We start from the raw sequence: 137,314 nt of genomic DNA on the forward strand, positions 1-137,314 counted from the left end.
AAGATAATACAATATTATATTTTAGAAGGCATCTGGCCCTCACAGTGTCTGCCAAGAAAAAACTCTGGCCCTTGGGCAAATGTAGTTGAAGACCCTGATAAAAAGATTTGAAATTTGATGAAAGTGGCCTTAAAAAAGGTCTTAAAAAGTTTTCAAATGTGGCTTCCTTGAACCTGCAGAAACCTGGTCTATAGTGAAGTGCCATCTGTAAAAGTCTTGAATGTTTTGTTGAAAAAAAATCTCATTACAGTTTGATTAACATTCTCAAATGCCTCTATGAAGAGGAAGACCATTTACTGTCTAATACAGTGAAGTCTCATTGATGCATTGGGAGTGTATGTTTGTATCAATAACTTGAGCTCTGCATAATACAACGTCCCATTGTGGTATTGTGTCTTTTTCCCTGTCTCTCTGTCTTTCCCTGTGTTTCTTGCAGGATTATAGGTGGTGTAAGCACGATTGACTCCCCCCATTTTGGATTGTGATTTGCCTGAAACAAGGCATAAGATGGCTGTATTTTGTTTACATGTGGGGCAAAGGATGGCAAAAAGGAGAGGACCACACTGTCATGTCCACACCTACAGCCAGCAGAGAATTTTGTGCCACTGTGTAGTTTTTGTTTGGGTTTCACCTAAATTGTTTTTTGTTTAATGTATAATAAAATCTGTAAAACACATCATTCAAAACCTCTCCCCTTTTTCACGTATCTCTAAATCCCACGTCTCCCTGGGATGTAACAATAAAGTATGAAAGAAGGCAGAACCATATATTATAGCAAAGCTATAAAATCTAAAAGTTAAAGTGGCAGTTGATCTTACCAGACAGTAATCCAAAGCACAAAGTCAACTGGAAAATGGCTTAAAAAGAAAGTTTTACCAAAATGTGTGGATAAATTAGAAGAAGGCAGGCAAGGATCTGGTACAATTGAAATATAAAGTATTAATTAACAGTTGATGCAAACCATTGTGCCAATGTTATTTTAGTTATTTCACAGTCATATTATTTTAATATACTTTTTGATAATGTTTCTTACTTTGGAATTAAAAAAAACTAAAAAAAAAAAAAACAACAGTGCTTTAAATATTGCTTTTAATTAGACAAATACATATTTTAGTTTTTACTCCTTTTGCTACTTCAAAGTGATGGGATGCAAACATTTACATGAAGGAAAAAATCATCCAACCCTACCATTATCTGCTGAAAGCAGATGCCACAGTGACAACTATTTGTAAAAAGCTTAGCCCTCTCTTGACAATTTATATGATTAAAAGTCACTGCTCTTGTTTTACAATATCTAATCATTGAAAGATGGTGAGAATGTACCTATCTCATGTCTCAGCATCCCCTCCAACCAGTGCTGCCGAGCTCCAGACAGGTTAATGGTGAGCGTTGGACGACAGCTCTCTACCATCATCACTGCCTGGGACAGCAGCTCCTCTGAGAGACAAACCACAACCTGAGGATGAGAAGCCAGCTACAATTAAGCTGAAGGAACAAAAATGGAAGCCTAAAACATTAGAACACTGCTAACTTAAAGACACTCAACTGGCTAACTGTAGACACTCAAATTGGCAGATGTGGCATTTTAGGGTGTGTGTTTTTTTTTGTAGCATTCTGTTATCCTGTAAAATTGCATTGTTTTATTTTAACTAAATATTTATGTGTTTTAGCAGCTAATGTTTCTGCTTCTTCCAGCCACCTACAATGCTAACAACTAATAAATACATAGATAGACAGTGTTTTATGATTTTGCCTGTATAAATGTCCAGTGGACGTTTCTTAATAGTGCAAGAACAAAAAGGGTGGAACTCCCAGAAAAGGGTGCAACACCAAGATATTCTATGATGAAATATGATGCCAGAAATCTAGTCAGTGTTACAGATCAGCTGGCTTCCATGTGAACATTCACTAACTGGCAATGCTAACAGACTAAACATTTCATCTACAGATTTGTCATTCCCATACCTTGCCAAAGTGTCTGTGCTATTTAATTATTTTTCATGCAAAAATATTTGCATAACATTTGCCTGTCCATATTGCTTCTTGTTGAGAACATAATGAATATTTTAAAAAATCATAAATCCTTGACCTAAAGAAAGAGTAACTAACCACTCCCAGTTTTGCACACATCTGTTGCTAGACTTTTATTTGATTTGTGCAAGTTAAACGAAAAAAAAATATTTTAAAAGGGTTACATCTTCTCACCTCACCCACACAACCTTCCTTCTGCAGGTATTTGCGTACTGCTGTCCACACACGGCTCTTGGGCAGCACTTTACCACCTGTGACCTCTTCAAAATTCTCATATGAGCCAAATTTCGTCAAGACACATTCCAGGATCCCCACTGCCTGAAACAGGAAGAGGTTTAAGTGCAGAGTGAACAGAAGCCCAAAGACACAGTGACTGAGAAGTGCAGTGTACCTGAGCAAGGAAGAGGCCAGACCCTTCTCTGTATTTTTCCAGCACACTACTCGGTTCTGGAGAGGAGTATTTAAACTGGGGTTCATAGTGGTAGTCTGACTGGAAGAAAGCCTGACGTTCCTCCTCTAGGTTTATGGGTCGCAATGCCACCAGCAGGCATGGGACACGAGGTACTGAGGAAGAAGGAGAGGCCATTGTCTTGCCCCCACCCAGTCGAGCAATGTGGGGTAGTGAGGTGGCAGGCCGCATGCACCTCCTTGTGACTGGGCGCACAGAGTTGACAGTGCAGGTGCTTTCACTTCGTCTCATCCACCCTGCAGGTCCCGGGCTGGCGCCAGTCAGACTACGGACCGGGGGAGATGGAACGCCACTGCGCCACGGTGGCTGCAGGATTCTCCTTGCAGAGGGCATTCTAAGATTTGCCAAGTTGACCTCTGCACTCAGCAGCTTGCGGTTTTCCATTCTTTGTCCTGTTCCGAGACTGTTCTTAGCTTTGGCCTGGCAGCCCCCAGCTTCAACAGCCACAGCATTGTGATCTGTCACCATAGCAGGGCCAGGTCTGGTGTACACCTCTGACTGCTGCTGTGCATTTTTGGCGAGCCTGTTTCTCTCAGTGATGCTGCTGCTGCAGGCTCTGGTTCTGGGATGTCTGGTACTCCTGTCAGTCTGGACGTCTGGCTCTAACGCATCTGTTTTGTTCTCCTCCCCTTCGACCAGCTCCATGCAGTTCTCACCCAAGTCAAGCACCATTGCCACATCAACGATGTAAACCTGGCAATAGAACATATAAGACTTTGTCAAAAGCTTATCATTAGATGGAGGCTATTTGCTGCTGATATAATAAAACAGTTTATTTGCATCACTATAGAAATATACTTAACTAGCAGTTACAACCTAGCCAAACTTGAATATTCATATAGTATGCTTTAACGTGAGTGGTTTGCATTACACTGTTACTTACGTTTACACTTGTTATATAAAGTTAGTTAAATGGATTATATGTTTTTAATTATTTTTGATTACTATTAATTTGCCATAAAAATATCTACCAGATAATCACTCTAAATTGATTATCTGTTAATCTAAAGATAATCTAAATAAGTATGTTCAAACGAAAATGAATGGTCTATACCTTGTTATAAAAAAAGGTGGCAATGGAGTAATCGAAGCTAGATTCATTTATTTTCTGACCATTATTTATTTGCTGTGTGTCTGATGAAGGCGCTGCAGAAGCGGACTACGAACATTACTATGAACATTAACATTACAAAACCCAACGTCGTGCACTGTGTCTTCAGTTTTTTCTTTAAATTACAATAAAATTCACGAGAATGCTTGCAAATAGACACAAGGTGTTAAGACAATAAAACCAACAGAACTTAATCTTATAACAAATGTCGCTTTCTGCTCACGTGACCATATTGTGGCATTTCCTGCGTAAATAAATCAAGATTAACTCACCATGCATCGTTCTGACAAAACGATCAATACGATCGGAATGCTCTAATAGCGCCTTTATAGTATTGGCTATCATCTACTTCCGGTTGGGAGCGGTGCGTGTAACGGTACAGTCGATGACGCGGAATGAACCCAGTGCGGCGTTGGAAAGTAACGCGCTGGCACGCTGCGGCGCGGACCAGTGACAGTCTGGCGGTACGCTGTTGCGTCATCACGCATTCCACGCACGCCGCTCTCCCGTGAAGGGTCTGTTCAGCCGGTCCGTCTGTTTTTCACTGCGAGGATAACTTACACATTTTCTTCTGTATGAATGTCTTCTGAATGAGTGTTGCATTACGTAGACGTCTATGTATCTTAGAAAAAGATATTACAGATAAATGCTGTATATGTAAAGGAATACCTCATGTAAATATATATAATTCAATCAGTGAAATTATTATATAATATCTACAATCATTGATTTTACTTTTTAAATCTGTTGATTATCTCATTGCAATGCCATCTGGCAGCCGGTGGGATGTATTAGACAAGTTAATATTTTATTTAACAACAAAAACATTTATTTCTTATATAGCCCAAAATAACATACACCCCCCCACAGTTGACCCTTCTGCACACAAGGAAAAACTCTCTTCTAGGAGAGAAAAAAGAAAGGAAGAAACCATGGGAAGGAGTGATACAGAGAGGGACACCCTTCCAGGGTAGAGTGAGCCTGCAAATGCTGTCAGTGCATTTACAGCGTATATCAGATGCCCTTATCCAAAGTAACTTACAATCAGTAGTTACATGGACAGTTCCCCTGGAGCAACTTAGGGTTAAATGTTTTGCTCACGGACACAATGGTAGTAAGTGGGATTTTAACCTGGTTCATAGACATGTGTGTTACCCACTAGGCTACTACCACCTATTTTATGTTTCATTAGCAGAAAATTGTAAATGATTAGGTGACTGTGTCCTCCTGTGAGTTATCTACAGTGGTCAGAACCTATTACAAGCAGGCCAAGAAAGGAAAACCAGTCAAAAGGGTTGTGGACAGCCAGGATAGCAGACACCCTGTTTTATGCTATAATTCACTGGGAAACCTTGAATTGAGAACATATAAACATTATCTGCTGGTGAGAACAGTGGTGTGAAAAACTATTTGCCCCCTTCCTGATTTCTTATTCTTTTGCATGTTTGTCACACAAAATGTTTCTGATCATCAATATATATATATATATCTCTCTCTCTCTCTCTCCAAACCTACATGGCCCTGTGTGAAAAAGTAATTGCCCCCTGAACCTAATAACTGGTTGGGACACCCTTAGCAGCAACAACTGCAATCAAGCGTTTGCGATAACTTGCAACGAGTCTTTTACAGCGCTCTGTAGGAATTTTTGTTGTAATTCTGCTTTATTTGAGGGTTTTCTAGCATGAACCGCCTTTTTAAGGTCATGCCACAACATCTCACTAGGATTCAGGTCAGGACTTTGACTAGGCCACTCCAATGTCTTCATTTTGTTTTTCTTCAGCCATTCAGAGGTGGATTTGCTGGTGTGTTTTGAGTCATTGCCCTGCTGCAGCACCCAAGATTGCTTCAGCTTCAGTTGATGAACAGATGGCCAGACATTCTCCTCCAGGATTTTTTGGTAGACAGTAGAATTCATGGTTCCATCTATCACAGCAAGCCTTCTAGGTCCTGAAGCAGCAAAACAACCCCAGGGAGCAGTGTGTGGGCATTATCTTGCTCAAGGTGACCTCAGCAGAACCATGGCAATTCGGGACTTGAAACCTGTAACCCCTTTCAGTTACGAGACTGCTCCTTTACCCACTAGGCCACCACTACCCATTAGCATTGTCATACTTTGCCCTAGAATGTTCACAAATACACTGTACTGAAAATATGTTGTGACAATTTAAACCCCACCAGGGTAGGTTCAGCCATCTAACAGAACCAGTCCACAGTGTGACTGAAGCACCATGGCCCTCTTTATTTAAATGAAAAGTTCCCTAGCTGAACAAAACACCTCAAAGAGAAATTGCCATTTAACTTGTTGGGAGGTGCAACTTTCAATAACTCTCCTGTCAAGATACATTCATAGCAAAAACAACCATAATGAGATGAACCAGTGTTAAATCATTTTTATTTACATTTTAGGTTATAAGAGTATTTCATTTTTCCATTCTGTAAATATCATCAAAGGAGGTCAAAAAACAATAAATAATATTTTGTATCGATTCTGCTGTAAAAAAAACTGACAAAATAAAAGTAAACTGTACAGCATAATATGGCAATTTGAGAACACAAATTATTTAAATGAGTGAGGTGGGAGAGTTTGAGGGAAAGAAGTGACCGTGGTCCAAAGGTGCAGTCCGAGGATTTCTAAAATGCCAAAAGTATTTTCGCCACTGTAGGCCACATACAAAAAGCCGTCGTCATCCTTCTCTTTCTCATAGAGCTGTCCCATTGTGATGCTGTATAGGAAAACAAGTGTGTCAGAGAGAGGTGGTGAATAGTACATGTTCATGTACTGATTCAAGCCGACTGACTTCTACCTGGATTGAGGCACAGTCTTGTCCACAAACAGGAAAATGGCCTTTTCTGAGGGCAGCTGGATACGCTTCCTAATGATCCACATGAACTGTGCCACGGTGATGTCAGCAGGAACCAGGTACTTCCTCTTATCAATGTCTACAATCTGTGAATCTGACACTTTCTCCACAATCACCTAGAACCATGGATAACACAAACACAAAGCATTTGTCTCAAACAAAAACACTCCAATCTGCAAAAGATTATATGGTGTTTAAGACTCACCGGCACCCTGTCAGGGTACTTGTTGCGAATTTTGGCTGATTCAACACACCGATGTTCTGTGGATGAATGAAAGTACCAGAGGAAGAGATCAAGAGATGGGTGATAAAGTTCATGCTCTGGACGATCTCCACAGAGAGAGCTAGCTTCCACCTGCTCTCTGATCACCACCCACTAGGGTGGTTTCATGAGAAAACGTGCCGTGGCCACCTTACATAATGTCATCAAGACTCGTTTAGAAAAATGGACGACAAACGAGAAGCAAACCTCAGTAAATGGGATCACCAATGCATTATGGGAGATATATCAGCTCCTATATTTGAACATTGTGGCCAGTGGTATCATTGCAGGATAATATACAAGATCGCATAATCTAAAGCAGCTACCAACTACCATCCTCGGCTATGTCAGCATGTCTACATATTTACGTATGTGATTTATTATATATTTTATTTAAAGACACAGATGTAGTTGCACTGTACTTGGCCTAGGGTTTCTTGACGTAAAGCTTTACTAACAGTCTCAATTCAAAGCTCACCGAGAGAATGGTCCTCTTTAAACATCCATTTCATTTTGGCTGCTTTGCCGCGTTCTTAACTTTTCACTAAAATGAGTGTGAACCGTAAACCCAACACAAAAAAAATCCAGTGTGGAATTAGCAATACACGCTCTGCTTAACACCGACGAACCCAAAAAGTGACGTCACAATGGGGCGAACCATGGAGGGAGACACTAAGGGGGCGTCCAAGTCTTCTCTAGTCATGTCAAATAGGATTTCAGTGTCATTCTAACCATCTACACAGTACATATTGAAACAAGTCTTCCAATAAACCACTACAAAAAAAAATCAACATAAGGCTACTTAAATGCTGACCTCAGACTACATGTGCAAATTCAACAGTGCAAGATAGGGCACCACTCTAATGCAGCTGACAAAAGAGTATAGCAATACTGTTTTTTTGTGCAAAAATAGCCATAGCTAGAGAAAAAGTATATTATCTATTATGTGCAAAAGAGCAAACACAGATATATTAAGATATAATAATAATATTGTCTTGAGAAATAAAAACAACATTATGCTGAACAACAGTATTATGAAGCGTTAAAAACACAAGTCACCCAGGCTGTTTGGATCCCTATCCAGTCTACAAGAACGCTAACATAAAATAAATTAATATACTCATATGGAGGCATAAACAGATATGTTTTACCTCTGGATACCACACATACTACACAATACTACGTTTACATATGCTCAAGTATACACACATTTTAATAAAATATTTTCACAGCAGACACTGTATATAATTCACTACTGTTTTGGATGTTTTGTTTTAAACAGAAAAGAAAAAGACTTTCGCCAGAATTTTGTTATACATAACTATATTGACAATAAACAATCTCTCTATAAAACAGAGGAAGAGAGGTGGTCTTCCTCACTGTTGAGCTGTTTGGTCTCTTGAACCATGAACAGAAATCATTCAGTGCATCATGAAGGGACGCTTCACCATCACAGGCAGGTGGAGAAGTAGTTGTTTATGGACTGAAGGGCCTTCAACATGTGCCATGGATTTTCTTGGCTATTTTCCAGCTATTACTTGATGATGTGTGTAAAGGTTTAAGAGTATCTGTACTTTAATAATAACAGTACATTAAGATTTGCCATAGTAGGTCACACAAATTAATTTTCCTAGCACATACATAAAAAGGAATTTTTTGGAGGAGACTTCTATTGACGATTCAAAATAGACTTTATTTAAATGTATATTTGAATTCATATTTGTTCCATTTAAGATTTTATCATAGAGTACTGATTGTTGTTTTTGTGTAATTTGAACAGGTAGGATATTTCACATAATTGTATATGAATGCAGAATGTATTTATAATAGTCTGAAGTTGATTTATCATTCTATAGGCATCAAGACACTTCCTATGCACAAAATTTATTTTTCAGATACTTTGGTCTGGTTATTTGGAGGCACAGGTTTGCCTAGATGGTGTGCAGTGGTGATGCCATATGGCAGAGCGTTTAATTTCTCCTTAGCCTCAGGATGAAGACGGAAACCTCCTGGGAAGGTGAGATTAAAGAGATTTGTGGATGCAAAGGTCAAAGGCTTCTCAGTCCATATGTCCATCAACCTCTCTCTCCATGAATCCAGCATGGCTGTTCTCACTTCTGGCGGAGAGTGTGCAACTGCCCAGAAGATCTGAGGGGCAAGGACCTGGAATCCACAGAAGTTAAGGACTCCGTTCTGCAAGCATATAAAACAGAGAAACACAAATAATGTCTTTCTTTCAAACCAATCATATGAACAAGTCAAAATTAGTTTGTATTTTTCTTCCATATTAGGGCAGCGGCTATCCTAGCAGATGCTGTTTCAGCTTTTGATTTGGGACAAAATGACATTGTAAGTATAAGTATGTACAAAAAAAAAAAACAGTCCCCTTTCTCCCTTGCACCCAGTGCTTTTTGGGATTGGCTATAATTTCCCTGCAATCCCAATGTGGGAAAATGACCTCAGGCAAAAATCTAAAAATTACTGGTAATTTATTATTGCTCATTTAAATGCAGCCCAAAGTCTGAGCACAAAACTTAACAGACTAAACAGACTAAGACCATACCAAAATCCAAACAATGTGCTGTGCAACATCTTACCTGCAGAGGCCACAGTGTCACATTAATGTCACCATTGATGCCATCAGGAAGGTACATAGACTCCATGCCTTCAGTGGTAAAAGACAGTATAGCTTTCTTTGCCTGTGAAAAAAATTCATGTTTCACTGACAATCACCGCAGGGCAAATGAAAGTCTTTGTGATTTCAGTTCCTTTATGGTTTGAATTTCACCAAAATTGTGAGAAATTGTGTCTAATAGCACACAGAATTGAGTTTCCTTTGCTCATTTCCCTGCCATGTGCCCCTGTGTGTCTTGCTGTTGCAGGAATTGTGTGTTTTAAATGAGGTGTTGCTGAGCACATTGTGTTCTTGATCAACAAAACATTATAAAACAAGTAGCAGTTTTAGAAAAATGCAGCTGTATGCCACTTGTCAAATGAAATGTTAGCATTTAAGAATTCATATTTTAGATTACCCTTCATCTAAGGCTTGGGATCTGTTTGGAATCATACTGGAAATATCCCACATGCCAAAATTGTATTCCGACATCAGCTTAAAGAATGTTTCTGTAAAAATTACCTTGAAGATGCCATTGTCATACATATTTTGAAGTGAAAAGGCAAAACCTTGAGCAAAAACTCTGTCAATCCAACCTTTCAGGATGGCTGGGACATTAAACCAGTACAGGGGGAACTGCAAAGAGAAACACAAAATCAGAAGAACATAATTTTTACAAAAATGTATCTTTAGGAATGTGAGTGTATGTCTGAAAATTTCCTGTATACTTAAAACTACTATGAATGTATTTCATCATAACGTTATTTGATGAAATCTAAAGAATGGCTGTGAAGTCCTTTTGACAGTATTGTTGATGTATTTGGGGCTTTCATTTTAATAACAGAATGAAAATGGAAGGAACCTGGAAAATAATTAAATCCGCCTCTTTCACTTTTTGCTGCTCAGCTGTGATGTCTTCAGAAAGTCTGCCTTCTTTCCATGCAGCCATGGTTTCATCTCCATAATCAAAGTGTTCAGGATTTTTCAGATCTCCTGGCAAAAGTGAATCATTTGTAAAGACCTGCATTTGCATTCATCCCCAAAACTGTAAAACAGGTTGACAGAATTTGAGACATTATGAACTGGGTGGTCTGATTGAATGACAGAAACCTTTGATGTCCTCTGCTGTTGCAGTGGGCTTGAAGTTCATGGCATACAGGTCAGATATATAAACCTTACAACCTCTGTCCTTCAGAGCCTGAACAGCTGTGCTACATGCTGCAGCGTTGAAGGATCTTGGGCATTGGTGAGCATAAACAATAAGCACTGTCTTTCCTGTATCAGTTTAGAAAGAGAAGACAGAAAACAACAGATTGGGAAAAAGCAGATTGTTTGCATGCCAACTTAAATTACGTATAAATGTATCTCTGAACTAATTTGGCTCATCATATAAGAGAAACACAAACATAATAGTTTGGATACTGCATAATAGACAATTGTTTTACAAGCATGGTGTATTACATAACATTTAAGTCAAGTCAAGTTTATTTATAGAGCACTAGAACAGCACCAAAGTGCTGTACAAAACATAAAAGGGCATACAACTGCATTTAATCTAGCAAATAACACAATATCAAAGTGCTGTACAAAACATAAAAGGGCATACAAAGGGAGAAACACAAACATAATAGTTTGGATACTGCATAATAGACAATTGTTTTACAAGCATGGTGTATTACATAACATATAAGTCAAGTCAAGTTTATTTATAGAGCACTAGAACAGCACCAAAGTGCTGTACAAAACATAAAAGGGCATACAACTGCATTTAATCTAGCAAATAACACAATATCAAAGTGCTGTACAAAACATAAAAGGGCATACAACTGCATTTAATCTAGCAAATAACACAATATCAATTACTGCAAGTTATTATATGCAAAGAGAAACCAAAACATACATTTAGCTGGTAAACATGAAATTGCTAACAACTCACCCATTGTTTACTCTTGGCCAGAAGTAAGCTGCAGTTCAGTTGCAGAGGAGGTGAACTTCTGTGTCTGGCTCCAGCCAGACTGCTGTGCTCTTATACAGGACTTTTAGCCATGACTTGCATGAGAAACATGTCCGATTGAGTCTGTTGAGGAATTTGCACAAAACTGGTCTGACCAGTCAATGTCAGGTATGACGGTTTTCAGCTATAGTGAATTGTGAATTGTGTCCACATCCAATAATGTCCACATCCAAATCAATATTTTTTAAAGATGAAATGTTCTCTAGTGCCTTACAAAAATTGTAACAACTGCAATAAAAGTACTGCAAGCATACAGTTACTGTACAACTATGTGTGCCTGCACTGCAGAACACAATTTCTGTCTAACACTGTAGTAAAAAAAAAAAATATATTGCATTAGCATGGAATTCGTACCATGGAATACATGGGAGAACAAAATCATCTGTATTTTGTATATGACTCCCAGAGTCTAACTATTGCATTAGAAGGGTTGTCAAGTGGGCAATGGTATAATTGTGTAGTGTTGTTGGTCTGTGTTGAGGACATTGCTCTGGAACAAAGTTCAATTGTAGCAGATACACAAATACAATCTAAGAAGACAAAGTCACAACCTGTTCAGTTAATATTTGAGCAGCTCAGTGGTAATATGACCAGCTCTTTTATTACATGATTTTTTTAATACAGGTGTGTTTTACACTATTAATATCCAGTGTAGAGTGTAGTGCCAACAACTGAATTTTTGTAAACGTGTAAAAATCATTTACATTTGAAAGACTTTCAAGTCACATGAGCCAATATTTTGTTCGCACAACAGAACATAGTAAAATAAGCAATGATTTTCACAATATGAGCTCATTTCAAATTTGATGGTTGTGTCAAATTGTTGGGACAGGTAGGTCTGGAGAGTTATGAGTCTGAGGCCAGTTGCTCAAATGGTAATCCAGTTAGATTTCATATAACAGATTGGGTTTCATATTGAAAACGATTTGTTCAAAGGGAAAAAAGGGATTCTAAAGTCAGATCAGATAGCATAATCCAATCTCACTGGATCAAACTTTTATGTTGTTCAAACATTTGTGAGTGAATTTGGATACATTTGATCCAAAAAATAATCCAGAGAGGATTAAATGTAAATTTCAGTCATAATATTAAGTAAAATTGATCACAAAGGCATGATTGCTGATGATGTGTAATCCTAGATTTCAGGAAGGAGAGTCATGGTGGTCACCATCATGTTCGGAGGAGAGACGGTAGAGGTAGTCCAGAGCTTCAAAATCCTTGGTGTCAACATCTGACATGGATTGTCAATACAACTGCGATGGCCAAGAAGACCCTTCTCGGCACATGTACAATAACTATGTGAAATATCACTCCTATTTACTTTTTCACTCAATCATCATCTTAGCTGACTTAAACCCTCTGCTTACTTAAAATTCTAAACATTCTAGACTTTATATTTCATTTAGTTTTTACTTTCTTTGTTTTTTTTTTAAAACCTTAGTTAATCTATCTATCTATAGTTTTATTGAATTTGTACAATTGCTGATATTAAAATGAAATATTATTCTGTTTCAATGTAATAGTCTGGTTGCATAAAAATTTTAATGTTTGTTTGTGTGTAGTGTTTTCTGTTTCTTCAAAACATAATTGATATATGTCTTATACAGGACTCTTAGCCGTGACTTGCATGAGAAACATGTCCGATTGAGTCTGTTGAGGAATTTGCACAACAGAGATCACCAAACTGGTCTGACCAGTCAATGGTCTAACATTGTTAATGGTAAGTTTTCAAATATCAGGTATGACGGTTTTCAGCTATACAGGACAAGTGAATTGTGTCCACATCCAATAATGTCCACATCCAAATCAATATTTTTTAAAGATGAAATGTTCTCTAGTGCCTAACAGCTCAAAAAGACCTGATTAATGTGTTAAGTGACAGGAGATGGCTCAAAAATATGCCACTGTCACCCAGCCTTTTGCAACTTTTTTTTCAAATTGTAACAACTGCAATAAAAGTACTGTACACAAGCAAGACTGCAAGCATACAGTTACTGTACTACTATGTGTGCCTGCAATGCAGAACACAATTTCTGTCCAACACTGTAGTAAAAGAAAAAAAAATATTGCATTAGCATGGAATTCGTACCATGGAATACATGGGAGAACAAAATCATCTGTATTTTGTATATGACTCCCAGAGTCTAACTATTGCATTAGAAGGGTTGTCAAGTGGGCAATGGTATAATTGTGTAGTGTTGTTGGTCTGTGTTGAGGACATTGCTCAGGAACAAAGTTCAATTGTAGCAGATACACAAATACAATCTAAGAAGACAAAGTCACAACCTGTTCAGTTAATATTTGAGCAGCTCAGTGGTAATATGACCAGCTTTTATCACATGAATTTTTTAACACAGGTGTGTTTTACACTATTAATCTCCAGTGTAGAGTGTAGTGCCAACAACTGAATTTTTGTAAATGTGTAAAAATCATTTACATTTAAAAGACTTTCAAGTCACATGAGCCAATATTTTGTTCGCACAACAGAACATAGTAAAATAAGCAATGATTTTCACAATATGAGCTCATTTCAAATTTGATGGTTGTGTCAAATTGTTGGGACAGGTAGGTCTGGCAATCAAGAGTTATGAGTCTCTGGGGCCAGTTGCTCAAATGGTAATCCAGTTAGATTTCATATAACAGATTGGGTTTCATATTGAAAACGATTTGTTCAAAGGGAAAAAAGGGATTCTAAAGTCAGATCAGATAGCAGAATCCAATCTCACTGGATCAAACTTTTATGTTGTTCAAACATTTGTGAGTGAATTTGGATACATTTGATCCAAAAAATAATCCAGAGAGGATTAAATGTGAATTTCAGTCATAATATTAAGTAAAATTGATCACAAAGGCATGATTGCTGATGATGTGTAATCCTAGATTTCAGGAAGGAGAGTCATGGTGGTCACCATCATGTTCGGAGGAGAGAAGTAGAGGTAGTCCAGAGCTTCAAAATCCTTGGTGTCAACATCTGACATGGATTGTCAATACATTTTTTCATGTGAAAAAAGAAATGTAAAATAAAAGAGATGCACTAGTATACTTCACATTGAAATCTAAATACAAAATTTGTCAGTTATATTCCTATACAGCAAATGGCAACTACAAGTGTTCCAAGGCAATGAATGTGACATAAAACAAGTCAAACAGAAACTTGAGAACAAACGATTTATTGTTGCTAAACCCATTTTATTATCCATCCTGTTTGGAGAAGGGTGATAAGAACTGCCTGTGGCATGTTCTAGAGGCACAGAGCACCTTGTGGAAACACAAGTTGAAAACTACTACACGGTATTGTTTTCTCACTGTTTAATGCACTCACTAATAAAAACTTTCAGGAATTTTTCACACCACACCTTCAAACGCATACAGTTTTATCTACTATAAGGAATGACAAAGCAACTTTATTTAATGAGCATATGCAAGTCAAACATTTAATGGTCACTGTTTCATAATTTAACTAAATACTGAGATTGAATATTTCATTCTAACCTGCATCCTCTGTGAAACTGAGGATGTGAAACTGCATGTGAAGAGGTTTAGCTTCCCCCTTGGACATTTGGAGTCCTGATTAAACAACTGACGCTGATTCCACCTGCATGATTGTGGTTTGATTTAACCAGGCAGCGTCAGGGATGGGGAGAGCAATTCTCCAACACACAGCCTGAAGGTTCCCTGCATCTGTTGTCCCTATTGATCTGGAGGCATGCAGTGTTTGAGTGTTGTCTGTTTTATGTGCCATACAGGAATGCGCTGAGTCACGAGGACTATCCTGGGCGACTTGTGGATCAACCCGTCCAACAATGTCACAAGAGAGCAGCAGGGAGCTGCAGAGGCAGTACCGATTGGGTACTGCCTTCAGCGCGTGGCATGGTGGTTTCCTTGCGCTTTATGTTTTCCTTTTCCCTACCCTCTGTATCCATCATTCCCTTCCCCCTAGGTTGTGACAAAGAGGTTAACAAATTAGGTTAAATAAATTGCTGCCCTGATTGTGCTCCAATGTTAAAGGGAGGAAACCCTATGGAACACCCAATAAACAAATATACTCCAAACTTTTGCCACATTAATTACTGACTTAAACAATTCTTGTCTGATAACCACCATTGTGCAACTTACTAAATATTTGTATTTGTCACTGCTGAATTGAAATAGGGTGGAACCAATCCCCAAAGTTTTTTCAAAGGTGCAGGGTAGGTGCCAGACCATCACAAGCAGGTAAAATAAAGTAAAAAAAGTAGTCTTTTGAACATCATTTGTTTAAAATAAGTAGTCTGAGTATAGTCTCAGTCTAAGCAGATGAGTTACAGTATTGGGTTGAGTTCAGGCCACTTGAGACAGTACAATGAATCACTGGGGTAGTGGTGGTCTAGAAGGTAAGGAAGCAGACTCATTACTGAAAAGTTCAAAATCTGATCCGCCAAGACTCCACTCATTTTTCCTGCCATATTAGATGGTTTTCCTATTACTTTTGCAATCATCCCACTGATGTATTTATATTCTTTTATGTGATTAAACTTACAGGGAGCAGTTTGTTTTATGTGCCATATAGGAACATGCAAAGTCATGCACACAGTGCACTGGGAGCAGTGTGTGGGGACAGTACCATGTGACAGTACCAGGGGCACCTTGATTTCAAAATTTATTATGCAACATTAACGTAACAAGTCCTTAGCTTCTACGCCACCACTGCCCTCATTTGTCAGTGCCAGACAGTGTAAATTTTATGTTCACTTCCCAGTCTAGACGTCTCAAACCATTGTTTTCCTCAAATAACTCTTAAACCAATTTTGCCATTTTCGCCACCCTGTCCGAACAGTTTCCATGAAGGAGTGTACTTTTTTAAAAATGTGAGAAAACAAAAAAAAGCAAACCTCTTCCACATCCAAATAATTTATTAATTCTTAGTCCCATTAAGAAAGCAGAGCCTATGACTGTGTGTGTGTGTATACAGGGAGTGCAGAATTATTTGGCAAATGAGTATTTTGTCCACATCATCCTCTTCATGCATGTTGTCTTACTCCAAGCTGTATAGGCTCGAAAGCCTACTACCAATTAAGCATATTAGGTGATGTGCATCTCTGTAATTAGAAGGGGTGTGGTCTAATGACATCAACACCCTATATCAGGTGTGCATAACTATTAGGCAACTTCCTTTCCTTTAGCAAAATGGGTAAAAAGAAGGACTTGACGGGCTCAGAAAAGTCAAAAATAGTGAGATATCTTGCAGAGGGATGCAGTACTCTTAAAATTGCAAAGCTTCTGAAGCGTGATCATCGAACAATCAAGCGTTTCATTCAAATAGTCAACAGGGTCCCAAGAAGTGTGTGGGGAAAAACCATGCCCATGAACTGAGAAAAGTCAAGCGTGCAGCTGCCAAGATGCCACTTGCCACCAGTTTGGCCATATTTCAGAGCTGCAACATCACTGGAGTGCCCAAAAGCACAAGGTGTGCAATACTCAGAGACATGGCCAAGGTAAGAAAGGCTGAAAGATGACCACCACTGAACAAGACACACAAGCTGAAACGTCAAGACTGGGCCAAGAAATATCTCAAGACTGATTTTTCTAAGGTTTTATGGACTGATGAAATGAGAGTGAGTCTTGATGGGCCAGATGGATGGGCCCGTGGCTGGATTGGTAAAGGGCGGAGAGCTCCAGTCCGACTCAGATGCCAGCGAGGTGGAGTACTGGTTTGGGCTGGTATCATCAAAGATGAGCTTGTGGGGCCTTTTCGGGATGAGGATGGAGTCAAGCTCAACTCCCAGTCCTACTGCCAGTTTCTGGAATACACCTTCAAGCAGTGGTACAGGAAGTCTGCGTTCTTCAAGAAAAACATTATTTTCATGCAGGACAATGCTCCATCACACGCGTCCAAGTACTCCACAGCGTGGCTGGCAAGAAAGGGTATAAAAGAAGAAAAACTAATTACATGGCCTCCTTGTTCACCTGATCTGAACCCCATTGAGAACCTGTGGTCCATCATCAAATGTGAGATTTACAAGGAGGGAAAACAGTACACCTCTTTGAACAGTGTCTGGGAGGCTGTGGTTGCTGCTGCACGCAATGTTAATTGTGAACAAAACACTGACAGAATCCATGGATGGCAGGCTTTTGAGTGTCCTTGCAAAGAAAGGTGGCTATATTGGTCACTGATTTGTTTTGTTTTTGAATGTCAGAAATGTATATTTGTGAATGGAGATGTTATATTGGTTTCACTGGTAAAAAATAAATTGAAATGGGTATATATTTGTGTAACACTCCCACTAAACTTGTTTTTACCATGATGACATTTTAAAGAACCCACCACCAGATTCACCTATATATGATGCAAGGGAGGAGTTTAAGTGGAAGTTACCAAGTACATTTAATTTCTGTCTAGGGTTATGATCTCGCAGTGTGTCGAAGAGCTCAGGCTAGCCTGTTGGAATGGCTATAGCTGTATGCGATTCACCTCCCTTGCACTAATTTATAATTCCCATAAAACCACAACACATGACAACACACGTACAATAGAACTATATATTACAACTGAACATTTATTTCCCTCCCCAACAATTATACAGGGGAAAACCCACACCACATCAACATTAAAACAATAACACAAATAAAATAAAATACCCGGGTTTTAAATGTTCACCGTCTAGGTACCTTTTAATATCGTTGGCGCGCTTGGTGGAGCTCAAACTGGTGTGTTGAGTTTACTCACTACGTCTTCCAGTATTGTACCAACGATCTGCCGCACTTCTGCCGTCTGCAGAATAAAACTTTCATCGGTGCAGCTCCTAACGTAGAATGAACGCTCCTCGCGTGGTCCAACGCCTCCACAGCACCGGGCCGTCCCGCGTCGCGCTGGTCTCCCGGTCTCCGCCGCGTGCAGAGTTCCCACCGAAGTCTGTGCACTTCTACCCTTTATAGCAATTGCTATTTTTCTGGAAGTCAGCGAACCTCCGTCATGCACTATGCACCCTTATGCATGAAAAATATTTAACTCCCAAACTAGTACAACATAAATGCATGTGAATGCATTTGCTATTTTAACCAAAAGCGTGTAACTTCACTAATTAAATTAAAACTAAGAAAAACGCTGTCTCCTGTCGCTTCTCTCCCAACTCTTCCTGTCACATGCTCTCCATCCCCCTCTATGATAGGACAGCACAAAATAAACTGCATACCATTACACAGTTTAAACAAGATATAAACATATTATATGAGCATATAATGAAACAAAAACACACTTGCTGTACAGATATTAACAAAAATAATACAAATAATATCAGTGCACCTGAGAGGGTGCTACACTCTCCCCCCACCAAAACCCGACATGTCCCCATGACGGTAGCAGACGAGATCACGTAAATTTACCTTATCCCTCTATTTAAAATGGTACCTACCCAATCCACTTAAAGAGAGTACTGATATATCTGTTAGGTAAGCTCATAGTAGATTGAACTGAGCTAAGATTAACACTTACAGGAGTGACAGAATGAGTTATTAGTTTTACTGAGGTAGGCTGCCCTGGGAAGTCATAGGTGAGTCTTTCAGGGGCCCTCCTAACTCTTCGTGGTCGTGCACTTTCTTCTTCTGGCTCTATCATCTCCTCTGATCCAGGAGTCAAGTTCTCTTGAATTACCGCTGTACACTCACTTCTGATGTCCATTATCACTCCATTTTCTGGTTCTCGAGGACCACTGTCTGATTCTTCGGGTCCCTGATTTGATAACCAGGAGCTCTGACTTTCGTCGTGTTGTGGGTCAAGAGTGAATGTCTCTGCAGGCTGATCTATTCCCAGGTCAAGGCTAAAGGGTTCTGTGCGTTCACCACTATTCCCGTATGTCACAGGTTGTGAATATTGGTACGTGTAAACTTGCATATCATCCTCTTCTGAATCAGATCCTTCATCAACATTGTTAACAGACTCCTCCTCCAGAACTTCAGGTACTGTGGCTTTCTTAGCCTTAAGCCTTTTACTCTGCCTCTTTTTGGGTGCAGACACCTTGGTTTCCTCAGCAGACAGCCGAACATCCTGTCCAATTGGCAAGATCAAGTTACGATGGAGAACCTTCTTTGGACCATCTCTATGTTCTGGCTTCAACTTGAACACAGGCAAACCTGGCATTTGACTTTCAATCACATAAGGAGTCGAACTCCAGCGATCTGCAAGTTTATGTTTTCCTTGAAGTCCAACATTTCGAATCAAAACTCGGTCTCCTGGAGCAAGTGGACAATAGCGGACTCTTTGATCATACTGCTGTTTATTTGCATCATTCCTTTTCCCAGCCACACTTTCCGCTAGCTGGTAGGCAGCTTGAAGGTCTTTCTTCATGTTTGAAACATACTTCAAGTAAGACTTAGGAGATGAGTTGCCCCCCCCAAGACCAAAGCACACATCGACTGGCAGCCTAGCTTCACGCCCAAACATTAAAAAGTATGGACTATATCCAGTAGAATGATTTACTGTACAGTTATAGGCATGGACTAAGAAACTGATATGTTGGCTCCACTTGGCCTTATCTTCAGTGCTCAGTGTTCCCAGCATGTTAAGCAACGTCCTATTGAATCGCTCAGGCTGAGGATCCCCCTGAGGGTGATACGGGGTGGTTCTGGACTTCTTAACTCCAAGCATTTTCAGGAGGTCATGGATGAGGTGACATTCAAAGTCCCGTCCCTGATCAGAGTGCACTTGTCTAGGCAAGCCGTAGTGAATGAAGAACTTTTCCCACAGCACCTTCGCAACTGTGGATGACTTCTGGTCTTTAGTGGGAAATGCTTGTGCATAGCGTGTGTAATGATCTGTAACAACCAGTACATTGCAAACATTTTTGGAATCTGGCTCCAATGACAAGAAGTCTATGCAGATAAGATCCATCGGTCCCTCACTGGTAAGGTGTTTCAGTTCAGCTGCTCTTGTTGGGAGGGTTTTCCGTTGAATACACCTGCCACAATTTTTGCAGTACCTTTCAACCTCTTCTTTCATACGAGGCCAATAAAACCGCTCTCGTATAAGTCCATAGGTCTTGTCGAACCCTAAATGACCAGAATTATCATGCAATGAACGAAGCACATCCCCTCTAAATTCCTGTGGGAGCAGCAGTTGCTGGTGTGCTTGCTTTTCAGGTGCTTTTGAGACTCGGTAAAGAATAGAATCTTCTAATCTCAGCCTCTTCCCCTCTTTCAGCAATAGTGAGATATCTTTGTGCTTTGTACGATCAGCACAACTCACATCACCTTCTGTAATTGCTTTTATTACTTCACCAATGCATGGGTCTGCCTGTTGTGATTTTGCAATCTCACCTGGATTTAGCTTAGGTAGATGATGAGTACATACTGAGGACACATTGCAATAGGCCCTTGGTATGACCTGCTTAGATGCCCCAATTATGTCAATGATTCTAGCTGACTGAAAGTGTTTACGGCCCCTGACTTGAGATACCTGACACAAGGCTTTGACACTACCACAGGGAATTGTCTCCCATTCATCACTAGGTGCATTTGTCACATGAGGACGACGTGACAGGGCATCAGCATCTATGTTTTGCCGGCCAGGCCGATACTTCAAACTGAAGTCGTATGTTGACAGGGCAGCCAGCCATCGATGTCCAACAGCATCTAATTTAGCAGTGGTTAGGACATATGTTAAGGGATTATTATCCGTATGTACTTCAAACCTTCCGCCATACAGGTAGTCATGCAGTTTGTCAGTTACAGCCCACTTCAGTGCCAAAAATTCAAGCTTGTGTGTGGGGTAGTTCCTCTCAGATGGTGAAAGACTTCTGCTGACAAAAGCAACTGGACGTAATCCCTTCCCCTGGTCCTGATATAGCACCGCACCCAACCCTTCTCTACTGGCATCAACATGTAGAGTGTAAGGTAAATGTGGGTTTGCAAAGGCCAATACTGGTGCTTCAGTGAGACATTTCTTCAACAACTCAAATGCCTCTTCACACTTCGCATTCCACCGATGACCAAATGGCTCAGAGGGATGGAACTTCACCTTCGAATCATTCTCATCCTTGTCTTTTTGATCATTTCCCTGTATGCATTTCTTAACAGTCTTCCGAGCAGTATCACAGCCCTTCAACAGCTGGTTAAGAGGAAAACAGATCTTGGAGTAATCTCTCACAAAGCGCCGGTAATAGCCGCTAAATCCTAAGAAAGAGCGAAGAGCAGAAATATTGTTTGGACGGGGCCATGACTTTACTGCCTCTACTTTAGAAGAGTCCGTGCCAACCCCTTCCCTGGAAACAATGTGTCCCAAGTAATTTACCGAGGTGCAACAGAACTTACATTTGTCCAAAGACAGTTTCAGGCCTTCCTCTTTGAGCCTGTCCAAGACTTTAAAGAGACGTTCATTATGCTCCTCAAGTGTCCTTCCGAACACAATGAGATCATCCAAATACACCAGAACCTCCAAAAGGTTCATGTCGCCAACCATCCTCTCCATTGCACGTTGGAAAGTGGCAGGTGCACCAGATATACCTTGGGGCATTCTTTCGAACTGGTAAAACCCAGCCGGGCAAATAAATGCAGTCTTTTCTTTATCCGATGAGGCTAAAGGTATCTGGTAATAACCACTTCTCAGATCCAGCACACTGAACCACTGACTACCATTCAGACAGGTAAGTGCATCTTCAATGCGTGGCACAGTATACTGGTCTGGTACAGTTCTCCTGTTTAAAGTCCGATAGTCCACGCACATTCGAATGGCGCCATTTCTTTTCCGCACCACCACTATGGGCGAAGCATAGGGACTTCTCGACTCAGAGATAATACCAGCTTTCAGTAGACCATTCAAATGTTTTCTCACATCTGCCACATCACCTGGGGGAAGACGTCTGGAGCGTTCTCTGAATGGTTTATTATCGGTCACTCGGATTAAGTGTTCTGTGTTCTTCGCACATCCAACATCAAACTCATCCCTAGAGAAAACTTCCTTTCTTTCCAGCATCCGGTTGCACAGCTGTTCTCTCCATTGTTCAGACATTGGAGAATCCTTGAAATTAAATGAATCAGAGGTCAACTCACTACTGTGGCTATCCTCTGTGATCACTGGAGCTTCTCCTACAACATCCACAGGGCAAAGTTGTGCTATGGGCATTCCACGTTTCAGAGTCACTGCATGAGTCGACATGTTCCTCACCAGAAATGTGATGCGTCGTTTACTCATCTCGTTAGCCTTCTTTAGAGTGGGTAACACTGTGAGCTCTCCCTCCTCTGAATCAACTAGAACTGTGGGAGTGGAATGACAACCATGAAGCTTAGGGATGCCAGTAACAGTAGCAGTGCCGCCTGGAGGTAAGAACATAGGATTGCCTCTAGCAAGCCATACAGTCCCATTTCCCAAGTCTGCAGTCTCGTTGGGAGACTGTTGAAATTTCTGATATGCCTGTTTAATCTCAGGATGCACGGTCATAGAACACAAGAAATTCTCTCCTCCTTTCAGTTTGCATGAGTTGAATAACCTTCGCACAACTGAAGTGTTTGTCCCTATGATGACTGAAGCTTCACCTTGAATTATAGGGTCAGGGCACACAAGCACAAGTGTCTCAACAGTCTCTGATACTCCTACTACATCACTATTAAACTCAAGCTTCAGACACAGATAGCCTTCATAGGGATAGTCTTTAACACTAAGGCCCCATATCTCCAAACAATCAATAGGAGTCAATGGCATGTGCTTCAGATACTTGTCGTAAAATGATCGGTAGAGTAAGGTGACTTGAGATCCACTGTCAAGTAAAGCTTTTGCATATATGTCTTCAATTCTCACTGAGACAATAGAAGTAGGTCCAATTAGACCTACCGGAATTGCAGCTTCCTGTGTTTTCAGTGTTTCACACTTGGCGGAACGTGTTATCCCTGGAGCGCCAGCCCGTCCCTCTACTGAGCCCCTGTGAAGTTTCCCGATGGCTGTCTCAATTTTAGAAGGCGTTTGTTGACCTTTCTGAGATTCTCTGGGTTCTGACATTCCCGCTGGAAGTGACCATCTTCACCACATTTATAGCAGAAGACATCGTCTCGCCGAAATTTTTCTTGTTTTTCAAATTTTACTTTAGCACTGGGCCTCCTCTCTACATTCTTGCCTGTGTTCCATGGTGGAGCCTGAGCATCTAACGAGGGTGAAGAAACAGAAAGAGATAGAAGGCGAGTCACTTCTGTCTTTAGCCCTTGCATCTCTCTGGTGAGCTTTTCCAAGGAAAGATCTTTTTCTGCTGCTGCTGAACTGGAATCAAGCTTCAATGCTGGGCCTGAAACAGAATTACATTCCATAGAAGCAACCATGGTTGATGCAGCAATGCACTTAGCACCAGGTCTTTCCATTATCAGATCCTCTTCTTCTCTTACATCACGGAGGAGTTCAGTGAAAGTAGGTGCAGGTTTGAGTTTATATGTCATTCTCACACGGAGAGCGACAAGGTCATGAACCAATGATCCTCTGACAACTTGCTCAATACGAGTTTTATCCATGTCGGCCACATGAAGTCCACCTTTCCTTAACACAGAATGAAGCAGTTTGTCAATTCTAAGGAGGTAGAGAGAGAGCTTCTCACCTTCAAGCTGATAGGTGTTCCTGAACTTTAACATGAGATCAGTGGCATTCTCCGTCGTTCCATAAGCTGTTTCCAGAGCTGTCAGATAATCATTAGCAGTGGCATTGGGGTTACTGATTCTCAGGCATCTAACAATATCTGCTGCAGGCCCTTTAAGACTCTCAGCTATCCTTTGCTTCTTCATTGAATCCACACACTTCCACTCATCCAGCATGTGAGCGGTTTGATCAGCCCATGCTTCATATTCCTCTTCTCCATGAGGAGTGGGCTTTACCCCTGAGAATATGCGAAGTTTGCGGTACGACTGATTTTCAGATGGTGTAGTGTGACACTTTTCAACCAAAGATGATATTGCATTAACTAGCTGAGTGTTCAGATCTGGAGCAGCCGATGAAGGTGATGCAGAGTTTACCAGACCCTTCACATCCATGAGTGTCTTGCCCTCACTAGCAAGGAATGTCAGTAGTTTTGTCTGAAAATCTGCCTGAACGGGAGGATGTGTATCTTCCATAGCCATGCTGACCACCCAGGGAGCCACCTCACCTTTTACAACTATTTGCTCTGGAATCTTAGCAGTGCTTACATCAGTTGAAACCTCAAGCAGGATTAATTGTTTCCTACCACAAGCTGCTGGACAGCGTCCTCTCACTTTTGATCGACCAAACCTCTCAACATCATCAAGGACATGATAAAGAATATCATCCGTAATTCCTACAGAAACATTACTAATCACAATGGCATTTTTAGGACTAATCCCTTTTTCTTCACACCAACTCACAATTTGTTGTGCTTCCATATTGCAAGATTCTCACCAAATTTCAGTACCTTAAGGCCACGTATATCTAATGAAAACTACTTTACATGCAATAACAAAACCCATAACGTGTACATGAGAAAAAACACATAGCATACAGAAGAAAATTAATCCCGGACAAGAGCCCCCACGTGTAACACTCCCACTAAACTTGTTTTTACCATGATGACATTTTAAAGAACCCACCACCAGATTCACCTATATATGATGCAAGGGAGGAGTTTAAGTGGAAGTTACCAAGTACATTTAATTTCTGTCTAGGGTTATGATCTCGCAGTGTGTCGAAGAGCTCAGGCTAGCCTGTTGGAATGGCTATAGCTGTATGCGATTCACCTCCCTTGCACTAATTTATAATTCCCATAAAACCACAACACATGACAACACACGTACAATAGAACTATATATTACAACTGAACATTTATTTCCCTCCCCAACAATTATACAGGGGAAAACCCACACCACATCAACATTAAAACAATAACACAAATAAAATAAAATACCCGGGTTTTAAATGTTCACCGTCTAGGTACCTTTTAATATCGTTGGCGCGCTTGGTGGAGCTCAAACTGGTGTGTTGAGTTTACTCACTACGTCTTCCAGTATTGTACCAACGATCTGCCGCACTTCTGCCGTCTGCAGAATAAAACTTTCATCGGTGCAGCTCCTAACGTAGAATGAACGCTCCTCGCGTGGTCCAACGCCTCCACAGCACCGGGCCGTCCCGCGTCGCGCTGGTCTCCCGGTCTCCGCCGCGTGCAGAGTTCCCACCGAAGTCTGTGCACTTCTACCCTTTATAGCAATTGCTATTTTTCTGGAAGTCAGCGAACCTCCGTCATGCACTATGCACCCTTATGCATGAAAAATATTTAACTCCCAAACTAGTACAACATAAATGCATGTGAATGCATTTGCTATTTTAACCAAAAGCGTGTAACTTCACTAATTAAATTAAAACTAAGAAAAACGCTGTCTCCTGTCGCTTCTCTCCCAACTCTTCCTGTCACATGCTCTCCATCCCCCTCTATGATAGGACAGCACAAAATAAACTGCATACCATTACACAGTTTAAACAAGATATAAACATATTATATGAGCATATAATGAAACAAAAACACACTTGCTGTACAGATATTAACAAAAATAATACAAATAATATCAGTGCACCTGAGAGGGTGCTACATTTGTTTTTTGTTTCCTAATAATTATGCACAGTAATAGTCACCTGCACACACAGATACCCCCCTAAAATAGCTAAAAATAAAAACAAACTAAAAACTCCTTCCAAAAACATTCAGCTTTGATATGAGTTGTTTTTTTTTTTTTTGGGTTCACTGAGAACATGGTTCAGTAATAAAATTATTCCTCAAATACAACTTGCCTAATAATTCTGCACTCCATGTATATTAAATAGTACCAAGTAACAGTTTCATGTTTGCTTAACATGATCAGCCAATGATCCACTTCAGGAAGATCTTAAGGTATAATGTTATCTGTGAGTACTGGTACTTCTTTACTTCCTTCAGCTACAACAGTTGAAATGGTCGAATGCTCGACCTGGAAGTTTATTTTCCCAACCAGGAAGTGAATGTCAAAATCCAGTGATGTTCTTCCGAGGTTGTCTGTGCCCCTCTGCTGGCCAGGAGGTGGAATAATCACAGTACATACATCGTGCTGTCTTCAAACATTGCCGTTGTCGCCAGAGATATTCTGGCTGTGTCCGAAATATAGGAAGGCCATCTCACATATTGTGAACATGTGCTTGATTTACAACAAGACTGATATACGTAAATCTAGTGTGTAAATATTTTTTAAAATTTCCTTATTTTTTACCTTATTTATGAGCATAGGCTCAAACAACACTCTCATGATTAAGGCTACACCACCATCATTACAAATATTGAGAAGGTTTTGTATACAATCTAAAGATGTAATTCAAATTGTAATCATGAATCTTTCAATCAGTAACTGTAAGTTTCCTCCAGTAACTGTATTGGATAAATGTTGCTGTAATTAAAACATAATGCCATTATACATGTAACTCCTTACTCACTTTATGTAATCGGTGTTGACTCGTAAAGTCAACACGTAACAGTGTAACTTAATTTAATTACAAAAAAATGTAAATTGTAATCAATTAGCTGAACAGATTATGAAAATTGCACTGAAATAACTGCAGTCTGCATTACATACTGGGATCACGTGAGAAGCCATATTGCTCTTTAAATGGAACACTGTCAGAGGTTTGCTGCAACAATTTAGGGAAATACATACACTGAAGAATAAAAATATAGCACATCTACAATAATAACAAGTTTTTTTTTTATAAAAAAAAAGTACAATAAAGTACGATTGTACTGTATAAAGTACAATCCTCAAGTATGGATATGACTTCTGTAGTTCTACTGTAGAATGTTACTAATTGCGAGTTTTCACATGCAATACTGATTCTGGACACAAGATGCCAGTGCACTACAGAGTCAGTAAACTTCAAAGAGAGATAAAGTACTGAATGAAAAGAAGGAACAGGCGAATGAAATGAACCAATGAACGAAAGGAACAGGAAAACGTTTTAGTAAAATGGTTAATTAAATCACTTACAGGTGTATTTTCTTCATACATGATGCACCACTACTTGCACTTGAGTATAGACATGCGTGATAACCAGGGATAAGTGGTTGAAATGATTTCATTTGGAAAAAAACAACAACAATCCATTTAGCCCAAAATCACAAGTAGTATGTCTCAATGGTCTTTACAGCCACTATAGATGACACCCCTCATACTTAGACCCTCTCTGGGCACAAGGAACTACTCCCTAGAAAACTCACATGGAGAAAAACATTTAAGAAACCTTGGGAAGGAATTCAGAGAGGGACCAGGGTAGCAAGTTTTCAGGGTAGCAAGAGCATTAAGTAAAAGTGAAGTGAGTGTTATTGTGAAACACTGCAGCTGGGCACATGTGCATCACTGCAGTGTTACTGTTAATACTAGATTAATAGGAGTCAGGAATATAAGAAGTCCATTATTTTTAATTGTCCTTACAGATGAGTATAAGAAGTCCATTAATTCTAATAGTCCTTGTAGAGGATGCTGAGATTCATGAGTTCATTTTTGGGTTGATGGGACCTGGGCGTCACACATTGTCCACACCTTATCTGGTGATCTCATCATTGCCCTCGGGGGCGTCATTCAGTGCCTCGGAGAGAACATACAGAAGCAGTGGGAGACAGTGGCATGGTAGAGGACTATGCAGTTATGGTGGAATATTAGTGCAATAGTGATTTTAATTTTTATACAGCCACGTTGACAAACATTTTATCATAATATTTTATCATAACTGTAGAATTTCAGTGTGCAAATAACATTAACCTTTTTAATGCAGCATTCTAAACATTTCTTAAGTGACTATATCCTAAATACTGAATAACATTCCATTACATCCCAACCCTGACTACTCACTGTGTGCCCAATGTGTGCTTGCTGCAACAGTAAAGTTAAATTGAGACATTCCCTTGACAGTTGACTTTTGGAAAAAGGCACAGGGATGTATGCTCACAGGGGTCATCATAGACTTTTCCCATAGAATTCTGTTCAGGATTAGCTAAGCAGTATCCCTACTTCCTCTCATAAGCTTTTATAATAAATGCCCATTGTACTTTGTAGACGTCAATCATTACACTACAGATAGTATAGGGAATGTATAATAGCTATAATACTAGTTTCAAGTACTAATTTCATCAGAAGGGTCAGGCATCTGGAGTCATCTTTAGCTTTTACTCTCACCTGAAGTAACATGATTGGATTATAGCTAAAGATGGCAACGGCAGATGGCTGCTTAAGGATGATCCTAGTTCAGATGGGTAAGTCCATGACCCATAAAGAAGCTTATGTTTAAAAATGGAAATACAGAGAATTTTGTTGGTAGATAAATATAACTTTTCATTTTCTTAGCTAAATCATTATTAGAAGTAATATTTCAGACAGTTGGAAACAGATCTATTGTTGTACAGCAGTTACTCATGAGAGTCGTCGAGGCTCTTAACTCTGCATGCCTAGAAGATGGTGTGCTAGTTTCTGGAGTTGAAAGTGAATGAAAAATTCATCAAAACTTTTTACCACACACTATTTCTCTATCTCTGATCCATATTCACCTTCTCAATGTTTTGGTCTGCAGGGAAAAAAGATAACAATTCTATTTAAAAAATTGTGGGGTGACATCACTATATTTCCATAATAAAAAAGCCTATTTCATGTTACATTATATACAGAACAGGGTTTGCATTTGAGTGAGTATATGTGTGTTTCTGTGCATGCCGTTTTTGACTGGCACCTTTCTTGCAGGAGGTCTTACCTGATGTTTGCAGGATTGAGGGAAAAGTTCTTGCTTATCTGCACCCCTGTTTCAGATAGGTGGTTTCCTTGCCTTCATTTACTCTCCTGGTCATTTGGATTACAGGGGATATAGATAATCCTATTGCATGTAATTGAAGGTCATGTGGTATTTGATGTGACCAACACAACTCATACAAGTTATGTCCACCACTATGCAGCATCTCAACAACTGGGTTGTTGAGCAGAACTGGGTAGAGCAGTTTTGGGAGAGGAAATGTTGTCCCATGTTTGTATGATACTGGATACTGGATTCTGGAAGATAACATTTTCATGAAATAGTAAAATGTCTCCAATGTTTGTTCTTTACAGCATTTATCAGCATTTATTGTTCTACTCAATGTTTTTGTAATCACACTGCAGTCAGTGTTATACAGTCAATGTCATTAGCAGTTTTATATGTGTGTGTGTGTGTGTGTGTGTGTGTGTCTATATATATATATATATATATATATAGACACACACACACACACACACACACACACCCCAACAACAATTCATATTCTTATATTCAAATCTTACAGATGTGCATTTCATATTCAATAAGTGATTTTAAATAATTTAATAATTTAATAAGAGCAAACAGGAGTAAATGAAATGTAAAGGCATTCACCAGTGGCACTAAATCTGCTTGATAAGGGTCTCAGAAGATTAATGGTTGCAACAAATCAAACATTACTTCACTTATTATCAGGTTAATTGTAGAACAGAAAATGTCAATGTCCTGACCATGACTACAAATTGATAAGAATAAATATATGCTTTCAATTATTATAGTAGCCCTGAGTGCTGGGTGGTTCTTGCATCAGAAATCTTTTGTGTAACTATCCAAAACAACCAAATTCATATCAGGGTCACAGGTGTCAGAGCCCATCCTGGGTGGGGTGGCACACATTCCACTCACACAAACTGTTCCTCCTTGCCTATGTCAATCAATGCTGTACTGATACTAATGTGCATATGAACAGCTCTTTTAATCCCCTTTTGCTATTTGCATTGGTATCATAGTTAAAAATATTTTGTACCAAAGTGTACTTTTTTAGTTTAAACCAATTTAATCTAAAATGCATGACAGTGATGTGTGCATTTTCAGCTTTAAATGTGAAATGTGTCTACATTCCAATATTTGGTATGTTCGACTCAATATTTTTGGAATCGGTTGTATCTGACATATTTCCCTGCATGAAAGATGAATTCTAGTTGTAAAAAATATGCGCCACGAAGAGTGAAGTCCACTGTACCAATGGCAGCGGAGCTTGGCTGCGAAACAAGCCAATCAGCGCAGGTCCCTGAAATGCCCCGCCGTCGTCAGTGTCACCGCAGATTTGCAGATGACAGTCCCACAAAAAAAAATTGACATTGGGTGTAAAGACAAGTATTAGCGAGAAAAATGGTGTCCACGAGGTTTCCTTTTTGATTTGACGTGGTTAAAAAGTGTAATCTCTTCTCATATGCCGCATTAGGAAGGCTTTGGCATCCTTTCTAATCCGTCGAACTTGCTTTTTATTTCTGTGTTTATGTTTGCGGTGCGTGGACCACAGTGGGTGTAGTGCCGGATGCGGGCGGGCGTAACACCTGTTACCGCTGCATCCGTCCAGCTGCCCGAAGTGCCAGAACGCGTCTCTGTCTTTCTCTCTCTCCCTGTCTGCCGCGCTGCTGCTTATGCGGACTAATCTCCGTCCAGAGCCGAGATAAAGCCGTTGACGTCCTGCCCGAGCACTAAGCCAGGCGGCTCTCTGCCACGCACAACATGGATGGGGAGGAATCCGCGATGACTAGAGGACTCTGAACCGACATTAACGCGCTTGTAGGTTCCAAAGCCTCCATCACGCAGCACCATTTTAACTCACGACTCTCTTTTGCTCCAATTTCTAATAATATTAAGTAATAATAATACAAGCGGTACTGTTGGTCTGGCGAAATGGGGAAAGACGAATGCAAAACCATGCTGGATGCTTTGAACAAAGTGACGGCGTGCTACAGGCACCTGGTCACGGCTCTGGGCAGCACCTCGGACTCCCAGAACCTTCGCGAGGAACTGCAGAAGACCCGCAGGAAGGCACAGGAGCTGGCCGTGGCCAATAGGACTAAACTGACCACTTTACTGAAAGACAAGAGCATCAGCAAGGACGACCGCGCAGAATATGAGCGCCTGTGGGTGCTGTTCTCCAGCAGCATGGAGCTCTTGGAGGTAGACATGAAAAGGTCCCTGGAGATCGGCCTGGATTTCCCCCTCAAAGTGCCAACAAGGCACCTGATTCAGACCGGAATGACCGGCAGCACAACTACCGTGGCCGCGCGAGCGATGAGCGTCCAAAACATGAAGTATGAAGGCGACGCCAACATCGACACGGCGGACCTGAAGGACCTTGAGACCGACATCCTGCAGGTCGGCCAGATGGTGGAGGAGATGGAGATGAAGGTCCAGGTAGCGCCATGGGCGGTGGAGGCCAAGCAGGAGGCCGGAGCGGAGCTGAAATCCACAGTCAGCGTGGGAAACTCCTCCGTCGGGGTGATCTCCATCTGCGAAGAGGAGCCCAAGGAGGGAGATGACGGCGACGGGGGCATCATGAAGGCGTTCGCTGGGATTGTGTTCACTGTGGTTTTACTCATCGCTGGCATTTTAGGATACCTAGTGATAAACCTTTAAAGAACTTGAACTTTAAAGAAAAAGGAAAACGCAAATATAGGTTTGACGGAGCCAAACTAGTCATAGCCAAGTTATAAATTCATCAAACTGCATACTGTTCACATGGAAACAAACGCATTCTAAAGTGACATACAGTTTTATTACACGTATAGCGACGACCCTGCCTTTCCCTGCAATGTTATTGTAGCGGATGATTTCATTCAACTCGGACCACATCAAAATCCCGCGATTTCGGCGTGAAACGAGCAACCCTGGCCACGCTGGTCTAGATATGTTGGCCCGGCGGATTAAGATTTAAAATGATTTTAAAACCACAACGACAGTGATGGATGTTAAGAAGCAGTGTTAGTGGTCTGGACAGCATCAATATCGGCCGTAATCCGAGTGGATTAGACAAATGCTGTGTGCATTAAATGTTCGCTTGGGCCCACGGATAAACAAGTACTGTAACATTTCGTGAGGATTCGATGATAGAAGAGGATCAGACGGTTCCTTTTCCAGAAGGATAAAGTATTTTCAACCTTATGTTTCAATAATGCACATCAATAAGTCACATTTCAACTGTTACACTTTATTACTTGTCACTGCAAATGGCTATGACGCTCAGATTCTTTACTCCACTGTAATGAGCAAACAATCTGTATTTATTTCAGATGTTTGATTTGTAAATATAATTGTATAATTGAAGTAAAATGTATTTATTATATACAAATAAATGCTTATTCAAGCATGTATTTTTTAAGATGTGTTACATGTATATTTACAGAAGTCTTGGAAATCTATAGTCCTCTTATTCCCAAAGCCAAGTATAGACCCCTTAGGCTCCTAATGTGATTACATTTGAGAACTAAAGTGCTTTGCCTTGCAAGGATTCAGTGTTCAGACTTTTCTATTTTGACTGGTGATGAAGTGATCTATTGCCCCATTCTATTTAGTATGGTGACTTTAGTTATATATATAGGCAACAAAAATGTGTTTCTAAGCAGAATGGGGCAATTCATTTAATAATTTTTACTCATCAGTGTAAAATAATTTATTATATTTCTACATTGCAGAGTATAAATCTAACATGATACTAAAAATAAATACAAATTAATTAATGTGGTTTATGGAATCCTGATTGGACAATGGTAACTAATTAATGTTAATGTAATATTTGACTGAATACTTACAAAAAAACCCATTTTGTTCCAAGTCTCATTTTATGTCATCCTGCAACAGAGTTGGCCTAAAACCAAAAATATAAAATGAAATTAATCCAGTTGTTGATCCAGAACATGTTTGAAAATGACACAAAATAAACGTATTTGAGTATATTCTTCCTGGATATTTCTTGTTCTTATAACCCCCTCTGCAGGCAAATCCAACAGTACAAATACCAACCAAAAATATTTATTTTATATTGTGTGTGGTGGTTTAATACTGCACTGTGGTTCTTTTTTCATAAAGAAAATACACAGAAATGTGAATAAATAATGAAGAACAATTACAGTGGGGCAAAAAATATTTAGCAGCCATCAATTGTGCAAAATGTCCCTATTAAAAATTGAGTAAGGTCTGTAATTTTCATCATAGGCACACTTCAACTGTGAGAGACAGGATGTAAAAAATATCAAGGAAATCTCATTGCATGGTTTTTAAAGAATTTATTTATGTAATGGTGCAGAAATTAAGTATTTGGTCCATAGTAAAAGTTCACCTCAAAACATTTTTTAATGTAACCTTGGTTGACAATGACAGACAGCAAAACTACTTTTTTTCCCGACTGTATTTAATGAAGTGATGTAATGTTTCATTTGCGTTTGAACTTAACATTAGTTTCATTTAAAATGAAAAACACAAGTCTGTCTTAACTACAGAATTGATAAAATGAATACAATGTGCAAACAAACAAGGTTTTAAGTCGAATCCCAATGTGTGTGTATGTGTATGCACACCTTGATGTCAGCTGGAGCTGTGAACAGTAAACAGAAAAAAACATTTATGGATAGCAAGTGAATGTAAAAATGAATCAATTTGACTGAAAACTAATTAAGAAAATGTCAAGTAAAAGCAATATGACAGACAGAATATGAGGCCACTGTCAGAAGATCTGAATGACCTAGATGGTGTACACTCTAATATACATATACATTGAAAAAACATAAATGTAAATATACAGTCCCTGACAAAAGTCTTGTTGCTTATTTATTTTGTAGAAAAACTTGCTATTAACCTTTTAATTAATCAATTGGTGGGAGAAATTTACTGCAAATCCAAAAATATGTCAGCAAATTAAGTAGTGGTGCTGTGAGATCCAAATTTAATTTCTTGTATGACTTGCATGAGCTTGAAGGACTGCATCCATGCGGTCTGACAAGGATTTATACAATTTATTGATAAAGTCATCAGGAATAGCAAAGAAAGCAGTCTTGCATGCCTCCCAGAGTTCATCAATATTCTTTGGTTTCGTCTTCCATGCTTCCTCTTTCATCCTACCCCACACATGCTCAATGATGTTCATGTCTGGGTGGTAGTAGCCTAGTGGGTAACACACTCGCCTATGAACCAGAAGACCCAGGTTCAAATCCCACTCACAACCATTGTGTCCCTGAGCAAGTCACTTAACCCTAAGTGACAGGGGCGACTGTCCCTGTAACTACTGTTTGTAAGTTGCTCTGGATAAAGGCGTCTGATAAATGCTGTAAATGTAAATCTCTGGTGACTGGAGCATCTTGATCTTCTTCGCCTTGAGGAACTTTGATGTGGAGATGGAAGTATGTGATGGAACACCATCCTGTTGCAGAATGTGGCCTCTTTTATGGTTGGGAATATAAAAGGGTCTACCTGACCTGGGCTTGTCAAAAACGTCTCCACGTCTTTTTTTTAATCCTCTGTACTTGACACTGAGACACACTGAAGGTGTCTGCCACATCAGCAGTGGATCTGGTCTTCAGCCTCTTGATAATCAACACTTTAGTCTCAGGGTGAATCTTAGGCATGCAGAGGTCTAGTTACAGTTGATGTGAAGGTCTAGTGAACTGGGGTTCTTTTTATACACACCTGAGACCTAACTTTAGTCACAGGTGAAGCTCGTATGACAAGGCAACAACACTTAAGCCTTTGCCAAAACTGACTTCCATGGGCTTTAGCAAGCTTTGAATACTTTTTGACAGTTTCATTTTGCACTGAAACATTATTACAAAAGCTGTTGGGAATAAAACTAACCATTTCTTGATTAGAAATATATTTCAGTGGCATTTGAGGTCAATTTGTACACAATCGACAAGACTTTTGTCAGGGACTGTATATTCAGGTGCTTGTCTATTGAGTGATATGAAAACCAATTAACCTTTATGTACCTTTCTCTTTTTTCTCTTTCCACTGACATCTTGAATGAGATGGTTGCACTTTAGCAATATTTCAGTGGTGGTAACAAGTACAATTGTTGATGTGAGATTTAAAGTTCACATTAGGGTACAAAAGCCCACACAGTTTTGTTTTTTTTTAATAAGGACTTGCGCCAGAGGTTTCTGTTTCAATTTAAAAAAATTTTCACTTGGAATTTTTACTGTAAAAATCAACTCATCAACCATATCCTGAATAGATTAAAGTGTGTCAAAAGTTTTATTTTCATCATATGTCACCAGAAAAGTGAAGAATTGCAGTCGAAACTCACTTTTCACATAGACTCAAAATAATTAAAGTATTGATAGTCTGGTTGTAATGATGTGGGGAAAGTTAAGGTATTAAACATTTATTTTACTTCATATATTATGTGTAATCCTTATAATTAATATATGATTTAAAACTATATTTTAATTAGCCATCAAAAGAAGTAGTTAGAGTATACTCAAGTAATTACTTCCACAACAGGTCCACTACATACTTTGTGATTCGGTGGCAATCAAAGCAGTGTCCACATCGAGTTAGCAACATGTTGTTCTTTATTCAGCTCAATCACTAGTTTTAGTTTTTGTTTTGACCACACTTTGTTTGATTTGTTCCATGTTTTTCGACCATACATTCTGTTTTCTTTTCCACTTTATTCTAAAGAAAGTGTGTGAAAAGATTGCATTTACTCCAAGCCATCTGCTCACCAATCACAAGTATCCTGAAAACTAATTAATGCCATGATTGTGTATTGTGGAAGAAACATCATCTGTGCGACCAAATGGGAGAAACGGAAAAGGCAATATAATAACAAGATGATCAGCCATGACTGGGGCCCATCGCTGGACAGCATCATAGCTCTCGCAATGTCCATTGATCGCCGCCTCACAGAACGGAACCAGGAATGCTGATAGCACAGTGTGAGTGCCCAAGCTTTATCGCCCCCTCCCTGCCTTCAGCCACGCAGCTGGGCCCATGCAGCTGGGGCGCGTTAGGGATCCCCTCAGTGGAGGAGGGAGGAAGAAGAAGGGCTGTGTTTCTACTATGGTAGGCAGAACATCTTTGGTCGTGCAACTGTCTTCCCACAATCCATGACCTAGTGATAGATCAGGGCACATGGGCATTTATACTCGCTCGGAAAACAAAGCCTTGGAGTGGAATTTATTTGCCTGTGGAATAACACAGCCTTTCACATCACCAGCTGGTGCACTATTTTTCTTTGTGGGGAAGAAGGACGGGAGCCTGAGGCCCTGCATTGACTCTCGGCACTTAAACAACGTCATGAAAAAGAATCGCTAACCCCTTCCACTCCTGAACTCAGCCTTCAGGGGCCCAGATCTCACCAAACTCGACCTCCGAAATGCTTATCATCTTGTTCGGATAAAAGAGGAAGACAAATGAAAGACCATGTACAAGTGTTCTCCGTGTTGGTCCCTCGGTGGTGGAATGAACTTCCCCTCGAGGTCAGAACAGCTCAGTCACTGAGCACCTTCAAACGACAGCTCAAGACCTTCCGCTTTAAAGAATATTTAGATTAAATTTTAATTTGTAATTTTCTTGTTGTTGAACTTTGTGTACAGAATCTACAACAGAGTGAATAAAAAAGATGTATTCATAGTTGGGGGTCCTAGTGAACCGGAATTGATCTCTTCATCGATGGTAACTTAAGCACGTTGTAAGTCGCTCTGGATAAGGGCATCTGCCAAATGCCGTAAATGTAAATGTGTTACATACCGTCCAAATTGGGACTACTTAACCCAGGGACCAAAAGCAGAACACCAAAGGCTTTAAGCCCAGACTGGAATGGCTCCATGATTCCATTTTTTCAAGAAACTTACTTGAATAAAAATAGTTTTCTCTAGAATTTTCGCAATGAATGGGAGTTTGGAAAAAGGTCTAAAATTTGAGTATAGTGAAGGGTCCAGGGCAGGTTGTTTTTAATAAGTGGTCATACTACCGCATGCTTAAGAGACTCAGGAACTATGCTGGGATCAAAGATGCTATTAATTATATATAAAACCAAAGTTACTACAGTAGGAAGAAGTTCTTTTAAAAAGATGCGATGTTATGGCATCAGTTGGGAAACCCGAGAGATTAAGGGTCGCAACATTTTCTGAAGTGAAAGGGACATGGATTTGAGATAATGGAAAGTGGCAGAGCTGGAAACAGGCACAGATGGATCATGAAAAGCTGATGGAATAATTGCTCTTGCTGTTATTACTTTGTTCTGAAAAACAGAAAAAAACAGAAAAAGAATTCTCACATGCCTAGGATGAAGCAAGCCAGTCGGTTAATATGGGGGCATTTAAAATGGTGTTTATAGTCTTATAAAGAACACGAGGCTTGTGTTGATTTGTATTAATAACATTATAGAGATGTTTTTTTTTTTTTTGATAGTGTTGCCACCTTTCCCTCAATATGTCAAATGGTATCCGCAGTTTATCCCTTTCCTACCTGCGCTCCTGATTGTCCTACAGTAAGGTCTAGCAGCACGAGTTATGTAATTTAACCAGGCCTGGGGTGTGGGTTTAGGAAGCCAGATTTTCACTGGAGCTACTAGATTGAGGTTTTTATGAAATTGAGAGGGGTGCACACATGGTGTTACTATCCTTAAAAACAGCTGAAAACTGAACAGGAGTGGATGGATTGAATATACAACATCTCCTTGCAGGAGCACATGGTTTAAAACTGACATGGGAGTGTGATTTAAAATGAAACAGGGTATTTTGAATGACTAACGAGGAAGTAGTGGTGGCAGCCATAATAACAATACTACACAATACCAATGGAATGATTGCTGAACTTGAATTGAAATTATTAGATCTGTATGATATCCAGGAAATGGAGGGTGGTAGTGGCATAGTGGATAATACATTCGCCTATGAACCAGAAGACCCAGGTTCAAATCCCACTTACTACCATTGTGTCCCTGAGCAAGACACTTAACCCCGAGTTGCTCCCTGTAACTACTGATTGGAAGTCGCTCTGGATAAGTGCGTCTGGTAAAAGCTGTAAATGTAAATACTGTAAATAATACACAATAGATGATTTTGTACAGTACTTGCTTTTCTAAATCTAAAACATACACCAATGCAGTATTATCTTTCAGTCACTTTAGAGTTGACCTGTGAACATCTTTGCCATGTGTTAGCTTTATTTTCTGCTGTGTGCCATCCTCATTTACACGGACTCTGATTCTTGCACATCTACACTGATCTCATAAGTCTTACATTTATTATGCTACCAAAGACACTTACTAAGGGGTTACTAAGATATAATCTATTTATTTTTGGGATGTTTCTTTATTACCAGTGGACTGGGCCTAGGGCATAGCAGGTTAAACATAAACAGTATAGTCAAAATTCCCAACATCATATACACATTTGGTTTTCAGGAGTTCAGTCACCAGTGTGGCCCAATCAGAAATTACAATACATAGCAGTTTATGATTCTTCTACATATAGTTTACAGCAAAATACAGTAAAATCCAAGTAATGGATACCAGTTCACATCTGACAGGTTGAGCACTATGGGAGAGCAAAAGTTCTTGGCCCTTGAGGACTGTAAAGTGAAGAATACAGATTAGGTTATGACCAGAACAAATCAGGTGTGAAGAGACTGAATTGCCTTTAAAAAAACTCAAAACAAATCAACAAAATGGTGTCCCCTAAATTATACCACAGTTATTAGTTAGTCATAGCTATGAATGCATCTCAATAAACAATATATCACTCAAATATCAGCACCTTGTTAAAATACCAAGCCACCTTATTACACTGCTAATTACATAGAGTGTGACCATCAATGGTAGAATAAGAGATAAAATAAAAACCATGGGCACCCGTACTGATATCTCATGGCTCATACACTAGCTAGTGAATTTACATTATCAAAGTGAGAGGTGCAGCCAGGAGGGCTAGAAGATCAGAGGTGGCTGTCGATATCGAATGGAGCTGCATGAGGTGCCAGGTGTCTGTACTTGGGTGTGATGTTGATGTGAATAGAGACGGTGTAAGGGTCATGGAGAACCATACGGTGGATACTGGTCTTCGCCTTCTGCAACTCCTCAAGGCTTTTTTCTGTTGTCACACTAACATCACTCTCTCTGAAAAGGTCCACATTCTTGGGGTATAAACTGTCACCTGCATGCCAAGAAAACAAAATTTTAACACGAGTTATTCTCTGTTTACATTACATATGTATAATCATCAAATAACTAGATAAACAGGACCTGGAAAAAACATCATCATCATCTCTTTTCTACAGTAATGCCTGCAGAGGGTACAAACTGTAAACATTGGTTAACTCATTACATACAGTATAATATAGCATATTTTTCAGTCAATGCACAACACCTCTACATGCCTTTAAGACACAGAAACACTATGCTAACACTAAGGTTTTTCCTGTTTATTCATCTGCATGGTGTACCTGACAACAATATTAATCTCCCATTTTTTACTAGTCAACAATATATAATAGGGTGGGGGTAGCCTAGGGGTAACACACTCGCCTATGAATCAGAAAACCCAGGTTCAAATCCCACTTACTACCATTGTGTCCCTGAGCAAGACACTTAACCCTAAGTTGCTACAGGTGGACTGTCCCTGTAAGTACTGATTGTAAGTTGCTCTGGATAAGGGTGTCTGATAAATGCTGTAAATGTAAATATTTATTACTGTCTAGCATAATAAAGCAAAACAAAGTGTGGCATCAGACAAAATAAAGAAAAAGGGCACTGAGCTTTTCTGAAAAATACAGCATCCAGGGAAAACATGATTGTAAGATAGCTATCAAATCATCTAATGTAACAGCAGTTGTACAACCACTGATGCTAATGAAAGTCAAGTTTTATGACCTTCCCCCAAAAATTGGAACACTATAGTGAGGAAAAACCTCCTTTACACATACTTTAATGATCAACATTAATGGGAAAAGTTAGCCTAAATCTGTTTTTTTGCCACTGTAGAATATGACTATGACTATTTTATATAAATACTGCTTCACTAAGTTTAGTTCACAAACTCCACTGTTATCTTTTTTTGGTGAAAGTAGAGAAAATTATTACACAGGTTGAGAGAAAAAACAAACTTCTCATGTGACTATCCACTTGCAAGTGTGTTATAATTGTTCTATACAGACCTGGTAACAGGGATATGAAGCCTTCTGATGATGAGAGTTGGACAGGTAACCACTGCTCACAGCCTTCTAAAGACCGCAGACAGGCAAAACTATGCAAGTCATGCAGCAGAGGAAACCGATACATGCGGCACATCTCGTAAAACTGTGGCGGTGCAATCCATATCTCTCTGGCTTGGAAACTGAGGATAGTTTCTAAGGGACTGGACCACTGAAAGAAGACAAATATTCAGACCTGTGAGATGTTTTCACATAAGGGTAAGCAAGCATTAAGCAAGCAATGGCCTGTAACCCCACCAAAGACGAAATTACAAATTTGTAACAAACACCTTATATTGGAAAAATTTAGAAGGCTACTAGAGGATTTCATTGTGCGCCTGCCACTACTTCTCTGCCAAAGGCTTTGCAATTATATAGAAATAAGTACAACCATGACATGTACTTACCCTGCACACGACCAAGGCATGTTAAACTGTTAATACATTATCTTTTTGAAGTCACTGATTAAATAAAATTAGAAATAAAATAAATTCAATCAAATTAGAAACTTAAAATTACAGCCTTGTCTCTTGCACTACAGCTGCTATGAACAGTTAATCTAGTCAACAACACAAATTGTAAAAATTACAGCAATTGGAAATGGGGGTAAATGGGCCAAAAATGAACAAGAACAAAATTGCAGAAACATGAGAAATTTGAACAAATAATTAAGGGATGGCTATTACTGTTTTGAACTAGAACTGAATGTTGTATAACTGGATAATGTCACCCCTTTTTTAAATCAACAAAAAGGCACAGCTGGATAAAAAAGGGAACACATTATAGCACTAACACAAGCCAATTTAGTTCAAAATCAGATTATAACATTAAATTGAATAAGTTGCGTGGTTGTTCAAATTATGATACAGTCAAAGCAAAGCATGTCAAGGAACAGTTGGCATTAAAAAGCTGACCTTAAAAGTGACAATCTCCTTCTCATCTTGGACGGTGTGCGGCTTCTCCTCGAGACAGCAGATGAAGAAGGCGGTGTCGTACCTCCGCTGCTTCTCTTTCCGGCCGACAGGGGTCAGCCAATTTCCCCACTCGTACAATGCCCATATGTTGGGTAAGCACTCCAGCTCCCGACACATTCTGATAAAATTGCAGGGGTTCTCAATGACTGACAGCCTCCAGTGCATGAGTTCCTTTTCCTCCAACAGCCCGGCCAATGCTGTTAATTCGCCCGTATTTTGACCGCCGGCACTTTTATGTTGTGTGGTGTTAAATCCATTGAATGCTTGTTTGGGTACAACCAGCAATACGCCGGACTCTTCAAATGTCTCCCGAATGGCGCAGATCCGGAATGCAACCTCGCCCGGAACCGGGGAGCCCAGTTTCATTCTGTCGGTGGCGAAAATGGGTGGTCGCGTGCTGGGAGGCTGTTTTACTCTACCCAAGGCGAAATTTGGCGAGTGCCTAACGTCTTGAAAAAGATCCAGCCACTCACTGGAAAAGTCGGCAGCGTCCACGAGACCTCCAGGAAAGACATGTGCGTTGGGCATGAAGCCGCTCTTGCTGCTCCGCTGTAGTAAAAGCACCTCATAATCGAATTGGCAACTCGTGTCACTCCGATTCACCTTTGGGTTGGAGGCGTTTTTCGGGACGCCGCCGGTTTTCAGACTCTCCGCCGCCGCTGTGCGCTTTATTCCAGCAGCTAAAATCAGAGTTGCAGCTTCTCGCCAGTGCGCTAAAAAAGAGTTCATCTTTTAAAATGTAAATTAAACTGTACAGTCAATAAACTTTCTATTCAGTCTGACATTGTCAGCCTTCGTAGCGACCTTTGCCCCGGAACACAGCCATAACCCCTTTTCAAAATAAAAGTTCTTAGTGTGAATGGAATGGAAATAGTGCTATGGTGGCGAAATGTTATTAAAACTTTTTCTTTTACAGTTATTTGGGCTAATTAGTATGGATAAAAAACACTGGACTTTGAAATTAGCCTTTGAATTTCAAACAATATTTTTTTCTGCCTTTGAAATTCAAACATTGAGTTTTTTTTTTTTTTTGTATTGAAACAATGTTTACACTTACAGCATTTATCAGAAGCCCTTATCCAGAGCGACTTACAATCAGTAGTTACAGGGACAGTCCCCCTGGAGCAACTTAGGGTTAAGTGTCTTGCTCAGGGACAATAAGTGAGATTTGAACCTGGGTCTTCTGGTTCACAGGCGAGTGTGTTACCAACTAGGCTACTACCACCACTTGTTGATGAATATTTTGATTCTACATTTTTTCCTACATATGTCAATGTCAAAAAAATTCTAAGTAAAGTAAAAAAAATATCAAGGTCAGAAATTCAACTCCAAAACACGGCTGACGGGAGTTCGGTAAGTATGTTAATTACCTTAATTTGTAAGTAAAGAAAGTAGTAAAGAAATATCCAGTGACAAATACTACCTGACTCATTTCAAGATGACTGAAGTTAATGGAAAAAGTACAACAAGGATGCGGTGGTCATTATAAAACCTAAGCTGTGAGTTCATGGCGGACCTCAGGCAGGCAACGCCATGTCCCTTTAATCTGTTTTACCAATGAATATGTGTCTTGCTGTGCAGAAATGTCTCCTTGTTATTTCTTTGTGTTACTGGTATCTGTGTTGCAAATTCAATGGCAGGGAAGTCTCTACTTTTTGACGTCTTTACCCAGTTGTTGTTTATTTACTAACAAATTATATTTCTTAATTGCAGAATAATTTTTTTTCTACTTAGCAACATTGACCAATCTGGCCAAAGTCTGGACTGGATTGGAGGCTCTACCAGCAAGTCTCTCTGTAGAGGTCGTCAAAGCCAGATACCCCACTGCCTGCTTTGAGACCTTGCGGCTACCAGGGCATTGCAAGGATTACGCATCTTTTAAGAGTGCCATACTTGGCTGTATTCAACAAGACCTCTTGAGGAGAGGCGTGGCACTACAAGAAAGGACATTGTTTGTTGTTTCAAAAGGTACTCTGAGGACATGACCATGTGTTGTTGGGTGGTAGTAGGGTGGTAGTAGCCTAGTGGGTAACACACTCGCCTATGAACCAGAAGACCCGGGTTCAAATCCCACTTACTACCATTGTGACCCTGAGCAAGACACTTAGAAGTATTTTCATGTAAATCATCCATTTTAAACCTTAAATGTAACATCTATTTAAACATCTTAAATTATTACTTTGGTAAGTGAGTGAGTAATTTAATTAGTCTCTCTTAAACAATAACTGTAACAGCTCTTTTGCTCAATATACACAAGAACATTTTGTGCAATATTTTTGAAGAACTTCTCATGCCGTAGCCCAACCACACTGTTCAACAAGAATGTCTTATTTCACCATCCAACCTCATTCTTAGATCTTTCACACAAGATTAAATCCTGTCTGGCAAGTGATAATACAGCCAAGGATGTCATTCTTAAAAGATGCGTAGACCTTGTATGCCCTGGTAGCCACAAGGTCTCAAAGCAGGTAGAGGCAGTGGGGTATTCATTTTTGAAGATGAATTTCTGAATAATATTGTTTTTTGGTCCTTGAATCTTTAACTTTTTTGTGTATATTGAAAAATATACACAAACAATTGTAGAGGCAAACTATTCATCAATGTTTCAATACCAATAAATAAATAAGTGTTTGAAATTCAAAGGCTAGTAAAATTTCAAAATCTGATGGAACAGGTTTTTTTTTCCCCATAGATATTGAACTGTAAAATAAGAGGTTGGAATTTTGAGAACATATGTTTTTGCTTACATCTTGCTTTTTTTTCCTTTTTTCTTATTTTCGCTTGTGATACTTTCAGTTACGCCGATCATTTTACTTTACCTGAGAATGGTTGGAGTTTTGGCACTATGTTCTAGTGTGGGCGGTATTTATTTGAGTGACAGCTCAAGTGCCATCAATGCACTCGAGTACCTGAAGGCCACCATCACCAAAATCTGTAGTACTGATTGTAAGTCACTCTGGATAAGCGCGTCTGATAAATGCTGTAAATGTAAATGTAGTACATTTATATACTAGTATATATATAGTGTGTGTGTGTGTGTGTGTGTGTGTATATATATATATATATATATATATAGGCCATTTTGTTTCACTGTTCAGAGAGCAGCTCAGATGGCCGGATCTGGAATTTCTCCCTTTTTGTCATCATAAGGGGCAAGGTTACCTCCCATTTCTCATGCTTTTTCCAGAATTTCCCTCCCCTCCCATAAAACATTATGTCCACCAACCGTCATGGCTTCCAAATGTGCAAAGCATTGCAGTTGCTCAAAGATTTGATGTAAAGATTAGCACAAATTAATTTTTTTTATTTCTGACACACGGTTTCCGTGAATGACCCCTCAACTTTGCTTCCTGGGGTAATCTCATTGTAGGACTAAAACAGTAGGAATTTACATTTAGGTTTTGATTAAACTATGATTAAATTTAGTTTCTTCCATCATGAATAAGTGCATCATGATTAATAACCAGATGTATATACTTATTCTATTCAGTTCCCTTGGAAAATCTTGTTGCATGTCTGCCAGCTTTTATTTCATCAGTGATTATTGTGGAATAACTCAACCCATGCAAACACCTTTTACCAGATATACCATAATCTTGTCTTTCCTTCATGTTTCAATACAGAGGTTTCAAAGTCTTTGTCATTCAATTTTCTCAGGAGGAACCACTTCCATGAGCAGCTGGAGATGCAAGGTGATAGGCCCTGTATGGAGAACAACAAAACTTAGCAGAAAGACAGCGTAAACAGCACATTATTTGATATTTCATTTTATGTTTCAAATAAAAATTCTGGTGCTATTAAATGTGCTATTAATAATTCATTATTACTAAGCTTACAAAATTAGGTTTATACATTTGAAAAATCTATTCTGCTGAAGACCTGTCTTAAGTGTCAAATACAACCTGCAAAAATTAAGCTTTTTTGGATCGTTGCAGCCATGCAGTTTTATGAGTACAGGCGTAGCCCTTCAAACAATGTGTGCCATCATATAGAGTGGGCTCCAACAGGTGAGGAATGCAGACTGAATGATTATACCCCATCCCCATGTGACCTGGTAGAACTGCATGTAGCAGTTGTGGAAGAGTGGAACACATTGCCTTAGAACAACATCATGAGGCTAGTGAGGAGCATTAGATGTCACTGTCAAGCTGTCATTGCGGAAAATGGTGGAAACACCTGCAAACTGACATTGTCAATTTTTGTTTTTTGGGGCAATGCCTGTTATTGTCTACATTTTTGCGGTAATAAATATTAAACTAATGAAAATTATGTTTCTTCTCATACATTATTACTAATATCAAAGGGAACTTTTACTTATTTTATTGAAAAAGTAAAATAGTAAAAGCACTCTCGTAAATAACTATATCCTTAACTTATTGTGAGTAGTGTATATGCAAGCCGTTAGCACTGGAGTAAAATACCCAGTAACTTTGTATTTAATGACAGTATATGAAACAGTATTACCCAAGAGACAGCTCACACAAAGACTGGACACATTCAATGTATAGTTATACATACATGAGGCAACAATCAAGGTTTAAAGATTAAAGACACAGAACAAAACAAAAACCTGGCCCAGAGTGCGTTTTTGTTTTTTGACCACAATTTTTTGTCATCCAGTCTGTTCATGACCTCAATGAAGCCTTGTTTCCAGAGGGTGCAGAGGATTCCAGAAGATGGTTTCCAGAGGATTTTCATTGCCCTGCTCCAGGTCTTTGGGCATGGAAGCCCTTCAAAAGTAGCCTCACAGTTTTTCTGTAGAAATGATCAGCAGGGACTGGGTTGACAGACTGGCCAATCTCTTTAAATTAGCCACCAACATTGTCACTGACCTTGCTTGGCTAAATATATGTGTCTGTCACCTTCCCACCACCTGGCCCCCAGGGGGCATGTAACAGTGACAGGTGACTGCGACCCAGAAGACGGGGTGAACACTCAGAATAAAAGCCGTGCAGCCATCTTGGGGGCTGCACGCTCTTTGATGATTCTTTCATTGATGCTAGCCTTTTCAAAACTGACTGCCTTTTGATCTACGACCGTTGCCTGAGTAACCGACCAAGAATCTCACCTGCACCCTTCGGTATCTGGACACCTGAATGTCCTTTAACCCATCACCCTGCCAAAACAGTCCTGCACCTCCCCCTTGGGCCCGGATCATACTCAATCCAGCTACGTTCCTGTTCTCTCCCTCCGAGACCACCAAGATCTCTCATCCGTCAACCCTAGTCCTGAACCTGGCTCTCCCACACTGCATGCGGCAGAGTGTTCCGTCCGCACCTCTTATTCCCACTCACGTGCAGCCTGTAAATCACAAATTTCCCTTAACTTGCAATTTCATTGGATACAGTATGAAAACAAGATAATTCATGTTTTTGGTCAACATCATTTGATTTGTAAATAAACATCCATTCTTGCCGTTCAGGCTTGCAACATATTCCAAAAAAATTGTGAATGGGGCAATTCAGGGGTAGTAATGAAGTATAATAACTCAATAATGATGTGATTTGAAATTGGTGATGATAACAGGTGATTGCAATCATGATTTGGTACAAAAGCAGCATTGAGGAAAGGCCTACTCCCTTAGGAGTAAAGATGGGCAGAAGATTCACCAAGTGCGGGCAAAAATATTTGAAATGATGAAGAAAAATGTTTCTCAAAGAAAGATAGGTAGAGATTTGTGCATTCCTCCCTCTACAGTGCATAACATAGTAAAAAGAATCATGGAATCTGGAGAAATTACTGTGCGCAAAGGCCAAGGGGGCAAGCCTAAACTGAATAAGATCTCTGAGCCCTCAGATGGCAGTGCATTAAAAACCGTCATTCATCAATAAGTGATATAACTGCGTGGTCTCAGGACTACTTCAGGAAGTCACTCTCAAGCACTACAGTACGTAGTTACATTAGGAAATGCCAGGTAAACTTTACTGTGCCAAAAGGAAGCCCTACATAAATAGTGTCCAGAAGCGCCGTCAACTTCTCTGGGCTCGGAGGCATCTAGAATGGTACATTGTGCAGTGGAAACGTGCATTGTGGAAGAAATGGACTGTGTGTGCTGCGGACCAAAGAGGAAAAGAAAGAGTCTAAAAGTCCAAAAGCCAGGGTCTTTCATAGTATGGGATGTATCAGTGCCTTCGCCAAAGGTAACTTGCACTTCTGCGATGGCACCATCAATGCTGAGAAGAACAAATGCTTCCTTCTTTTACAGGGACACCCTTGCTTATTTCAGCAAGACAATGCCAAATCACATACTGCACGCATAACAAAGGCTCGGCTGCATAAGAAGAGGGTGCAGATACTTGACTGGCCTGCCTCCAGCCCTAATTGGTCTCCTATAGAGAATGTTTGGGGCATTTTGAAACGTAAAAAGAGGCAACGAAGACCCCATACGGTTGCACACCTAAAACGTTGCTTGCAGGGAGAAATGGACAAACTAACACCTGCAATACTTAGTCACTTGATTTCTTCAATGCCTAAACATCTGTTGTTAATAGACAGGGGAACTGTACAAAGGGGTAAATGCTATCCAAACTTTTTTTTGGAATGTGTTGCAAGCCTGAATGGCAAGAATGGATATTTATTTACAAATCAAATGAAGTTGACAAGAAAAACCTGGAATTATTTTGTGTTCGTACTGTCTGCAATGAAATACAATTTGAGGAAAATTTATTACTTGCTTTTTTCTTTTTTATTAAAAAATTTGATCTTGTCTTTAGAATGAATTTAAATATTGACCTGGATGGCTGTTAAAAAGGTTTATGGGATTTTGTAAATGTTGACGGGGTTATTGCGTGATTTCCACAATTTTTTTTGGTTTGAAAGTGAAAGTAATATACAGTAATATATATAATATTCATTGTAATATACAGCAGCACAGCACACTGTGCACACAGTGAAATGTGTCCTCTGCATTTATCCCATCACTCTTAAGTGAGCAGTGGGCAGCCATGACAGGTGCCCGGGGAGCAGTGTGTGGGGACGGTGCTTTACTCAGTGGCACCTTGGCGGATCGCAGATTCGAACCGGCAACCATCAGATTACAGGGCCACTTCCTTAACCGCTAGGCCTCCTAACGAGTCAAGTTTTGTTCTAAAGCAGGGGATGTTGCAGTCAATGCAGTATAAACAGAACAGTAATGTGGTAAAAAATTCTGCACCAACTACAATATTTATATATACAAAAGTAACACACAAACTTCAAAATAGACTGCCCCTTGACTGCATGTGTGATCTTCCCTGCATTCTGGTTTCTTACTGGTAGCATGAATTAATAAATTATAGGCATTATTGGGACAGACTTTCTACTGTTCAAAAGTCAGACACACTGTCAATATTTAAATACATGCTAAATACATATTTTGTTTAGCCAAACATACTATAAAATTTAAATTTACAAATACTGTGATCATCTCACCTAGGCTGACCTAGACAGACTGTGGGGGCCACTGTTGGACTTGATATGTATCCAGGCATCCTACCACAACCACTCCAACCCAGCCACCCTAATTTAATCTGTCTCACTCTGAGCTGTGATCCTGGCATGTAGCTGGAGGTTCAATATGATATAAAAAACCTGATCTTGATCAGGTCGTAGCTGTCACGACTACGGACTTACGGGGGAAGGAAGTGCAGAGGTGTGACATGTTGGGAAGGGGTTTTATTAATAAACAAACAATAAACACAAAGAAACAATGGCACGGTGGCCAAAAACAGTTAAATAAAGAACATAAACAAACCCGCAGGTGTGTGGTGATTGCCAGAACTCAAACATAAATACATTCACTATTGGAGGTCAAGCTCATGAGCGCGTTCACGAAAATGCTGGAGATTCCGAAGGGGCGGAATTCTCTGGCATTTATGCACCATCCGGATTGGCCACCGGTGTTGAGCACAACTGCAGTCAATCCTGACAGAGCCCCCCCTCCAAAGGCTACGTCCTCGGAGCCCCAGCAGTACCATCAGTGGAGGCGGCGGGGCGGACAGCGGCAACCACAGGGCTCCTGCCCTGCTGAATCCTCCCGTTGGAGGACCCTCGGGCTGGCTCCCCGGCGTGGTCCCACGTGGCGGCCCCTGTCCCTCGGCCTGGCTCCCCGGCGTGGTCCCGCATGGCGGCCCCAGACCCTCGGCCTGGCTCCCCGCCGTGGTCCCGCTTGGCGGCCCTGGACCCTCGGCCTGGCTCCCCGGCGTGGTCCCGCTTGGCGGCCCTGGACCCTCGGACCTGCACACGAAAAACAGGCCCGATCCATCCGGGTACGCGCGGGCCCTGTCTCCACACGTCCCCTCTGACACGTATTGTGCCACCCCCTGCACCGCGCAGGAAGATTGTCCCGGAGCCTCTGCCGACTGTTTCAGGCACCCCAGGCTGATGCCTTCTCGGCACGTGCAGCCCCTCTCACTGCATGCCCCTGGTGCCAAGGAAGGGGCATTGCCAGACCATCCAGCTAGCCCCTTCTGCGTCCGTTGGGACAAGCAGACCCTCTTTCTGCCTGTCCCAGCTGGGTCCTCATGCCTACCAGGGGGCTCTATGGTGCTCCACCCCTCTGGAGGCAGACGTACCCTTGTACCCTCGGAAGTCACGTGGTTCTTCACGGATGTCGCGACAATCTCAGACGCGCGCGATGGGTGGAGCCATCCCGGCCCCGGCCACCCAACGAAAATCGACGTCATTGTCGCTCACGTCATCCATGTCCTCCCACCGGTGATTCCGAGTGTCGTCCACACTGCGGACATCCTGGACCCAGGGTGCGATCAACTCCCATGGGCAGTACTCTGGCCATTCGGGCTGGAGCCTGCCCACCTCCTTGCTGGAGGGACACCGCCGTTGTCGCTTCTAACCCCCCTGGAAGTGACGTGGGTCCCCACAGACCTTGCGACGATTGCGTACTGGCGCGATGGGCGGAGCCCAACTCGCGTCTCCCGTGCTTTCATCGTCCGTGTCGTCACAATCCATGGGGAGCCTTGCCAGCCACTGCGCTCGCTGCCCACGTCACTTCCTCGCTGCTGTCGACGCCAACGTCTTCGCTCCGCCCACTCACCCGCCGACGCTGTCGCTTCCGGGTTTCGCGGATTTTGAGCAGTCATCATAAATCATATAATGAATTAATATAGCCCCTATATATATATATATATATATATATATATATAGATCACACACTACCTGTCCAAAAAATAAATCACCTTTAGGCTTTAACAAAGCAAATAGGTATTCCATTGGATAACTACTGTGTGGATCATCCTGTGGTCATGGAAAAGATGTTAATCTGTTTAATCTGAATCAAATTAATGGCATGTCTCAAAAAATGAAAAAATCTAAGGAGATTGCTGAAGCTACTAAATGAAAGTATAGTGTGGAACCAACATCTTTTCGAAAGAAAATGTTGTTGAAGAAACATCTTGAATGATTATGATCAGTGATTCAACTAAATCAAACATTTACATTTACATTTACGGCATTTGGCAGACGCCCTTATCCAGAGCGACTTACAACGTGACCAGAGCCAACTAAAACTACACCTCCAAAAACAATGACTCCTACCCTGGTCATCATTTCTTTGAATTAGTAGACATCAAATAACAAATAAAAAACACACTGATGTGGGAGGTCTGCACAGAAAGGAACCGGTGGTCAGACATGCATGATTTGCAGGGGGACAGGGTACTAATCAGATGCAAATGGAAACACATGGAGGTAATTAGACAATATTTTTACTTTTACAGTTCAAGTGATGCACTATATATGTAGTGCATAACCTATAAATATTCTCCTGACTTTTTTGTCTTAATGTTTTGTTAATAGGGCTGTCAATAGAATATTTAATTTTGATTAATTTCATACGTGTTATAGGTAACTCTTTCATCTTTAAGCCTGTCGAAACATACTGTTTTTAATATTCTTATCAACATAGGACAAGACAATGTGTCAGGATTGATGCCACCTGTGCCCAATCAGGACGGCGTTTTATAAGGTGCTGTGTTTCCGCCCTTCGGCGTCTCCCACATTTTTGTGAACTTCTTTTCTGAACGTGAACTTCTTTTTGGACATGGCAACGGATGCGTTTTGAGTTCTGAGTTCTTGAGTTTCTGTTGATCCCCTTTATTTCTCGTTATCGGCCATCGTGCCGTGTTTATTTGTGTTTAATAATAAATCCTTGATTTCAGTACGTCCCGCCTCTGTGCTTCCTTCCCCCATCAGCTCCTTACCAAAAGCGCTGAGCAAAAAGGCAGAGGAGAGCCACGGAGAGGTACGCGGCCAGCCGGAGTGAGTAGGGGCACCAGTGGGGAGCGCTGGAGGGACACTCGTGGGGTCAAGGAGACCCGCGGCGAGACGCACCAGGACCGGAATATGACCCTCATGTACTGGTAGAGCAATTTCTCCCCGGCCATACGGAGGTTGACGTCGACACCTGGAGAGTCCGCAAAACCCGGAAGCGGCAATGCCGGCGGATGAGTGGGCGGAGCAAGGACGATGCCATTGGTGGCAGCGAGGAAGTGATGTGGGCAGCGAGTGCAGAGGATGCGACCCGAGGATCTTCTCCGAGTGCAACTATGACGCGAGTTGGTTGGTCGGTGCTGGGATGGCTCCGCCCATCGTGCCCGTCCGCAATTGTTGAGAGGCCCGTGACGACCCATGTGACTTCCGCAGGTGCATTGGGGACCACGAGAGAGAGCCGGACAGCGAGGAGAAAGGCAGCGCCACGGGAGTAAGCTGGTGGAAGAGAGCGATGGGAGGTCGCCAGCCAGGAACTGCGCTGCCGGGACTGCCTTGCGGGGAATCCGTCTCTCCAGCTCCAGTAGCGGACACGCCTTCCCTCTGCCCAGACATTCCCCAGCTGAATGGCAGTGCAGCACCAGCACCCCCACCTGCTGTAAAGGACGTCGACCATCTCCAGCAACGCACCCAGCTCCATGTGGGACATACCCATGGTCCTGGGGCCCTTCTCCGGGGCAGCAGATACATGCCAGTCTTTTTTAACATCTTGTGACATGTACTTTGCTGCTCTTCCCTCCCTCTCAGACACGGACAAGATCACCACTATCCTCACGCGTCTGACTGGATCAGTATGGGGCTGGGGTGCAGCCCTTTGGCAGCAGGGAGGGACAGACAAGATGGGTTTTTGGGAGGGCGGAGTTCGATCAGCCAGAGCCTGATCCAGTGATCGAACCCTGCCCCACCACCACACCAATGTGTTTATTTTTGGGGGGGTGCAGTTTGGGTTGGGGGCTCCTCCTGAGGAGAGGGTGGGTGGGGAAGGGTCAGGTAAGGAGAGCGGGTCAGGCCTGGGCCTTGGTCCACAACCAGAAGGGCGAAGCGCCACAGAGCCCCCTGGAAGGCATGAGGATCTAGCTGGGACACAGAAGGGGCTAGCCAGATGGTCTGACGAAGCCCCAATACTGGCACAAGGGACATGCAGCAGGAGGGGCTGCACGTGCCCAGAAGGCATCAGCCTGGGGTGCAGTGAACGGTCGCTGGAGGGTCCGGGACGCCTCCCTGCGCGGTGCTGGGAGAGAAGCTGGTCACACTGCCAGTGGGGACGTGCAGCGAGAGGGGTTGCATGTTCCAAGAAGGTACCAGCCAGGGGTGCCGTAAACGGTTGCCAAAGGGTCCGGGACCACCTTCCTGGGCAGAGCAGGTAGAGAAGCTGGCCGCTCTGCCAGCAGTGATGTGCAGCGAGAGGGGCTCCATGTTTATTTGTGTTTAATAATAAATCCTTGTTTTCAGTATGTCCCGCCTCTGCGCTTCCATCACCCTTCAGCTAGCCGATGTGACACAATGCAGATTTATGTTTATTTTTAAATGTTGTTCAAAATATTGACTGTCATTAATAACCTTACACCTAGTTTCATTTAGAATGAAATAAAAAAATATTTTAAATTTTAATTAAGTGTGAATGGAACATTGCAATACAGAACTACAATTACAAGAAAACTGTAATTACTGACTTATTTCCAGTAATCCCTAGTGAGTGCAACCAAGCTAATCTATCTCAATGTCTCCTCCATGTTAGCTTTCTCACTCTACAGTAGTAGAAAGCTATTTAAATGCAGTCAATAGACACAATACAAATTATTACAAGCAAATTGGCCTGCAAGCTGTAGCTACCCATTTAAAGTTTGTCGTTTGTATAGTTGTCCATGCATCTCTGAGGAAAACTAAACAGTGTGGTCTGCCTTTGGCGAGGTGAAGGAGCGTTTTCTGCATCAGATATCTGCTTGGCTAGGATGTGATATTTAAGATTTGATGTAGTGATAGCTTAGTTCACGTTCACATTGTACATACTGTACAAACTATAGGCCGTGCAGAGGGTCATAATTACAGTACACTGACCATGTTCAATTTCAATATAAGCACCACCTTGTATTGATTTCTGGGGTCACCGAGTCATCATAGGGAACAAAAAAACCCTCTACTTGCTAAAAACAGCCTTCAAATGATTCAAGTGCTCCAACATCTTCACCAATCTTAATCTGTTTTTTCTTACTTGTCCAGCAATGTTCCTTGGGACTTCTGATACATTTGTACTTTAACAGCATCATCACCTTCTACCCAGCCATATTTGTTTATGCATCTTCCACCTCAACATTAAGCTGAATACAAATATTTGTCATTACCAATATTGGCATAACCATATGTTATGTTGTTGTCATGCTAAACCTCTAAGTGCTAACCTGGACATCGGGTGGGGCATCTGTGTAGTGTTCATAGTTTATGCCTATGCCAATAGTCTATATCTATTGCCTTCACTCAATTCTCAGTCCCTGCATTCTCCTCCTCATCTGATTGGGGTCCTGCCTACATGGATTGCAGTCTGGTTTGGTAGACTAGGATTGTTATCAGGGTGGTAGTGTCCTAGCAGGTAACATACTCACCTATTAAGACCCAGGTTCAAATCCCACTTACTACCATTGTGTACCTCAGCAAATCACTTAACCCTAAATTGCTCCAGGGGGAGCAATTTACACAATGAATCTGCTTGTCCTGTATGACATTGTTAAGTGTTTGTGCTTACTCATAATTCTTCTGGTCCAGTGGAACTTGTGGAAAACAAACAGGAAGTATAGAGGCAGGCCACTCAAGATGAAGAGTGTACAGTACAGGTACTCCACCTCAGGCTTGTCAATGATTGGAGCCAGCACTAGGTAACAAGATACCACCACCACCAGCACAGCAATAGCTATGGGAATCTGCACAAACATGACAAACCATCTTATATGCAGAATTTCTCTTTGAGGACAAAATCTGTTTCTGACATAATCACTTGATTTCGTTGTACAATCCCTACCTTTACTGGTCTTTTCATCTCTTTCCTGGTAAAACGGAACACAATCAGGACCAGGGCTGTGAGTCCATAGAAGACCCACTGGGCAAAGCTGAAGTAGTTAATAAGGGTGTTGATATCTGCAGGAATTATGTAAACAATGGCCAGAATTCCCTGAAATGCAATACAAAGACAATTCACATTTTAAGCAAATATACCCCTACCACCAAAATAATCTACAATGTATTGTATCACTCACATTAAATATGATGGCAGGTGCTGGGGTATAGTACTTAACGCTAATGTAGGATAGAATCTTTATCATGTGACCTTCCCGTCCAGCCACATTGGTTAGCCTTAGTAAGAACATATGAATATGCATATCATATAAAGGTATTAAAAGACAATCAGTTATATGGCACAAATATGATAGAATGTCTGCCAGGTGATAATTTTTGTCAAACAGGAGATATTGTAAACTGCTTCCCATTGATATTTTGTAAGTCAGAGTGAACATTGTCCCCAATCTTCTGTAGACAGTTTCAATACTTAAACACATGCTCACTGCTCACCAAGGGTGATGGTTAAGAGCAGAGGACACATTTAATTGTGTGCACTGTGTGCTGTGTATCACAATGACAATCACTTCACTTTCACTTCGTTCTGGATAAGAGCTGTTATAAATTGTCGCAGGATTCAGTTCACACCACACTTCAGTAAGACCAATATCCATAGAAATGGTTATAAATTGTGGATTTATGATTAGCTATCTTGTCTAGAGAATACTTATGAAAGTGAAACAAAGTGAAAGTGATTGTCATTCTGATACACAGCACAGCACACAGTGCACACCTATTGGGACAGCTTCCTTAACCACTTGTCCCGTAATCAATAGGTGTGCACTGTGTGCTGTGCTGTGTATCAGAATGTCAATCACTTTCTTTCACTTTCATAAGTACTCTTTAGACAAGATAGATAATCATAAATCCTCAATTTTCTCAACCCTGTTCATTACAAATGAAAATCAACAACAACAAAAAATGCTTACCGCCCACCCGTGAAGCAGTTACCATTGGCAGCACCAAATGTGGAGAACACCACAAATAAAGGAACTATCCATGACACAGGGTGCAGAACTTTGTCCCCGAATGTCTGTAAATTACAGACTGAATAAAAGATGTATATTTGCATATCAGATGCTGTTATATATATAAAATATATAGAGTATATTTTAATACTAAGAGGGGTTCAAATATTCAACAAGAATATTCAAAAGTCAACCTTAAGCAGGCTGTTAGTATCATATGTGTCAGACTGAAGTGAGAAATTCTAAGAATAAAACACTTTCATTCAATGAAATGTTGAGAATTTAATTCAATGAAATGTTTGGTGTCTAATTTGTATAGCAGTGGTGTAACCCTGTATTCTACTTGGATCAATACATGATGTATAGTACTGCTGTACTGCTATTGCACTATCATGATTTCTATTTGGGTTTTAAAGCTTACATGATACATAGGACCTCAGTGTCATCCTGGTTCTGGATTTAAACCTGCAACATTCTGGTTATGAGTCTGCTGATGGCCTACCCTTAATACTTGGTTGAAGCACAATTTTATTTAATTACAGCATTCAGTGTTTTTGGGTACAGAACTGGCACAATGCAGCAGACCATGAAAGCGATTTGCCCTCTCTGCAGAGAGTTTACAAAACAAAAAGTATTTCAAAACATTTCTACAGTTGAAACCATGAAAGTACCATGAAAAAATGTATGTGGGATGTTACAGTCTCTTATGGTTGGACACAATTCTGTTTGGTTAAAAATAACAATTTGCATAAAAAAGAACACCATTCCAACACTGAAGCATGGTGGCAGTGTCATTTGGGTTGCTTTCCTTTCTTGGAACTTTACAATTATGAAGACCTGTCCAAAACTGTCCTACAAACATGAAGATGAAGAGGAATTTCACCTTTCAACGCAACACTGACCCCAAGCACTCATCCAAATAAACAAAACAATGGCTTCACGAGAAGATATTTTATGTTTTGAAATGGACCAGCCAAGCCCAGACATAAATCCAAATGGGTTGACATAAATCTATGGGGTGAACTATGGGGATCACAGTATTAAATATTTGGAAATCTTTTTTTAGGAAGGAAGAGTAGTCAAATATTGCCAATGTGGTAGGCTGCTAAATGGCTACACATAAAAATACTTAATGAAATATAAACATGCTTCAGCAAAGTATTAGTTGAAGGGTGTGCACAACAGGGCCAGGTAAAAATTTTTATTTTTAAATTATTAATCTGATTCTTAATTATTTCCACATTGATTGCTTAATATAGCAATTTATACATTCTTATTTATTAGTTTACGTACAAGATAATTACCAAGTAAACGTAATGACAAAGGTAGTATTAAATAAAAAATTGCTTTCAAATGAAATAATACCCTAACCAATGTAAATTTGGGGGCTTCTATACCGAAAGTGTTTTATTGTTTATATTAAAATAAACTAAAGCAATGGGAGCCAGCAGGCCACCATGGTGTACTTCTGAACAAAGTCACAAAGCCACCTATTTCATCAACCTATCAAACGAGGAGAAGGGGCAGCAGCCAGGGATTCTTTGGAGTGGTTGGGGGGTGCGGGGGTGACGTGTTTTGGTACTGCTTAAATATTTGTCACATCATTAGCATGCTACACCCCACCCACTTGCAATATGGAAATACCACTCCGCCCCAACTTCTTTCTACATTAAAGTATGCCCACATCTTTCATAAATGATCTTTACTGTTGGTGCTAGCCACAGGTTAGGGTTTTTCTCCTATTCGTTTCTGTACGTCTCATGGTGATATTACTTATTCTTTATGTCTTCCATAACTGCAACTTTGCCATGCAAATCTGCACTTAAAGCAACCATCATTGTTTACATTGTGTCTAACAATGTGTTACATTGGGCATTGATTGGCTGTAAATGCACCTGAGATGACTGCACAGCCAGATGAAAACAGATATTTGTACTTTGTCATGCTAATGAAATAAAGGGTAAAATTATAGCACACAATGGGATTTTTGTAATTATTTATCGTACATCGCACAGAGGGTAAAATTATGGTACAAATACGATAATTATCATACATCTGGCAACACGCGCATATTTTGATAATCAATGGCTTTGATCCATCACCCCAGCCCTAGTGCACAATAATACAACTAAAATAACACCATCTAATTAAATGCTATAATGTTTAGTATTTTTCCCCTGAATAATTTGTTTGCTTTTCAGTTGAATTATACATCTTATATACAGGGATGTTTTTTTATGGTCTCATTGTTCTGCATCAGAAAAAAATAATTTTAACAGGGGTTTGTACACTTTTTATATCCACTGTACTTTATCTTTGATACAACCCAGCTACTATGAACACACGTGACAGTGTGTTTCTTGGTGCCAGTCTCAAGCACAGGTAAACATGGTGGGTTGAAATCAATTATGTGGACAACCAGTGCAGCTGATCCACTATGGTGACCCCTAACAGTATACTGTATATATAGCATTTTACTTCTGTATGTTATTTTGTTGGTTTGGTGAGATTCTGCCTCTTTACCTCCCATATGGCAATTATTCTATGTCTCAGCTCTATAATTGAATGTGACAATGCAATGTGACAATATTCTCTGCTAAGGAAGTGTGAGTTACTGTAACTGATGGTGCCTGCATGTGTGTATTATGTGACAATGAATATATGGTTGAGTGTATTTTACCACAGCTACAGCTGGAGACTGCAGCAGCTCTGTTGCTGTCAAGACTGTGAAGTAAGCAATGTTGACCAGCACATAGCACACAGACACCAAAGGAATCCCAATGATGATAGCCAGTGGAAGATTCCTGAGATTGTAAAGGGCCTTCATCTTAATTATTCACAATAGGGAATTACAGTGATGTTCATTGTTACATATCAGGTTACCTTTTAAATATTTTTACTGATTACCTGTAAGGATCTATAAGTTCTTCAGTTATGAAGTTCAGCTGATTCCTGAAAAAGCATATACAATTTAATAACAGCTCTAATATGATAGTAAATATATTTATAGCATAAAGTATTGTAACTACATAGTTAAGTTTAACTACAAAGTTCATAGAAAGATGTGTGAGGGATCTGTGTACAATACTGTATATATTGGAACACTTATTTGGAAAAATTTGATATTTTTGTAAATGGTATACAACAGAAGATCTGATAACATTTCATGACAAATTAAAGCATAAAGAGATGAAATTCAAAAGTGTTCACTTGCTTTTTCTTGCCACTGTATATGTATACACTTCCAGCCAAAAGGAAGTGTATTTTTAACAGGGGTTTGTACACTTTTTATATTCACTGTACTGTATCTTTGATACAACCCAAAAGCTTGAACACATCTGGTGGTTATGGAGACTAAGATTGAGGCATTTTGAAGATTCCAAGAAAAAAATTCGTAGCAGAAAAAAGTGAAGTGTTTTTGATCATTCTGCTTTTTCAGAGTCACAATTACCTTTACATTAACCTTCTTTGTTCACTGTTGTCATCATCAAAAGCTGCTTCATGCATGTTAACATGAAAGCGTAAACCTTCAGGACCATTGGTGGGAGTGAAGGGAAGACAAGAGTGTGAAATTCAGCCATCACAACAAAAGCTCCCTGCTTGGATCAGTGTTTGGAGTTAAGAACAGGGTAGTTTCTATTGACCCTAAATTGTTTCCCAAGCCATTTGATCATTTTGGCCTTTTGGCACGGTGCTCCATCACATTGGAAAATGCATTGTTCTTCACCTGACTGTTCTTGGATGGTTGGGAGAAATTGCTGTTGCAGGATGTTTTGATACCATTCTTTATTCATGGTTGTGTTCATAGGCAAAGTATTTAGTGAGCTCACTCCCTTGGATGAGAAGAAGCCCCAACATGAATGGTCTCAGGATGCTTTATGGTTGGCATGAGACAGGACTGATGGACCTTTTTTCTCTCTGGACAATCGGAAAGATATTACATCAGAGAAAATTTCTTTAGCCCAGTCCTACAGCTTCATATAAAAACAAACTCATTTCTTTTACTGAAGAGACAGTAAACAGACTTCTGAACTGTTTACTGAACATACTGCATTTGGAACATAAGTTTCTTCAAGTTCCACAAGCAGAACAGAACCACCAACACAACACAAAGAAAATTTAAAAGGAGAAAAGCCAGTAAGTGTCATGATCTATTCCGGCAGGGGCAACTACGGATCCGCCCCATGGTCTCATGTCTGGTGGTGTTCAAGGTGAGAAGCGGCCATTCAGCGTGGCGAGCCGGAGACTGACTGGAGCAGTGGGTGCCTGTGGATGGCGAACAGGGTACTGGTTCCATGTGGCCACTCGTCCGTCTTGAATGCCGGATCAGTCATTAGTCATTTTTCATTCATCTCAGCTGTTCACCTTCTATCATCTCGGCTCTATTCGCCTCGTTTAATTTTCCATTCATGTTCAAAAAGATTCTGTGTATGAACTTCCTTCCCCCCCTTCGTGAACTGCTTTGGCTGGCATGCCGGGAGTCGTGCCTAGGAGGAAGGGTACTGTCATGATCCGTTCTGGCAGGGGCAATGTTTTCACATGTGGTAGTAGCCTAGTGGGTAACACACTCGCCTATGAACCAGAAGACCTGGGTTCGAATCCCACTTACTACCATTGTGTCCCTGAGCAAGACACCTAACCCTAAATTGCTCCAGGGAGACTGTCCCTGTAATACTGATTGTAAGTCGCTCTGGATAAGGGCTGATAAATGCTGTAAATGTAAATATAAATATGTCTGATTGTATAAAACTGCCCTGTCATTTTCCCCCATTTTTGTGATGTCGTGCATATGCGTCCTACTGCCTCACCATGTCAAACCAGCGTGACAGTGAGGTCCATGTTGGTCCAAGTATTTTTCATGATGATGGGTAAATCAGTGATGACTCTTGCTCCCCAATATGGGTTTGCCCACATGGGGCCACCATAGAACCCCAAGACAAAATTAATGAGACCCAGCTGGGCAGCCCACACCAGCCCATATCCAACCCATATGGGCCCCACTTAAATGTGTTGGCTGGGGAACTCCATCAAGAAATCCACTCTGACAGATGGAGAGCTAATTCATATATTAATTTGTTGGATTAGAAACACTTCAGTCATGCTTGGTTATAATACAATGCATTTTTGTTTGCATAATGGAGGTTACAATGAAATAAAACATGAAATCACTTGGAGACTGGCCCAACATTTGAGAATAAAGCCTTTAATCTTTTAAAGTCTTTTCCAAACCTTATTAATATTTTTCTCATGTGCTAAATGGCTAGTGACAGGACTGAGATGTGATTGTCTGGAAGTACTGATTAGTGACTTTCTTACCATCCATCATATGCCCAGAGTCCATTATAAAAGGCCAGTCCAATGGCACCAAAAGAAGTTGTACCTCCTTCAAAAGAATTTGATAAGTTCTTTGTATTTCCTGTAAAAACATAGCATAAATAAAACCTTCCATAATGCCTTTATATATATATATTTTAGCCTAAAACATTGTATAGCCTATAAGATATTTAAGTATAATTAGTACTGTCAAAATTGATGGGTTAATTGCTGCTATTAATTAAATATATTTAATGCATTAAAATACTGTACATGTTTTGTGTACTTCCTGTTTGCCATCTGACCCTGTCATTTAATGTAAATGGTGCAGTGCATCTTTAAGGGCCTCTTGGGTTAAGCCCCTGGTGGTGTCAGGATTAGGTGCACCTGGAAATGCACCTGGTACCAATCTGCAGGGCTGGTTATAAGGAAATTTGGACATTTTTGTGGATACTGCAGCTGCTGTGTTAAGTTGTTCTCAGTTCTGGCAATCGCCACATGCCTGCGGGTTTGTTTAAGTTCTCCCCTTTATTTCTACTGTTTTTGGCCCTCGTGCCACGGTGTGAAACTGTCCCCGGGTGAGCCGCAAAACCTGGAAGCCACAACGGAAGCGTTTCTTCAGTGTGCATCTCCAGGTGCACCTAATCTAAATACGGGCTATGTACTTAAAGCCCCAGCAGTACCATCAGTGGAAGAGGCAGGGCAGACGGTGGCAACCACAGGGATCCTGCCCTGCTGTGTCCTCCCACTGGAGGACCCGGACCCTCTGGCTGGCTCTCATATGTCTTATGAAAATGTGGGCATATGTGCAATGAAAAGTATTCACAGTACATCACCTTTTCCACATTTTTTATAGCATAAAGTTTCTACAGAATTGTACACACAAATGCGCATGCTGTTTCCTCTGATCATCCTTCAGATGTTTCCGCAGCTGATTTTATAGTTCATCCGTGGAAAAAAACAGTTGGACATATTTGGAAAGGCACACACCTGTTGTCCCAAAGTTGCCAGTTCATGTCCGCACACAAACCAAGCATGAAGTCAAAGGAATTGTTTGTAGACCTCCAAGAAAAGCACAGGTTATTGAATGTCTGCTGTTTTGAAGGTCACAATGAGCAAAGTGGCCGCCATCAACCGTAAGTGGTTGATGGTTCAAAACCACCACGACTCTTCCTAGAGCTGGCCAGCCACCTAGACTCAGGGAGAAGGGCGTTTGAGACATAACCAAGAACCCGATGGTCATTCTGTCAGAGCTTCAGAGGTCCTCTGTGGACAGAGGAGATCCTTCTAGAAAAACAACCATCTACTAATCAAACCCTCAGCTGCAGGATAATCAGGATAGATGGAAAGATGACTGCAGCAATGTACAGAGACATCCTGGATAGGGGCGATGCTTCATCTTTCAGCAGGACAACAACCCTAAACACACAGCCAAGATATTAAAGAAGTGGTTTCAGGACAACTCTGTGAATCTCCTTGAGTGGCCTCGCCAGAGCCCAGACTTAAATCCAATTTACCGGGTGTATAGAATTCTGAGGGGAAAATTAATTTAATCTATTTTGGAATAAGGATGTAACATACATGTGAATACTTTCTGAATGCACTGTATTTGATTTCCTTCTGCAGAGCTACAGAGTGTGTTTGAACTGTTCCACAGGCTAGGGAACTGTATACTTCCTTGTTGTTATTGATACTGAGCTCATGTAAATCTTTGAGGATTTTCAAGTAGTAGCATTCAAATGTGTTGAATGCTAGGCAAGGCACGCTTGAGACCACAGGTAATATATTAGTTACCCACACTGCTGCTTACCTTGTGCCAGTAGGACAATCCCAGCCACCACAATAACAAGGATAATGAAGAGTTTTGCTACTGTGAAAATATTCTGTACGTAACTTGCCAGCTTCACACTCATACAGTTCACTATACTGATTAGCACTGCAGGGAGAAAAGCAAGGAATGTAAGTCATATAACTCATACTTTATCTGTGTAAATGTGTTAAAGTTCAACTTAGCATACAGCTTAAAGACAAACCAGAGCAAAAATCATTATATCAGACAATGTACTTGATACTTATGTCAGGGCTCTAGACTAAATAACTATCTTAGGTGCACCAGCACAAAAGTTTAGTGCAACAATTTTTTTAGCAGTGGTTTTACAGGTTTATATTGTTTTCTTCTTCTTAAATCACTGTTCATATAGGCAATATTGACTTGTAAATAAATAACAAACAATCTGATTAGCAAAATGTTCTCTTAAAATGTGTTGGTGCTGAAAGTGCCTCATCGAGCTTAACTTAAAACAATGTAAATAAAATAAAAAGAGGCACCAGGGATAGGGGACACTTGGCCATTACATTTGTTGCTGCATGTAATGTGTTTTACAGATGCATTGTGCTTTTTTATTGTTCAATTAAAATTTTCATTGTTCAATTTCAATTTTACTCAGGCTCGGGCTTGCATGGTAAATGAGAAGTCAGATGCTGAGTTTCAAAATGGACGAATTTTAAATAATTAAAATTATGTTAATAAATGTTAAAATCACATGCGTAAAGCATGTTAGTACATTAATGTTAGTCTGCATCTGTCAGATTCAGGCTTTTAATGTCAGATTTATGCTTTTAAAAACTGTACTTGTGTTCAGGCATGATCCTTCTAATCCGTTCACCCTGCCTATCTGACGGGTCCAGGCTACTCACCTCTCTTTGTCTGACTGCAGTACATGCACTTTCAAACATACAGGAATATCTGGACCATGGCCAATCATTTTTCATGATTGGATTAGAATACGATATGTTCCTAATATGTGTCTGTTGTTTGAACCACAGGGAGTTTGTTTACTACCCCACCCCCAAATTGTGAAATTAATGTGCATCCAAATTGGTTAAACTCTAGAGCCCTGGATAGTATCATAAATAAATAGACTGATATTGATGACTTACAGAGAGATGCAACTGCAAGACATTTTGTGACAACCACATCAGGAGTGCATCCTGGGTAGAAAGGAGCTGAGGCATACTCAGCACAGCTAAGTGCAATGATTGCAAAGGATGAGGGCTTCAGCACAATGATAGTGGTCCAAGAGTATAGATAACCCAAGACTGGGCCAAAACCCTCAGTAAGGTATGAATACTCTCCTCCTGACTTTGTTATCATTGTGCCAAGTTCCACATAGCACAGGGCTCCTACACAAAGATAATGACAAGCATTATGCAGACAGGAAGTGTCAGGCACTGCTCCTAAGGTTGGCTGTATGTGGTGGTCAGTGAGTAAAATTTATACTCCCTAAACCACTCCTTGAAGTGGAAAGAATGAAAAGAATGGACCATAATCCCACAGGAGACCTGTGCCAACCTAGTAAAGAACTACTTTAAGAGATTGGTATCAGTTGTGACTTAGAAAGGGTACACTGTTGACTACGCTATTATGGCCAGGGGGGCTAATATTTCAATAAAACTTATTTATACAGTAATTATTTGCAAAATAACAAACACTTACTGTTAATGATCATTTTCATGGAGAAATCAAGAGTGTTGTCTAATTTCATAAGGGGGACTAATAATTTGGGCCTCAACTATCTTTTACATGATCATGGGAAGTTTTTATATTTTGCTGTTCAAGAGACTAGAAGGTATTTGCTGGATAAGTAAAGATAAAAAACAAGCTGGCAAATAAAACATTAAGAACTGTAATTAAAAAATGATTATTTGCGCACAAAAACCCCTTTTTTGTTAGGCAGAGATGGACAAAGTACTCACCTTCATTACTTAATCAAAAGTACAGATACCACTGATGATGTTACTCCACTACAAGTGAAAGTTGTATAGTGAGTACTTGCTTTTGAAATTACTTAAGTGTTATAAGTAAGTTTTTTCAAAGCATGTTTGCATTATTGGCACAACACACAAAAACCTAATTTCCCTGACTAGCTTGTAGAACCTCTAGAGTAAGGAATTGGTCAAACGCTGTTGTAGGATGAAAGACAACTGAGCTGTGCACAAAGTAATCTGTTTATTTTTAATTCTTCCACTACACATGTGTGATATGTCACAGCAACAAAAATCTAATTTCAGAATTAAAAGTAACGAGTAGTGAGGTCCTTCATAGAAATGTAGTGAAGTAAAAAGTATGATATTTGGACTTTCAAATGTAGTGAACTGAAAGCCATACAATAAGTTCTCCCAAAAAAATCTACTCAAGTGAAGTACAGATACCCAAAAAACTTGAATTAAATACATTACTTTCCACCTCTGTTGGTAGTGTAGTATATTTGTTGACATTAGTAAGCAGTTTACATAGAATTTAAATTGATTTGTCCAGGTTTGCACCTGCGGAACATGATGGGAATGTGGGAATGGGAAGGCAGCGACAGGTGATTCTTGGTGTATTTAATCAACGCTGTGGTCAGTGTTCAGTTCAACCCAGCTTTAATTAGACTCAACGCTTGTCTCCTCAAAGTAAGCCCGGTCTTGTTTTGTCTACCTTTGTCCACTTATATTATTACACAAGTGCCAACACCGGTGGACATTGCAGTGTTCTGCTGACTATTATCAACTATTTATCAATTTATCAACCAACTCCTTTGCACTCTCCTGCAATTGGGTTCATCCATATTGTAAACATTCTTATTCCATGTTGCTAAATGTTCCCCGAATGACAAATAAAGTAAAAATCTCATTTGGGCTTAATTAAAAAATTGGAGTGTTAGACTGTTTGACAGGAACAGGGTTGGGCTCCTCTGCTCGCCAGAATTAATAAGTTTAATTAAATCATTTAATTAATAAGTTTAATAACATCTGGCACATCAATAATGGCCAAGAGATTTTTAGAACTCACCCAGGGTGGCCAGTATTCCACATGCAGCCCAAACGCAAAGACATGGTCCCACAGCTCCTGTTCCTTCCAGTACAGCTTTAGGAGAAATGAAGATCCCTGAGCCAATCATGGTGCCAACAATGAGTGATATGCCACTGATCAGCCCAATCTGCAGTTTCAAAAACAGGCCATCCAATGAACCATCAGACTCTAGGCAGTGTCACAAATCTCATTTAACAAAATCATGAAGAGTCTAAGAAGTCAATCTAAACCACTCTGTAACATACATTGTATTCAGAAAGTATTCAGATCTCTTTCAATTTGCAACCATTACATGCAATTGTTTTCATTAATTAGTGTTCCTCATGAATGTACAATCAGTAAACCCATAGTAGCAGCACGTACACAGCCGTCTAGAATTGTTTACAAATTTATAGAAAAAAAATCCGGAATATCCTGCCAATCTGCTGAGCCTTGCTTCGACACCAATCAAACTTTATTCACATCAGGTCTGATCTCAGTGGTTCTGTCACTGCCTGCCCTTTGTACACACCGCCCATTGTTACTACTGATTGGATGGATTAGTGAGGTCCTGGAATTGGACAGAGAATACGATAAAATTTTGCAAGCAGGGGTGTCCAATATACGGCCCGTAGTCCATTTTTAATTGGCTTGCAGTTAATTCTAAAAATATAATGAAAAATGGCCCACACATTGTTAGTTACAGGTGCAGATGTTGGGGGGGAGAATGAATAAGAATGAAGAAGTAAAGAAGAATGTAGAATAAGAAAAAAAGAACGTGCTGGATTGTATGCTCATGTTCTTCTATTATAAATATATCTTTAATGTTACAAACCTCTGTCAATCATTAAGAAGTACCAGGAGTTTCATGAAAAATGTAAAGTCACCTGAACCTCTAAATTGGACAGGCAATGTAGACTGTGACCTGGTGGCACACTTACGGCTTGAGCTGGAGAGAGCTGTGCGTCTAAGCAAGGGACAAGGCAAAGCAGGCAAGTTGACGTGGGCATGTTCTGGAGCGTGCTGGAGGCTGTGGTTTCTGTCCAGATACTATATCGGAGGCTGATGTGAAAACGTGATCCTGAACGGGAGGCCGGTAATATGAAGGTTCAAACAAAAAGCAACAAAGGGGAAATCCATAGAGGAGTCATGTCAAAAAAGCGTGCGGGGACAGTGCTTTGCTCAGTGGCACCTCAGAAGCACCTCGGCAGATCGGGATTTGAACCGGCAACCTTCTGATTACGAGGTCGCTTACTTAACCGCTAGGCCACCACTGCCCCACTGAGTGAACTGTGCATTTGGCTGAGTCAGTGGGGAAGCGTGAAACAGGTTTAGTCAGGTCAAAAAAGCTTACTAAATACATAATATGAATGACAAATGAGTTCACATTTGTTTGTTGTGTGCATCGCTTTTTTATGGTGGTTTGTTGGCAGCTAGTGAAAGCACTTCCGGGTCAGTGGCCACACTGTTCCGGCACAGTTGTGGTTAACAATGATAGACTGAAGAAGAAAGTGAAGTGATTGTCACATGTGATACACAGCAGCACAGGCAGGGCAGGAAGATCTGCGGGATGGAATTCCTGAAGGAGCTCCGGGTCGAGGATCCCACGAGCATTCCTCAGGGCCGTACCCCTACCAGTTGACAAAATACTCCAAATGCTGGCCCTGCCACCGGACATCTAGCAGGCATCGGACGTTGAATGTCAGGACCCGTCCACCAGGCGAGGTGAAGCAACAGCAGGGGAGGGGTGTGTGCCCTCCATAGAAGGGAAACCTGGAAGACAGAGCTGATGCAAAGAGAATGGGGTAAGGACAACTGGTAAGCAACCTGGTTGATCTGGTGGTGGACACAGAAAGGGTTAATGAAACGTGTCCCAGCTTCTTGGCGGGAAATGGGCAGGCCCCTGGTCGAGACCCATATCTGGTCTCCGGGGTGGTAGGTCAGGGTTGCCTTTACTGGTCGGCTTGGTTTTTCATGGCCACTGCGGACCAGTTGAGGGCCCAGTCGGACGAGAGTCCAGGTGTTCTGGAGGTGTCTGAAAGATTGCCCTTGATGGTGCGAGGAACCAAATGGGGGGTGCCCAGTGGACGCCTTGAATGATGGTTTCATGCTAGCTTGGCGAGAAAGAGAAACTTGGACCAGGTCGTTCCTCGGGCACAGCAACAGCAGCGGAGATACTTCTCTAGTTAGAACGCTTTAACCCTCTTAAAGAGCATGAATTAATTAAACTAATCTCATTGTCAAATCAATGTACTTGCGTCACTCGTCCCTTAGCACCAACCACATACCAAGTTTGTTTCAAGGTAGCAGTCATTAGACCCTTGATTAAAAAACCTGACCTTGACTGCAGTCAGCTTTTGAATTATATACCAATATCCAACCTTCCACTTATATTGGAAATTTTAGAAAAAGTCGTAGCCCAGCAGCTGAGCGCATACCTAGACTGTAACAATATCCATGAAGTATATCAATCGGGACTTAAACCTCATCATAGCACTGAGACAGCGCTGGTTAAAGTGGTTAAGGACCTGCTGTTGGCCTCTGATCCTGCTTGATCTGAGTGCAGCATTTGACACTATCGATCACGCTATTCTCCTTGCCAGGTTAGAGAATGTTATTGGGATTAAGGGAACAGCCCTTGAATGGTTCAGATCATATTTGACCAACCGATATCAGTTTGTGAGCATCAATGGTGTTTTGTCTTCACATAGTAAAGTAGAGTTTGGTGTTCCACAAGTCCTTCTGTCCTAGGTCCGTTACTTTTTTCCCTATACATGTTACCTTTAGGTGACGTCATCCACAAACACGGTATTAGCTTTCATTGCTACGCTGACAACACACAGCTGTATCTGTCAGCAATGCCAGATCAGAGGCAGCAGCTGAACAAAATAGTAGATAGTACAGCTAGTACAGAATGCTGCAGCCAGAGTTCTAACTAGAAGATAAGATAAGATAAACCTTTATTAGTCCCACAAGTGGGAAATTGCACAGGAAAAACAGAACTAGGAAATTTGACCACATCACCCCAGTCTTACAATCACTGCACTGGTTACCCATCAAATTTAGGATTGACTACAAAATCCATCTTTTGACCTATAAAGCTCTAAATGGTCTCACCCTGCAATACCTGAGTGCAATCGGTGCGTGGTCACTACTGGTACCAAAAGTGCAGAAGGTCACAGCTGGGAGCAGATCCTTCTCCTATAGAGCTCCGCAGTTGTGGAACGGCTTGCCTGTCAGTGTCCGGGACTCAGACACAGTCTCAGTGTTTAAATCCAATCTCAAAACCTATCTGTTTTCTCTGGCTTTTTGTTAAAATCCTAGACCCTCATTTCACTTCACTTTGACGCAGTGTCAATTATAAAGTCCAGTTTATCACAGAGTCCCCCTGTTAGACACAGACAAAGTTAAATTCACCCTAGTTAGGCTGTCCTAGTTAGGGTACCGGGTCACAGCACCAATATACCGCTATAACCACATATTTCAGTATCGGTCGTACAGTGCAACCGTCTGCTGCTGCTTCTGTTTGTTTTTCTCCAAGACACGGAATCAAGCACCCAGACTACTGGCAGACCCCAGTGAAGAGACCAGCAAATAAATCCTGGTTCCTGACAACTGCTAAACAAGGACATACCATAAAACAAACCAGAGGGTCACCACAGCCACCACCACCGTTACAACTACAGCTTCAGGGATCTTCAAATGGACCAGTAACATCATTGTGGACACATAATCTAGACCATGACACTGACTACATCCTGGACTCCTCCAACCCTACAACTGTAGGACTTATTATTATATCATCCCCAACCCTGCACTGACACCATTTGCAGGCTCACTCTACCCTGGAAGGGGGTCCCTCTCTGTATCACTCCTTCCCAAGGTTTCTTCCTTTCTTTTTTCTCTCTCTCTCTCTCTCTCTCTCTCCTTTTGTGTGCAGAAGGGTCAAGTGTGGGGGGTGTCAACTGTAGGGCCTGTCAAAGCCCATTGAGACACACTGTATGTGATTTTGGGCTATATAAGAAATAAATGTTGTTGTTGATTTGTCTTCACATAATAAAGTACAGTTTGGTGTTCCACGAGGTTCTGTCCTAGGTCCATTGCTATTTTCCTTATACATGTTACCTTTAGGTCACGTCATTTGCAAACATGTTATTAGCTTTCATTGCTATGCTGATGACACACAGTTGTATTTATCAGCAATGCCAGAGAAGAGGCAGCAGCTGAACAGAAAACAGAATTGTCTAAAGGACATTAGACAGTGGACAGCTCTTGTACTTGGGTCTCAAGCAGCCAGACGTAAGCTGTCTGACTACATCATAACTCTGGACAGCCTTTATATCTCACCAAGTACAGAAGTAAAGGATCTAGATGTCTTCATCGATGCAGTCTCTCATTTGATTCACATGTAGATAATATAACTAGGATAGCATTCTTTCACCATAGAAATATTGCAAAGATAAGAAACATCATCTCAATGCACAATGCAGAAAGGTTGGTCCATGACTTTATCACATCAAGGTTAGATTACTGCAATGCATGTCTGTCTGGATGCTCTAGTAGGTGCATGAGTAAACTCCAGCTAGTTCAGAATGCTGCAGCCAGAATTCTAAATAGAACTAGAAAATTTGACCACATCACCCCAGTCTTACAATCACTGCACTGGCTACCCATCAAATTTAGGGTTGTCTACAAAATCCTACTTTTGACCAATAAAGCTCTAAATGGTCTCACTCCACCTTACCTGAGTGAACCTGAGTTATTTATGATCTACCATGCTCCCTGCAATCAATGGGTGTGGGGTCACTACTGGTACCCAAAGTACAGAAGGCCCATTGAAACATAGTGTATGTGATTATGTGCCATATAAGAAAAAATGTTGTTGTAGTTATTGATTGATGTGCTTAGTCTGCCCATTGCCTCCAGATAGTAGCCTGAAGTGAGATTGATGGACACTCCCAATTGCCTCCAGAAATGGCACCATGAACGGTGGACCATGGTCTGAGAGGAGGTCAGGGGGTTGCCAGATGACTTCTCGGATGACTGCCTCAGTGGTTTTGGGAGGCCGTGAGAAGACCAGGCAACACCACTAAACATTCTGCTTTCGAGATGTGGTCAATGAGGACCAGGACTGAGGTATTCCCTTGTGATGCAGGCACAACGGTGACAAAGTCAAGTGACACATGGTACCACGGTTGATGTGGGCGAGGAAATGGCAGGAGGAGGCCTTGAGGGGGCTGGATGTCTGCTAAGGTTGAGGCCCAATGAAAAAAAGCACAGGGATGCAACTTCTGCCCCGGAGCAGAGAGACGAGTGGCTAAGCCACCTGGCTATAGCCCCATAAGAAACAGTGGTAAAAGTCAACAAACCCAGTGAACTTCTGCAATTGTCAGACAGTTGTCAATACAGGCCATTCCATCACTGTGGTGGTCTAAACAGGGTCCATGGTGACCCATTGGGGGCTGATGCTGAATCCCAGGAAGTTGTATGGGTAATTTGAAAATAACTCTTTTGAGTTTGACATATAACATATTTTCAAGAACTCGCTGAAGCACAGTGTGTACGTGACCGATGTGGGTGCAGATGAGGATGCCATCAAGGTAAACGAAGATGTATTGATTCAAGAGGTCTCTCAGCATGCCATAGATGAAGGCTTGGATTGCTGCAAGGCTGTTAGAGAGGCCGAAGGACATGACAAGGTTGGCCGGTTGGTGGCCAACAGAAAAAGTAGGAGGCAGCTGCAGGAAAAGTGGAGGCCCGGACAATGCCACTGCAGAGAAGCGAGGAGATATAGTCCTCCATGACCTTACATTCAGGCAGGGCCAGGGAGTACAATCATTACACTTGTACAGAGATAATAGAAATACCATGAACTACAAGTTGAAAAATCAGGAATTCACTAAAAGAAGTTCAGTTCAGAACTTCTGTTCAGTCTTCAGATGGTGGCCAACCCTTATTTTAAATTGTGTACATTTAAGTAAAATCAAAATGTTACTTACTTGTCTTTTCAGAACTGCAGGCTTCACCTTGTCACCCGGAAGTGAAATCACAGAAGGATCAATGCTGCCATTTGATGTCTCTCTGTTCTTTCTCACGTTTTCTTCTTCCATGTCACTTAAAATATTGAAACATCAAATATCACCAGAGAAAAGGACTGTCACAATAAGATGTGCAAAATAAATAAAGATTTGTGCCTTTTTTGGCCAAGTCATTTATTGAGCATATTCCCAACCTAATACTTAGATATTACCTGTACACTAAAAGTCAATTCATGTTAATTGATTGCCAATCTAGCAGTCAATACACAGATGGGGTCAACGGGGGTTATACAGCCATCTTGGATTGTCGCATGCTCAACACTCGTGGTATCGCCCTGTTGCTGCTGCAAGCTTTTCCAAGAACACTTTACACCAAAGAGAAAGAAACTGGCCACCTTCTACTTTCAGCCCACCAAGGTAGAGGCCCCCTCTCCTCCCTCTCCTCACACAATATGCACTTCCAAACACGGCGTCTCTCTCTCTCTCCTCTCCCTCGCTTCTGCACTCATGCAGCCCCTCCACTGCCTTTGTTTTCCCACTGACTGTAATTCCACCACTCCAGGCAGACTAACAGTCATGTCTGTGCTTGGGCCCTCCACTAGTTGACCTCCAGATAAACTGTTTTTTAAACTACTGAAACCATAGGCACTTTTCATAATTCCCTGCTTAAAAATAAATAAAAAATAATAAATAAAAATAAAAACAGCTATGAGATTACCGCAGCTGTATAAAAACCAGCATATATGTATATACATGCTAAACTAAACTATACTAACTAAAACTAAAACTCAAAAACTGTACAGATCTCTATAAGAGAAAAGTTTTTTTTCTGTACAATGAACAGGACAAACAGAACATCATGTAGGATGCTTGCAAGTGGATATGTTGGATATTTCAAACAAACAAAATGAGCAGAAATGTGCAAAAAGAGCAGAAACGTGCAAATTGAATTATGCTGTGCAAAATGGTCAGTATGTTATCAGATGCATATATCCAACTTATATCCAAGTATATCCAAGTATACCAGTATATCCAACTTCCTTACCAACTTCTGAGCTTAAGTCAATAAACAGCATTCTGGCATAAGTGTCTTTTTTTGTCGAGGTGGGAGAGAGTTGTATGAAGGGCAGACGAGATTGCATTGTATGGGGAGTGGTTTGGCTGGTAGGCAAACTGTAGTGGGTCCAGATTCTGAGGAAGTTGGGTCTTCATGTGTCCCAGAACCAGCCTCTCAAAGCACTTTGTAATGATGGGTGTGATTGCTATGGGCTGGTAATCATTGGAGCAGGACACAGTTGACATCTTTGGCACTGGGATGATCTTGAGTTTTGAGACAGGCTGAAATCAGTGATGTGTAGAAGATGTCTGTGAAGAGGTCTGCAAGCTGGTCAACACACCCATAGCACCTGACCAGGTATGTTTTCTGGTCCTACTGCTTCCGTGGGTTTACTATGCGGAGGGTCATCCTGACTTCTCCCATGGAAATTCAGAGGACATGGTCAATGGGAGAAGGGGTTGTTTTCCTCAGTGGCTCCCTGATCTCTGCCTCAAACCGTGCAAAGAAGTCTTTCAGCTCATCTGGCAGTGAGGGGTCGCTGCTGCAGGCCTGATGTGTTGGCCTGTAGCCCATGATGGTCTGGATCCCCTGCCACATGCACTGTGTGTCCTTTGAAGACGTGAAGTGACATCCTCAACACACTTGCCGATGTAGCTGGTGACTGAGATTGTGTACTCCTCCAAGTACACAGAGTGGTCATAGGTGGCTGCATCTCTAAACCTCTCCCAGTCTGTGCAGTCAAAACAGGCATGGAAGGCAGAGATGGCCCCACCTCTCTGGTGGTCTGAACTGCTTGATGATGTCTGTATACTGGGGTGAGAAGTATGGAGATGTGGTCTGATTGTCCAAGGTGGGGCAGGGGTGTAGCCTTGTATGCACCCTGGAGGTTTTTGTAAACAAGGTCTAACATGCTGTCCCCTCCTGTTGCAAAATTACATGGTCAGAGTACATTCTCCTTTGTTGTCCCTGGCTGGTGGAACAACTTGGGCTGCTTTATTCGACTAGCCGAGACTACTACCACCTTTAAGAAGCATTGAAACACTAACACACGCACATGCACACACACTGCAATTTATTTATTTTTTTTTCGTCTAGCACTTAACAATTTCCGAGCATGTTCTTTTTCTGACAAATTAGGCCTTTTCAGGGCTCTTAGTTTTGTAAACTCAAAATTAATAGAAACCGAACGAGAATTGCTGGTGTCCTCCTCTTGTAAATCACTTTGGATAAAAGTGTCTGCTAAGAAAAGTAAAGTAAAGTAAATTACATAAAAATGGTATAGAAAATAAAATAAAAATACATTTCATGACTGATTGAACTGTATACTTTAACTTATTATTAAAATTAGAAAGTGAAGTGAATGTCACTTGTGAAATACAGCAGCACAGCCTACAGTGCACACAGTGAAATTTGTCCTCTGCATTTAACCCATAAACCCTGAGTGAGCAGTGGGCAGCCATGACAGGCGCACGGGGAAATTAGCTGTGTTTTTTCCATTAAGGCCCATTCATAAGAATAATATTTTTTTTAATCAACATTACATGTCATTATCACTATTCAGTCCATCTGTCGCTGTTTGGAGACCATTATTAATTATATGTAGTATAATTGTTTTAGTATACAAGTAGTAAACAAGTATAATTCAGAATTTGAACATTTAGTATGGTGACTTTTATTCGGAAAATGATTTAGGTGCCCATTTTAAGGACATTTTCACTGACGCCCAGTGATTGGCCGAGCAAGAGTGTGGGTGGATTGGGAAGAACAATGTTAGTGTAGGTGGAGGACACATTTTTTGTGTAGTGAAAGACACAGCATAATCTTGGGGGCAAATACTCTTAGAATAGAATGTAAATGAAACTGAAGTTAGACCTAACTTCGATCAACAAAAGTTGGACTTTTGATTTGTGACATTGAACTGAAAGTGATACAGGAATTATTCTAACAAAAAGGATCATATAGCAGATTCACATTTTCAAGGATCAAGACTAGGATCAAGTATAATTTTTTATAGCTCATAAGGACTGTGAATGGACTGAGTACATTTACATGAATGTGCCACCAATGCCGAGCCTATCTTGGTTTGTAGATTTTTGCTATTGTGGCCATGGCTTTCATAGAGAAGCTCAAACAAAGTCATTTGGTGTGCAAAGTAATTTGTTTAATGCAAAACATAATAAGAAACACAATACAAAAAATACAAATTACACACCAGACTAAGAACATTCAGGGCCCACCAGGGGACGAAAAATGTCTTGCAGTGTTGCAATGGATAACGCATCTGACTACGGATCAGAAGATTCTAGGTTCAACTCCTGGCTGGCTCGTGCTTTGGACGGCGCCTTGTCTCTGTGGCTTAATTGGTTAGCACGTTCCGCTGTTAACCGAAAGGTTGGTGGTTCAAGCCCACCCAGTGATGGGTGGGCACCTGTCATGGCTGCCCACTGCTCAGTAAGGGTGATGGGTTAAAAGCAGAGGACACATTTTGTTGTGTGCACCGTGTACTGTGCTGCAGTGTTTCACAATGACAATTTTTTATTTTGTAATACGCTCCCAGAAGGTGCCATGTCCACACTACTTATGCCAGTGAATTACCAAATGTTGCCAAAACATAAGAGTGGTCTCATCAACTTTATTTTACACAAAAGCACTATATTATAAGAGTCTTCAATCAAGACTAAACATGTTTGGATGTGACAGTCCTGTGGACAGTACAAATGTACATGGTCATGGATTCATTTCTGCTTGTTCATGCTGTTACACACTGAATATAAAAGATGATTGTATAGCTTGTATGTAGAACCTTACAGTTCACTGTTGTGTGCTGACCCATGTACAGGATGGTGAAACTTAACAGTTTAAAAAAGTAAAGTGCTATTGTTGTTTAAACTTAATACCACTAAAGAAAACATCTCATATAGGTTTGCTGGGGTAAAACTAGATTTAAATTCTAGTAAAATTACTTGTGAGTTTCAGACTTTGCACCAGTAACAGGGTGCACTTCAATCATAAAACCATTTAAATTCTCTTGAAGTTCATTATGGGCAATAAAGTTTTTTAGGAATCCAACAAAGAGCAGCATAACTCACAAGATTAATGAGATAAGTGCCAGACAATGTTAAGACAGCCTGAAACCAAATTACATTTACAATTACAATTATAAGGGTGATAATTTCCAATTGGAATCCCTCGCCTATGAGCCAGAAGACCCAGTTTCAATCCCACATACTACCATTGTGATTTCAAACAAGACACTTAAACCTAAGTTGTCCCGGTAACTACTGATTGTAAGTAGCTCTGGATATGGGCATGTAAAATGTAAATGTAAGATGCTCTTGTCCAGAGTGACATACATACCTTTCATAAATGTACCGTTAATGTTAAAGACCACAAATTAACTGTAATTTACTGCAAATATTGATAAGTATATGACGAATGTAATAAACTTTTTTTTTTTTACAAAGGCTATAGATAATTATATTGAAATAATCATTAAAGACTTTCAGAACCCAATTAACAACCTGGAATACTAACCGATGCTAAAACTTCAGAGGGTCATGCTAATTCAGCAGTGCCTTTAATTTTGAGGAAATGGTTCCATTAAAACTCCTTATTTATCTATTTGTTTATTTTTTCATATCATAACCAGGGTAGATTTATTATTCTTTATGTGAAGATAACATGTGCAGTACAACTGAAATGTATTGGGGTTTTTTCTGTGTTTTGTCTGTATTTGTCGGTATTGGATAAGATTCTGCTTATCAGCTTTGCATGGTGATGCTCCAGTTTATCTTTGTAACCTACTAGTCGCTCATTACCCACAACACTCCATCAATCTCTGGGAGAAGGCTTACTGGCTGTCCCCTGTGTTTGCAAAGGCACTGGTGAAAATAGAGTATTTGCTTATAAAGCCCCAAATCTTTGTAACAATCTTCTGAGGAATGTACAGGATTCAGACACAGTATCAGTATTTAAATCCAGGCTGAAAACCTACTTATACAGTCTAGCCTTTAACAACGCTCCCCTCACCATTAGTTAGTGCTTCTGGATAAGTCTAGTTCTATGTTCATTTACTGTCATTTGTTGCTAACTGATCAGTAACTTTTCTCTTTTCTCTATCTTCACCATACACTCCGCTGTGGATGGTATATCCTGCCTGGGGAGTTTCCTGGATCAGAGTACTTATATGATATGACCAAATTCCATGGACTGTCCTTCTTTGTCCTCTGTTGACCCCATCTAATTTGCCATTAATTTTTTTATGTATTTCATTGTAATCCAGGGCTGACCAGAGGAGAATGGGTTCCCCTTGCTGAGTCTAGGTTCCTGCCTTTTCTACCTTTTAGAGGGAGTTTTTTTCCTAGGCCACTGTTGCCTCTGGCTTGCTCACTTGGGGTTCACTGCTCACTGTTCTATTTGTGACCATGTACATTGTAAAAAGAACCATATAAATAAAGATTGATTGATTGATTGATTGATTGATTGATTGATTGATTGATTGATTGATTGATTGAAGAAAGAAAGATGTGCGGCTAAATTGCAACAGAATAGACAATGGGGATGTGGACAACCCCTGAGAATGGAGAGTCACAGTGCATGAGGAGAGCTTTCAGGAGAGTGAACACCAGAAAAGCAGCAGCACCAGATGGCATCTCAGGTACAATCCTCAGAGTCTGCACAGACCAGCTAGCACCTGTGTTCACAGAGATATTCAACCTCTCTTTATCTCAGTTGATGATCCCCACATGCTTCAAGGAATCCATAAATGTTCTGGTCCAAAAGAAACCACATCCTGCCTCCCTCAATGACTACCACCATGTAGCCCTCACCTCATTAGTGATGCAATGTATAAACGGCTGGTCAGAGACTTAAATTTCTTCACTTCCGGAAATGCTCTTCATTGACTATAGTTCAGCATTTAACATGAAAATTCCTTCCACACTTACCACCAAGCTGGATCACCTGTGACTCAACTCATCTCTCTGTCAGTGGATCTCCAACTTCCTAACTGGCAGACCACAGACAGTAAGGACCACAGACATGTCTCAGCCATTTACACTTACAGCATTTATCAGACGCCTTTATCCAGAGCAACTTACAATCAGTAGTTACAGGGACAGTTCCCCCCTGGAGCAACTTAGGGTTAAATGTCTTGCTCAGGGACACAATGGTAGTAAGTGGGATTTGAACCTGGGTCTTCTGGTTCATAGGCAAGTGTGTTACCCACTAGGCTACTACAACCCTACTGCCACAATCACTCTCAGCACTGTGTGCTGTGTTTTGATCCCCCTGCTGTACTCTCTGTACACCCATGTACATCCACCCATCTGGAGAGTTGGTGCCAAAGGAACAATCTCCACCTGAATGTCAGCTAGACAAATGAGTTAATAGTGAACTTTAGTACCAAGCTCGAGAGGAACTACTAGACCTCTGTCATCAACAGGAGCCCAGTGGAGAGAGTGGACAGCTTCTGATACCTTGGTGTTTACATCACGCAGGACATGTCATGGTCTTGTCACATCAACACCGTGGTGAAAAAGAACCGGCAGCGTTCTTTTGAACACATGTGGAATTATGTACTTAACAAAAAAAAAGGCCACTCTTTCAAAATAGCCACTCTTTGCTCTGATTACTGCTTTGCACATTCTTGCCATTCTCTCAATGAGCTTCAAGAGGTCATCACCTGAAATGCTTTTCCAACAGTCTTGAAGGAGATCCCAGGGGTGTTTAGTGCTTGTTGGCCCCTTTGCCTTCATTCTGCGGTCCAGCTCACCCCAAACCATCTCGATTGGGTTCAGGTCCAGTGACTGTGGAGGCCAGGTCTCCACTTTTTGTTAAGCACATAACTACATATGTGTTCATTCATAGTTTTGATGCCTTCAGTGAGAATCTACCGATATAAATGGTCATGAAAATAAAGAAAACACATTGAATGCGTTTAAAAAAAATAAAATTAAGCGGTTCTTTCTTCAGAGTCTCGCATGATGGAACTTAAAAAATACATTAGTGCAAATTTTTACATCCAATCACAGAGCAACTACAATGCTTTACATGTTTGAAAGCCAGGACAGTCAGAGAAAATTTGAGAACATTTTTTTGGAGAGGGGTGGAAAAATCTCTGACCGGAAAAAAGCAAATGTGAGTTAACCTTTCCCCTTATGATGGCATAAGGGGACTGCTACTCTCTGAATGACAAAGCAGAATGGCCAAAGCACTCTTTACACCTATTGCCATCTCTAGCTACTGCAGGACTATAGACAGGCTATTGATGTTAAATAATCTCACAAAGTGACATAGTGTTAGTGGACCTTTACGGACTTTGTTTAAACTGGTTTCATATAGAAGGTTGTATAAAGCTATATTTTTTAAACAACCCATTATATACAGTATTCATTTTGTAAAAAGTAATACATATTGTAAATGTATATTGTTACTTACCACAGTGTTGAAGTTTGAGAAAATCTCTAGTGTTCTGCTCGAGTTCTGCTTGCTTTCCTGCACAGATTGGCACTGTCGGAGAGAAGGCTCAGTCATTCCACTCATGCCTTTCACTTCTGAAAAAGTGGGGGGAGGTAGTCTGAGCCAATAATTAATCAGCTTTTTTCAAGATAAGCTTGAAAATAAGAGTAATTTTCATGAGAATGGGGTTTCATGTGAACACACACACACATAAACACAAAAAATCTCAAGAGTTGAATATTTTCAAAATAGTTTTCCTTGACCAAAACAAAAAGAATGCATGTTGAAAGTATAAACATGCTTTAACTTTTTCAGTCTGAGCTTTTTACAGTAACTGATAAAATATAAAGAAATTATTTTTATATTAATTTAAAAGCACTATGTAACAAGGAGAAGGGGAGCAACATCACTAATTTTAACAAAATGTTACTGAGCACAAAAAAATCCTTTTAGAGTCAGATTGGATTGATTCCAGCTGCTGTAAAATATGTGACTTGCGTTCAGTGTTTGTTGACCATTTGAACAGAGGTCATATATTTCATGAATTACAAATGTCAGGTGGTTAATGTGTTGCATGTACTGAAAATCATTTGAATCATCCTGTATGGTAATAATTGGCTAAGAGGGACAGTAAATGCATCTCCCACGTCCGAAAGGTCCTCCAGCGGCTCCTGCAAAACCATCTCTTCTTCAAACCGGAAAAGAGTACTTTTCACACATCTGAAATTTCCTCCTGGGTTTCCACATCAGTCTTCAAAGAATTGCCATGGACCCCGTGAAAACTACAGCAGTCACCGATTTCTACTGTCAAAGTTGACACATCTAGTCTAGGTGTGGGGGCAGTACTGTCTCAAGGTCAGCTACTCTGCACGCAAGTACTGTCTCAACGCAATCCCCTAGACAATAAATGGCACCCATGAGCTTTTTTTCCCCGAAGACTAAACCCTGCTGAGCAAAATTCTGATGTCTGAAACAGGGAACTCCTGGCCATAAAATTGGAGCTGGAGGAATTTTTAGTCCAAACTGACCATAAGAACCTGCCCATGTTCCCTCATCTGCCATGCCTCGTTCTCCAAACAGCGCCACCCCCTTTTTACCGGGAGTTCCAGACTGCTACCATGACCTTGAAAGCACACATCCAAACCACCCAATATCTGTGAAGAAAATAATTTAAATTGGAGGAAGGATGTGAAGAAAATAATTTAAATTAGAGGAAGGATGTGATCTCTCTGTTAATTTACACAGAGAGGGATTTTCTGGCAGGGATTTGCGTGCAGAGTAGCTGACCTTGCCGAGTTTTGCCATGATTTCAGTAGTCTATTACTGGACAATAAGGCTATTGGAATTCGGGACTATATAATAAATATAATAAAGTGAAGTGATTGTCACTTGTGATACACAGCAGCACAGCACACAGTGAAATTTGTCCTCTGCATTTAACCCATCACCCTGAGTGAGCAGTGGGCAGCCATGACAAGCGCCCGGGGAGCAGTGTGTGGGGACTGTACTTTGCTCAGTGGCACCTCAGTGACACCTTGGCGGATCGTGAATCGAACCGGCAACCTTCTGATTACGGGGCCACTTCCTTAACCACTAGGCCACCACTGCCCCATCATTAGGGCTGGGGGTAAGCGATTATTTTTAAAATGATTATTCGGGTGATTCTTTTATCGAATAGTGGACTATTCAAATGACTAATTACATGATTTATCTTACTATTATTTTTCAGTTGCATGATAAAAAAAAAACATAAAATCACTAATTGCCCCTAAAGATTAAACAGCCGACACATTCTGACTTGTCCAGGACATCCCAAAATATGGCCGATTTTGATTTGTCCCTTCCGGGGCATCTTGAGTGGGAGATCTTGTATGTGTCCATTCAATGAAGACCCAGGATACTGTGTTTGTTTTAATAAAGAAACTGCTGTTAAGATACAGTTGGCCCATGCTTGTATTCTTCTTGATTAGAAGACATTACAAGATTGAAGCCCAATGAGTAGTCCATAGTAGTTTAATATAATTCCCAGAGACGCTAGCCTTCTTTATAAACGCCTGATTGATTATGCATTTTGACCATGACCTTTGAACTTCGACGATACTATGTGTTACCCCACCTTCCTGCCACCCAAGACACCCTCCCATCCAACCCAAGTTCCCGGACTGTCCTCAAGCCAGCTGTGTTCTCCTCTGCCCCGGTCCAACCCAGCCTCATCTCCTCTCCTCCTTCCCCGCTGCTCCCCACGGAGCCAGAGCTCCCTCCCCGCCATGCCGTGTCTACTGTTCCACTCCCTCTCACCAGCCAAGCGCCTCCAGTCATCCTCCCCAGCTCTTCTAGTGTCCCCCACTCCAAGCATGTCAGCAAGTGCGTCCCCTAACTCACACGTTGACAGTTACAATAGAATTCATTAGCTACGCACTGTTATATATATAATCATCCCGATTTGTCAAGGTGCAACTGAGGTGCCAATGAGCAAGGCACCTTCTCCAGGTACCTGTCATGGCTGTCCACTGCTCACTAAGGGTGATGGGTTAAAAGCAGAGGACACGTTTCGCTGTGTGCACCGTGTGCTGTGCTGCAGTGTTTCACAATGACAATCAATTTCACTCTCTAACTGCGGCCTTGGCTGCTTTTGCACGAACCGCCACTCTACGGGCTTATACAGGCCCCTGATTTTCTTAACAGGGAACAGGGGTGTCTGTACAGGAGAGTCAAGACGAGACAATAATTCCCGCTTCTATAAACGATTGAAACAGCAGGCGAATGCCATAAATGGCTTCCTGTTTGAGGGGGGCACTGTTTTAGACATAGGTGGAAATTAGACTTAGGGGTGATGTGGACCAGTTTGCAACCACGAATGAGGCCCACATTGTACTTTGAGGTGGCCCAGAGGTCCTTGGTCACATAACGCAGAGCTTCAGGAACCTCTGGGGAGAGAGGGAGTTGGGACATACAGGTCAATGCATTATCATCAACCAGCGACTGGACAGTTTTATGGTAGTGAATCACATTGCCTGTATAACTTGAGATCATGGGACAACACAATCCCCGGCACCGGAGTGGATGCCCAGTCTGGAGCACGAAGAGTAGCAGACTTGAATCTTCCCAATTCATGCCACCTCTTGTCAGGAGGCTTCAAGAGTGAGACATGAGGTGCTGATGATAAGAAGCGGCAGATGGTGGCATTGTACAACTGGTACAGAAATATGTGTTATTGTGCTGGATTTGTGCAAAGATGGCCCGGTAACCTAACTAGGACAGCCTTACTAAGGTGAATTGAACACTGTCTATGCTCAATCTGCACATTAGGTCTCGGCCAAGCACATTTATAGGGCACAGAAAATAATGTCTGAGAGGGGTGGTGCTCTCAGCTTCGTGTGCCAGAGGCACAGTGAAATGCTCCTGCTGATGATGACCTGATGCTGACATGGATGTAATAGAACGAACTCCCAACTGGAGTTGGGGACAAGTCAGTGTGTTTAAACACAGAGTATGTGGCCCCTGACTCTACCATAAAGAAGACAAAAGTGGACATTTATATGTGAGGAAATCTTTGAGATGCCTTATGAGAGAGGTTAGCATATGTATGTGTGTGTGTGTGTTTAGAGTGTTCAGAAGCATGTGCAGCAGCTCTGTTGGAACTCTGGGTTCAGTGTTATGTTTGGCAGTTGTGTATTTGTGTTGGAACTGTTGGAACTGTGTGTTTAGTGTTGTGTTCGGTGGCTGTGTGTGTGTGGGTGTGTGTGTTGCAGATTCTGGAGAGTGCCAGTGTAACTGTGTATGTGGTACAGGGTGTTTTAGAGGTGGGATAAGAGGGTGTAAACATGTAGGTGGCGGGGTGTCACTGCCCTGTTCTGACGTTGTAGAATTTGGTTGGGTGGCTGCGCTAATTGCAGTGTCTGTAGTCTTCTCCCTTGCCTCCACGCCTAAAAGTCTGCTTGATTGATGAGTGAGGTGCCTCCTGGTGTCCAACAGGACACTTTCTCTTTCACACACATGGCAGGCATCGGACCCTCCAACAACACTGAATCTCCCCCTCCATGGCCATGGACTCCACACCAGTCACATAACAAGTTCCTTTAAGGTATCAGTCATCAGATCCTAATTAAAAAACCTGACCTTGATCAGTCAGCTTTCAGTCAAATATTGACCGATGTCCACCCTTTGACTTTTATAAAACATTTAAAAAAGATTCATAGCCCAGCAACTGTGTGTGTAGACACAGCAACTGTCATGTGATGCTGTTCATTTGACCCGGGGAACGCAGAAGCGAGTGACGTGTCCCATATATAGGCTGGCGGAAGTCACTCCTTGTCATTGTTCTCATCTTCCAGACATGACTTGGCTCAGTAACACGGGTGATTTCGTCCTCACCGACATGCGCTCTCTCTTCTGTGTCCTGTTTGCTTGTGACAGCAATATCATTCATGAAGTATATCAGTCAGGATTTAAACCTCGTCATAGTACTGAGACAGCGCTGGTTGGGGCAGCGGTGGCCTAGCGGTTAAGGAAGCGGCCCTGCAATCAGAAGGTAGCCGGTATGAATCCCGATCCGCCAAGGTGCCACTGAGCAAAGCACCGTCCCCACACTCATGAAAATCACTTCGCTTTCACTTAAAGTGGTAAATGACCAGCTGTTGGCCTCCGATCCAGGCCACATTTTGCTTCTTGTCCTGCTTAACCTTACTTATGGAGCATTTGATAGTATTGATCACTCTATTCTCCTCCACAGATTAGAGAAAATTGTCATGATTAAGGGAATAGCCTTCTTCAGGTTAAGGTGATATTTGATTGATTGATATCATTAATGGACATTAATGGTGATTTGTCTTTACATAGTTCAAATTCAAATTTTATGTCACATACATAGTCATACACGGTATGATATGCAGTGAAATGCTTTTTGCGACTGCTACAGACCACAGTATTGCAAATGATGCAAGTGTACAATGAACCAATATGCAAATATTGCAAACATAACCAAATAATACACTTTTACGTCTTAAACATAAAATATGTGTAACTGGTAGGGTGAAAGGGTGCAAATGAGTGAAAGACAATGTTTAAAGAAAAGAGCCATAAAAAAAAAAGAGCAGTAAAGTAAAAAGCGCAAAGATTTTGTGCAATGTGATTTTGTGCAAAGCTATTTGTGCAAAGAGTCCAGAGTGATTGAAGGTGAAAGTGCTGGAGTTCTATGTACTGTTGTTGTTGAGAGCTCAGACAGCCTGCGGGAAGAAGCTCCTCCTCATTCTCTCTGTGTTGGACTTCAGGGAGCGAAAGCGCTTCCCTGATCGCAGCAGAGAGAAGAGTCCATTGTTGGGGTGGCTGAGGTCCTTCACTATCTTCCTGGCCCTGGTACAGCACCGTAGTCTTTTATTTGAATAAACTAGTTGCAAATACTTAGAAAGGAATACCAAAAAATATGAACTTGAGCTATGAGTAATGGTGTGGGGTGGCATTTCCTCTGGCTCCTTCCATGAGCTCGCCAGAGGTGGCCTGACTGCCATTAGGTACAACGATGAGGTCCTCAGACCCCTTGTGACAGCATATGCTCGTGCGGTTAAGCATAGACAGCGTTCAATTCACCTTAGTAAGGCTGTCCTAGTTAGGTTACCGGGCCATCCTTGCACAAATGTACCACAATAACACACATTTCTGTACCAGTGCGTACAATGCCACCATCTGCCGCTGCTTCTGTTTGTTCTCTTTGAGGCACTGAATCAAGTGCCCAGACCAGCTCCAAAATCCAACGAAGAAATCCAATGCAGCTGGATTTTGCAGTAAATTGAACACAAAAAACTAATCTGTCATGATCTACAAATGCAAAAATGACATAAAACAGGATTCAGTTTATTTACCTTCACAGATTAGAACAGATTATTTGACTACATGAACAAAAAACTTTAGGATTTTACTAGGGCAAATAATACAAAAGTGTACAATTTACATAGAGAAAAAATGCTGCGGTAAATTACTTATACACACACACACACACACACACACACAGGACTAGTGCTACAGTATCCTTGGTTATTTACCAATTTGCTTAATAAATTACAATACATCCAGAATTGAACCTGGAGTGACCAAGCATTCTTGGCTGCTGCACAACCAATCAGATAGTGTACAGACATTGCAGTTTTCAAGCCTTTTCTCAAAACTCATCTTTTCAAATCTGTATTTAGCCTTTAAACTCTGTATTGTAACTCACATGCATATGTTCATTGGTTTTTATTCGTGTTGTATCCTTTAGTCGGTGAGTAAGATTTAAATGTTATGTTTTTTTTGTCCTCTTCAATTTAATGTTAAGTGACTGCATACCTTTGAAAGTACTCTATAAATAAAGTGTATGATTATTTTTATAATATGTTCTCTTATTTCCTTATTATTAGTACAGTGTTTTTATTCTATAAAGGATATAAACTGAGTGAAAAGTACCTTGAAATGATTTCATGCATTTTAACAGTGCAGCCTTTTTTGTATCATCTATTCCATAGTCTAACCTATGGAATATCACAGTGTTTCCACAAATTAGACCAGTAAATATATGTTTTGGCATAGGTACTTGTGAAGTAGTAGAAGAAAGTGAGACAATTGAGTCTTTTGTGAATAGTGATCATAACTTTTAATTGAGTGTGAGATGTTTTGAGAAACCGGCACCAAAAAAGGCAACAGAGTGAAACAATTAAATGATTCTCCAAACATCTTAATTCACAGACCTAACATGATGTGCAGAACTGCCTTGTTGTAGAGTTTGTCCTATGTGCTGGCAAGAGTTGAATTCCCTTTGACAGTCTTCTTTAGGTGATGGTAATTGGGTAATATCTTCATGAGAAAATCCAACTGGAGTGTTTGTGGCTGTAAATGGAATATGGAGTAAGTGTACTGAAGAAGTCCCTACTGCCAATGGTTTGCGTACTTGGGAGAAAATAACCTGATCTGAAGGTATGAAAAGCAATTGGCAATTTAACATAAGCTTTATGAATGCCTTTTATGAATGCAGAAATAAATTCAAGGTAGTTAATGGGTAACTTATGTTTCTGAACTGATAGCATGTCCATGAAAGAGAAATTGCTCAATATGGCCTCAAGAGCACAAAAAAATATGCCCCTCTGAAAATGAAACCAAATGGATTTATGTTCACCCCTGCATATGTTTACTTATAAATTATGTATATTAAACCATAGTTTTAAAGAAAGCATAGTTTTAAAGAATATAAATAAAAATAGCAAGTGTTTGGACAAGTAGACAAGACCTGCGGAACAAATGTACCTGAGGCCGCTCAGTCTGGACCCGCCTCATGCATCCAGATCCATAAATAACTGTATTCTCTGGGATCACCTCACATGTGTTCACATGGCAACATGAGCCAATGATGCACCCACTGGTCAGAATCACATTCTTACCAACTTTAGCTGCAAGTAAAAGAAACACAGGGTTCATGTTGGGTCTAAACATCTATGCCTTAATATTATTTATACTCACCTTTGGATTCAATGACATTGTTGTCTCCAATTTTCAGAGCCTGTGATACTGAATTAAGAAATTAAGGATTCGAACCACAGACTATATATATATATATATATATATATATATATATATATATATATATATATATATGAAAAAAATTAATTACACTGCAGTAATAACAATGGTTTTAAGTATTATCAAAAGGATACCACACCCAACTTCAAAAACATTGTTAGTTCCTATTATCATTGTTTTGGCCTCCACCCATTCGGTTTCTGAAATGTTTTCTGGATATCTGTAAAAAGCCAAATTAATTTATTTATTTATGTAAGTAAGTAAGTATTTAACTAAAATATATGTTTTTTTGTATTGTTTTATTACAACCTGTGTGTGATAAGGGCTTGCTCTTCTATCAAATTCCCCTCTCCAATGATAATCGGTCCAGCTTCCGCTATAATGCGCGCTTTTGGATGAACCACGGTTCTTGGTCCTTGAAGAACATTCATTATTCTAAAAACCTGATCAACACATAAAGTAGCAGACAATGCGGAGTAAGAGGGAAATATGGAATTACTTACCGATAGTCACATCTCCCCTAATTTCGCTCTCCACACAAACCACCGCCCCAGCAGCAATTTTCACGCTGAATGAGAGAAATGTTCTGCGGATATTACACTGTACACTGTACACGTACAACGGCAAAATATTGAAAATTAAATAGTAAAGATGACTACATAATCGTACACTGCTGCTCTATCAATAGCTAATGAATCCATGATACGTTATTATAGGTACCATGGGTAGTATACAACAACATAACACAAAAATATGTCAATATCGACAGCCTTTACCGGTGGAGTACTGAGACGATGCATAATATTTATTATCCAAGTTACCTTTTCTGGTTCTGATTCGCAGTCAGATCAGCCATCTTTAAAATGGATGTGTTTGAATAGGTGATTGACTAAAAACCTGAAAAATCTATTGCGGATAGATTAAAATGCCTGGAAGGCGTTGTCTGGCGTTAGGTTTTGTCTCCATCTGCTGTAAATGTGTGGTATTTTAATATGTTGTGCACCATGTGACTACAACGACATTGCAGTAACTCATAGATTTTAAACACTAGATATCGCATTCAGCCTGTCAGTATGCTTAATTACCGCCGCCATATTTGGACGGGGTTTCAAGCTCCTTCAACCACACTTCTCTGACGGTAGATACCGGACTTATGCGCCGCGTACGGCTGTAATAACGAAATATCAAGGCATAGTATTTCATAAGTAAGTTAGCAAATTTTGTGTTCAACAAATAACGTTATTCATGTTACAGACAAGAGCATCTGTCCACCCCATAGGAAAGGCACAGCTTCTGTTCTGACACCTCTATATATTGCCGTTCTTGACAAATTTGTCCAAATAAGCAAGGTAAAACGATGTTATTCTTTCATATTAATTCTAAAAAATAATATGTCCTTGTCTGAAATTTTTTTTAATTGTTCATTATTTATAGTTCTCTACAAATCCTTACAAATGCCAGTTGCTTTGGTCAAAAGCGTAAACTTAAACGAGTGCTAACGCTACAGGGTATTTGATGTATGGTCCCATATAGGTTATTATTGACAAATATATTTTTTAGTTTAATTTAATTTTTTTTTTTTTTTTAAAGTTATTTACTAGCACTTGGTCATCTTAAATGTGGTGTATAAATGAACCTTGCACTACATTGATGTTAATAATTTAATGAATAAGCGATTTTGAGAGAGAGAGATTAAGTCTGTGTGTCTGTGTGTGTGTCAGTGTGAGAGTTTGTGAGTGTGTGCGTCTGCGAGTGTGTGCATCTGCATCTTCTGATTTGTATTGTTCTTTATTTTTTTTATAAATTATTTATTGTTCTGGCAGCTCAGGTGGCACTTTATTTAAAAAAAAAAAAGTCTATATATTTGGCAGATGTAAAGAATACATGTGTATGTTTTTTGTGTTAGTCCATTTTTATTTTATTTTATCTTATTATTATTATTATAACAGCTCAAGGAGCAACATGTGTGTGCACTTTCTAAAGATTAATAAAAAAAATAATCGACAGATTATGGGGCAGTGGTGGCCTGGGGCAGTGGTGGCCTAGCGGTTAAGGAAATGGCCCCGTAATCAGAAGGTTGCCGGTTCAAATCCCGATCTGTCAAGGTGCCACTGAGGTGCCACTGAGCAAAGCACCGTCCCCACACACTGCTCCCCGGGCGCCTGTCATGGCTGCCCACTGCTCACTCAGGGTGATGGGTTAAATGCAGAGGACAAATTTCACTGTGTGCACTGTGTGCTGTGCTGCTGTGTATCATGTGACAATCACTTCCCTTTTTTTTTTTTTTTTTTTAGATTAATTGATTATTAAAATAATCGTTAGTTACAGCCCTACATTTAAGGCATTTGGCAGACGCTCTTATACAGAGTGACTTACAACGTGCTTTCAAGTTACCATCGATGAAGTGATCAGTTCCGGTTCATTAGGACCCCAACTACGAATACAACCTTTTTATTCACTCTGTTGTAGATTCTGTACACAAGTTTGAAAATAAGAGTTACAAGTTCATCTAAATATTCTTTAAAGAGGAAGGTCTTGAGCGGAGAGGTCGGAAGCGGAAGGTCACTGAGTCACTCAGTGACTGAGCTGTTCTGACCTTGAGGGGAAGTTCATTCCACCACCAAGACGGAGAAGAGTCTAGATGAATGTCTTCCTTTTACTTTTACCGATGGGGGGACCAGGTGAGCAGTACTGGAGGCTCGGAGTATACGAGGTGCAGTGCGAGGTGTAATAAGGGCTGTGAGGTAGGATGGGGCTACTCTTTGTTTGGCTTTGTAGGCCAGCATCAGTATTTTGAAACTGATGCGTGCAGCTATTGGGAGCCAGTGGAGGGAACGTAGCAGAGAGGTGGTGTGGAAGAATTTGGGAAGGTTGAAGATCAGTCGTGCTGCTGCATTTTGTATGAGTTGTAGAGGTCGGATGGTACTTAGAGGTAGACCAGCTAGAAGGGAGTTGCAGTAGACCAGTCATTAGATTACTAAGGACTGAACCAGTAGCTGGGTGGCCTGGGTTGACAGATGAGGGCAGATTCGTCTGATATTGTAGAGAAGGAGTCTACATGAGCGGGAAAGGTGGCTGATGTGAGTCGAGAAGGAGAGTCGGTTGTCTATTGTTACTCCAAGGTTGCGAGCTGTTGTAGAAGGAGAGAGCTGTGAGTTGTCCAGGTAAATAGCCAGATCCTGATGTGGTGACGAATCTGCTGGAATGAATATTAGTTCAGTTTTGGTGGGATTGAGTTTGAGGTGATGGGCTGCCATCCAAGATGAGATGTCGGTTAGACATGCAGAGATTTTGGAAGCAGCATGTAGATCAGAGGGAGGAAAAGAGAAGAAGAGTTGTGTGTCGTCGGCATAGCAGTGGTAGGATAATCCATGTGAGGAAATGACCTCACCAAGTGATCTCGTGTAGAGGGACACCAGTGGAGAGTCTACATGAGGCAGAGGTGGATCCTTTCCAAGTCACTTGGTAAGATCGCTCATCAAGGTAGGAAGCAAACCACTTCCATGCTGAGCTCTGAATTCCAAGCCTCTTCAGGATTGACAAGAGAGAATAGAGAGGTGACATGCTTCAAATGGGAGTGCCACCCCCTGTATTTTGTGAGGGATAGGTAAATCTACACACAAATCACAATGATTTTCATCTGTGTGCTGTTAAAGCTGTATCACCCTATTTATGGCAGTCTAATGTTCAACAGATATGTTGATTTAAAACAAAAGGATGCAAAGATGTATTTGCAGTTTATTGCATCTGGTATGACTATTGGCAGTACTTAAGTATAGTTTCTGATTCATGGATGTGATTGGTATGTCTATGGTCCTTGTTTATATTTATTGCTGTGGTTGCTATTTCACCCAGCCACTGGGGACGCACACATAAATTTATTTATTAGTGCTGGTACCAAGCCCAGGATAGTGGGATAAGAACAGGGTGACAGAGACTGTGGCAATGGTGCAACAGGCAAAGGTATTTACATGGGAAAGGGTGACAAAGAAACAAATAACATTCAGTTGAAAATCCAGCAGAATCAGGTTCCTGTTTGCGGTGTCAAAGAAACAACGCAATAAAAGATTGTAACCCTTGTTTTTCAGGTGATGTATTGCTAAATCTTCTCCTTCTTCTTTCATCGGCTTCTGGATAAAGGCGTCTGATAAATGCTGTGAATGTATTATCCTGTTAGGCGTCACCACAGTGGACCAACTGGTTTGGTTGTCTTCACAAAGACTTGGCAAAAGTATTACATTGGATGCTCTTCCTGATGCAATCCTCCCAATTTACTTGGGACCGTTACCAACAAATGCACTTGTGTCCCCAGTAGCTGGGTTATACATATTACTTAATAATTATTGTATTTATTTTAGCATTAAACTTTGTATATTTTGTATTTATTTTAAGGGACAGATTGGCATGTGACTGGTCAAATAGGTGCTCGGCGCTCTGTCATTGATGTAGATTCCCTTCGACAATTCCTCAACCAACGAATCAAGTAAGCCTTATCCTTTATCCCTTCTTCTCCTCATCTCTTCTTCCCATACCATTCATCTTGACCGCACCATGCACTTACGTGAATGGGCACAAAGGTGTTGTGTTGCAGCATTGGCTGATTCTTGTCCACAGAATGAATACTCACCCTCTCTGCAATTGGGTTTTTTATGTATTCTGTGACACTCGCTCTTCTCCTTGCTATCAGCATGACAATTATGTTTTTCAGCAATCTTACAATGATGGAAAATGTATGAGAGACACCACAAAAGTTTTTCAAAATGTTATCTGTTAAATGTCTAAATTATGAGCAGATCTCATATCCACACTTAGCAGTTTTTTTGTGATTATTAACTTTTTAATGGAGTGTTTCCACTTTCTGATACTGTATGGTTCAACTTGACTTTTTGCCATCGAACATAGATTGTTGAATTCAACTATGCATTTTTTGCTATCATTTCTGTTCAGCTTTAAAGTTCAGATACACCTGTCACGAGTCTTGTTTGGGAAGAATGACGGATGGCAGGGTGTCAGGGGGAAAGCAGTTTATTCACGAGAAAACTAAAAAAAACGTCAGGGAAAAGAGATCAAAAGTCCAATAAACAAAACCACCGCGCCTTGCGCTGAACCGAGGGAAGGGGCGGAGTCCCACTCAACCCTCGGGCTGGTGCGGCGCTCGTCGGTTTACGGTCGGCTTACGCTCACGAGCGCTCCTGCATAAACGGCCAGGCAGGATCGTGAGACTCCGCAGGGGTCTGTGGCGTTGCACAAACAAACATGCTTTACAGACACAAAGGGGATCAGACTCCGGTAGTCGCGTTGGAGAATCGCTCTGTAGACTCTGGATTACGCGGGTCTTTTATAATGACTAAATTAGACTAAACCAGCCGCACCTGACGCTCGTTAGCCCATGAGGATCACTAGCCGTGCCGAAGGAGCCTGGAGAGGGAACGTGTTGAGGAACCCATGACCCAGGACTGTGATACGAGACCTGCCCAGTGCACATAAGGGAATTGGGACTTACCAGGGCACCCGCGGCTACACGACATGACACGCAGACACGGACACACAGTCTAATACTCTGGGAAGGGTGAGCGTGTTGGGCGGAGCCGGCACGGACGTGACAACACCACCAGTCAAAAGTTTAGATGCACCTACTCTGTGGTGGTATGGAGACTAAGATGAAACCATTTTGAAGAATTCAATGCAAGAAACATATTTAGTATTTTTGCCAGTGACTGAGTTACAAGATTGAAGAGAAAACAGTAAATTAATGGCAAGGTAAAACAAAATGAATTGATGTCAACCCTTGTCTTACATTCTTTGTCATTGGTAATAAACTGCATAAAATATCTGACATAAATATGGTTCAGTCTTTGTCTTCACAGAATGGGGAATTTTGTACACAAATACAAAAAGGCCTTTGTTTGGGTTGAGCTGTGGAACATGTTCTGAGCAACCACCTGACTTTGCATGACCTCCAGCTGGCTCTTCCATGTGACACAAGGGCAGGCTAAAATGTGCTGCATTTTGTCTAATAAGCATTTGTAACTTTACACACTACAGCCACAAAGAGATTTTTTTTATAGAATCCAGTATAATCAATAATAGAACATAGCACAAGTAAGAAATAAAATTGCATAACAAAATAAAGAAATGAAAGGGGAAATAAAGAAGTGGTAGAATCAAACACACAAGGGTCAGTACAGATAATCATTGTCATAAGGAGACTTTACATGGTTCTGTTGTTGTGAACTCCCCGTTCTGATGTTCGGCCTGTGTAGAAATGGGAGAGTGTCGATGGTCTTGGAGGTTGATGGAATGAGGTAGCAGAGAGGCACACATAGGGTGAAACTCTAAGAACCAAAAAGAAATAAACAACAAAGACTTACTGCGCAGCAAGTAGGTTTAGGTTGTCAAATTCAAATTTTATTTGTCACATACATAGTAAAAAGAGCAGTGATATTGTGCAAATAGTTGTTTGAGTTATCCGTTTTATCCAACACTTATAATCAGAGTGTCACGTCTACGGACTTACGGGGGAAGGAAGCGCAGAGGTTTGACATGCTGGGAACGGGGTTTTATTAATACAAACAATAAAGAAATACAAATAAACAGCGGCGCGGTGGCCGAAAACGATTTAACTTAAATAACGAACTGAAACTAACCCGTAGGCGTGTGGCGATTGCCAGAACTCAAATTATAAGCAGTGTTACCAACTGAAGTTCACGAAAATGCCAGCGACCCCGAACGGGCGAAAACTTCCGGCATTTATGGGGCGTCAGGATTGCATTCCGGTGTGGAGCCCAGCTGCAGGCAATCCTGACAGAGCCCCCCCTCCAAGGGCTACGTCCTCGGAGCCCCAACAGTACCATCAGTGGAGGCGGCGGGGCGGACGGCGGCAACCACAGGGCTCCTGCCCTGCTGTATCCTCCCCTTGGAGGACCCGGTCCTTCGGGCTGGCTCCCCGGCGTGGTCAGGCGTGGCGGCCCCGGTCCCTCGGGCTGGCTCCCCGGCGTGGTCAGGCGTGGCGGCCCCGGTCCCTCGGGCTGGCTCCCCGGCGTGGTCAGGCGTGGCGGCCCCGGTCCCTCGGGCTGGCTCCCCGGCGTGGTCAGGCGTGGCGGCCCCGGTCCCTCGGGCTGGCTCCCCGGCGTGGTCAGGCGTGGCGGCCCCGGTCCCTCGGGCTGGCTCCCCGGCGTGGTCAGGCGTGGCGGCCCCGGTGCCTCGGGCTGGCTCCCCGGCGGGGTCAGGCTTGGCGGCCCCGGACCCTCGGCCTGGCTCCCCGGCGTGGTCCCGCTTGGCGGCCCCGGACCCTCGGCCTGGCTCCCCGGCGTGGTCCCGCTTGGCGGCCCCGGACCCTCGGCCTGGCTCCCCGGCGTGGTCCCGCATGGCGGCCCCGGACCCTCGGCCTGGCTCCCCGGCGTGGTCCCGCATGACTGCCCCGGACCCTCGGCCTGGCTCCCCGGCGTGGTCCCGCATGGCGGCCCCGGACCCTCGGCCTGGCTCCCCGGCGTGGTCCCGCATGGCGGCCCCGGACCCTCGGCCTGGCTCCCCGGCGTGGTCCCGCATGGCGGCCCCGGACTCCCGTACCTGCACACAATAATCAGGGCCGATCCATCTGGGTACGTGTGGGCCCTGTCTCCACATGTCCCCTCTGACACGTCTAGTGTCACCCCCTGCACCGCGCAGGGAGATTGTCCCAGAGCCTCCGGCAACTGTTCCAGGCACCCCAGGCTGGTGCCTTCTGGGACTATGCAGCCCCTCTCGCTGCACGGCCCTGGTGCCAAGGGGGGGGCATTGCCAGACCATCCGGCTAGCCCCTTCTGCGTCCGTTGGGACAAGCAGGCCCTCTTCCTGCCTGTCCCAGCTGGGTCCCCATGCCTACCCGGGGGCTCTATGGCGCTCCATCCCTCTGGAGGCAGACGCAGGCCCATGCCTGGCCCGCCCTCCTCACTGGCTACCGGAGGACCCAGCTCCATCGCTTCCCCACCTCCCCTCCCCTCAGGAGGAGTCCCCAACCCGAACTGCACCCCCCCAAAAAATTCTTTGGGGGAGCACCCCCCCCGGCTGGACTTAGGGGTACCTTGGGGCTTGTCCACCTCGCCTTGGACCAGCACATTCGGGTCAGGAACCTCCTCCCTGGGGTTCGGCTCCGCGGCTGGGTCGCCATCTGGTGGACACAAAGAGGGGAAGTGGGGGCGACATACGGACACATATGCCACACAGACACACACAGACAGAGACAGACAGAAGAGAGGGTCGTCTGGCTCCCTCTCTGGGCTCTCCGGGACCTCCTCAGGGGGCACAGCCAGGATCTCGGGAGGAGCGACCTTCTCGTCGCCCACCAGTGCTGGGTCTTCTTGCCCCGGATCCTGACTGGCACTGGATGTGGTGGAGGGGCAGAGTTCGATCCCTGGCTCAGGCCGATCAAACTCCGCCCTCAGTCTCTGTTGGAAGTCCCGAAAACTCCTGTCTGTCTCTCCCTGCTGCCAGAGGGTTGTGCTCCAGCCCCATGCTGATCCAGTCAGACACGTGAGGATGGTAGTGATCTCGTCTGTGTCTGCTGCCCCACTGAAGGGTCCCGGGACAATTGGGCGGTCCCACACTGGGCTGGGCACGTCGCTGGAGATGGTGGTAGGTGTGTGGTGTGGAGGGGGGTGGACGTCTTCTCCAGCAGGTGTGGGCGCTGGTGCTGCGCTGCCATTTTGCTGGGGAACGTCCGGGCAGAGGGAAGGCGGGTCGGCGACTGGAGCAGGAATGGAGGATTCCCTGCGAGGCAGTCCCGGCAGCGCAGTTGCTGGCTGGCGACCTCCCGTCGCCCTCTTCCACCAGCTTTCCTCACACTGCTGGGAGGGACGTGGGTCTCCACGGACCTCGTGACGCTCCTGGATGGGCGCGATGGGCGGAGCCATCCCGGCACCGACTGCCCAAACGGCGTCATCCTGGTCGTCGTCCGTGTCCACCTTGTACCCCTGGAAGTCACATGGGTCATCACGGACGCCGCGATGATCTCGGACGCGCACGCTGGGCGGAGCCATCCCGGCACCGACCGCCCACCGAAAATCCACGTCATCATCGCTTTCGTCATCCGTGTCCTCCCACCGGTGACTCCGAGGGTCGTCCACCCTGCGGACATCCTGGACCCATGGCGCGATAAGCTCCCATGGGCAGTACTCTGGCCATTCGGGCTGGAGGCTGCCCACCTCCTCGCTGGAGGAACGCCGCCGTTGTTGTTGTTGCCGCTTCTCACCCCCCTGGAAGTGACGTGGGTCCCCACGGACCTTGCGACGATCGCAGACTGGCGCGATGGGCGGAGCCCAACTCTCGTCTCCCGTGCTCTCGTCGTCGTCCGTGTCGTCCCAGTCCACGGGGAGCCTGGCCAGCAGAGCGCAGAGTTCTTGGCTCGACATGGCGAAGATCGTGGGGGTCGCATCTTCTGCGCTCGCTGCCCAAGTCACTTCCTCGCTGCTGCCGACGCCAACGTCCTCGCTCCGCCCACTCTCCCGCCGACGTTGTCGCTTCCGGGTTTCGCGGAGTTTCCCGGGGGTGACGTCATCACGCGGCGCCGCGTACCACGGCTTCTCGGGGAGAAAACGCTCCACCAGAACGGGCGGCGCGTCTCTCCCCTGGCGTCCGCGTTCGCCGCGCCGGGCTGCGTCCTTCGCGGCGTTTCTTCTCCTCTGCTTTCCACCTCTGCGCTTTTGGGTGGGTCGCTGGCATTCTGTCACGACTACGGACTTACGGGGGAAGGAAGCGCAGAGGTTTGACATGCTGGGAACGGGGTTTTATTAATACAAACAATAAAGAAATACAAATAAACAGCGGCGCGGTGGCCGAAAACGATTTAACTTAAATAACGAACTGAAACTAACCCGTAGGCGTGTGGCGATTGCCAGAACTCAAATTATAAGCAGTGTTACCAACTGAAGTTCACGAAAATGCCAGCGACCCCGAACGGGCGAAAACTTCCGGCATTTATGGGGCGTCAGGATTGCATTCCGGTGTGGAGCCCAGCTGCAGGCAATCCTGACACAGAGAGATATGACACGAAGCAGTTGAGCTCTTGTTACTTGCAAGGAGAGTGATCAGAGACGATCATGCCTCCAAAAGCTCTGCCGTCTCTTCCGCTTCCTCTCTTTTTATTTAATAAAGGGCGGTACATTCATCACAGGATCACACCAAATAAGCTTATAATTTGCATGTAGGGTTGTCTCTTGGTAGACGCTCCATCGCAAGGTCTTCTTGTTTTCTTGCTTCTCTGTGGCTGCAGGCCTCCTCTTATCAAGTCACGGTCATTCTGTTCTGCAAACAACCTTTAGCCCACCAGTTTCTCATCCAAGAGACTAATGATTAAGTATAGTGCGCATATTAAAAAGATTAATACAGTTTAATACATGTGAGATATAAATGTCAAAAAGGTAATAAAAGGTAATTGCATGATAACTTATATACATTTTCCAACAATAGTAAAAGAGCAGAGATTTTGTGCAAAGTGATTTTCTGCAAAGTTATTTTGTGCATAGTGAGTTAGTGCAAAGAGTCCAGAGTGATTGAAAGTGAAAGCGCTGGAGTGTATAGGAGTTCTATGTAGTGTTGTGGTTGAGGAGCTCCTCGTTCTCTCTGTGTTGGACTTCAAGGAGTGGAAGCGCTTCCCTGATTGCAGCAGAGAGAAGAGTCCATGATGTTAACACCGAGGTATTGGAAGCTTCCCACTCTCTCCACTGGGCTCCTGTTGATGACAGGGGTCTGGTAGGTCCTTTCCTGCTTGGTACTGAAGTCCACTATTAACTCCTTTGTCTTGCTGATGTTCAGGTGGAGATTGTTCCTCTGGCACCAATTATCCAGATTTCCAACCTCCTCCAGGTAGGCCATCTCATCTTGTCATAGATCAGGCCCACCATGACAGTGTCGTCAGCAAACTTGATGATGGTGGTGGAGTTTGTAGCGGCTGTACAGTCAGAGAGTTTTTTACTCTGTTCTCCCCAGTTTTTACAAATGGTGATCCCGACATGATACCTTTGTTCGGATGTGGATCTGCGACCGTAAATCTTTTTTTATGTGAATTTTACTGCATAGTGATGAATAGAATCTCTGTGCTTTAATTTAAATAAAAAGGATCTACATATCCTAAAAAAGCCCGGGACTGTAGAAACCGAGGCATTTCTAAATCCAGATCAACTCCGACAAGGTATAAAATGAACATGGACTAATAACTGTATCACTTACAATGTGGCATGTAGATATGGCTGGCACAATAGATGAACTCACAAACCAAATTGTAAACAGTAATAACCAAGATTTGGGACATTTTAGATTACATTGAACATCATAAACCATGTCCCACGGTGAACAATTTGATAATAACTGATCAGGGATTGGAAATTGCACTGTTAAAATTCATAGTTTACAGTTTAAATTCATGTTCAGTATGATCAAAATGTTTAGGATTTATGTTTATATTTATGTGAAACTGTTTTTCTCTCTGAACACCTCAACAGTGCCATAATCTCAAACAATAACTTTTAGTGATAAAGGTGTAATTCTCTAATAACATGACAACAAGCAGGATTTTTATTTATTTTTCTGGCCACAGTTGTTGATTGGGCTCAGTTAGTCTGTGCAAATTTGCAGAGTTATTAATTCCCTAATAAAGGGAATTACTTTCTTTCTCAGCTTTTTTCCAACGGGTCTTTGCTCTCCTCCCATTTTTCTCCTGGATCAGGTGATGTCTCTGAAACTTGGTTTAGGCTTTGCTGTCCTTTTCTATCTTTCCACCTGTCTTTCATTTTGGTTTTCTCTGTAACATTGGTACCTTTTTTACATACAATATTCACATGTAACTACAATAATAATTTACTGGTGTTAATACATTAGAAACTGTTCATCTTTTAACCTCTATTGTGCCATGCCTCTTTCTGTTAGGTAACATCAAGTTGGAGTGGTTTGACTACAGTGCTTTTGTGTGTAGAGTTTTTACTCTTTTCTCCCCAAGTACAACAGGGGGCTCAAAACACAACCCTGGGGGGCTCGAGTGCTGAGAGTGATGGAGGCTGAGACATGTCCGCCCGTCCTTACTGCCTGTGGTCTCCCGGTTAGGAAGTTGGAGATCCACTGACAGAAAGATGAGCTGATTCCCAGGTGCTCCAGCTTGGTGGTGAGTGTGGAAATGCTTGTGGTATTGTATTGTGTTAAATGCTGAACTATAGTCAATGAAAAGCAATTTAACATAATTTCCCTTCCGAGTGTCCAGGTGGGTGAGTGCCCTGTGGAGATATGAGATGGCGTCGTCTGTGGATCGGTTGGGACGGTAAGCAAACTGTAGTGGGTCAAGTGTGTCTGGTAATGAATAAATGATGAAGTCTCTGACCAGCCGTTCAAAGATCTTCATCACTACTGAGGTGAGTGCTACAGGGAGGCAGGATGGGGTTTCTTCGGGACCGGAACAATGATTGACTCCTTGAAGCATGTGGGGATCACCGACTGAGATAGAGAGAGGTTGAATATCTCTGTGAACACAGGTGCTAGCTGGTCTGCGCAGGCTCTGAGGATTCTCCCCGAGAAGCCGTCTGGTCCTGCTGCTTTCCTGGTGTTCACTCTCTTGAAGGCTCTCCTCGTGTCATGCTCGGTAATGACGAACACGTTCTCGGTGCTGGCAGTGTCCTCCTGTCTGCAGCTGTTGGAGCCGCTAGCCATAGCATCGCTAGCGTCTTTAGCTACAGCCTCGAAGCGAGCATAGAACGTATTTAGCTCGTCTGCCAGAGACGTTGGTGCTTTGTAGTCCGTTATTGTCCTTAGTCCCTGCCACAGGCTCTTAGAGTCACTCTGTTCGAGTTGTGACTCCAGTTTCTTCCCGTAGCGCTGCTTCGCCTCCTTCACCACTTTGCTGACGCTGTATGACGCAACCTTGTATGGTTCCATGTCCCCGGAAGCAAGCCCCGTGTTATAGGTTGCAGATGGTTTTATCCACTCTCGGCTTCTGATTGGGAAACGTTCTGACGATCGTTTTCTGAACGGTGTCGTCCATCAGTTTCCCTATGAAGCCCACAACTGCTTCTGCAAACTCACTAATGCTACTGGAAGTGCTTTGGAACATGCCTCAGTCTGCGTCATCCAGTGTGTCCTGAAGAGCGGCCACCGATTGGTTTGTCCAGTGTGCCACCTCCCTCTGAACCAGAACTTCCTGTTTAAACCTTTGTTTGTATTTAGGCATGAAGATGGCGGCGTGTGCGGTGTGCACGGGCCCTCAGCCTGTTCAGCCCTCCTTCCCGGCTGCTCTACATGGAGCCAGAGCTCCCCTCCTGCTCCACTCCCCTTCCCACTCACCTTCTGCCTCCCTCTCACAGCCCAAGCACCTCCGGTCATCCTCCCCAGCAATTCCAGTGTCCACTCCCCATGCAACAACTTGTCCCCCCGCTCCAAACATGTCTGCAAGTGCGTCCCAGGGTTTTGTTCCTTATGCGGTCTCTCAGGACACATGCTTGACTGACTCTGAACTCTCACACCTTGAAACACCTTTTATCTGAATACTCACACTCATGATTATGGTCACACAGACCTCACCATGCACAGCATCAGAACTGGCGATGACACCCTTATTAAACTGAGTCCTTACCGTACATCACCTGCCACTCACGCCATATTAAAGCAGGAAGTTGCCAAGCTCTGGGAACATGGCATTATTGAGGAATCGAACAGCCCTTGTTTAATCTTTTTAGATGACATTATTGTCTACAGTAAAGATTTTGAGGAGCACCTGCGTGATGTCTTTGGCCGGTTCAGAGTGGCTGGTCTCCAGCTGAAACCATCCGAACATCATCTGGCATGGTCCTCTGTTTCTTTCTTAGGCCATCATGTGTCTCACGAAGGTGTCCAACCTGACCCTTCTAACACAGACAAAGTAGCCAATTGGCCTCAACCTGAATGTCCAACTCAACTCAGAGCATTTTTGGGGTTCCTATTACAGGCGAATCATCAAGCACTTTGTGCACATTGAAAGAAAGTTTTGAAAGTGAAGTGATTATCACTTGTGATACACAGCAGCACAGCACACGGTGTACCAGTGAAATTTGTCCTCTGCATTTAACCCATCACCCTGAGTGAGCAGCGGGCAGCCATGACAGGTGCCTGTGGAGCAGTGTGTGGGGATGGTGCTTTGCTCAGTGGCACCTCAGTGTCACCTTGGCGGACAGGCATTGCAGAACCCTTGCACCATCTCACACACAAAGGAGTGCCATTCGTAGACATGAATGCCTCTACCGGCTACTTTTACCTTTGCTTGTTGCCATGTGTACTTGCCTTTTCCTCCTTCGCCACGTCAGCAGGCACTGCCCTTGACGCCCAAATCATCTACCTCACAGCAGCCTGATCCTGCCAGGCCTGGAGATGGTGCTGACATGGTGGTGCGCTCTGAACCACATCTGCCATGTCAGGCCCTCTGCTTCCCAAAGTGGGGGTGGCCCTCCTGCAGCGCGGACTTTAATTCCAAGCCAGCGACACACGTCATCTGCAGGATTTTGTGTACCAGCTCCGCTGGTTGCCACTGCACTTGCCGTTGCCAATATTATTTTGTTGTTGTTGTAGCTTTAAATGCTAATGAGGATGAGAGAGGTGGGACAAGGAGGAGGCCTTTAAGGAACTGACATCATCAAAACTGTTCACCAACCACAGTTTGCTGGACTTTTCTATAAAAAAATTAACCCACTGGTTCTTCATGGGCTCGCGTGACAGAACTAAAAAAAAACGTTTTGTTTTTTTTTCCAATCACAGAGCAACTGCATTGCTTCGTCATAAGGGGCCAAACTCCAGATCTGGCCATCTGAGTTGTCACTCTCTGAACGGTGAAGCAGAATGACCAAGGCACTTTCCATTTCTAGCCACTGCAGGGCCATAGACAGGCTAGGGGAACTCATATTAATGTTAAACAATCTCACAAAGTTAAATGTTCAAATCATGGGACCTTCAAGCACAGTTTGCCACAAATTCTTGTGACAAATTCTTAATTGTATGGTCCAATTCAAACATTATTTGACCGGGGCCACCCACCCATAAGTCACAAATGAAAATGTGCCCGACAATACCAGAGGAAAATCCCTCAGGAAATCTTACCAGAGAATTAAATCCCAAACTGTACAAAACATGTGGAGCAGAGATTTGTTTGTGCCATAAGTGATACTGTTTTATGTATCATAAATACAGACAAAGTAAAACATTTATTACCTAAAGCAAACCAACAACACCAAGTACTTCTGTATTAAAATGAACTGCCTATTTGTTCCCACCAGGCGGTCCAGGGATGGGTGCAAGGATCAAAAAAGGAGGAGTTTCTGTCCAAAATCTTGTGTACCACCACACACTCACACACACGCACACAAACAGCAAGCCTCTCATGCAATCATTCAAAATGTGGTGCCAGTTATAGTTTAGCATGCAATGCTGTGGTAAAAAAAAGGGCCCTCACCTATAGGTCTGGGGAACACAGTTAAACATTTAAAATGTGGAAGCCTAAAAAACAGGATTAAGAAGTTGGCTTTAACAAAGAGGTTAACAAATAAAAAGATACTAATACAGATAAAATTAACTAAATTGTGAAAATGAGTTGTTCAAAGGTCCCTGATTCTGCAGAGGTCCTGTATTTGCCATCAGTCGTCCCTCTGCCGCATTTCTAACATGCAAATGTCAGTTTCTATCTATCACCTACTCATTAAGTTGGTACATAACAGATGCACCCTTTACTTAAAACTTCAAAGTGCAACAATTGCTATGTTCATTTTCAGTTAAAAATAAAGATTTTGCCTACAGAGACAATTCCTAATATTTTAAATTTCTGAAGTATTTACACATTACAGACAAAACATAGCATGTGGTCAATAAAATGATTTTGTTAGGTAATAATTAAAATGAAACAAACTTATTTGAATTTGGTGAAAATGGCTAGATTTAGTCAGAGACATGAAGGGTGAAACACTGTGAGGTCATTTACCCTGAAAGGCCATACTTTTGCAGCTCACACACATATTTAGATTGCTGCCAGTGCAACATATCTACAGTGCAGTCAACTTGGTTTTGCTCCAGAGTAAGTAATGATTTAAAATATTATGTTCCATACAAAATACTGATATTGGACATAAGTTGGACATAAGATCTTGTAATGGATTGTTTACATTTTTGGGTTATTTGCTTCTTGACATTATACAATTTTAAATGATCATATTTATTGGCAGTCACGTTGCCTGTGTATTTCACATGATTTGTTCTTAAGCTATGGAAACTAGCCAACTTTTTACTGTTTATCACATAAATTTAGTTATTAAAAATGCTTTGCATACATTTTCTCTCTTAGCCTTGAAAATAAATCCTATCTACTGGCCAAGTGCAAATGAAAACTCATCGCATTTTGCACATCAGTAATCATATACTGACTGCAAACAAGGTAGTGAGCCATTTTCTACAGTTTCTGATATTTTACATTATGTTACCAATCTGAATGTAGTTTGATAACAATCTGAATGTAGTTATAGAACCTATTAATCTATTGTTTCCAGTTTCAATTTATATTATAATTAATGTGCTCCCTCATTGCTCTCTTCTGTATCAGGGTGCAGATATGGCAGCTCTTCCTTCAAGCCCCCTGTCAACACATGTGCTCAATACTGGACTTGGTATTCCTGCAGTCCAGATCGCACTTAGCTTACACTTTGTTGACAAAAGTACAGGCAACTGGAGTCTGCTCAATACCGGGTATGACATTGACATTATTAATACTTATCATAAACATTTTTGCACTGTTTCTAGACCTGCACTATGTTACCTCTTAAATGTATTTTATGAAGGTTGACAGATGCAGATGGACGCTGTCCTGGCCTTATTTCTGAAGCTTCTTTTATTCCTGGAGTGTATAAAATACGCTTTGAGACAGAACAGTACTGGAAGAACCTGGGTGAAGACTGCTTCTACCCATATGTTGAGGTTAATGAAAATTACTCTGTTTTAAAGGACAGTGTATATTTATGCTGGTTATTTTCTACACAATTTTGTTGGCCTACAAGTGGATTCAATTATCTTTTTTTTTTTTACAGATAGTCTTCAGAGTAACTAACCCGTTCCAGAAGTTACATATCCCACTTCTTCTTAGTCGCTTCTCATATTGCACTTACAGAGGAAGTTAAAGAGGATTTGTCATAGATAATTATCAATGTGGCTCTCACTTTGAATGTAATTTGGATCAACGCAGGTTAAAGCTATTTTTGCTGTAAACAGGTTGTGAAATATTAGGGGAAGATTTTAAACTATACAGATAAGCAAATTAAATGTTTTTTACACTCAAGTTTCTGTCCACTCATGTTTTATTTGTGTGTGTGTATATAGTGCATGACAATCATTCTTCAGGTTCAATCATGTTGAATGAAAAACATCTGATGCATAGGTATTCTGAACTATTTTGAATTTTTTTCATATAAATCTTAGGTACATCAAATCATACAGCAATATTATCTGTTTATAATATACCATACGGATGTGTCCCTCACTGACATTTATACAGTGTAGAAAATATTTGATACATTGGTTATTTGGTAGTTGGGATGATGGGGGAAAGGTGTGGGACTTCTGATATTATATTAGATTTGAAGGTGGTTGGTCTAGGTTTCTGCCAACCTGTCAGATTTGACACTATTAAACTATTTTTGGGGACAGTGGTGTCCTAGCAGTAAAGGAAGCAGCCCTGTAATCACAAGGTTGCCGGTTTGAATCTCGATCTGCCGAGGTGCTACTGAGCAAAGTACCATCCCCACGCACTGCTCCCCGGGCGCCTGTCATGCTGCACACTGCCCATGGCTGCACACTGCCCAAGAATGATGGGTCAAAGTAGAGGACATATTTCATTGTGTGCACCGTGTGCTGTGCTGTGTATCATTATGACAATCACTTTCACTTAAAAAATTGAAGAAGACCTCATACGATGGCACATCCTACCCATATCACTTATGGGAAGAATAGAACTGTTAAAATAACAATCTCGCCAAAAATCAATTACACCTGGCTTGGTTCATTGAACTCCCATCATTTCAAAATTTCTATGGAAATTCAACCCACCACGAATAAGTTTGAAAACATTACAGGTACATAAATGTTACGGTGGTCTGGAGCTTCCAAATTTCTCTACTCAACCCTCCAACTCCCCCTACCCCATCTTTCCTAACTGCTGATGCAAACTTCTTCACAGGGAAGATTGAACAAATCTTTAAGACATTCTCCAACATAAATCCTACTCCTTCAGGGGAGATTCTACAACTGCTCTAAATCAGTTTTCTAAAGTCACATCAGATTAAATCATTCAGATAATATATCTACAGGCAATCCAATCACCTGTCCACTATATCCAATCCCTTCTGCAATGCTCCAAACCATCTCTCCTGACCTCATCCCTTTCATTTCTTATATCATAAACAGCTCAATCCCATCTGGCCATGTACCAACTGCCTTTAAAACAGCCAGGGTTTTTCCAATCCTAAAGAAACCCACTGCTGATCCTAGACGTCAATAATTACCGACCAGTTTCTCTCCTCTCATTCACTTTCTAAAATCCTTGAGCACTGTGTCTACAATCAACTATCACTTCATCTGTCACAGAACAAACTCCTGAATCCTAACCAGTCTGGCTTCAGAACAGCTCATTCTACTGAGACAGCCCTTCTGGCTGTTTCTGAGAAGCTACATGCAGCCAGATTGGCAAAAGGGGTGTCCTCAGACACAACCTATCTCCAGCCTATTTAGCTGCCCTTTCATCCATCCCCAGGACAATTCACATGTCCACCAGGTTGGCCACATTTAACGGCTATTTAATGTAATGGTAACAATTTCTTGTCAGGTAACATTGTCAGGTAAAATGAAATAGGAAGCTTACATCCCAATGATTGTTTTTGTATTTGAAAACATAATATATTGAAGAAAAATCTTGTGACCAATGAAGGCTCACACCTGTAAAACAGGATGCACCTGAGCTCAATTTTGAGTTTCATGGCAAAGACTCTGCATACTTATGTGTCAGTTTTTTTAATTTTTAATAAATTTACCCCAAATAAAAAAATGTTCAAGTTGTGCTTTGTGTGCTCTGCATTTAACACATCATCCTTAGTGAGCAGCTATGAAAGGCACCTGGGGAGCAGTGTGCGGGGATGGTGCTTTGCTCATTGCTCAACGTGTGAATAAATTCAATGTAGAATAAGTCCCAATTACAATGTAGAATAAGTCCCAAAGGATCTCCAATATTATAACCCACACAAAAACTATTTTAAGTAAAACAGGTTTTCAGTTTTTTTAAAAAATTCCACACGCTTTCCACACAGAACATTATCTGAAATGTTGTCGTCTACATGGAGACACAGAGAATGTCCTTAACACTTTTTAAATACCCCCTCCACACTTGTAAGTGGCACTGTAACTCCTCCCTCACGTGTCTTGTTTCGCGTCTAGTTCTATAATCAATAATTCTGTGTTTTTCTGTCAATATGGGGTGCTATGTGTACATAAATGAGGAAAAAAATTAAATAATTCTGCCACATGGCTGCAATATAACAAAAGTGAAAAATATAAGTGGGTCTGAATACTTTGCATACTATAACTGATAGAATCGTTTCAACTAGTCTCACAAATATTCTCACAACATGAATAATTTGCCTCATAAATTGTCATCTGCATGGGCGTGGAGCACATTACAGTCCGGCTGTATTCATGGTCGGCAGGCCTGAGGGTGGATACAATGTCAGAGGCTGGTCTGGGATGAAAAAAACATGAGATGAATCAACGAATGAGTTTGCTGTTACCTGTTCTTGTTCTCTCCCTTTTATACTGTGCTCTGCCTTGAGTGTGGTGTCCTTCTGATGCAACAGGGTCCAGTACACTCCGGCAGCTCCTGGCAAATGGGAGGGCAGATGGCAACCATGACAGAATCCATGGCACTGGATGGGCCTGACACCATGGGTGTAGTCTAGTGGGTAACACACTCGCCTATGAACCGGAAGACCCAGGTTCAAATCCCATTGTGTCCCTGAGGAAGACGCTTAACCCTAAGTTGCTCCGGGGGTACTGTCCCTGTAACTACTGATTGTAAGTTGCTCTGGATAAGGGCATCTGATAAATGCTGTAAATGTAATGAAAATGAGACCAAAAGAACCGTTGGAAAAAGTTGGCAAAACTGAGGACTTGATGTAACTGATGGACAAATGATGCTGAAACCCAGGAATGGGTCACATGGAACATGCAATTTTCAACTTCATGAAGAGCCGGTTCTCCAGGAGGCATTGCAGCACTGACCAAACATGGTGGACATGGTTTGGGAGATCAGGCGTCATTCAAGTAGACAGAGGCATACAGGTTCAGGAGGTGCCTCAGGATGTCATTTACAAAGGCCTGAAAGGCAGCGGGGCTATTAGACAGACCAAAGGGCATGACTTGTGACCCGTGGGGGTGAAGCAGCTGGTCTTCCAGTTGTCCCCTTCCTGGATCCATACGAGGTGGTAGGTGTTCCGGAGATCTAGTTTGGTGAAGATCTTTTCACCAGCCAAGAGGTTGATGGCCACATTTAGGAGCGAGTTATTTTTGGTGACTGTGTTCTGTAGTCCAAACTCAATGTCAGAGGCTGAGCTGGAAGCTCAGTCGTGAATTGAACAATGAGTCAGTAACATCAGTGGCAAACGAGAGACAGACATCACAAACACAAACATCACAGGTGGGTCAGGAAGAAAGGGGAAATGGAAAGAACAGAGAAAACATAATCACATGAGGCAAAAAGCCCCTATACTGTACTCTAATATGGAGTACATTGTAGGAACAGAAAAAAACACCTTGGCATACCCCACTTACTACCATTATGTCCTGAGCAAGACACATAACTCTAAAATTGCTCCAGGGGGACTGTCCCTGTAACTACTGATTGTAAATTGCTCTGAATAAGAGCGTCTGATTAATGCTGTAAACGTAAAATGTAAATAATTGCAATGCTATCTTTGCTAGCTCACAGCAGTTATTGTAATCATAATTATGCTGAAACAATAATTATGCTGAAACAAACAGGATTTCAACTGTTCATGTTAGATGCCTGCTGGGTTGCCTTTTCCAAGATTGCAACTCACTTTGAATACCTTCATGGGTGAGGTTTAGCACAGCTGGCAAAAAAAGGACCCAGCATCACACTGATGCAGCATGGGTCAGAATAATGCAAGAGAATGCTAGTTCCCTTGATCAGCCTGGCCTAACTACTGGCACTCGTGAGTGATCCAAACTCATCATGTGAAATGAGTGCCACTTGGGCAAGTCCCATGGCCTAGGCATCACACAACTGAAGGAGTTCTCCAAAGTTGACATAGCTCATTTGTATCCAAATACCAAAGACATCAGTGAGGGTGATTATTGATCAATATCACAACTTAAATTGGTTTGCATACATAAACATCATGACATTGCTCAATGAAGAGTCAATACCCATTTGAAGTAAATACAGCTGGAAAGAATAAGAAAGAATGTTTTACTTTATTTGTAATGTGTGCAGACATGCATTATGCAAAAAAGGGGAATAGTGAATGTCTAATGTAAGACGAGATGAAGCTTGTGTTTACAGTAAGCCACACAATTGGAAGAAAGTTACACATTCTTTAAATGCACTCTTGAGTTTTCTATGCTCCATATTGTGCTTGCAGCATCTTGTCTCTGTTTCTTGGCTTTTCCACAGATCCAAAGGAAAATTAGGAATCCTGTTTAGGGATATAAAGAGTGAAAGAAGTCTCAATAGCAAGCCTCCATTCAGAAAGCATTTAGACATTTTCCTCTGCTGTTTTCACACAATGATGAATATCAACAACATTGATATATAAGTCAGTACGTCACTCAGGAAAATTTGCTGCTTTAGTGTTTTCAGTCTATGGTCTAAAAAACAATAGGTTTCATGTACAGTGGCCAGAAAAAGTGAACCCTTTTGAATTTCATTTCTGCATTTAATTAGTGTTGAAGTTGAAGTACCCTCAAGTCTTGGAAGTGTCTTGGTCTTGATACTGTACGGTATGGTAAAAAACTGATCACACTATACTTTCGTATATTGAACGATTAGATTTTTCAATCGATTTTTATGACATTTTCCTCTGATATTGCCAGACTCAAAAAGAATTAAACATTTCATGAATAAATGAAACCAGGACTTTTGCTGCCCTCGTTGGCTCCATTTTCAGCCATTTTTGCTTGCTTTACACCAGTGGTTCCCAAACTCAACCCCCCATCTGAAATTATGAGCCTTTGAATTTCAAATACTGTTCAATACCGAAACTAAATCGATATTCCTAATTATATTGCCTTTACAATGTTGCTATAAATAACTTCAGTGTATAAGTTTCAATACCAATAAATTCATAGTCAAAAACTGAAACTCCAAAATTGGAAATCATTTAATTTTTCTTGGGGTGGTAGTAGCCTAGTGGGTAACACACTTGCCTATGAGCCAGAAGACCCAGGTTCAAATCCCATTTACTACCATTGTGTCCCTGAGCAAGACACTTAACCCTAAATTGCTCCAGGGGGGACTGTCCCTGTAACTACTTATTGTATGTTGCTCTGGATAAGGGCGTCTGATAAATGCTGTAAATGTAAATGTAAATGTTACTCAAATTCAACTTGTGAAATGCAGGCTCATGATGCTTGTCATGACACAAGGAAGGGGAGGACCCAGGTCCTATACAAACAATATCTTTATTCACAGGGAAGCCTGTGGCCACACCAGCATACAGACACGAACAGACTACATATGTTGCCTGCACTCAGTGCCCCAAGGCTGGTGATCGTTGTGAGGCAAGATCAGGCAAGGAAAGGCTAGCAGCAATGAGTGGGCTCCAAACAAGGTGGCCAACAGATGTTAATATGGGGAACTGACCCCGGCCTCGTGTGGACATTGCAACAGGGGCCATGACAATTTTTGATTTACATAAAGCTGGACGGGTAATTTCAAAGATTAGAAATTCACTCGTATATACAAAAATGGAGTGTCAATATTTCAGAATAAACCTATTATAAACCTATTATATAGAAAGAGTTGTAAATACTCCATGAGGAGTTTTACTGGTTAAATTCCAAATGGGTTCATATACTTTTTCTTGCCACTGTAGGTGACTGTGGATGAGGAAGAGGCAGTTTTTGTTAACATCAAAAAATATTGGCAAATTTAACCTTGTAGTGTGTTGAAGATGCAGAAAAGGTAAAGGATGACATAGCTGGTGTCACTGTTACTGAGGAAAGAGAGACCCCAGGTGCTGCCGAGCAGACAAGTGAACCCCAGCAATGTTAGAACATCTTTGCAGCCCAAGGTACGCTTAGCTATAGGATCAGAGCGCCGTAGCCTCCAAATTTGCACTGCCACAGTGCAGAGGATACCATGGTTAAGCAGGAAAATAATGGAGAAGTAGGTGAGGTTCATTCCATACATGAAGATAGGCTTCATAATCCAGCAGCTAGATGGAAAAGAAAACAGTTACCTGATGCAGACAGGCAATACCTCATCCACTCAATTAAGTAATTTCACAAACCTATATGGATCAGCCAAACTGTCACACACAGATTAATAGTGACTGTTGGTTACATTATCTTGATCACATTCGCAAACTGACATGGGAAGGAAGTGCAGAGGCGGGACATATTGGGAATGGGATTTTATTAATAATAACACAACAAAGGAAAATGGCACGAAGGCCGAAACCGGGGAACAAAAACAAACCAGCAGGCAAGTGGCGATTGCCAGAACTGAAAACAACTGACAGAACAGTTGCACAGTCCACATAAAAATGTCGCAGCCCCAAATGGCTGCTCAGACACGCCTTATAACCGCCCTGCTGTCATGCAGATTGGTGCCAGGTGATTGGTCTCCAGCTGTACCTAATCGTGATAGAGACCCCCCTCCAAAGGCCCAGAGAGCCCTCCACAGGCCCAGAGAGTCCTCAGAGCCCAAGCAGCACCATCCGTGGAGGAGGTGTGGTGAACGGCAGCAACCACCGGGCTCCTGCCCTGCTGTTTTCTTCCCACCGGAGGACCCAGACCCTCTGGCTGGGTCCCCGACGTCGTACCGCATGGTGGCCTCATTCCCTCCAACCTGCACAAAAATGTCACGGCCGAGCATTTCGGGTACGTGCGGGCCCTGGGAGGCAGACCCGGACACTCGGGCAACTGCACCTTTACCACCCCTGGGTGTTGTCTTCTGTGCAGCCCCTCTCGCTGCACGACCCTGCTGGCAGTGTGACCAGCTCCCCTCTCTGCACAGCGCAGGGAGGCAGTCCCGGATCATCTGCCGACCGTTTACTGCACCCCAGGGTGACTCGTTGTCAGTCAGTGGGCTCAGCTAGAGTGAAAGCAGTCAGGCGAAGACGTAAATAAAGGGCAGGCAAAGATCAAATCATGATAAATCATGATAAATAAAACAAGGGGAGAAATGAAGGCCCAGAACATAAAAGTAGGTTGCCGATCATAGTGTGGGTGTAAAAGGATGGAAATAGCAGAGTTGTGAAGCTCAAACTATGAACCAGTATTTGTTTACTAGTCAGCCAGCACATTATGCATGTCTTCCTTGGTGGTGGTGAGTGGTGCCTCAGCTGCAAGGATGACCCCAAGCCCCCTGCCGGTGTGGTGGATGAACGGGGTCCATGACAAGGCCTGGCACCAGACACCAGACAGGCCAGCGACAATAAGATGGGAGTCATGGAATTCTTGTCCAGGGTCCAGGATGTCACAATGAGGGACCTAGGGCCCTTCTTCAGGGTATCTTCGAGACTGCAGCCCCTCTGACGGACAGTTTACGTATCGTGTATGTTGGGGTTACCACAATCAGGCACAGGGACAGAGGTCGCCTGAGAGGAGGTGTGTAGGGCGACATGACTACCTTCCTGAGGAGAGACACATGGAACATAGCATTGACTCAGAGTGACAGAGGGATGGTAGGCTATGAGGTTGTTTCATTGCACTACATGGAGAGGTCCTATGTAACATGGACCAAGCTTCTTGACCTCCATGGGCATTGGCAGGCCCTTGGTGGAGGCCTACATCCAGTCTCCAGCGTGGCAGATCAAACTAGGGTGACAGTTTGTCTGGCACAGTCCAGTGCTCGGTGGACATTGGTGGACTGCAGCTTCCAGGTGCGGTGGAGCTGTCGCAGGCATAGATTTAACTATGGTACCAGGCCTTCTCCGGGATCCAGAATGAGGTAGCCCCATGACGAAGTCCATGCATACATGGGACCAGGGGCAATGGGGCTGGGGCAATGGAAGGGGTAGTCCCTGGGGGCATTGGTCCTCGCATTTGTGGGGTCACCCCTGAGTCAAAGAGTGCTTGCCTGTGATGGTTGGTCTGGGAACTGGGGTCTCAGCAGATGAAGATCGGTAGCGAGCATTGTGAAGCTTGTCATGATGTTCAGGCTCACCAGTGAGTTCCAGGCCCCTGGCAAGCCCCTTGGTGTTTGCCACCAGCTGGTGCAGAAATTATCTGGTTTCCCACAGTAGTAACAAAGATTGCTCATCAACTGTCGGTGCCGTTCTGCCTCATTGAGATGAGGTCTAACTCGTCCTAACTGCATGGGTTCGTCAGGCTCTGCATTGGTTGGTGTGCAAAGGTGAGATGACCTGTTGAATGCGTGGTGTGATTGCTCACAATGTTCCCAAGTGAGTTCTGCTTGGCATTGATTAAGGGATATTGCCAGCTTGATAATGTTATTCAGGGAGTGGGTACCATCACAATTCACTATTTGGTCCTCAGGCCTTGGTAGAATGTCGTAGGAAGCGCCACCTTGGTCCACCCACTTTTGGTGGCTAGGGTGTTAAATGCAATCACGTAATCGGTCATGCGACGTTTGCCTGCCGGAGGAAGAGGAGACGCATGGAGGCTGCACAATTGCCAATGTGGGCTTAGAATACTTCTTGGAGGCAGGGCATGAAGTCCCTCACCAAGCTGCAAACCGGATCCTGGTACTCCAAGAGGGGCCCACTGAAGATGTAAACAAAGGGCAGGCGAAGATCAAAGCACGATAAATCTAGTCAACAAGGGAGCAATTCAAAGAGCGAAAGTCGAGAACATGAATGTTGATGATTATAGCGTGGGTATGAAAAGGGGCCAGTAGTTGAGTCGTGAAGCACAAACTATGAACCAGTGTTTGTTTACTGGTCGGCTTTGTTTACTGGTCAGCTGGAACTTTATCTTCCTTGGTGGTGGTGGGTCGTGCCTCGGCCGTGAGGATGACCGCATACTCCCTGCTGGAGTGATGGGTAAACAGCTGTGACAGCTTTCAAGAAGCACTATATAAAAATTACAGAGTGTTTTATTTAATTTCTTTTTCAATTTGTAATTGTAAACTAACCAATAACTTAGTGAAAGAAAACTGAAAAGACTTACAGATGATTTGTTTGATTATTGTCTTTCATTGTCATAGAGATAGATCCATACACAGGATAGATATCTTTCAGTGTCAGTGGGACTACCACTAATACAAGTGGTACACCTGAGAAAGATGGTTGACAAAAGCAATCTAATGTTTTCTGTAATGTGCAATATGAAATTTCTACATTTGCAGTTTAAGTTTTAATACTATATTAAAACTATATTAATAAATATCAATATAGCAATAATAAAGATGCCACGGGAAGTATTCAGCGCATAACTTTATCCAAATTTTGTTATGTTACAGCTTTATTCCAAAACTGACTAAATATTTTTTTCCTCAGAATTCTACACACAACGTTTTGGCAAATTTGTTAAAAAACAAAATTAGAGATCACATAAGTATTCATTACCTTTGCTCAATACTTTGGCAGAAATTACAGCCTTTCTGCACCTTTGGCAGAAATTACAGCCTTTTTGAATATAATGCCACAAGCTTGGCATACCTATGCATGGCCAGTTTTGCCCATTCCTCTTTGCAGCACTTATCAAGCTCCATCAGGTTGGATGGGAAGTATCTCTAGCTGGACCACTTAAAGGAAATTCACAGAGTTGCCCTAAAGCCACTCCTTTGATAAGGGAAAGGGAAGGGAAGTGATGTGGGGACGGTGCTTTGCTGAGTGGCACCTCAGTGGCACCTTGGTGGATCAGGATTCGAATTGGCAACCTTCTGATTACAGGGGCACTTCCTTAAGCACTTAGCACCACCACCCTACTGCCTTTGGCTGAATGAAAAGATTCATTGTCCTGTGGAAAAATTAACCACTGATCCAGTCTGAGTTCAAGAGTGCTCTGGAGCAGATTGCTGCAGAGGTGGTTGTCTTTCTAAAAGGTGTGTTGGTATATGCGAACTGCATTGCCTATAATGCATTGCAAGGGCTGAGTAAAGTTGTTGTTGTTGTAAAGTCTATGCGGACTGTGAAGGTTCTCCTTTGTCCACAGAGGACCTCTGACAGAGTGACCATTGGGTTCTTGATCACCTCCCTGACTAAGGCCCTTCTCCCCTCATAGCTCTAGGAAGTCCTGGTTGTTTTGAACTTCTTCAACTTCTTCAATGTAAGCCATTTAAATGAATGTAATCAATTTTGGAATAAGGCTATAACATAAAATGATGATGAACTTTTAATGCTTTCCGGATGCAATGTACAAGACAGAATTAGGTAGCAGTCCTGCAGTATCTTACATCTATAGATTTACATCTATAGAAGAATGTCTTTTGAGAAATCATAGTATCCTCACCCCAGCCAACCATGGACAGCTTAGCAATGTAGTGTCTGAAGTAGGATTTAAACACTCTAATGAGAACCAGGTAAAGGTGCACAGCCTCAATGGCCATCCAGGTGAAGCTGGAGAGAAGGCCATACTGCATTGCCACTGCTACACAGATACACAACGCCTCTTGGTGCATGGAAGCCGCCCACTCACTCAGCATGAAGCTGACATTGAGTAAGAACAAGGCTGCATTCAAAGAAGCATGGATGGAACTGGACTGGTCCACTCTCCACTTTCTGCAAAAAATGAGTGCACAGATTGCAATATTCACATACTTTAGTGCACTAAAAGTATTTAAAAATGAAACAAATAGAACAGGAAAACATTATCACCCGACCTGGTAATGATAAAAGAAATGATGCTTGCTGCTGTGAAGAATATGGATAGGCCACTGCCAATATAACTAATGTATGTCAAGATGTTCCACGTCACACTGGGGACTTTGAAATACAGAGTCTATACAGAAAGAAAAATAAGAGTGAATATGGCATGTTTTTCTGTTTCTTCAAAGAGTTTCAGGTAGATATTAAATAATTACCATAAGAATTGCAAAGGGAGTCATGTGGTTCCAGGTGCACTCCATTGTATTACTATCATCTTTGTAAACAGCATTAATACACCCCTGGCTGTCCCAGCCTTTCTTATCTTGTAAACCAAAAAACAAAATTAATCCCAGGGTAATTATATGCTGCTAACATGCTGTAAACTGTATTGGTTTAGCCTGGTAAAGCCTGGACAATATTATATGAAATGGACCAAATGTGTGGTATCTTAATCAAAACATTTACTAATCTTTTTATGTTCTTCAGCTGACTTCAGCAACCTTCTCCTTCTCTCGCAGTTACCTCTCTTTCAGATGACCTAGCCCACACGAACTTGGTGATGGGATGATTGTGGATTTTTGTGGGTTTTTTTTATTTCAATTACACTGTATAAATATAGCCACAATGACTCAAATCTAACTTGTTCATGGATGTTTTGTAAATATGGCATTGTATTTTCTGACATTACTGTAGTATACATTTGTTTAATGACTTCTGGAGCCTAACACGGTGTCTGATCGTCTTCTAGTTTTGAGTGTGGTGGTCTCTGTGTTCCCAATGCCCTAACTGTGCTGCAAAATTATGATGGCCATGATCTTTGTCTTGGGCTTGATCACCTGTGCAACGTTCTCATTAACCTGTTCATAAATTGTGTGAAGATGCCTGAGTAGAAGGGACGTAGCAGATTGGTGGGTATCAACAGGGTTTGTGAGACACAAAGCCTCTGCCTATTCAGAGTTGAGAAGAACTCTGAAAAAGCATTTAAAAAAGTGACCAGTTTGCTGACCAGAGAGAGCTGTCATTGATTGGGATTGTGCTCTGTTTTGCAGTCCCACAACCACAGTGATAGCACTGCTATGTGATGTATATATTTTATATTCATGTTAAAGGGTTTCTTTATGCTTTTATATAGGTCTTAGTCATCCCCTAATATTGTATCTGAAGTCTCTTTCCAAAACTCAGCCTTAGTACATAATTACAGCAACTTTGAGCCAGTCTCACGATTAGTTTTCCCAGGACGCGCTATTTCTCTGTCTGTAGCTTTAAAGGATAATAAGGAGAGAGGCTACCTTTTATATAAAAGGTAGCTAAGATTTCTTGGTATTTCAGATTATTGATGTTGCCTTCCACCCTGTAGAGCTCTCGCACACCCCCATACTGGATGTGACCCCAGACCATGATTTTTCCGCCACCAAACGTCACTGTTTTATGGGTGACTCTTGGATCCATGTAGGTCTTCTGCAGTATTTGCTGCGACTGTGGTGTAATTAAGCAGAAAATTCATATGACAAAGTGACAACACTTGTCTTCGCAAAAATGGACTCAATGGGCTTTACCAAGCTTTGAATATTAGAATACTATTTGACAGTTTCATTTTGCACTGAAACTATATTACAAAAGCTGTTGGGAATAAAATGATCCATTTGTTGTAAAAAAAATATTGATTAGAAAAATATTTCAGCGGCACTTGAGGTCAATTTGTACACAAGCGACAAGACTTTTGTCAGGGACTGTATAGTTCCTAAGCATGCTTGACTACTTGGAAAATTACAATGCCAAAACAGTACCATGTGTAGCGGTTCCAGACAGTTTAGGCAAAGCAATCCTCTTTACTTATAAAAAGTATTTTTTTGCTCTATGTTCCATTTTTATCAAAATAACATATTCCTTTCACTCCCTATCTGAGCCACTATACAAAATATGCATTATACCAAGGGGTTACCACCAATGTAGAGGACTACACAATTTAGTTCAATATGTAACACTTAATAATAACTAATGTGAAATCTTGTTATTAAATATAAATTGTAATTTCATCCCTTACCATAATCATTGAAATACTGACAAGTCGGAGCAAACATTTCCTTAAAAACAATAGCATGTATTGTTAAATTTAATATACAGACATTTAAAAAAACATGATTTTGGAACATGCATTGTTAATGAATCACTCACAGAAGATATGTTATTCGTTGTGAAATGGATCTTAAGAGGACAGCTCAATAAAACAGGTCTTTCATTTGTCACCTCTATGCGTATCACCGTGGACACCAGGTTGTTATTTGTATAGGCCTAGAATATGAAATATGAGTTAGAATTTAATAATCCTTAAATCAGTCCTACAAAATACAAGTCCTGCATGCATTGTTTTCTGTTGCTGCACATTTAAATTTTTTTATATGAATTTTGTGTAACAATAGTTTTAAATCAGCGAGAGAAATGAAAAGGCCTCTAATTTTATATTTATAACGTATTAAAATATGGCTCACATTTCACATGGGTGATGAGGTACATTGAGACAATATAAATATTTTTGCCTACTTAATTCAATCCCATTGTAACACCTATTTATTCCCTAGGAGATGTGCTGCAGTGCAACAGCACAGCAAGCCGTCATACCAACAAATGCTCTGCTGACTGGTACATCACTACAGCGGCTCTCCTCTTCTCTTCAGGAACATCCTCAAATGCTTCTTCAGGGATCCATACTTTTACAGGCAGGCCACGCTGAAAAAAATTTAATTTATCTGTATTATAAAAATAATGTGAGACATATTTTTGTATGACCAATAGAATCAAAGCACTTTGAAACACACACAAATCAGGAATGGAGGAAAATCTGATCTTAATAGTGTAGCTTTCTTCAAGACAACAAACACACAGGTCAGCTGTTGAAACGGAAGTTTATTGCGTGGAACTTCTGATAAAACTATTTAAGTAGACAGTACAACACATTAACAATTACACAATACAAATATTTAACACAAACATAAACTAAACATTTTTTAAACAAGGACCTCGTTGGCCTCTTGTCCTGAAAAAAGATAATAAGTCTTCATTCTCACATCTGTTAACCCTTTATTTTAGCTTAGCGGAATTTTGTTGGAGACATCTGCTCACATGCAGTACGTATTTTCTTGCGAGACATTGCTTTACCCACAAATCTCTACATTCTCTACAGTGAGCTGTTACCTGCTCCACATCCACCATGCCATCCTCCTCGTCCAGCTCAGAGGACCATGATAGAGGGCCAGATGACTGCCCGACCATGGAGATTTACATGACACAGCCTTGTCTTCCTACAGTCAGGAGTGTTAAGCACATAATTGCAGTCTCTAACCTTTTTCATAACACTGAATGGTCCAACAAAATCTGTACTCAGACTGCCACCTCGCATTGTTTTTCAAAACAAAACCTTATCCTCCACTGAAAAAGTTTGAGCTACAGCCTAGTTATCATGCTGATGTTACATACACTCATGATCAACCTCCAAATTGTCCCGTGCTATCTCACAAGCAGCCACCATCCGTTTTTTAAACTGAGACATGTACTGTAACAAACTGCCATCTCTGTTATGGTTTAACAGTCGGTCTTTAACTTGCTTTAGTGGACCACAAACTTTATGAACAAAAAACAATTGAAATGGGGTGAATCCAGTAGAATCATTCACAAAGTACCAAATAGCAAACAAGAGAAAGAGAATTGCACAATCCCAATCCCCAGGGAACTGTACACAATATGCTCGCAACATGGATTGCCCCTGAGGCCTGCTAACGGTTGGTAGTAGCCTAGTGGGTAACACACTCGCCTATGAACCAGAAGACCCGGGTTCGAATCCCGCTTACTATCATTGTGTCCCTGAGCAAGACACTTAACCCTAAGTTGCTCCAGGGAGACTGTCCCTGTAACTACTGATTGTAAGTCGCTCTGGATAAGAGCGTCTGATAAATGCTGTAAATGTAAAATGTAAAAATGCTAACGGAGGACACAACCTGAGATATCCCCAGCTCTGCCGTTGCTTGCTGAAAAATATCAGACATAAAGTTAGTGCCATGATCCGACTGAACCTCTTTAAGAAACCCAGGAGAGACAAATTTGGGCAACGCATCCACAACTGGCCAAGTGTTTATGCTGCGAAGCATCGCTGGCTCTGGAAACCAAATGCTAATGTCCATGATTGTGTGCAAATACTTTCTTGGTTTCAGGTAATACAATCAACCAACACAATCAATCAGAACTTCAGAAAAGGGTGTCTTTAAAGTCCACAGTTTCTCTCAAATTAACAAGCTCATGGTCCTTCTTTTGGGTCTCAATGAGCATAGCAGGACTGAACTCACAGTTGAGGGTCATAATCCCAAAAGATGTAGAGGAGGGCTCCACAGATTCAATGTGCTCACTCACCTCAACAAATGCTTGCTTATCTTGAGACGAAGTACTTGAGACGAAGTAAACTCATTCTCCAATGCTTCTATATCAGGGTTTGCACAAGACATAGTGCTCACAACGGAGGACACACAAACATGATTTCGTGCCAAATCATTTCCTAGCAGGCGACACCCTTCACAGGCAATGATGGCACTATACTCACAGTGACAGCACCAGTAACCACATTAGATTTTATCCACACTGTGTGGAGTGGAACAGAATCATACTCCCCTCCAACACCTTCAACCAACACTCATGTCTTCAAGGAAGAACTCTCAGGGAGAGTTTGAAGACTGGTCATCACTCAAAAAGGTGTGATAACAAAAGCATGTGTGAAAAATGTCAAAAGAGAAATCCAACATGTTTGCATGACAACGAGATCAAAGAACATCATAAGCCAGTACATATAAATGGAGGTGATGCCTCAAAGGACAAGACACACACCACAGAAAAGGCTGAAACAGCAACTTCTAACAGTCATTAAAGAGTGTCTAAGTACACAGACATCCTCTATCTCACCAGTCTGGGTATTATCGACCAAACAGCCAGAGCAAGAACTTGCCTATGCACTCTTAGACACACAGAGTGATTCGACCTTCATACTAGATGAAGTAGCCCAAGACCTAAACACAAACAAGGAGAATGTCAGTCTGCGACTATTGACAATGTCTGCTAAGTAAACAGTCATACCATGTCTGAAACGGAAAGGTCTACAAGCGAGAGTGTAGCAATTGGGTCAGTTCTAGGCACAAGAAGGAGGCGGGGTTATGTTGTGTTTAAAGATAACATGGGATTTATTCCACCCAGCATGCAGTAATTTTAATGGATGTAATTTGAAGGAGGAAGAAATGTCAAATTTAAAAATGAGAGAAGATGAACAGAGTAGATGATTGCATAAACAGAAATAAAGACAGATATATGAATTCACCTTTTTCTAACTACTGAGTGCACTCTGGGAATTTATCTAGCAACCAATAAAGAATTTCAATTTCCACACACAGTACATATACATTAAGCAATAAACAATTTCCACAATGCTTGTAACACAATAAAATAAAAGTGTTGAAAGTAACTGTCAGAAAGAATTCCACCACAGGTGGACTGCAAAGTTTGCCTTTTCATTGGCTACAACTGTCAACAAGCTCTTCTTCCGAGAGAGATAATGTCTGGTAAAGACAATCATCCATATGCGCAGCTAAAGAAAGAAGTACACTTTGTGTGCAGAACTCACACAAAGAGATCCATCCATCTGACATAATTAAAAGTCTTGAGTCAAATTTTACAGATCATTCTGCAGATGATAATCTAGTTTCTCAGGAAAATCATTTCTTCTCGTCTAAAGTGAAAGCAGGAATAAGGCAGAAGAAAGAAGGTCACTATGAACTCACACTTCCTTTCAAAACATACAAACCTAACATTCATAATCTGCAACATGTGAAGGTTGTGAAGAAACATACCTTTTCAGCATCCAGTTATATCAGGGCCTCCTTAGCTTTGGGATCTGGATTCTAGTTTTAAAGCCAACAATTTTGATAACAGTTTAAAATCAGCATTAAACAAGCTGATTGGGCGGTAGGACGAACAACACAAAGGATCTGTGCCCTTTTTCAAAAGGATTGAGATGGTGGATTGTGAAAGGTTTCAAGGAAGGCAGCCAGAGTCAAAAGATTCATTATACATCTAGTAATAATGTGGCCAGTTTATCCCAGAACTTTCTATAAAATTCATAAGGAAATCCATCAGGGCCAGGACATTTTCTGCTTTGTTGAGACATCAGTGCCGATCTAAGTTCTGAAATAGTAATTGGTTTCTCTAAATCCTCAGCAACGGATTGGTCAATGGAGGGAATATGCAATTTGACCCCAGTAAGTGGTAGCCTGTTACGGCAGCTCTGCTCATTTCTGAGCTTCTTTCTTATTTTTCCTATTTTTATTCTTTTTACTTCTTAGTTTAATATCTAGTAACTTGAATTCGACACCATGCACTACCATTTTGCGCTAGTTTTGTTGGCCATTTTTGTTTGGTATTTTTTACTCTTTTCTCCCATGTTTGGAGACCTGGCACGCAACTCCTTTGTTTAATTCTCGCATGTTATTGCGATAACGGCGAGAATGGCATCCAGATGGCATCGGCTCAAGGCTTGTCAGGTCCTGCACAGATAAGCTGTGTGGGGTGATGGTGCACATCTTTAACCTGAGCCTGAAGCTGGGGAGAGTACCACAGCTTTGGAAAACCTCTTGTGTGGTACAAGTGCCAAAGACTCCACATCCCAAGGACCTCAACAGCTACAGGCCGGTGGCTCTGACATCCCACATGATGAAGACCCTGGAGCGGCTGATCCTGGCACAGCTTCGGCCCCTGGTGAGCTCATCACTGGATCCACTTCAGTTTGCTTGTTCTTTGATTCCTCCAGGGCTTTCAACACCATCCTACCCACAATCCTGAGGGACAAATTGAAGTACACAGGAGTGGACTACCTCACTAACCAACCACAGTATGTGATTGACTCTGATGACTCTGCAATAGTCTGCCTCATCACTGATGGGGACGACAGGGAGTACACAGAACTGACACATGACTTTGTGGACTGGTGCCAGCAGAACCACCTCCAGATCAACACAGGAAAAAACAAGGAGCTGGTGGTAGACTTCCGCAGGCACAAACATCCTCCCCTGCAACCACTGAACATCCAGGGTATGGACATTGAGGCTGTGGAGAGCTACAGGTACCTTGGGGTTCATCTGAACAACAACTAGATTGGATTTACAACACAAACGCACTCTACAAAAAAGGGCAGATCAGGCCGTAGCTGCTGCGGAGGCTCAGGTCTTTTGGAGTACAGGGGCCACTCCTGAAGACTTTGTAGTGGCATTAGCCATCTTTTACGGTGTAGTTTGCTGGGGCAATAGCATCTCTTCTGGGGACAGAAAGAGACTGTGGAGGTGGTGAGTGACAGGAGAATGGTGGCTAAGCTGTCATCCCTGTTGGACAACATCTCCCACCCCATGCAGGAATCTCTGACAGCACTGAGCAGCTCCTTCAGTGGCAGGTTGCTGCACGACTGATGTGGGAAGGAGAGGTTCAGAAGGTCTTTTCTTCCAACCGCTGTCAGACTGTACACGCAAACACACACATTTCCAGGGATCAGAGGTTTTGCCCAAGACTGTTTGAACTGTAGTATTTGGTGGTAGTAGCGTAGTAACACACTCGCCTATGAACCAGAAGACCCAGGTTCAAATCCCACTTACTATCATTGTGTCTGAGCAAGACACTTAACTCTAAGTTGCTCCAGGGGGACTGTCCCTGTAACTACTGATTGTAAGTCGCTCTGGATAAGGGCATTTGATAAATGCTGTAAATGTAGTATTTGATGGGACGCTGCTGTCTGAAGAAACCCTCATTGTCATAATTGCAGGCATATATTAATTAGAGCCACACAAATACTATGAATTTGGCCAGTAACAATAACAAATCTCCCATTAGGGTCAGATACTACACTTGTATGTACAAAAGAACAGATTTATGCAGTAGTATGGCCACTCTTCTTGCTTTCCCCAAAAAAGGAAGAGTGGTAGGTTTGATTGATCCAACCCATCTTATGTTCAGAGGGTTTAAGATATGTTTCTTGTAAAAACATTACATGGTCACCTACGTGAAAAAAATCTTCATTTTACAATATACATTTTATTGAATTTTTAATTCCCCTAGAATTGAGATTAGTAAATAAAATGTTGCCCCCACCTGGCATTGATAAAGAATTGGTCATAACTAAAATAAAAAACAAGGCCCCACCCCACCCAACCTAGCAGAAGCCTCTCACAAAACTGGAGGTGCACCACGCACCCAATATCACTCTAAGTAACCAACTGCCCATCACAACAAGACCTTCCTAATGAAGAGTGACGAATTGTAAATCCAATAACTGTGCACAAAAATAAATATATTAAAACTTAACCTTAATAACAAATTACCCTAACACTCAGAAGGAAAAGAGAATTAGTAAACAAAACATAAACCTACAACTTAAAGACACCGGTCATATTAATTCACATTCACAATACCTGAAAGGAGGCACAGAATGTCTTCATACAAAATATCTACATACAAAATCTACATACAAAGATTGACGTCAGAAACACAGAAGTGATGTGACAGAGCTTCTGGGCACTCAAGGTTGGGTCACACCGAAGAAAAACAAGGAACAAGGCAGGGTCCAGAACAGGGAACTGGCGATCATAACTATCTAACTGACGCATAATGGATAGACAGAGAAAATGTGTCTTGAATTTACCCTGAGACTAAAGTGTTGATTATCAAGAGGCTGAAGACCAGATCCACTGCTGATGTTCAATGTGTCGCTGCGTCAAGTACAGAGGATTAAAAAAAGATTTGAAGAGACTGGAGACGTTTTTGACAAGCCCAGGTCAGGCAGACCCCTTAGGACAACTGCTCGAGAGGACCGTTTGTTGGCTCAAAAATCCAAGGCCAGCCCATTATCCACTGCAGGAGAGCTCCACGAGACCTGGTCACCTGAAGTCTCTTTGTCAACCAGAACAGTTTGTCGAATGGCATCCATGGTCGAATCAGTGCCCAGTACAAAACAAAAATACAATTGAAAAACGGTGTGGCATTTGCCAAGGCCCACAGCCTGCTAAAAGGATGGATGCTGGAAAAGTGCCAGAAGTTCTTTTAAATTACACCACAGTCGGCGCTAATTTTGCAGGAGACCTACCGGAGCCCGCATAGATCCGAGATTTGCCCAGAACACAGTGAAGTTTGGTGGCGGTTTGTTGGCAACATCAATAGTCTGAAAAACCAAGAAATCTTAGCTACCTTTTATATTCCCAACCATAAAAGAGGCCAAATTCTGCAGCAGGATGGTGCTCCATCACATACTTCCATCTCCACATTAAAATTCCTCTAGGTGAAGAAGATCAAGATGCAACAGGATTGGCCAGCCCAGTCACCAGACATGAATATCATTGAGCATGTGTGGGGTAGGATGAAAGAGGAAGCATGGAAGACTAAACCAATTAATATAGATGAACTCTGGACGCATGCAAGACTACTTTCTTAGCTATTCCTGATGACTTTATCAATAAATTGTATGAATTCTTGCCAAACCGCATGGATGCAGTCCTTTAAGCTCATGGAAGTCATACAAGATATTACATTTGGATCTCACAGCACCACTACTTAATTTGCTGAGATATTTGACCTTTCTGTCTTAATTAAATGAAAAAAAAATTCAGTTAAACTAATTCATTTCAATGCATTAAACATCATTTGGTAGTATTTTAGCTTTTCATATGAGCTATTTCTAACACCAATTGATTAATTAAAAGTCAGGTTAATAGCAGGTGTTTCTACAAAATAGATTAACGAAAAGACTTTTCAATTAGTCAGGATAGAGGGTAAGATGACTGCAGCAATTTACAGAGACATCCTGTATGAAAGCCTGCTCCAGAGTGCTCTTAAACACAGACTGCAGCAAAGTGTAATTCTTCAGCAGGACAACAACCCTAAGCATACAGCCAGTGAATGTCCTTGAGCTGTAAATGCAGGGCTGCCCTGCATAGGTCCCCGGTTTAGTTCAAAACAGGAAACTATAAACAGAGTAAGGAGAATGCTTTGTGGAACTTTTAATAACAACACTACAAAATGCCCTAGCAGTGCTAGTTTCCTCCATAGTTCCAAAATTCCTCCCTAAACATTTTGAAGAAATGCACCCCAATTGCAGCAACATCCAGTGCTAGTCAAAAATCTACACTGATTCCACGTTAATTGCTCATAAACATCTACCAATGCATACATATTGTATATTATTTTAATGTGGAGCATCTCAGCTAAAGGCACAAATAAATTCAAAATTAATCAACAGCCCAATATGCAATTTAAAACCTGCATTTGGTGTCGGGCACCGAGAGACCCCAAATATCCATTATGTGCACATGCACTGGGTTTTGCATGTTGTGGTTGGTAAATGTTGTTGATGACATTATTCCCATGAATGCTACCTCAATTCTAGATGCTCAATCAATTCAAACAAGGTGTGAACCAGTCCAATCAGAGTTACAGGCAAAACGAACAACAGTCCCGAAAAGAGGTCGCTGTTTCTGTGGATTCTTAGAGAACTATGATAGTGCAGCAAAAAAAATATTCTGGTGCAGGACAGCAGATTTGTCCTGTTGAATCTTCATCTGATGAAGAGGCTCTCTCGTTCGCAAGGCAGACAATAGTGTTGGCATCCATAAGGTGAAAACAGACATACACTGCAGAAAGAGCCAGGTGCCTGACTACAAAAAAGAAATGATTCAAGCAATTGCCATATACACAATATGTAGATATATTTAATTTATTCCATTGGTTATTGGTCTTGTAAATAGTTTATTTTCATACAACTGTAATTAAAATTTTTGTATTATTGTTTTTCATTTTCATTCCACTTTTCAAGTGAACACCACTTTGTATTGGTCTTTCACGTGGAATTCCAATTAATGATTTAATTGATTAATGTTTGTGGCTGTAATGTGACAAAATGTGGAAAAGTTCAAGAGGGCTGAATACTTTTGCAACCCACTGTGTGTGTGTGTGTGTGTGTGTGTGTGTGTGTGTGTGTGTGTGTGTGTGTGTGTGTATTAGTGGTGGGCCGTTATCGGCGTTAACGTGCTGTGTTAACGTGAGACTCTTATCGAGCGATAAAAAAAATATCACCGTTAATCTATTCACAAAATAGGGTTGGGAGCTGGGTCTATACTACGCAAGCTATGATGACTTTCACTTTGATATTTTAGCGCGGATGTATACCTAGCCGAATTGCACTGAAGTGGGCGAGAACAAGTCTTCGAACTGTGAAATTACCACATCATGTGACGTGGAAACATGGATGCAGCTATGAAGCCACCGGGTTTGCTTCAGGGAAAAAAATTTTTGAGCAGCTTCCCAATGGAAACCTTGACAAGACTAAGGTTGTTTGCACCTTGTGCAAAGCGGAATTAGTTTACTGTAGGAGTTCTTCCAGTCTCAAGTACCACCTAAACACAAAGCATCCGTTAACTAATGCGGAGGATGCCGGGCCAAGTACTGATGTAGTGCAGGGGAAGAGTCGTCGTCAAACTACTATGTTTGAGTGCAACCGAGGCAAGCCCGTCAGTACAGCTCTATCAGCCAAGCTAACTAATCTCCTCGCTCAATGGATTGCCACCAGCTGCCGGCCTATCAGCGTGGTTGAAGATGATGGGCTCGAGCTTGTTCTCCAGGTGGCCACAGGTGACTCATCTTACAAACCTCCTGCGAGGCGAACTATCATGAGGAGAATACATGACCAGCACGCCGCAGAGAAAGCCACAAAAGACGAGAAGATGGTAGAGGCGAGGTGTGTAGCACTGACTGGGGACCATTGGACATCTATCAACAACGATAACTACCTCAGCATTACTGTACACTTCATCGATGCCAGCTGGGAACTTCACTCCTTCGTTTTAGGTAGGCTACGTTATGTAATTTTAAATGACATCACTTAATTTAATTACTTAGCCTATTAATTACCAATTACCACGAATTACCAGCACATTTTGTTTGCTTCTTGATGATTGCTAGTTGTTTACTACTAGTAGTAAACTTATTCTGATCTACTTTGTCTGTCTGTTAGGTGTGATGAAAACAGAGGAGCTGTTGATATGAGAAGTTGGCAAAGCTAGAGAAACTGCTTGAGCCATGCAGGAATAGTCTACAAAGATGGCATGTTCATGAATTGGCATACAAGTTATTTTAAATGTCACTTTGTATTTAAGAAACACATGCCCTTAAATGTAATGTGATTAAGAACTTTAAAAATGTGAATCTGCTCTGCAGCCACTTGGGGTAGAGGACCCTGAGCCACCCAAGAAGAAAACAGCCCTGCTACTGATAAGATCAGACACCAGAATCAGATGAGGAGACACCAGAAGACAACACTGTGGAGAGGTACAAGGTAGAGCCCAGTGCCAGTCTAGATCTGTGTCCACTGAAGTGGTGGTCGGAGCTGTCTATGGCCAACATTGCCCGTAAATACTTGGGGACTCCTGCCACAACTGTCTTTAGCAGGCCATATTGTGCAGAAGAGGAGATCTACTTTGTCACCAGAAAATGTGAACAAGCTGGTCTGCCTGAGTGACTGGTGGAAGAAGGAGAAATAGAGCTTGGACTGATTGACACAAAGCTATTGACTGTAAACAGTTCATCACGACCTCTTATGTAGGCCTACAGTTCAAAATTCATGTTTAACTGAATAAACAGTTGGTAAACACAAGTACATCTTATTGAACATAATTTATTTTCATCACCAATTATCATAGTAGAACAGCTTTCTCACAGTTTGTGATGCATTTTGGAAACAGGAGATGAGCCCCTGGTCTAATGCGCCACCTGGTTTGAGAAACCCTTTCTCAAAGACTTACTTTTAGTCATTATTTGGGTAGCACATATATTCTGAATGCCTTAATATAGATTAATTCCAAGATTACAGTGAGATTAATCTAGATTTTAAAAAAATTATCTATGCCCACCTCTAAAAAAAAAAAAGTGTATATATATATATATATATATATATATATATATATATATATAGAGAGAGAGAGAGAGAGAGAGAGAGAGAGAGAATGTCATATTTAAAAAAAAAAATTGTTTGGAATGAATAACTTACAATTGAGTAAAAAAAAGTTTTATAGTTTTTTTTTTATCATTTCTGAAATGTCACCAGTGTGCCCAAATTGATATGTTGGAAATCTCTCTAATAATGCACCCTGTTTTACCCCTCTTTTATAGCAATATGTTTGAAGCAGGATTATTATTATGATTTTGCACAATGGGTTAATTGAAAAAGACTGAATTTATTGTTACTTGGACCTAAAGCTGGCAGAAGGAATGTATCCGACCTCTCAGTCAATATTGATGGGACTCCTACCACCTTATGTACAACTACCAAAGACCTGGGAATCACAATAAACAGTAATTTGTCTTTTGAAAATCACATAAGCAACATTTGTAAGGCTGCTTTCTTTCACCTCTACAAAATTTCAATGATAAAATGAACACTCAACAGGCATGATGCAGAAAAACCGTACATTGTTGTTCTTAAGGAATATTGCTTCTACAGCCTTTCCCAGATGGCCAAAACACTGTAAAGTGCACTTTTCCATTTTCCACTTTTCTATTTACTAATAGAGCATGCAACTGCAGAGATATTCTTGGGGTATGTCCATTCAAAAAAGGGGCCCAGATCTGAACAGGTTAAATGTTACATAGTAATAAATATAAGTGCCACCAAAGAGGCCGTTTAAAATGATTAATTCATATAACACACCTCAAAATCATGCTTTACAAACCTCTGGAGCTTTGATTTGAAACTGGTTATTGTTCTGATTGGTGAAGTTTATTTTCACCACTCTTAGAGCCAAATCCTTGAAGTAGAAATCCTTTGACTCCTCGGGGAAAGGTGTGTTCATTATCTCACGTAGGATAGCTCTTTCCACACTAAAACACATCAAACATTGAGCTCAGACTAAAAGTGTTTATACAGAAAGAATGCAATATGTGGGTCGATGTAGGGTTTCAGACAAATCTTATGTGCTACTCACTCAATTAATGTATTTAGAACTGTTAGGTTTTTCATCAGGGATTTCATACACATGTGTTTCAGGTTACTGAGTGTTTCCAAGCCATTTAACATGCTTCTTGTCATAATATCATGCATGAGATTCAACATAAATGTTGATGAACACATATGGATCTGGCAGGAACAATTGCAAAACTCTGTGGGATAGAAATGTTAATCTGTTACATCATTTTACCAGATTATAATTACTGCAATCTGCCTAATGTTTGGGGGGAAATCCATGGCTTTATCTCTTTAACTTGTGTATATTCATGTCCTATATGCTCCATAGTAGCAGACAAAGACATATTTCAACAAAAACAGTGGTGACATCTTGAAAACATTTTTTTAACTGTTTGGGCATTTCACAATTACAATGAGCTATGAAGTGTTCCTTCATTCTTATGTTTGCCATACTATAATGCAAAGTTTTTCTGGGATGAGCAGATTATAGCCCCTACTGAAGTTGTGTCCAAATAATATAGTAATATTTAATATTACTAATTAAAATAATGTCTCTGGGTCAGTTTTTTCATCATTTTTAAGGTTTAACTGAGCCTGATCACTGATTTTGGTGCAGAGGTACTTGGATGGCCCTAAGTAGTTGATGCCCTACACATAAACATTTCTTGAAATATCTTTAAAAAGCGAAGGTTTACTTACTATTTGATATTTCAAAATCCCCATTAGATAAATTCACAAAACATATTAAGCAGGATGTGTTTTTAATATTACACTGAAGGCATTCTGCATAGCATTCATCGTCATGCCACAAGCAAACCAATCCATCGGTAGGATTGTCTATGATTGTAATGTTCATGTTCAGTGTGAATGTGAAATTGCTGTCACTGCTGGAAATGTTGAATGAAGCTGTAAGGAAGCATAATTTGTTAAATAATTATTTAAAATGCAGTAAAACGTAGAAAACGTAAGATTTTTACTGTAGGAATAAAACATGTGGCAGTATGAAGCATTTTTTCACAACCTTACAGATTCTTCCTCTGTTTTCATTTATTAAAACATGTCTGACTTTTTCAACAGTATGGATTACCCAAATATATGAAGCAGTTTAAAAAGGCATCACTACCTGTTGGACAAATTAAAAAATGTGAAATTATTGTTTGGAAATGGATTCTTAAGGACAAGTAAAAAAACTGGCTCCTTAAAAAAAGCACATGACATGTTTAAGATTCTGCTAATGCTACCCTGCTTAGGAATAAGCAGTTATGGATTGTGAGTGAGAAAGATGATTAAGGTTTTACCTTGATCACAGCAGTTTGTGGGTATTTCAGAAATGAGCAAAATCATCAAAAGAAATAGATGCATTCTTAATAATTATTTGGCTGCAAGAAAACCACATAAATTAATTAATAATGTCTGTTAAACATCAGTGCATCATTGTTGACATCATTCAAATAACAAATTTCTTTAGAATTTTTAAGAAGCTACAGCATGTAAATAATAAAATCTAATAAAATGGTTTGTTTTTAATAGTTTAAAATATACACTGAATCTTGAATCAACAAAATATACTCTTTCTCTGACAATGTGTGCTTTATCAAAAGCCTTTTAGTGTACTTACCAGGTCCACAAAGCCAGTACTAGTACCACTTGAACTAGCCGTCCAATATACTCTTCATCTAAATGTATATACAACTGTTTTTTGTTTGCTGTCTGAACTGCAAATGCAATGATAGCCACAAGATTTTTGTCAGTGAGGAACTTGAAAATTACATAACTAACTGCCAGTAAAATAAACACGCACACAGCATATAGTAAAATCAAATGCAAATTGGCAGCAGCATCTTTGAATTTTCAAATGTCCTCTTCCTTGACTGACTTCACAATTTACATATTTTACAGCATATGCTTTCACTGCCATGTTCCATAAATTGGAACATTAGTCTTGTCTATAAACAAAGCATAACCAACTGTTAATGTGTGGAGGGAAATTTCCTGTCTGGGGAGCTGCAATAAAGGACGTCAACTGAATTGATTTTTGAAGTTTATTTACCATGGCTATGGGGGGAACTTGCGAGAAGAACTCCCATCCCCTGATAGCAGTTCACAGTGAAAACACAAGCTCACCCCAGATGGTGCCCATCAAGGTCACAGCACCTTCCTTTTATCAGCTTATGTTCCGCTTTTGCATCAACAGGGTCAGGCATAAGATACACAGTTGTCTTCTAATTATTTCATGACCACAGGTGTTGGTCAAATAACACGAGAGAGGTTCAGGTCATACAGTTTTCCTCCACACTTCCCTCCTTTTGATCATTCTCATGATCACCACAACAGGGGAAAAAATGTATATGACCCAAATGTAAGGTGAGGAGTACATAATGACATAAGTGCATAATAACAAAAAAAATCTAAGAATAATAATGAGAATAAAAAATTATTATATAAAAAATTATTTTAAGGCAAGCAGAAAATTAATGCCGTATGAAATAATATAACATACAACCAGAAACATCAAAGTATACCATTCCAGCAAGGGTTTAAGGTAACTCATCACAGGTAGTTGTATAAAAAACAAAAGCGGGTTGTGAGCATAGAAAAAAAGAGACCGCGTTACTTTGTAACGCGTTACTGTAATAATATTACTTTTTTCAGTAACTAGTAGTGTAAGGCATTACTCGTCTGAAAATTTTAATATTATTACAGTTTTCCCGAGCTAGTTACTTGCGTTACATTTGCCAGTAGCACCTTCATCACACACAAGGCACACAACACAGAGAACAGAAGGGAAGGGGAGGGGGGCGTGAACGGAACAGTGATTGGTCTGGGTTTGGCACGAGGGATCATTTACCATCACCGATTGGTCAACACCCGGCAGCAGCGTGGCACCCGCAAAGACAGATGGGAAAATGGAAGCGTCAACAACGGCAAGCTCTTTTTCAGAGGAAGGTTCCCAGCAACAGAAAGCTAGTTTCGACGGGAGGAGAATCAGTTATCATTAAGCTTGTTGCCTCGTACGAACTAGAAGAAATGTTACCTCTTTCTACCGTCGAATCGCTGTCTTTTCGAAAGATAATCTGCAAAATACCGATAGCAGGGACCGATTGCACAAGTACAGTTGTTTGTAGTTATTTGTGCTAAACAGTGCCAGTCTGTTGTTGGTGTAATAAAGACCCTAAAGAACACTCCTCCTTTGTATGTGAAAGGTGGTAGTAGCCTAGTGGGTAAGACACTCGCCTGTGAACCAGAAGACCCGGGTTCAAATCCCACTTACTACCATTGTGTCCCTAAGCAAGACACTTAACCTTAAGTTGCTCCAGGGAGACTGTCCCTGTAAATACTGATTGTAAGTCGCTCTGGATAAGGGCGTCTGATAAATGCTGTAAATGTAAATGTATGTTCTCCCTCCAGCTGATGCATCTCAGGCAATTATAGAGTAATTAAGAAATTTTTTTTACAATAAGTCCATAAGTAAAACAACCAACAGTCATTGTGAAGGGCGTCAGTTGGGACATGTCGGATGGGAACAGGAAGTGTGCAGTTGATCATGTACTAAGGGTAGCCTGCATAGTCAATTGCTCTATGTCCCTTGGAGGACAAGCCAGTTAGTGGAACTGAAATGGTGGATGCTGGGTTGGGCTGGGCGTCTGCTGGTTGAAGTATTCACGCCACAGAAGGATGGGGGGTGTAGTGATGATGCTGATGAGGAGAAAGCACATTGTTCCTCTCAGGGACCAGCCATATATGAGAAAAGGGTGCCAGGGGCTGCTGCTTTTTCTCATTCTTATGTACATCAGGACAAGAGGAAGAGCTTTAACCCAATTTAAACCCATATCTGCGCTACATTTAGCCAGTTTTTTAATGTGCAATTCTCACTCAGCAGGGCTCATGTCACTGCAGACGTGTCAGCATTAGTTGTGGGGAATGCTTCCACCCACTTTGACCACATATCTACTAAGCAATATTTGTCCTTCGGCAGGAGAGAGCTCAATGAAATCAAGCATTTAGAAGGCCTAGATGGAGCTGGATGTGCAGCTTGTTCTGTGTCCTTTTTCCTACTATGTTTCTGCAATAGCAGCCATCATCCCTCCTTTTGACACATGATCCAATCCATAACATAATTGGGCAATTTAGCCTACCGAATTGAGTTGAGTGGAAGAAGCAGAGCTGGCCTGAACGTGCTGCAGTCTTCGCAGCTGCATTTGCTAGTGCATTTCCTATAGAGATGGAATCAGAGCTGTTAGCATGAGTCATACATTTACACACAGAAATCTGGCTTGGAAGCAAAATCAGATTTAAGAAATCCTCAGTGTTTCAACAGGGTACCAAAGTCATAAAAAAAACACCAAACGTGAGTCAGTGTAGATGGTAACAGTTTGTTTGGTAGGGAAGCGGGAAGGCAAAAATCCAGATTCCAAGGTGGAGTGGGCATCACAGAATGCATACCCAATGCAAGAAGAATCATCAGGTTGGCGGAAAGCCAATCCAGTCACAAAGAGAACAAAATTCAGGATAATCAAGTGGACTGTCAAGAGGTCAGGCCTAGCAAAGCATGAAAAAGAAAGCTCAGATATACAATTCCCCTTCGTGTTCTGTGGGGAGAAGGGTCACTATGTGAAGAGAGGCAAATTTCTTGACTGTAACATTGAGAAGTTGAACAGGTCCCTGTAGTGAAAGTATTTTTATATACAGGATATTTCAGAGTATTTGTGAATGCTGCCACACTGCTGTGACTTGTTTTTTTGTTTTTTATTTGTTTGTTTGTTTGTTTTATTGAAGAATAATAAAAATAAAATAAAAAACGTGAAATTAACAGTTGCCAAGTCAAGTCAAGTGAAGTCAACTTTATTGTCAATTCTGCCACATGTACAGGACATGCAGAGAATTGAAATTACGTTACTCTCTGACCCATACAAGTAACATTAAATACAAAAACAGTAACAGTAACGAATACAGAGTATAAATACAATTTAAAAAGAAAGGCACAATATACAATTTTTAAAAACACCATATACGTTTTTTTTTTTTTTTTTTTTTTTTTTTTTTTCAAATTTATAAAGTAACATCCAAATTGCATCAAATCCCCGTGCATCATCTTTACTTAAAAGAGCAAGTTGCCCTTCCCAAAAATAAATAAATAAAATAATGCAAGCTACAGGGCGCAGCAAATCACCATATAGTTGTAGGAGAACAGAGGTCATACGGCCATATTTATGGAGGGCTCGGTCAAGCCTAATGTGGGTGGGGATTGCAGGGCCTGTTTAAAGCTAAGAGGGCGTTCTCTGCATCAGGGTTCCACAGTACCTGAGAAGACATTGATTTAGAATGAGTAAGGGCAGTTAAAGGCTTTCAGAATTCGGAAAAATTTGAAACAAACATTCTACAGTAGGAACAAAAGCCAATAAATGACAACAACGATTTTACAGTAACAGGGCAAGGAGTTTGTTGGATGGCTGTGAGGTGTTTGGATGAGAGGCCTTTGCCTTTTTCACAAATAATATGACCTAAAAATGTAACTGATTTGGAGGCAAACTGCATTTTGGAGCAGCTGGCTTTGTGGCCTTCTGCTGCCAGGTGGTGCAGGAGAGCAACAGTGTCTTGCACACAGGCGGAACGGGTGGGGCTGTACAACAGCAAATTGTCTACATATTGGAGTAATGCAGAACCTGAGGGCGGAGAAAAAGAAGACAATGAAGCTGACAGAGCTTGGTTATATACTGTGGGGGATTCATAATAGCTCTGAGGCATCCTCGTGAAGGTATAACTCTTCCCATCAAACTGAAACGCAAACCAAAACTGAGAATCAGGGTGGACAGGGACAGAAAAAATGGATTTGAAAGGGACCGTGAACCACTTAGACTCAGGGGGAATATTTCCCATCAACGTGTAAGGATTTGGTACAGAGGGGGTGCGTGCTTGGACAGCAGCGTTAACCGAGGTCAAATCTTGAACAAATCTCCACTCTGGCTGAGTGGGAGGAGGCCTGTATTTCTTCAGAGTCAAGGCACTGTGCCCTGCGTGGGCAGTGGTGAGACCAGTCAGTTGTGTGACAACATGATTTTTACCAGTGAAACATGTGGGCAACTTGTCAGGTAAAATAATATATATATATATTTTTTTTTTTTAAATCTTGGTCTGGGTTCAAGAAAACAAAAAGAGCACAGCGCAAGTTATAAGCAGAACAATGCTATCATTTAAATCATGAAAAAAAAACAATACAGCATCATATTGGTCATCAAAATGCTGTGGGCAACACAATAAAATAAAACCCACAGTACAATATAAATGTGAAGCTTTTTTTACTTTGGGTCATTATATCTTCCACTGTGCTTCACGCAGGCAAATCAGATGGGTTTTTTTTTTACACGGCTGCACTAGAATCAACATTGAGAAAAGAATATATATATACACACACTTATATTTTTCCCCAGCTTTCCACAAACTTAATTTAAAAAAAAGAAAAATATTTTTCCACATTCCCTTTGAGGCTGAATAAAGTGGAAACCCGCTGTAAATCGCTGTGCTGATGCCCAGACGGTAAAATCTATTGCTAAGAGTTTAGTCCCAAAACATAAAGAGAGAGAGAGAGAGAGAGAGAGAGAGAGAGAGAGAGAGAGAGAGAGAGAGAGAGAGGGAGAGGCGCCCCACACACACATACCACAGAGCGAGGGAGAGATAAGGTCTGCCAATGCATGCAGACGCTCACACACACACACACACAGAGGCTGGCGAAAGCTGACAGTGCAGGGTTGAGCGGAATGACGAGTATAAGACAGGAAGTTAGAGAAACGCAAACCCTGCCTCTTAACAGGGCTGCAGTCAACCCGGTGATGGAACTCATCAGATCTCCGGTCCTCCACGAAAACACACACATTACTCACAACTTACACAGTCTGACATTCTCTTTCTCACACACAGCGCGGTCAAGGCTTGTTGGCTGTTTTGTCTATCCCTCCGATCACCCTCTGCTTCCCATATTTAAAAACAGTCTTCCATTATACCCATTTCCTGAATTACTTTATTTTTAACTTTATTTGACTGAAGTATTTCTCGCTTTTTACCCTCTAAGTTTGACCAAGAGACTCGCAGGAAAACCGTAATTTTTATGCCAGTCTACCAGGTAATTTCACAAATCATCACCATATTTTTGTTTCATTTGTATCATTAACTTAGTTTCAGAACTGATGATGTCTGCGCATGCGAATTCTGTGCTCTTACACGCACACATCTGCGCTAACACACACAGACACCAGAGAGAGAGAGAATGAGATCTGCCCTCTCATACACATAAACTACAATTTATTCAGAACTAGTAGGAGTGTCACTTTTCCCATTTTTATTTCCCATATTTTACTGTGCCACTGAGCAAAGCACCGTCCCCACACACTGCTCCCCTGGCGCCTGTCATGGCTGCCCACTGCTCACTAATGGTTAAAAGCAGAGGACACATTTCGTTGTGTGCACGTGTGCTGTGTTGCAGTGTATCACAATGACAATCACTTGACTTTCACCTTCAATGCTGGGTCAAGAAGGGGCAGTGTTTCCTTAAACAAACTTCCTGCCCCCTTTAATCAAACTTTATAAGAAGTTGTGAAAGAAAGTAATAAATTACTCACAAACTGGACATGTTGGACAGGCTTGACACAGTGCAATGGACTTACATAACAAAGTTATCCAGAGCACCACCACTTCATCTCCATTTTCCACCTGTCGCCACCATAGATATACACACTAGTCACATACTCAGAGGCTGATTGCAACATCTAGTATAGATTCCAAGTTCAAGTTGAGCTTTTTTGGTTACATACATCTTAGACAGTACATATGTAACAGAGTAGTATGTGGTTAAATTATTTTAAATGGTGCAATGACGCCCTCTAGTGGTATCAAGGTTCAGTGTAGTAGGAGATTGCATGAAATTGCTCAAAGCAATTGACACTGAATGGGTAGGTCAAGTTTTGAGAGGTCTGGCATAAACTATGTTTTACTGGGTTTTAAGTACACAGAAGCCATTATTTATCATGCAGTTTGGGTAGCGATTCTTGCTCACTATTTTGAGATGATTCCATGACATGTATATCCGTAGTTTTAGGTTGCTTTACTTGTTTGATTAGCATGCTAATTTTCTTCTACCCACGCTACCCCAGAGTAGGCTAATTCCCACCTACTCCACTGTACCTTGCTTGTATTACAGGTAATATCGTTTGGATTTTCTTGTTTTTTTTTATATATGGTTCTACCAAAAGATTTGGGTTATGTTATATCTGTTAAGATTCATTCATATTAGTTAGTTAGTTAGGTGGTAATCCGGTAGTACACCACACAGTAAATGTATTGGTGAGTCTCATGTTTCACTGTGTTCATGTGGTTTCTTATTTAATTCTAAGAAAAAGGGTT

At 41.5% G+C, this 137,314-nt stretch overlaps 9 protein-coding genes and 2 long non-coding RNA genes across 13 annotated transcripts in view; 3 read left to right on the plus strand and 8 right to left on the minus strand.

The window, feature by feature from the left end:
• Positions 1-4,018, minus strand: part of kiaa0895l — a 10,566-nt gene extending 6,548 nt beyond the window's left edge. Inside the window, 4 exon segments of the mRNA XM_028955688.1 lie at positions 1,324-1,456; positions 2,206-2,349; positions 2,423-3,193; positions 3,884-4,018. Coding sequence (XP_028811521.1) covers positions 1,324-1,456; positions 2,206-2,349; positions 2,423-3,193; positions 3,884-3,886 — 1,051 coding nt within the window. The 5' untranslated portion in view covers positions 3,887-4,018.
• Positions 4,019-5,986: 1,968 nt separating this feature from the next.
• LOC114765539 (gamma-aminobutyric acid receptor-associated protein-like 2) lies at positions 5,987-7,381 on the minus strand. Its single transcript, XM_028955689.1, has 4 exons — positions 7,213-7,381; positions 6,678-6,733; positions 6,416-6,588; positions 5,987-6,334 (listed from the first exon to the last, which is right to left on the minus strand). Exons 1-4 carry the CDS (start codon positions 7,244-7,246, stop codon positions 6,169-6,171), a joined length of 429 nt encoding a protein of 142 aa, XP_028811522.1. The 5' UTR covers positions 7,247-7,381; the 3' UTR covers positions 5,987-6,168.
• A 597-nt stretch (positions 7,382-7,978) lies between these two features.
• On the minus strand, positions 7,979-13,189 carry nqo1 (NAD(P)H dehydrogenase, quinone 1). The gene is made up of 6 exons (XM_028956613.1): positions 11,285-13,189; positions 10,459-10,623; positions 10,211-10,341; positions 9,871-9,984; positions 9,332-9,433; positions 7,979-8,927 (listed from the first exon to the last, which is right to left on the minus strand). The coding sequence occupies exons 1-6, from the start codon at positions 11,286-11,288 to the stop codon at positions 8,619-8,621; spliced, it is 825 nt and encodes a 274-aa protein (XP_028812446.1). The 5' UTR covers positions 11,289-13,189; the 3' UTR covers positions 7,979-8,618.
• Positions 13,190-17,878: 4,689 nt separating this feature from the next.
• Positions 17,879-25,957, minus strand: LOC114766433 (uncharacterized). Its single transcript, XR_003742785.1, has 2 exons — positions 25,889-25,957; positions 17,879-18,644 (listed from the first exon to the last, which is right to left on the minus strand). It is a non-coding gene; the product is annotated as an uncharacterized LOC114766433 (long non-coding RNA).
• A 4,613-nt stretch (positions 25,958-30,570) lies between these two features.
• Positions 30,571-33,079, plus strand: LOC114766174 (regulator of G-protein signaling 9-binding protein). Its single transcript, XM_028956821.1, has one exon. The coding sequence runs from the start codon at positions 31,035-31,037 to the stop codon at positions 31,761-31,763; it is 729 nt and encodes a 242-aa protein (XP_028812654.1). The 5' UTR covers positions 30,571-31,034; the 3' UTR covers positions 31,764-33,079.
• A 4,395-nt stretch (positions 33,080-37,474) lies between these two features.
• Positions 37,475-42,120, minus strand: nudt19 (nudix (nucleoside diphosphate linked moiety X)-type motif 19). The gene is made up of 3 exons (XM_028956720.1): positions 41,228-42,120; positions 40,278-40,485; positions 37,475-39,277 (listed from the first exon to the last, which is right to left on the minus strand). Exons 1-3 carry the CDS (start codon positions 42,014-42,016, stop codon positions 39,060-39,062), a joined length of 1,215 nt encoding a protein of 404 aa, XP_028812553.1. The 5' UTR covers positions 42,017-42,120; the 3' UTR covers positions 37,475-39,059.
• Positions 42,121-44,490: 2,370 nt separating this feature from the next.
• slc7a9 (solute carrier family 7 member 9) lies at positions 44,491-79,415 on the minus strand. Of its 2 annotated transcripts, XM_028957050.1 has the most exons (13): positions 79,307-79,415; positions 71,773-71,887; positions 65,774-65,921; positions 63,880-64,122; positions 62,750-62,875; positions 60,943-61,042; positions 58,534-58,578; positions 58,307-58,430; positions 55,588-55,691; positions 54,799-54,895; positions 54,564-54,713; positions 54,291-54,465; positions 44,491-44,989 (listed from the first exon to the last, which is right to left on the minus strand). In XM_028957050.1, the coding sequence occupies exons 2-13, from the start codon at positions 71,881-71,883 to the stop codon at positions 44,928-44,930; spliced, it is 1,485 nt and encodes a 494-aa protein (XP_028812883.1). In that variant the 5' UTR covers positions 71,884-71,887; positions 79,307-79,415; the 3' UTR covers positions 44,491-44,927. The 2 variants fall into 2 exon arrangements, with proteins under 2 accessions (XP_028812883.1, XP_028812884.1); XM_028957051.1 differs by lacking the exon at positions 63,880-64,122.
• Positions 79,416-85,156: 5,741 nt separating this feature from the next.
• Positions 85,157-87,775, minus strand: dctn6 (dynactin subunit 6). Its single transcript, XM_028956606.1, has 7 exons — positions 87,694-87,775; positions 87,376-87,440; positions 87,182-87,287; positions 87,007-87,092; positions 86,813-86,860; positions 86,600-86,742; positions 85,157-86,185 (listed from the first exon to the last, which is right to left on the minus strand). The coding sequence occupies exons 1-7, from the start codon at positions 87,726-87,728 to the stop codon at positions 86,087-86,089; spliced, it is 582 nt and encodes a 193-aa protein (XP_028812439.1). The 5' UTR covers positions 87,729-87,775; the 3' UTR covers positions 85,157-86,086.
• A 222-nt stretch (positions 87,776-87,997) lies between these two features.
• LOC114766015 (uncharacterized) lies at positions 87,998-97,546 on the plus strand. The gene is made up of 4 exons (XR_003742737.1): positions 87,998-88,010; positions 88,127-88,221; positions 91,265-91,355; positions 97,489-97,546. It is a non-coding gene; the product is annotated as an uncharacterized LOC114766015 (long non-coding RNA).
• Positions 97,547-99,633: 2,087 nt separating this feature from the next.
• uraha (urate (5-hydroxyiso-) hydrolase a) lies at positions 99,634-104,121 on the plus strand. Its single transcript, XM_028956653.1, has 5 exons — positions 99,634-102,923; positions 103,191-103,280; positions 103,446-103,588; positions 103,681-103,816; positions 103,927-104,121. The coding sequence occupies exons 2-5, from the start codon at positions 103,227-103,229 to the stop codon at positions 104,014-104,016; spliced, it is 423 nt and encodes a 140-aa protein (XP_028812486.1). The 5' UTR covers positions 99,634-102,923; positions 103,191-103,226; the 3' UTR covers positions 104,017-104,121.
• A 4,253-nt stretch (positions 104,122-108,374) lies between these two features.
• Positions 108,375-131,843, minus strand: LOC114766401 (adhesion G-protein coupled receptor G2-like). 2 transcript variants are annotated; one of them, XM_028957166.1, is made up of 14 exons: positions 130,539-131,843; positions 130,219-130,299; positions 129,620-129,826; positions 128,940-129,114; positions 128,688-128,835; positions 117,517-117,624; positions 117,073-117,189; positions 116,942-116,981; positions 115,113-115,219; positions 114,912-115,030; positions 114,542-114,810; positions 113,258-113,363; positions 110,057-110,337; positions 108,375-108,597 (listed from the first exon to the last, which is right to left on the minus strand). In XM_028957166.1, exons 2-14 carry the CDS (start codon positions 130,280-130,282, stop codon positions 108,488-108,490), a joined length of 1,851 nt encoding a protein of 616 aa, XP_028812999.1. In that variant the 5' UTR covers positions 130,283-130,299; positions 130,539-131,843; the 3' UTR covers positions 108,375-108,487. The 2 variants fall into 2 exon arrangements, with proteins under 2 accessions (XP_028812999.1, XP_028813000.1); XM_028957167.1 differs by having other exon boundaries at positions 129,620-130,043.
• Positions 131,844-137,314: the final 5,471 nt, after the last annotated feature.

The sequence above is a fragment of the Denticeps clupeoides genome, chromosome 16 (assembly GCF_900700375.1).
Source record: "Denticeps clupeoides chromosome 16, fDenClu1.1, whole genome shotgun sequence".
Taxonomy (NCBI): Eukaryota; Metazoa; Chordata; class Actinopteri; order Clupeiformes; family Denticipitidae; genus Denticeps; species Denticeps clupeoides.

Bases quoted from the DNA above. Each gene is read 5' to 3' on its own strand.
- LOC114765539 (XM_028955689.1), bottom strand. From the start codon at position 7,246: ATGAAATGGATGTTTAAAGAGGACCATTCTCTCG. The intron at 6,734-7,212 runs GTGAGCTTTGAA...ATTCATCCACAG, and splicing joins TAAAGAGGACCATTCTCTCG to AACATCGGTGTGTTGAATCA. The intron at 6,589-6,677 runs GTGAGTCTTAAA...CCATGGTTCTAG, and splicing joins AGTACCCTGACAGGGTGCCG to GTGATTGTGGAGAAAGTGTC.
- nqo1 (XM_028956613.1), bottom strand. The intron at 9,985-10,210 runs GTTCCTTCCATT...TTCTCTTTGCAG, and splicing joins CGGATTTAATTATTTTCCAG to TTCCCCCTGTACTGGTTTAA. The intron at 9,434-9,870 runs GTAATTTTTACA...TTTTTTTCACAG, and splicing joins ATGACAATGGCATCTTCAAG to GCAAAGAAAGCTATACTGTC.
- nudt19 (XM_028956720.1), bottom strand. From the start codon at position 42,016: ATGAACTCTTTTTTAGCGCACTGGCGAGAAGCTGCAACTCTGATTTTA. The intron at 40,486-41,227 runs GTCAGCTTTTTA...GTCTTCTTTCAG, and splicing joins AGGAGATTGTCACTTTTAAG to TGGTCCAGTCCCTTAGAAAC. The intron at 39,278-40,277 runs GTCTGTATAGAA...CTTGGCATGCAG, and splicing joins CTTCATATCCCTGTTACCAG to GTGACAGTTTATACCCCAAG.
- LOC114766174 (XM_028956821.1), top strand. From the start codon at position 31,035: ATGGGGAAAGACGAATGCAAAACCATGCTGGATGCTTTGAACAAAGTG.
- dctn6 (XM_028956606.1), bottom strand. From the start codon at position 87,728: ATGGCTGATCTGACTGCGAATCAGAACCAGAAAAG. The intron at 86,861-87,006 runs GTATCCTTTTGA...TTCTTAATTCAG, and splicing joins TGTTTTTGAAGTTGGGTGTG to TATCACAGGCTCTGAAAATT. The intron at 86,743-86,812 runs GTGAGTATAAAT...TTTTACTTGCAG, and splicing joins CAATGTCATTGAATCCAAAG to CTAAAGTTGGTAAGAATGTG.
- LOC114766401 (XM_028957166.1), bottom strand. From the start codon at position 130,282: ATGCATCTATTTCTTTTGATGATTTTGCTCATTTCTGAAATACCCACA. The intron at 115,031-115,112 runs GTAATTATTTAA...CTTTCTGTATAG, and splicing joins CTCCCTTTGCAATTCTTATG to ACTCTGTATTTCAAAGTCCC. The intron at 114,811-114,911 runs GTCGGGTGATAA...CATTTTTTGCAG, and splicing joins ATTTCTTTTATCATTACCAG to AAAGTGGAGAGTGGACCAGT.
- uraha (XM_028956653.1), top strand. From the start codon at position 103,227: ATGAAAACTCATCGCATTTTGCACATCAGTAATCATATACTGACTGCA. The intron at 103,281-103,445 runs GTAGTGAGCCAT...CTTCTGTATCAG, and splicing joins ATATACTGACTGCAAACAAG to GGTGCAGATATGGCAGCTCT. The intron at 103,589-103,680 runs GTATGACATTGA...TATTTTATGAAG, and splicing joins TGGAGTCTGCTCAATACCGG to GTTGACAGATGCAGATGGAC.
- slc7a9 (XM_028957050.1), bottom strand. From the start codon at position 71,883: ATGGAAGAAGAAAACGTGAGAAAGAACAGAGAGACATCAAATGGCAGC. The intron at 62,876-63,879 runs GTAAGTCATCAA...TTCTCCCTGCAG, and splicing joins TCTTGCAGTTGCATCTCTCT to TGCTAATCAGTATAGTGAAC. The intron at 54,466-54,563 runs GTAGGGATTGTA...ATGTTTGTGCAG, and splicing joins AGATGAAAAGACCAGTAAAG to ATTCCCATAGCTATTGCTGT.